Consider the following 123,577-nt stretch of genomic DNA (forward strand, 5'->3'; position numbering starts at 1 on the left):
CTCTCTCTCTCTCTCTCTCTCTCTCTCTCTCTCTCACACACACACACACACACACACAATGTAAAAATCTCTCTCTCTCTCTCTCTCTCTCTCTCTCTCTCTCACGCACACACACACACACACTCTTATATGCAACGCTTCATGCTCTGTGTGCACAACAACTGAATAGGACCTTATTTGTGCATAGGATTGCAATTTGATTCTTAACAATTGTCCATACAATACAATACTATGTATGTGACAAATGTGTTGCACATCTAATTTTCAAGGTGAAAATTTTGCAAAAACAGCAAAACACTCAAGTCATACGTTGTTTGGTAGACACGAATGTTACAGTTGGTGCATGGTATGATAGTATGATGCTGCTAGGAAGAACGTGGAAAAGGACATCCATTTTGAAAAGTACTCCACAACTAATCATTTAAAGCATTAGAAGGTGGACACGTAAGGAAAAGGAAAGCATGCAAATAGTCAATCTTACTGCTGACATTAAGCCTAAAAACGATGTGTGATCCGCTTTTACAAGAACAATTTGATTATAGGAGGAAAGGTTATGAATACCCAAGCTACTTTTGTTTGCACGCACTTTTGCTATCTCAAACAAACTTGGAAAGCAAGCAACCTTCAAGTTTTGAAAGGAAACCTCTTACATTTATGATTCTGTTGGGGTAGAGGCCCGTGGTCGCCCAACCAAAGCACGTGGCCGCCCTATCCTTTCTTCTCTCTACCTTCTCTAACTTACTTCCTAACCCTTTGTTCTTTATACATAAAGAAACTAAAGAAGCCCACTCACTCTCTCCTTCCACAAAGTGTTGTTTCCCCCTTTTGTGTGTTACTCTTCCCCTTTCCTACACATGCACAAGCACGAGTACACGGCTCTCACAACTAGTATCAGAGCACCATGCCTCTCCTACTCCAAGCCCGTCCCCCCACCGGCCTCGCATGTGCAGCTCTCCTTAGAGCTTGTGAAGGAATGTAAGGATCTTTGCAAAAATCAAGTAGCAAAGAGAATCGCTCAGAGTCGAGTAGCAGAGCAAAGTCGAGTAGGCATTGGATAGGGTAGTAGAAGATTCTGGATCTCAATCAAACATCAGGTGTCGAGAAACAATTAAAAGCATAGAACCCCAAAAACTTGAGAGTTGTGTGGGTGTGTGTACAATCACATTGGAAAGTAGCACTGGAATCTGCAACAAGTCCGAATGTAGTTCATATCGAGCGGCATATGAAGGAGTGCATAATCGGGTAGAAGTTTTGGGGGAAGTTGAAGCCAGGGATTTGAAGCGGACAAAGCACCAAGGGGTTTCTCTTCAATGCTGAAATCGGATAGCTCCAAAAGGCAATGTTGGCACATTCGACATCTCACGACTCTCTATTTGGTTGTGTGTACATATGTGGTTATGTTTACACACACACACACACACACACACAATGAAGCATTGACATCAGCTACAGAATTGAATGTAGCAAATTGACTTTTTTTTGTGAATATGGGGCTTTTTCTTTTAAAATCAAAAGCAAGGTGCATGTTTCTCTCTCTCTCTCTCTCTCTCTCTCTCTCTCTCTCTCTCTCTCTCTCTCTCTCTCTCTCTCTCTCTCTCTCTCTCTCTCTCTCTCTCTCTCGGCATAAAAGAGAGAGAACATCTCCAATCGCCATCTTCGAGCATTGTCAAGCCCTACCGTGGCATGAGCGTTCTTCATCAGGCAGCATCCGGCCATCCTTGATAGAGAGAGAGAGAGAGAGAGAGAGTGTGTGTGTGTGTGTGTGTGTGTGTGAGAGAGAGAGAGAGAGAGAGAGAGCTTTGAACTCTCATCAATACTCACTATTGACGACTTCTCCTAGCATCCTGGCTTCCTACCACCTCGGATTAAGAGAGAGCAGCATCGGCTTCCTCTAGCCCTCATTTGGAGCTACCCGTCTCCATCGTGGTCTAAAGGATAAACCCACGCCTTTCTAGTGGCATAATCTATGAAAGTCACAAAATAGCTAGCTCTCCCTAGAGACTTAGTGAGCATAGGACCACAAACGCCGCTATGGACAAGTTCTAGTGGCTACAAACGCTTCCTAATTCAACGATGATGGAGTGGTTCTAGTTTGTTTACCATAGATACAATGCTCACACATAGAAAACTCAACAAGTAACCAAAACAAGCTAGTGTTTTCATTCTCTTTTGGTTCATATGGCCTAGTCGGCTATGCCACAACTTAGAAGATAGCAACTCAGCTATGGATATACAATTCCCTTTTACACACGAAACAAACATAGAGTAAAGTGTTCCATGTTTGGCCCTTGAGAATCACAAGATTTCTCTTCTTGATTGACCATGAACCATTCCCAAAGGTGGTCATGTAATCTAAGTCGTCAAGCTGACCAACAGATATTAATCTTTTTGCTAACTTGGAAACATGTTAGACATTCTTGTCTATAAATTCCATGCCATTATGTAGGACTAGCTTGTTGCCTCCAACACCATGTATCTCAAGCTCATAGGCATCATCAAACTTCACTTTGCCAGGAGTATGTGCATTCATAGAGAACCATTCTCTATGAGGTGTCACATGGAAACTGGCTCCAAAACCTATGACCCAATTCTGATCAACGCTAGCATCTTGTGCAATAAGAGCATCTGGACTAAGATCTGCAGTAAAGACTAGAACATCGAATGAACTATGGACATCAGGCATATCTGCAATCTTAGGAGACTCTACCACATTGAGCTCCTCAATCTTAACTTTGCCCATGCCGTCATTTTCAGACCTTTTGTTATATTGGGACTTTTTCTTGTCTCTTTTCCATGTACGACACTGTTTTCTTTCTTCAAGTGTCCTTTCTTATGGCAATGGTAGCTATTGACATTTTGCAAAGAGCCTTTAGAGCTACTTCAAGAACTCTCGCAATCCTTAATTTTGGCACGACTATGAGTGAGACCTCTTTAACTTTTTCTACTAGCAACATATGCATCACCTTGCTTTGCAGGCCCCATTAACTTACGGTATATCTCTTCATTGAGTAGACTAGAAACTACAACATTGTAGGTCAACTTGACCTCAGGTATAGAGTTGCTAATCACCATGCAAAATATGTCCCGTGATGAGGGTAAAGAGCACAATAAGAAGATGGACCACACTTCGTCATCAAATTCTAGGCTTTGTGATGTTAATTGACCGAAAAGTACATTGAATGCATTCAAGTGCTTGGAAACTGTGTCACCTTCTTTCATGAAAAGCTCAAAAAGCTTCTTCATCAACTACACTTTGTTACTTGCGCTTTTTCTCTCATATATATTGCACAGCTTCTCCCATAAGGATTTAGCAGTAGCTTCACCCACTATGGTGAAATACACAAATTTCGCTAAGTGTAAGCGAATAATGGACTTGGCTTTTGCATCTGGCAGCTTCTGTATAGTGATATCCTTGTGCATGCTTAAAGATTGGCTCTAATTGACCTTTAGCACGTTTTGAATTTGTTGTTTCCATATAGAGAAATTTGTGCCATCAAACTTTCTAATATTTTAAATGAACTTCTCAGCAAAAGATGCTATTTTTGCAAGACTTGAGCCCTATGACGAGAATACAAAATGTATGGGGAGAAAAACTGACGAGATTTTGATAGAACCTCCTTTGTAACGAGGGAAAAATATCAAGCCAAAATAGTGCTCAAAGCCTCATAAAACACATAAACAATCTCACAAAATTTTTTTGGCAGAGTCTCCTTTGTTTGGGGAGTGAAAACTTGACCCAAATGACACATAAAACACATATAATCAATTCAAGAGAGTGAATCTAGGTATAAACTATCAATTGTCACTGACAAAAAACTATCATATGCGGCTTTAAGCAGAATATCCCATTAGATACATAACATATAGTGAGGATATCATAATGGGGAACTCCAACAACTTGTATCACCAAAGGTATCTCAACATTTGAGAATACCCTAGCTCAATAAACCTCACACAAGACCTTCCAAAAGGCTAAGCAGACACAAAGACTAGCAAAAATTTCAGAAAGTGCTCTTTTGGTTCGAGTCTCAAAATTGGCTGGAAACTGCCAAAAAATGCCAAGAAAGGGCTCTACATGGTGTACAATGGGTAGTATCTACAAATCAACGCACGTGAGTAAGAAACCATGCACAAAAAAGCGCCAAAAACTGATGCAAATAGTAGACAAAATCCCTACGAGAAAAATCAATATGGCAAGAAGATCAAAAGCTTGAGGACTGATAATGGTGGAGAATAAGTCTCCAAGGAGTTTGAGAAATTTTGTAGCAAGAGACGTATCAAGAGGTAGTTTATTGCACCTTGCACCTAATCAAAATGGAGTTGTAGATGTTGGGGTATAAAGCCCAATGTCGCCCAGGTAAGTGGGCGGGCCGCCAGGTATGTACACATATTCTTTTGTAAAAACCTAATAAGAACTCACTATGCTCTACACATTACAGTAGAGCGAGTTCACCATATCGTCATGCTCTTCTTCTCGCACTCTCTCTCGCGTCACACTTCCGCTCGTACTCCTTCAACTCGTATCAGAGCTCGGATCGAGGCTCGGGGCAGCATTTGCAGGTAGCCAGACTCACCTACTCAGATTGAAGTGACATTCGACAAGTGAAGACACGGCCCCAAATCTTGTGGGAGAATCCGAAGGACTTGGTGTTCTCAAAATTTCATTCTGAGGTCATCTTGGCCACCGTTCGGCTTCGACAAAGTTCTGCGCAGGCCATTTTCGACTACGTGGTCTCAGCGGGTGCAGATCCGACTCTGCAAATTTGGGGTTTCGGCCTACGACTGCAGGTGCTGAGGATATCGGCACTCCTAGAGTGTTGATTTGTGGATGTCTACATCGAAGGACGGCTCACAGTTCTTGGAGGCGTGTCACATACGACACGGGCGCATCTACACACAGAGAGTAGGCGACATCCACTAGTTCATCAGGTAGCTTGTGTTTGTTGCTTGATACTCCAGATTTCATCCTGACATTGCAGGTACTTCCACATGGGATGTATTGTCAGAGATGATGTATGTCTGTTGAGGGTTTGCTGGCTGTGAGTCACGCAGCAAACAACCGCCGTAGCGGTTACAGCATATAGTGGGAAATTTGTGGATGTATGATTTTGTGGGAAGTCTATGTATTGTCAGATTCACTGCAGCCCTTGTTGAGGGTCGAGTGAGGTTTTATTGAGCTGGGGGTTTCTCGAATGTTGAGATCCTTTCGGTGATACAGATCTTGGAGCGATCCCTCGAGCACCCTTAGATAGGCAGCTAGGATGTATTGATTGTGAGTTAGACAGTTGGGATTGCATCTTTGCTTTACTACTGTTGAGGCATTGTCGCAGTCTATGCTTACAAGACAATGATAGGATAGTGAGAGACAGTACAGGTGCAGGACAGGTTTACCCGCAGGTTACAGTGTCAGAGAGACAGTGTTTTTTGAGCTGTTTTTTGGTCTGTTTTTTGAGTACACCAGAGCCATTTTACAAAGGAGACTCGGCCGAAATTTCAGCAGAATCTGAAGCTTTCTTGGTTCATTTGACAGGTTGATATTGGTTCAGAGGTCGGTTTACAGGGGAAACTCTACCGAATTTTTCCCAGGAAAGTAAACTACTGTGAAGCGTAGCTATGGCTGGATCACAAGACACTGCTCTTTACAATATCAAGAAGCCGGATGGAACCAATTTCCCATTGTGGAAGAAGCAGATTTGGCACATGTTGGTACAAAAGAAGCAGATAAAACCTATAAAGCTCAAGGGGATAAAACCACAAGATATGGACGAAGATGAATGGAGCGAAATGGACGAATTGGCACTTTCTACCATTATGCTGACTTTGGCAGAAAGCGTTTACTTCAATGTAGCAGACGAGATGTTGGCTTATGAAGCATGGACAAAGCTGAGTGATCTTTATGAGAAGCAGAGTGCAGCTTCACAGGTATACTGGCTTAAGAATCTTGTTGACTTGAAGATGAAAGAAGCGACACTTATGTCTAATCATCTGAATGAATTCAACACCATCTACAGTCAGTTGTCAGCTCAAGGTGTCAAGTTTGATGAACCTGTTAGAGCTATGTTCCTGTTGATCACATTGCCGGAAAGTTAGGACACTTTTCGCACAACTTTGAGTAATTCTGCACCTCCAGATGGTTTGAACATAGCAGGTGTAGAAGGAAGTCTGCTTACTGAAGAAACCAATAGAAAGACAATGGACAAAGGCAAAGGAACAGCCTTAGTTGTCGGGGGAAGGACCAAAGAAAATTACAAAGGTGGAAAGAGGAATCAGTCTCATAGCAAGTCCCGCAGTGCTAAAGGCAAGAGTGACATAGAATGCTACCATTGTGGCAAGAAGGGTCACATGAAAACAGACTGCAGAGAATGGAAAGTAGAAAAAGGCAAAGAGAAAGCTGAAGACCATGGTGAGAAGAACAAGTCCTCAATGAAGATTCAAGAAATAAATGTGACAAACATTGTTGCAGAGGATGACAGTCTAGTGTCAGGAGACATCTACTTCTTGAAGAATACAATGGACTCAACTCTTCTTACAGCATCTGATGGAAATGAACTGAGTGACTGGATTATAGACTCAGGGGCAATCACTTCATGTGTCTCAAAACAAGGAGTGGTTTACCTCTTATGTGACCACTAAAGATCATGTTTGGCTAGGCAATGGGCAGACATGTGAGATCTTAGGTGTTGGAGATGTTCAATTGAAGTTTCAGAATGGCTCTTCTTTCACGCTGAAGAATGTGAGACATGTTCCCGCAATTACAAAGAGCTTGATCAGCACAGGTTTACTTGATGATGCTGGCTACGTCACCACTTTTGGACAAAACATGTGGAAGATATCCAAGGGTTCGATGACAGTAGCACATGGAGTAAAGTCTGGAGGACTTTACATGATTTATGTATCAAATGTCTCTAAAAATGTAATCAATGTAACCGAGCAGCCGAACGTTTCTTTGTTGCATAGCCGGTTAGGACATATGTCCAAGAAGGGAATGGAAATCTTGTCTCGTTCTGGTTATTTGCCTGGCTTTTCATTTAATGATTTTGAATTATGTGAACATTGTCTGTATGGTAAGCAAACACAGTAGCCACATAAGCATAGAAACAGTAGAAGAGATACACAGTTGGCACTTGTTCATAGTGATTTGTGTGGACCTATGCCTAACCTATCTCTAGGGGGAGCTTCTTACTTTATGACATTTATAGATGATTACTCGAGGAAAGTATGGGTTTACGTTCTCAAGCACAAGGATGAAGCGTTTAATGTTTTCAAAACGTTTGTGACACTTGTGGAGAATCAGAGTGGCAAGAAGCTTAAATGCTTACGCACTGACAATGGTGGAGAGTATGTTTCAAAGGCCTTTCAGGACTTTTGTGAGTCAAAAGGTATAAAACGTGAACTTACTGCTCCTTACAATCCTCCTCAAAATGGTGTTGCTGAGAGGATGAATAGGACCATACAAGAGAAGGTTAGAAGTATGTTGTCTAATGCACAGCTACCAAATGGGTTTTGGGCTGAAGCTGTATCAACAGTTGTTCATCTTATAAATAGATCTCCTAGCAAGGTTTTGCAAAACGATTCAGTGCCAGAGATGGTATGGTCAGGCGAAATGCCCTCATACAAGCATCTCAGAGTCTTTGGCTGTGAGGCATATACTCACGTTCCAAAGGAATTTAGGAACAAACTTGAGCCAAAGAGTAGAAAGTGCATCTTTCTAGGCTATGGTAATTCTGGTGAGATGGGGTACAAACTTTGGGATCCCGAATCCAGAAAGGTTATCCGAAGCAATGATGTTCACTTTAATGAATCCAAATATCATTCTAAACCAGAGAGGGTTGAGGAGATTAGAAGAGTTGTCTTCCAAGAAGATGGACCTGCACGTGCAAGACAAAATGTCAGGGCTCAAGAGGAGCAAGGACAGGATAGATTGGAACCACAGGTTGTGGCTGATCCTGAGCCACCTATTTTGCATAGATCTGGACGTATCACGCCACCTCTTGATCGGTTTGTTCCATCTATGAACTATGTCATGTTGATTGATTGCAATGAGCCTTCCTGTTACAAGGAAGCAGTGCAAATGAAGGACTCCGGGAATTGGCAATTAGCCATGCAGTCAGAGATGACAGCTCTGCATAAAAACCAGACATGGAAACAAATTAAATTACCACAGGGCAAAAAGGCTCTACCTTGTAAATGGGTTTATAGGTATAAGATCACCGCTCATGATAGTCAGCCAAAGTACAAAGCAAGGCTTGTTGCCAAGGGCTTTAAGCAAGAACAAGGCATTGACTTTGATGAAGTCTTCTCTCCGGTGGTCAAGATGACTACATTGAGATGCTTTCTTGCATTGGTTGCCATATTAGATTTGGTGTTGCACCAAATGGATGTCAAGACAGCGTTCTTGCATGGTGATTTAGATGTGGAAATTTATATGCAGCAGCCAGAAGGGTTTGTTGAGAAAGGCAAGGAAGATTTGGTATGCCAGTTGTTAAAGAGTCTTTATGGCTTAAAACAATCACTGAGGGCATGGTACCATAAATTCCACAAGTTTATGCTTTCTCAAGGCTACAAACGTAGTGAGTTCGATCACTGTCTATATACAAAGAAGGCTAAGGATGGTAGTTGGCTGATCCTTATTTTGTATGTGGATGGCATGTTGATTGCTGGCAAGCACTTGGAAGAAATTTCAGCTTTGAAGTCAAAGATGGCAAAATCGTTTGACATGAAAGACATGGGTGAGGCAAGTCATATACTTGGTATGCGCATTGAGAGAGATAGATCAAAGAAGTTGATTTGGTTATCTCAAACAGAGTATATTGACAAGGTTTTGCAACGTTTCAATATGGAGAAGGGAAAGGCATTGAGTGTTCCATTGCCACCATATGTGAAACTTAGCAAACAAGATTGTCCTGTGTCTGAGGAAGAACATGCTGAAATGGATAAGATTCCATATGCTTCTGCAGTGGGTAGTTTGATGTATGCAATGATTGCTACTCGCCCAGACATTGCATTTGCAGTGGGAGTAGTAAGTTGATACATGTCAAACCTAGGCAAGAAACATTGGGAGGTAGTGAAAGGAATATTGAGATACCTGAAAGCTACAAAGAGTATGCGTATATGCTATGGGAGTCAGGAGCTAAGTGTAAAGGGTTTTACAGACTCAGATTTTGCAGGTGACTTAGACAACCGAAGGTCTACGTCAAGGTATGTCCTTACATTGGCTGGTGGAGCAGTTTCATGGCGTTATAGATTACAAGATTGTGTTACTCAGTCTACTACAGAGGCTGAATATGTTGCAACATCAGAGGCATGCAAAGAATCAAGTTGGCTTAATCGACTAGTAACAGATTTGGGAATCAAAGAAGAGATGCCCGTGTTATATTGTGATAGTTAGAGTGCTATACAACTGGCTCGCAATCCAGTTTATCACTCAAAGACAAAGCATGTGGATGTGAAGTATCATTTCATCAGGGAAATGCTCAAGGATAAGCAAATTCAACTTGTCAAAGTTCACACCACAGAAAATCCTGTTGATCTACTTACAAAAGGACTTCCCTCAGAGAGGTTTGCGCACTTTCGCAAGCAGTTAGGTGTAGGGTAGTACATCACTTCTCTACATCTCTTGTATATTAGCTTGTATAGTAGCTTCTCTCACACTTAAAGTACCACATTGGACTTTAAGTGGGAGGTTGTTGGGGTATAAAGCCCAATGTGGTCACCCAGGTAAGTGGGCGGGCCGCCAGGTATGTACACATATTCTTTTGTAAAAACCTAATAAGAACTCACTATGCTCTACACATTACAGTAGAGCGAGTTCACCATATCGTCGTGCTCTTCTTCTCGCACACTCTCTCGCGTCACACTTCCGCTCGTACTCCTTTAGTAGAAAGGATGAGTTGTACAATTCAGGAGCGATTCAAGGCCATTTTGTTTATGGAAAATGTGACACAAGGCTTTCGTCACACAATTGCATTTGCCTTGGTTATGTGCAGATGGAGAGATGGGATATCACCTCTGGCACCCAAAATCTCCCAAAGTACTTTTCAATTCACCTGTTATCTTCAACAATCAAAGATGCACAAGGACCTATCAAAGAGGTTGAGTATAGAAAAGTCACATTGGAGGACATTGCCACAGAAGCTGTGAATACTCAGAAGCCTAGTGATGTATCTTCCACTAGTAGCGCTCCAATCGACAAGGCACAGAGCAAGAGACAGGAAACAATCTGTTAGATCCTCGCATCCACATGAGCAATTTTAGCCAAGGTTGGACTATGTCATGCTGACTAATTACAGTGAGCCATCTTGTTACAAAGAAGCCATGCAAATGTATGACAAGGTCAAGTTTGAGCACGCCATGCAATTTGAGTACAACTCGATCGTCAACAATGAGACATGGGACTTGGTTGAATTTCCAGAAGGCAAGCAGGTCTAACCTTGCAAATGGGTTTACAAGAAAAAGTTCAATTGATCCTAAGCCTGAGTACAAGGCTAGATTGGTTGCTAAAGGATTCAAGTAGCATAAGGGAGATTATTTTGATGAAATCTTCTCGCCCGTGGTCAAGATTACCACATTGCACTTAGTGCTTGGCCTAGTAGCCATTGAGGACATGGAGCTTGTCCAAAGGGATGTGAAGAAAACCTTTCTTCATGGGTATCTAGAAGAGGATGTTTACATGAAGCAAATTGAAGGTTTTGAGAAGCCTAGTAGGGAGGAGCTTGTATGCAAACTCAAGAAATCACTTTATGGCTTAAAGCAAGGTTCAAGGTAGTGGTATCAAAAGTTTGATGCTTTTATGTGGTCCCAGGGTTTTAGAAGGAGTTAAGAGGATCAATGCTTGTATACAAAAAAGATTCTTTAGTCATTCTCATTTTATATGTATATGACATGCTCATTGCAAGAAAGGCCAGTGAGGAGATTTCCAAATTGAAGCAAATGTCAAGCAAAAAATTTGCTACGAAGGAAATGGGCAGAGCAAATCATTTTCTTGGTATGCGTATCAAGAGAGGCAGAAAAAAGGGAATTCTTGAGTTATCTCAGGAATCCTATATCCACAAGGCCTTGTAGCATTCCAATATGCAAGGGATGAAGGCAGTGAGTGCCCCACTACCGCCATATTTGAAACTTAGCAAGGAAGATTCTCCCAAGTCAGATGTTAAGAGAGCATAAATGGGAGGTGTGCTATATTCTTTAGTTGTAGGCAGTTTAATGTATGCTATGGTAGCTACGAGGCCTGACATTGCATTTCCAATGGGATTGGTTAGTCGATATATGGATAATCTTGGCAAGCAACATTGGACAACGGTGAAACACATCCTCGGTATTTGAAGGGTACATCATGTAGGTGTTTACGCTTTGATAATAGCGATGCATCTATTGTTTGTTACACAGATGTAGACTATGCGGGGGTTGCAAAAGCCATAGGAGATCTACATCTGGCTACATTTTCATATTTGTAGGGGGAGCCATCTCTCCAAGATTGTATTTCTTCTTCCACTACAAAGACCGACTATGTTGCAACATCAGATGCCAACAAGGAAGCTATATGGTTGGCATGTTTAGTGGGAGATTTAGACATTTAGTAGGTTCCAATTTTGCATTGTGATAGTCAGATTGCCATTGTTTTGGCAAAGAATCCCGTGTTTCACTCCAAGTCAAAACACATTGCGGTGATATCATCTCATTCAAGATGCATTAATGGATAAGCGCTTGGAGCTTATCAAGGTCCACATTGATGACAACCCAGCAGATGCCCTTATGAGTAACTTAGCTACGGAGTGGCTAAGGAGCGGTTTTCAAATTGCATCGAGTTAATGGGTGTAGGATGAAAAGATTTTTACAAGGGTGAAATTGTCATCCTTCATGGTTGTACATACTAGATTTAGTCATCACCACTTATGGACACATTGGCCTTTAAGTGAGAGACTGTTTGTGGTAAATGCATGTGGCTGCCCGACCCTTTCTTCTCCCTATCCTCACTAACTCACTTACTAACCCTTTGTTCTTTATACATAAAGAAAATAAAGAAGCCCACTCACTCTCTTCTTCCACGGGGTGGTGCTCCCCATTTAGTGTGTTTCTCTTCCCCTACACTACACACGCACGAGCACGGGCACATGGCCCTCACAGTTTGAAGAGATCATGCAAGAAAGTAGGGAATGGATTCTCTCTATTGGAAAACACAAAGACTCTAAAGAGTGGAAGCAAGCACTTTTAGATATCAGAGATAGTGCTTGATATGGGCTCTATGGTACCAGCCAGAACATAGCATGAACAGATTGTGTAGTAGCTGCTAAGGGAAGACATATGTTGACACCCTTTTGTATGTTTTGTCTCCTCGAGGTGCAGACTGTTCTTGAGGCTTTATGTACATTCTTTTCTATGATAATACAACTTTACCACTCACAATTGTGAGTATAGGAAAAAAGGGTGTGATTACATCCGAGTTTAACATGCTCATTTGTAATTTAAGGGTTGATATGCTAGCCAGAGATTAAGCAAAAAGGTAGATTGTTACTATTTCCCTTTACAACATACTCGCTTGTAATTGAAGGGTTGATATGCTAGCCATTGTGTGTTGTGGCCAAAGGCAAAGCATTCGAAGGCCAAGCACCATGGTGTGCGCACATTTTTGCCTCCCTACATATTCTCACCATCTACTTGAAACATGAAAATACTAGGCTCATACAAACTAAAATACATTAGTTGAAATATTTTGATATTTTGTTAGAAGATGCCCTCCTCTCAATCGTTGCCTTGCTTCGCTGCCGTCTTTGCCTCCTCCTTCCTTTGTTGCCTTGCCCTCGTAGGCTTGGTGCCCTACCCCCTTCTCCATCACCCAACACTCCCCTCCCCCCCCCCCCCCCCCCCCCCCCCCCCCTTAAAAAAGAAAAAAAACCATTCAACATACATATTGACCAAAGCACGACCAAGTGACACCTTCTCCAACAACACGTTCCTAGCAATCTCCTTGTGAATTCTCTCACATATGTCCCTTTCCACCACATCTGGTGAAACATTTTCATGCCGCTTATACACACACACACACACACACACACACACACACACCCTTTGCAATTGGTGAAACGGATTTGTCTCTCTCTCTCACTCTCTCTCTCTCTCTCTCTCACACACACACACACACACAGCTGCATTGCATAAGCATGCAAAAAGGAAGTCGAAGAAAGAGTTAGTGTCCTGCAAAACAATGTGTGTGTTTGCATGTGCATGTGTGTGTTTGCATGTGTGTGTGTGTGTGTGTGTGTGTGTGTGTGAGAGAGAGAGAGAGAGAGAGGGATTCCCTCGTCAAGATTTTTTTTGGAAGCTTAAAAATTGTGCATACTTACTCGCTAAAGAATGATCTTTTGTGCATTTGACTCAATGGTATCTAATTGCCTAACTAGCAACTTAAACACATGCTAAGACCAACACACGTAGAGACAATTCCATACACAATCAATGCGAACATGAACATGTCGTTACATGAATGATGTGAGGCTACAAACAAACTACATGCAATTGTGAGACTGTTGATGATGATTGCACCACCATACTTTCAATGCTTAGGTATTGTTTTTCTAGCAAGAGGGAATGGAACTTTTCATTGAGTCCATATGCGTGCATTTGAAGCCAGCGTAGAATTTCCACATGACCACACGACTAACATCTTTGTAAGCTTATATTATTGAAACAACTTACATCCAAAGATATGATGAGGACATTACCTTAATTTAGGCCATTTTTTACAAATTGGGGCATCTACATAACCAAAAGAGGTCCTACGCTTCAAAAATTTGTCTCTCTCTCTCTCTCTCTCTCTCAATTGATAAATTGAGAAAAAAAAGGTGTACGAAGGGTTCTAACATAACTTCTCTTTTTTATTGGGACCAAAACAACAACAAAAAAACCAATTAACTTTGTAAATTAAAGAAGGGCTTAACATGCACAACTCTTTTTGATTAGTTTAAAAGGAGCCCACGGCGTGCCTAGTCAATAGGTGTTCACATCACACTAAACACTTAACCTACAATAGATGATCTTCCTTTCGATTTAAGATACAGTTCAAAGGCTAGCATTCTACCAACAATTGGAAATATCAAACACAAAGTAGTTGCTTAACTAGGCGTTCAACCCACACATTGATCGAACTCTCACACACACATAAACGAGTATGTGGCCTGTCATCCTACACATTGATCGAACTCACACACATTAACGAGCGAACGAGGGAGGGAGGGGGCTCCCTGAGAGAGAGAGAGAGAGGCTCCTTCTCTTGCTTCGGACTCCCCACATCATGGCCTCCCTCTCTTTCTTTCTTTGCCTTTGCTTCCACTCCCCCCTCCAATCCCGCTCCTTATGCCACATGGTAGGGGCCTCCAAGGTGCATTAGATAGTATAGAGAGAAGAAGATTTTTCATTAAATGGGATGGGCTCGAGTAATAGTCTCATAATAAACAAAGAAAAACATATTTGATTTTCAATAGGGATATATATATATATATATATATATATATATATATATATATATATATATATATATATATATATATATATATATATATATATATATATACATGCACATCAATGGAATTCTCCTCCAAAAAGTAATGAACAGAGTCGACAACAAGCTTTTTCACATGCAATGGGTGCAATAGAAACTGATAAGATTGAACTCATTTCTGGATTGAATCACCAAAGACATCTTGTTTTTGGTGGAGTGCTTCTGTTACGCATCCTTCGATTGCCATCCATATATATATATATATATATATATATATATATATATATCTCAAGATTTTGACCATCATATGGAGATCAATTTTTTAAGGCTAAAACACACCAAATCTAGTGTGAACAACTTGGCAGTCTGAGAATACATTGTATGCATGAATGGACAATTGCATTTCCAACTGGTTCTGATGACTTGCTCATAAATGCATGTTTGGAAGTTTAAAAAGGCCTCATTTTTAGCTATTAATTTTATTAATCTAGTAAAAAAAGCATAAAGAAATTCTATAAAATAGTGCCCCAAAGTCACCACATAAGCGCCTTATTCTTGTTGCTTTATGGATTTCTTATCCGTAATAGTTTTATACACATGTCTAGATATAGTTGGATTCCTAAAATTTGCATGTGCACCCCGTGCATTTTTTATGGAAGCTTTGTTATAATATATTCGTATTCCTTCATTTTTGGTTGAGTGCCATTGTGCAAAAATTATTGAGTTTGATTTTCGATGGTGCTTTGTTCTATCATCCGTAACGAAGAGTACTACATTAGATTACACCACATGATCAATAATCTAGGAAGTCGTAAGATACATCAAAGCAAGTAGCAGCAAAAGCATCTTCTCTTATAGTGTCGTCTTTGTTTGGCCTTTGAGCTTTGAAAGTACCTAGGCATAGCAATATAAAGTTTGGAATAAGTCATAGCATAACATTGTGTGGAGGTTAGTGCTAAGGGTGGAGGCTTCTGCTAATTGTCAGGGTTTTGAAGAGAGAAAATTGTGTGTATTACTTACTTCTACTACCAATTGCTTTTCTATATCCTAGGAATGCTCAAGCAAAAATTTTATTAAAAAATAAAAAAGAAAAAGAGCTTGTTGATTGATAGAGTGAAGCCCAACTTAAAGAACCCAAGACAACAATGCACGTTCCCTATCCTGGCATGTTATCACAAATGCTTAAGCTTTTGTGTCAAAACCTCTATGTCATGATTTGATGATTTGATGAAAAATTGTAAACACATCTTCCACACTAGTGAAAACTTAAGGAATCAGAGATTTTTTTAAGGGAAAATTACCAAAATACCCCTCTAATTTGTGGAAATTCCTAAAATACCCCTCAAATTTGCCAAAAATTCCCTTGTATCTATTTTGGTTGGATTGTTCAAGACTTTTTAATCTTTACTCCTTTCTTGGCAATTAAGATCCTCTTTGCGTGCTTAGAATGTAATTTGTCACAAATTACCTCGCAAAAAAAAAGGCAATTATGTCTAAAGATAATAAAGCAATTCATCTCCAAAGCCTACATAATCAACTCAAATTTTGGATTTAGCATCTTATATTGATAAGCAATGAGTCTTCTTATGAAAAGCTACAAATATCAACTAGGGGTATTTTGGGATATTTGAAAAATTTGAAGGGCATTTTGGAAATTTATGACAAAATATTGGGGGTATTTTGGGAATTTTCACAAATTAGTGAGGTATTTTGGTAATTTTCCCTTTTTTTTAATTTGATGTAATAAAATTTTCAATAGCGTGTCATCACAACTATGCAACATGGTAAGATGGTACTATACATGGCTATTTGGAAAGCTTCTATATATCAAGGAATGAGAAGTACTAGAAAAAGTAAAGAGACACAGAGGCAAAGAGAAAAAGAAAGAGAGAATGAGATAGATAGGTCGAAAGGAAGAAATAAAGATACACGAATGTCTACACAAGGCCAATGTGGCCTATATGCCAAATACCAAACTACATCCATCTTTGATATCACCTCATGAAAGATGAATGAAAATAAAAAAAAGTTAATTTTGAAGGTAAAATTGCAAATATATTGAGAACTCTGCTACATAGAAAGAATTCTCTCATAATCATCCCATTAAGCCTTCTTGACGTGCTCCATGTCACACATAAATCTTTCATGGCTTCTGAATTTTCAGATGGCATACAGAGTGGCAAGCATACATTCAAACATTCTACATCTAGAAAACCATATCGGAAAACCAACTATGTCTAAAAGGTTTTCTATACCATTTTTCCACGTTCGTATGTTTTCTCACCTTTACTTGAAGCTAGGTCTTTATTTACCGTTGACATGGGTTCCTAAACAGAAATCCCCCACCTCACACGAGCCGAACCTCAGTAGTAGTCAACATTTCTTTGACAAGATCCTTGCAAGGTTGTTTGGCTCGCCCCATGGAAGTTTGGTAAAGGGCCACTATGTTCGCCACCCAGACATGTTCAACTAACTTGATATCACCATTTTTATTATACTCACAATAGGAGCTCATGACCTCATCCATACATATTTGTTATGATGCCCACTCTAGTTTCTCCCCTCTCTCTATTTTTGTTCATGGCTCTCAATATCAACAAGTGGTATCCGAGCAAACTATTTTGGGCTTGTACATGGCATGGAGCCATTGCATGAGAAAGGAGCTCAATTTTGTGGGAAGCTCGTCCAAAAATCTTATGTACATAGAGCTCACAAGCTCCCATTGTGTTCTCACAAAGCTTCCAAGCCTTCTTGATCTCTTCACCACCATCGAGAGTGAGCAAGCTATCACCTGAAAGCTCTCAAAATCGTCGTGCTCTCTGCGATCGTCATACACTCTGATACCAATTGAAGTGCGCGTATGCGGTACGTGTGCACACACACACACACACACACACACACACACACACACACACACAGAGTGGCAAGAAGCAGCACTCACTCCTTATTCTTCTATGTATGAAGAATAAGTGAGTAAGTTATTAGAGTCAATGGGTGGCCGCACACTGGACTTCCGACCTCAGGCAAAGGCACAATGCCTTTACCTCAACACTCTCAATCGCAAGCCATCTGAGAAAGCCTCATGTATAATAGAGGACCCTCCCACCTTACTTGAAACTTTGTTTGGAAAGTTGTGTCAAGAGCACTATTTTACCACATCACAAGCATGACTTTCTTCAACCCTTTACTTTAGAACATTGCTCTTGTCTCCTTGGTGAGGGGCACCAGAACATGTGATAGTTGTATGTGATGGCCTCTACTACACTGCACAACACTAGTAGAATGAAACACCAAGAACAAGAAGACAATCAGAAATCCAAAAAGACCAACAATTTGAATGCACAAATGTCTCAATTGCCATCACAAGAAGAAATAACACTCAAAATCTCCTGCTTAGAGACAAAATTCCTACTGTAGACTCTTCACAAACACTGAGAACAACATCATATCCCAATTTGATAACCATCAATGCTTATAAAGAGAAAAACACAAAGAATTGTTTGATCATGATTCACTAATAGCCATACATGTAAATAAAAGACAGAACCCTCCTTTTTCACAACATGAAGACTGCACCAAAATATCACTTACGCATATAAAAAGAGAGGTGCTTGCACAGAGACCAAACAACCTTCATTTGAGAGTAAAAATGGGAAACACACCTTCAAACAAGCCACAATGACCTCCAAATGCCTCATCTATGACCCTCAACCAAGACCCAAGCATCCACTCTCTTCTCTACACATGCATGCTTGCTTTTTTTTGTTTCTTGCGGCACCTTCTTCTCGGCCCTCCCTTCAAAAAAAAAACTCTCCTTATGAAAAAAACTCTATCTTCATCCTACACACATGTATCCCACTTACTTATTAAAACCCTCACTTACTAAAAAAAGACCATAAAGAAAAAAAAAATTGTCATAGGGCAAAAGAAGCAAGAGTAGTCTTTTTAAAAATAAAAATAAAAGTGGAACAAAATTAAGAAAAATCACTACAATTAGTATTCAATCTTGACATGTGATGTCCTCTTGACCTCTAGCTTTCACGATTTGTGCTTGGACATCTGTAACATTTAATGGCCTAAAAACTTATGTGTAGCGGAAATTAGCATGAACATAGTGGGCATTTCATTAGAATAGATTCCTAATGAGAATTACAAGAGTGCTTGGGTGGAGAGAGCAACAAAAAGCATAACACCTAGTTAGGTAGCATCAACAATACTTTCAAAAGAGAGAGAAATTAAGCTATTGACAACAGTTGAGGACCGGATTTGCATGGAGCTGGTCCCCCCTCCAAAAGGCTTTGTATTATGGTTTCTCCCATCAAGAGAGACATTGTACAATACAATTCTTTGTGTTCCTTCAAGACTAGCTAGTGCAATGAAGATGAAAGCTTCATGCACTAAGCAAAACACTTAGCAAACACAACTTTAATCATCCCCGTTCTCAGACCCAAGACCTCACACACCTTCGAAGATGGTGAGAGCTAGCAGGGTATGAGAGTAGATTGAGAGGAAGAAGGAGTATCTTACGAGAAAGATGTACATCTCCTCACATAATCACTCATATTAGCATAGCTTTAGCTTATTAATTAGCTTGGTAGAGGAGATGAGCATGCATTGAAGCTTGGCTCTTGGTTGGAATTGCATCCACATGCCAAGAGTGTGTTGATGTAGGCTTCTATCTCACAAGCTTGGAGTAGGTGATGAGCTCTCCATTAAAGCTTGGGAAGAGATAGTCTTCTCTTTCTTCACACAATCCAATAGGAATTGGGCACACCTTGTGGGCATCTGGGCTAGGGAGCTGACATGTGTCCCTAATTCCCTTTGTGTAAAGGGAGCCTGTGTGTGTGTGTGTGTGTGACTTTCTCTCTCATCCCCTAGAAGAAGGGCTCGCCCCCTCCCATGTAGGGATATGCAAAGACTTTTTAGTTACACACAAAGCATCCAATTTCCCCTAGGGTTGACCTTTGGACACAACCTTTGAATTTTGGAACCTTAGCATTTTGGAAGTCTTAATGGGCTGAACCTTAGGGTCTTTTTATCCCATTGTTGCACATGTCTCTTTTGCAGATGGCCCCCCCTTTGGATCCCTATTTTCCCTCCTTAGGACCCTACTGTGGTCCATCTGCTAGCTTAACCAATATTCTAGCTTTTTCTCCCCTGGCACTTCCCCACATTAAATGATCAGTTTAATATGAGAAAATCATTTAGGAGAATTAGATATTGATTATTTTGACATTACCTCTCTCTTGAAATCATAGTCGTCCTCGACTATGGTGTAGAGAAGATAAAGCATATTCATGATTCCTTTTCTTAGCGGGTAGAGGATCCCTATGTTACCTACGACATCATTCCACAATGCATGACTAGTCCATTTGGGGCTTGAGAGCCTGAGGCTGCCGCAAGCATGTCTGCACATTAGTCCTATCAGTCTTCCATAGTAGAGTGACAAGCTCTACTTGGTGTTTGGGAGACGTCGTCTCCACAAACTTGATCTAAGCATGTATACTACTTCATTTTTGTGCACAATAAAGAAAAAGAGAGTCTTATAAGACAAAAAGCTTTGTTCATTTTTAACATTTTTAACATTTTCTTACTCTTGGGAAGCATTGTAAGCATTGACAAGTTTTAGGTTATCCTTTAATTGTATGCCTTGCATCCATCTAGCATCTTCAAAAGGATAATTCTTAAACTTAATAAGATATCGTCAGATAGTCTTACCACCTCTTAATACCTTGTCTTCATGTCGGAGAATGGACTCGGGCTGTAGCACCTCCTCTTGGTCCTCGATCTCCGGTGGGTCTTCAATAGTTAGTTCTTGAGGTGGCTCTCCTTTGTAAGGCTTTAATAGGCTCACATGGAAAGCATTGTGTATGAACCAATGATTGGGCAACTTAAGTTGATAGGCCATCTCATTGATTGGCCTAAGAATCTGGAAGGGACCATAGTACCTTTTTACTACTTTAGCATAGTACTTTTGGTGGCCCGTAGGATTCTTGCCCGTCGTGTGCCTTAATCAAGCCTTGGAAAACTTTAATAAGACCCAATCATTTTCTTTAAAGGCTTGGGCTCTTATGTGCTTGTCAGCAGCAGCCTTTTGCCTTTGCTGTGAGATAGAGATAGCATCCTTAATCTTTTGAAAAGATTCTTGTAGGTCTCGGCTATACTCATCTGCAGCGAAGATCTTCCCATGTAACTTAAGTAGCAAGGGACTTTTTGATCTTCCCTCAATCACCTCGAAAGGTGCTTTTCCCATGGAAGTATGTACAGTGTTATTGTAAGCATACTCCACTAAGGGTAAGTACTTCTCCCATTGGGATCTTTGATCTACTTCCGTTACATAGGCTTTTAGTAGATCGAGAATGGTTAGGTTAGCTATTTCACTTTGGCCATCCGTTTGTGGATGATAGGCCGAAGAGAAGTTTAGCCTTGTCCCTAAATTCTCAAAGAGACCCTTCCAGAAATTACTGGTCATTCTAGGATCTCTATCCGACACTATGGACATTGGCAAGCCATGGTACTTGAAAATTTGTGAAATGAAGAGGGTTGCCATTTGATGGGCTTTGATAGTCTTTTTGACAGGTATAAAATGAGCTTGTTTACTGAACCTGTCTACTATCGTCCATATTCCCGTATTCCCATGGATAGACTTAGGCAGGCGTAGCTTAGAGGACTCCATGAAGCCCTCATCTCCAAACGCCACATCGAATTGCTGGATAAAGGCCAAGACTTTGTCCGTAGCACCAAAGGTACCATCATAGGTAAGGAAAGAGATGCTCTTCCCTCCCTCTTTGAATTTCTTTAACTTGGACGACCTCTTCCATGCGGCATATGATTTCCTATGGCCTCTTCTTTTTGATGGTTCAAAGGTTGCACCATCACTTTCTTCAGAAGGTGAAGAATTTGAAGAAGGTGAGAAGAGGGTGACCTCTTTCTCGCCTTTTTCTTGTCTTGATCTTCGTCGTCTTCACCATCACTTTCATAAGAGGAAGAGGATGAAGAAGATGGAGAAGAGGGTGTCCTCTTTCTCGCCTTTTTCTTCTCTTGCTTTTTATCATCCCTCTTTGAATTATGATGTGGAGAAGAGTGCGATGGTCTTCTCCACTTTGGTGGTGATGGAGAGCGTTTAGCCCGCCGTCTTCGTGGAGCCATCTCCGCCGAGGTGGCGGGAGACTCACTTCTTTCTCGTTCCTTCGATGGAGGCTCTTGAGTTCTCCTTTGGGAAGGAGATCCATCATCAAGAAGTAAATTCTTGAGCCCTTCGTAGGGATTCTCTTCTTCTTCCCGAATCGGAGAGAGACCTCGTTTGGTAGTCTCACAAGGAGGACTTCCTAGGTGTTCTCTCATCATGGTGATGAGCTTGGAGAATCCCGTGAGCATGGAGCTGCCGTTGCACTTCGCTTTGGAGAGATGGATTGCCCATGGCTTGTTGAATCTTAGAAACAAGATAGTTAACAAGCATTGAAGCATCATTAGTAGCTTGCTCATGAGCAAAATCAAAGTTATCAACATTAATTTCACTCTCTTTACTATTGTCAGCCATTCTAACAACTTTTAGGTGTAAACTTTTTAGGTGTACTTTAGCACTTCAAGCCCTAGTTGCTACTCCTCTTTACCCCTTTAGAAAAAGCACTCAAGCTATTGTACCCGCGGCTCGAATACCATTAATTGCAAGGAATAGAAGAGAGGGTCTTTTGACACCAAAACAGCACCGGCTCCTGTCAAAAGCTTCTAATAGCTCGATAGTGGTTAAGCTGTAGGCAAGCCCCGTAGGACTCCACTATTAAGACCGTAGCTCTCGAAAGTGATGCCCCGTTAACTGCACGAAGGCAGGCGCACTGCACGGCTGAAAATTCCCTATTCTACTTACTCATAGGCAATTAATAATACCAACCATTTATAGCTAGCTTGAGGACCTCCCTTCTTGAGCAAGAAAAGAGAAACCTTGTGCTCTGATACCAATGTAACATTTAATGGCCTAAAAACTTATGTGTAGCGGAAATTAGCATGAACATAGTGGGCATTTCATTAGAATAAATTCCTAATGAGAATTACAAGAGTGCTTGGGTGGAGAGAGCAACAAAAAGCATAACACCTAGCTAGATAGCATCAACAATACTTTCAAAAGAGAGAGAAATTAAGCTATTGACAACAGTTGAGGACCGGATTTGCATGGAGCTGGTCCCCCCTCCAAAAGGCTTTGTATTATGGTTTCTCCCATCAAGAGAGACATTGTACAATACAATTCTTTGTGTTCCTTCAAGACTAGCTAGTGCAATGAATATGAAAGCTTCATGCACTAAGAAAAACACTTAGCAAACACAACTTTAATTATCCCCGTTCTCAGACCCAAGACCTCACACACCTTCGAAGATGGTGAGAGCTAGCAGGGTATGAGAGTAGATTGAGAGGAAGAAGGAGTATCTTACGAGAAAGATGTACATCTCCTCACATAATCACTCATATTAGCATAGATTTAGCTTAGTAATTAGCTTGGTAGAGGAGATGAGCATGCATTGAAGCTTGGCTCTTGGTTGGAATTGCATCCACATGCCAAGAGTGTGTTGATGTAGGCTTCTATCTCACAAGCTTGGAGTAGGTGAGGAGCTCTCCATTAAAGCTTGGGAAGAGATAGTCTTCTCTTTCTTCACACATGAGATTGTGTGAGTGTGTGTGTGTGATAATGCCTTGCAAAAATCAGCCCCCTCTCTCTCTTGGGCGAGCCCTCTTGCTAGTTACTCTTGCAGGCTCCCCATTGGACATCCCCAAGTCAAGCCAATGGCTATTAAGCAGCATAAGTGATAGCCTTCTGACATGTGTCCCCCTTTCCCCTTTTGTGAGAGCTTTAGGTAATTTAATAATTAAACTAAACTCTCATTGGACCCCTTTGCCTCCTGGCCAATAGGAATCAGGCAAGCCATTGGGCTCCTGAATGCTCATTGGACCCCTTGGGAGACTGTCCAATAGTCTTCTAGGAGACTTGATTCTCATTGGTTCTTTTATTAAGTGTTTTTAAATTTAATTAAACTAGATTTACTCTAGCCTAATTCTCATTGGTCCACCTCCAAGGCCATCCAATAGGAATTGGGCACACCTTGTGGGCATCTGGGCTAGGGAGCTGACATGTGTCCCTAATTCCCTTTGTGTAAAGGGAGCCTGTGTGTGTGTGTGTGTAGCGCGGATAATGTGTCGTGCTCTCTACAATGTGGGTGCCCCTCAGTGCAATGTGCGTAACAATCTCACTCAAACAAATGGAAACTCTCTCAAACAGAATGAAACACAGAAATAATGGATAACAACAGAGACACAACAGTGGACTAGAACATGTGGACTCGACTGCTCAAAGAACCATGTACAGACTCTGGCCTGGCAGCACACTCAGCTCCAGCCCAAGACTCACAGGTACAAATGGGGGTGTCGAGGCTCAGATGTGCAGGGATGGTGAAGCGGTGCTCTGTGTAAGACTCTCTCTAGACGACTACGTACAAGCCAATCGAACTGGCCCAAAACGACTACTCATATGTACAACCATAAGAGCCACCAACGGCCCATAAATGTCCAGCCAACTAAGTCTATCTCCAAACTGAGTGGTGGTGGTGACCTGGCCACGATGTCCACTAGACCACCGTAGGTACCCTGCCACATGTCACTCCCAACCCAAAGGGTCCGTCCAGTGTGAACCAGACCAACTGTAGCTAAATGTCCAACTGCCTGTCCTGTGAAGTGACACTGTAGCCTTGCTACAGGTTGCCCGCCACAAGACCGCTCACCATCTCGGTGAAAGGAAGACTGAAACTGTGAAAGAAAACTACTAGTATGTACCATGGTGAGCTCCTGAATCTGTCATCCAAGAGATAGAGTGGTGGCCACTGCTGCATCCGAAGTATCAGCCTCTGGAGGTGGAGCCATCAAATCGATTGTGGGGCCTTGCTGTATGTGAGCTCGCCTGTCAGTAAGTGTGAAATGACCAGCTACCTGCTGCTGGGCAGATGGTAGCACCTGTCCTGTAGTGTACTGAGGATGTCGAGTAACACAACCATTACGATGTGCTCCAGCAACTCCATCACAACAAGTCATATTTTGCATCTGTGGCAATGGTGAAGACTGAAACCCCTGAGGAGGAGGATACTGTTGTTGTTGTTGATTGTAGTACTGATCAGGAACTGGAGTTTGTGAGTAGAGTCCCATAAACTGCTGAGAAGGACCCATTGTTGTATGTTGCACTGGTGTACCTGCTCCAGTCCACCCATATCCCATACCCATCATCGTAGGCTGCGTTGCCCAATTTTCATGTAACAGCAATTCTCTAAATCCTTGTAGTTGATTCTGAAGGTCACTAATCACTCGAGACTTTAACTTCAGGGCCTGTTGGAGTGCGAAAATAGTGGCATCCCTATCAGTGATGGCGCTTTCAACAACCTTCAGAGCTCCCTCCATAGCTGCGTAAGTAGCTGCGTGACGCTCTGTAACAGTGTCACAGTGAAGAGAGGTGGCGAGTGGTACAGCTGGTGGGACTGGTGTGACAAGTGGTACTGCTCGCGGTGGACTAGGCGCATGCCTCTCTGTCGAAGTAGAGATGGTAGGAGTGGTTCCTGCAGGACTAGGCATAGGAGAAGAAGCAACTGCCACTGGGATGTGGGAGCTAGTCACTGTGGTGGTAGGGGTAAAAATAGAAGCAGTAGAGAGAGGAACACACACTGTAGAAGCCACAGCTGTGACATGCATAGTGTGATCTGTACCACCTGAACTTACCATCAAATCAGTAGCGACCGTATGCGAGGAACGGCGAACTGGTTGCTTCACTCAAAGCTGTTGGCTTTCTGAAACTGGCAGGGATACTAAAGATTCTATTGTGTCCTTCACGACCTTTGCTCTCTTTTTCTTTGGCTTTTCAGATAGATCCATTGTTTGTTCAATATCTTTCCCTTTTCCCTTAGAGCTTTTACGCTGCATCGCCGCATCCACATCCATAGGACTAACAGGTATATTAATGACCCAGGCCAACATCGGAGCTGCGAAGCATTGAAAGCTAGATTGCACAGATTGTACCTGAGCTCTGAATCTTTTAGCCCGCTACTGTAAAGAGGTAAATAAAATTTGATGAAAGCCACACGGGATGGTGTGGATGAGGCAGTATAGGCCTTCGCACTGCGAGAATATAGTAGGCACGTCACATCTGGCCTTGCCCTTGCCCTTGCTCTTGCCCTTGCCCTGGATGACTTTAGGATCTCTGACCAAAAATTAATACTTGAAAATGGCCCATAGCTTTTTATTCCTTGCATAGTCAGCATGACTCGTACTAAGTATCTCTTTGCATGCCTCGATTGTCGCATCTTTCGAAATTTGTGAATAGGTTCGCGTAGCCGGTTTTACTGCAGGAAAAGTTGTCATCCCCACAGCGTTACCAATTCGTGTAGCAGTCAGTGGGTGTCCTCTGACTTTTGGAAAAAACTTGAGGAGTGCATGCACCATATCCACGGGAATATCAGAAGACAGCTCGGTGTCTGCTAATGCTGACAGACCTAGCTTGTGTAGCCGGTCTTTTGATAAGACATCTCGGAGAGATGGATGAGGCTGCTGCAGATGGAAGTTCAGTGTGAACTTGGTTTGGGTCTTGGAAGAAGGAGGCCGAGGAATTTGATGACTCAATACCTGCATGATGGATTTTCTCTTCTTTTGGTTCTTCATCCTTTTCCTCTTCCTCTTCCTCGTTGTTCGAAGACTCTAAGTCGGAAGCAGAGCTTGATTCGGACTCCTTGTAATTTTCATCACTGTGATCAGTGGAGGACACAACAGTGAGGCCATGGCTGGATGTATCCGCATCCTCTTCCGCTGCTGAACTTTGGGATGTCTCAGTTGGCCTCTCTGGAGAGAGAGCTTTCTTCTTCCTAGCTTGTTTGCTTGTACCAGCCATCGTAAAGCTAGCTACTTGGTTTGGTAGTGTGCAGGAACTCTAGAACTCCCAATACAAGATGTAGCGCTGTACTGGAACTCCCAATACAAGATGTAGCGTTGTATTGGAACTCCCAATGCTGAACTTTGAAAAGTTGTACTTGAAAAGCCTAATTACACAGTAGGCTGCAGTTTTTTTTTTAAAGAACGATGATTTTGCAATACTCTAGTAGGCTGCACTTTCAAAAAACGCTGAGCAGGAGGATGCATGCAGGCAGATGGACGCAGGAAGAGTAGGGTGGGCAAGGGAATTTGTGAGGACAAGGTGAAGGAGTACGAGTGGAAGTGCGACGCGAGAGAGAGTGCGAGAAGAAGAGCACGACGATATGGTGAACTCGCTCTACTGTAATGTGTAGAGCATAGTGAGTTCTTATTAGGTTTTTACAAAAGAATATGTGTACATACCTGGCGGCCCGCCCACTTACCTGGGCGACCACATTGGGCTTTATACCCCAACAACCTCCCACTTAAAGTCCAATGTGGTACTTTAAGTGTGAGAGAAGCTACTATACAAGCTAATATACAAGAGATGTAGAGAACTGATGTACTACCCTACACCTAACTGCTTGCGAAAATGCGCAAAGCTCTCTGAGGGAAGTCCTTCTGTAAGTAGATCAGCAGGATTTTCTGTGGTGTGAACTTTGACAAGTTGAATTTGCTTATCCTCGAGCATTTCCCTGATGAAATGATACTTCACATCCACATGCTTTGTCTTTGAGTGATAAACCGGATTGCGAGCCAATTGTATAGCACTCTAACTATCACAATATAACACGGGCATCTCTTCTTTGATTCCCAAATCTGTTACTAGTCGATTAAGCCAAATTGATTCTTTGCATGCCTTTGATGCTGCAACATATTCAGCCTCTGTAGTAGACCGAGTAACACAATCTTGTAATCTAGAACGCCATGATATTGCTCCACCAGCCAATGTAAAGACATACCCTGACGTAGACCTTCGGTTGTCTAAGTCACCTGCATAATCTGAGTCTGTAAAACCCTTTACACTTAACTCCTGACTCCCATAGCATATACGGATACTCTTTGTAGCTTTCAGGTATCTCAATATTCCTTTCACTGCCTCCCAATGTTTCTTGCCTAGGTTTGACATGTATTTGACTTACTACTCCCACTGCAAATTCAATGTCTGGACGAGTAGCAATCATTGCATACATCAAACTACCCACTGCAGAAGCATATGGAATCTTATCCATTTCAGCCCGTTCATCCTCAGACACAGGAAAATCTTGTTTGCTAAGTTTCACATATGGTGGCAATGGAACACTCAATGCCTTTCCCTTCTCCATATTGAAACGTTGCACAACCTTGTCAATATACTCTGTTTGACATAACCAAATCAACTTCTTTGATCTATCTCTCTCAATGCGCATACCAAGTATATGACTTGCCTCACCCATGTCTTTCATGTCAAACGATTTTGCCATCTTTGACTTCAAAGCTGAAATTTCTTCCAAGTGCTTGCCAACAATCAACATGCCATCCACATACAAAATAAGGATCAGCCAACTACCATCCTTAGCCTTGTTTGTATATAGACAGTGATCGAACTCACTACGTTTGTAGCCTTGAGAAAGCATAAACTTGTGGAATTTATGGTACCATGCCCTCAGTGATTGTTGTAAGCCATAAAGACTCTTTAACAACTGGCATACCAAATCTTCCTTGCCTTTCTCAACAAACCCTTCTGGCTGCTGCATATAAATTTCCACATCTAAATCACCATGCAAGAACGTTGTCTTGACATCCATTTGGTGCAACACCAAATCTAATATGGCAACCAATGCAAGAAAGCATCTCAATGTAGTCATCTTGACCACCGGAGAGAAGACTTCATCAAAGTCAATGCCTTGTTCTTGCTTAAAGCCCTTGGCAACAAGCCTTGCTTTGTACTTTGACTGACTATCATGAGCGGTGATCTTATACCTATAAACCCATTTACAAGGTAGAGCCTTTTTGCCCTGTGGTAATTTAACTTGTTTCCATGTCTGGTTTTTATGAAGAGCTGTCATCTGTGACTGCATGGCTAATTGCCAATTCCCGGAGTCCTTCATTTGCACTGCTTCCTTGTAACATGAAGGCTCATTGCAATCAGTCAACAGGACATAGTTCATAGATGGAACAAACCGATCAGGAGGTGGCGTGATACGTCCAGATCTACGCAAAATAGGTGGCTCAGGCTCAGCCACAACCTGTGGTTCCAATCTATCCTGTCCTTGCTCCTCTTGAGCCCTGACATTTTGTCTTGCACGTGCAGGTCCATCTTCTTGGAAGACAACTCTTCTAATCTCCTCAACCCTCTCTGGTTTAGAATGATATTTGGATTCATTAAAGTGAACATCATTGCTGCGGACAACCTTTCTGGATTCGGGATCCCAAAGTCTGTACCCCATCTCACCAGAATTACCATAGCCTAGAAAGATGCACTTTCTACTCTTTGGCTCAACTTTGTTCCTAAATTCCTTTGGAACGTGAGTATATGCCTCACAGCCAAAGACTCTGAGATGCTTGTATGAGGGCATTTTGCCTGACCATACCATCTCTGGCACTAAATCCTTCTGCAAAACCTTGCTAGGAGATCTATTTATAAGATGAACAGCTGTTGATACAGCTTCAGCCCAGAACCCATTTGGTAGTTGTGCATTAGACAACATACTTCTGACCTTCTCTTGTATGGTCCTATTCATCCTCTCAGCAACACCATTTTGAGGAGGATTGTAAGGAGCAGTAAGTTCACGTTTTATACCTTTTGACTCACAAAAGTCCTGAAAGGCCTTTGAAACATACTCTCCACCATTGTCAGTGCGTAAGCATTTAAGCTTCTTGCCACTCTGATTCTCCACAAGTGTCACAAACGTTTTGAAAACACTAAACGCTTCATCCTTGTGCTTGAGAAAGTAAACCCATACTTTCCTCGAGTAATCATCTATAAATGTCATAAAGTAAGAAGCTCCCCCTAGAGATAGGTTAGGCATAGGTCCACACAAATCACTATGAACAAGTGCCAACTGTGTATCTCTTCTACTGCTTCTATGCTTATGTGGCTGCTGTGTTTGCTTACCATACAGACAATGTTCACAGAATTCAAAATCATTAAATGAAAAGCCAGGCAAATAACCAGAACGAGACAAGATTTCCATTCCCTTCTTGGACATATGTCCTAACCGGCTATGCCACAAAGAAACGTTCGGCTGCTCGGTTACATTGATTACATTTTTAGATACATTTGATACATAAATCATGTAAAGTCCTCCAGACTTTAATCCATGTGCTACTGTCATCGAACCCTTGGATATCTTCCACATGTTTTGTCCAAAAGTGGTGACGTAGCCAGCATCATCAAGTAAACCTGTGCTGATCAAGCTCTTTGTAATTGCGGGAACATGTCTCACATTCTTCAGCGTGAAAGAAGAGCCACTCTGAAACTTCAATTGAACATCTCCAACACCTAAGATCTCACATGTCTGCCCATTGCCTAGCCGAACATGATCTTTAGTGGTCACATAAGAGGTAAACCACTCCTTGTTTGGAGACACATGAAGTGATTTCCCCTGAGTCTATAATCCAGTCACTCAGTGCATTTCCATCAGATGCTGTAAGAAGAGTTGTGTCCATTGTATTCTTCAAGAAGTAGATGTCTCCTGACACTAGACTGTCATCCTCTGCAACAGTGTTTGTCACATTTATTTCTTGAATCTTCACTGAGGACTTGTTCTTCTCACTATGGTCTTCAGCTTTCTCTTTGCCTTTTTCTACTTTCCATTCTCTACAGTCTCTTTTCATGTGACCCTTCTTGCCACAATGGTAGCATTCTATGTCACTCTTGCCTTTAGCACTGCGGGACTTGCTACGAGACTGATTCCTCTTTTCACCTTTGTACTTTTCTTTGGTCCTTCCCCCGACAACTAAGGCTGTTCCTTTGCCTTTGTCCATTGTCTTTCTATTGGTTTCTTCAGTAAGCAGACTTCCTCCTACACCTACTATGTTCAAACCATCTGGAGGTGCATAATTACTCAAAGCTGTGCGAAAAGTGTCCCAACTTTCCGGCAATGTGATCAACAGGAACATAGCTCTAACAGGTTCATCAAACTTGACACCTTGAGCTGACAACTGACTGTAGATGGTGTTGAATTCATTCAAATGATTGGACATAGGTGTCCCTTCTTTCATCTTCAAGTCAACAAGATTCTTAAGCCAGTATACCTGTGAAGCTGCACTCTGCTTCTCATAAAGATCACTCAGCTTTGTCCATGCTTCATAAGCCGACATCTCGTCTGCTACATTGAAGTAAACGCTTTCTGCCAAAGTCAGCATAATGGTAGAAAGTGCCAATTCATCCATTTCGCTCCATTCATCTTCGTCCATATCTTGTGGTTTTATCCCCTTGAGCTTTATAGGTTTTATCTGCTTCTTTTGTACCAACATGTGCCAAATCTGCTTCTTCCACAATGGGAAATTGGTTCCATCCAGCTTCTTGATATTGTAAAGAGCAGTGTCTTGTGATCCAGCCATAGCTACGCTTCACAGTAGTTTACTTTCCTGGGAAAAATTCGGCAGAGTTTCCCCTGTAAACTGACCTCTGAACCAATATCAAATTGTCAAATGAACCAAGAAAGATTGAGATTCTGCAGAAATTTCGGCAGAGTCTCCTTTGTAAATGGCTCTGGTGTACTCAAAAAACATACCAAAAAACAGCTCAAAAAACACTGTCTCTCTGACACTGTAACCTGCGGGTAAACCTGACCTGCACCTGTACTGTCTCTCACTGTCATGTCACTGTCCTGTAAGCATAGACTGCGACAATGCCTCAACGGTAGTAAAGCAAAGATGCAATCCCAACTGTCTAACTCACAATCAATACATCCTAGCTGCCTATCTAAGGGTGCTCGAGGGATCGCTCCAAGATCTGTATCACCGAAAGGATCTCAACATTCAAGAAACCCCCAGCTCAATAAAACCTCACTCGACCCTCAACAAAGGCTGCAGTAAATCTGACAGTACATAGACTTCCCACAAAGTCATACATCCACAAATTTCCCACTGTATGCTGTAACCGCTGCGGCGGTTGTTTGCTGCGTGACTCACAGCCAACAAACCCTCAACAGACATACATAATCTCTGACAATACATCCCATGTGGAAGTACCTGCAATGTCAGGATGAAATCTGGAGTATCAAGCAGCAAACACAAGCTACCTGATGAACTAGTGGATGTCGCCTACAGTCTGTGTGTAGATGCGCCTGTGTCGTATGTGACACGCCTCCAAGAACTGTGAGCCGTCCTTCGATGTGTAGACAACCACAAATCAACACTCTGGGAGTGCCGATATCCTCAGCACCTGCATTCGTAGGCCGAAACCCCAAATTTGCAGAGTCGGATCTGCACCCGCAGAGACCACGTAGTCGAAAATGGCCTGCGCAGAACTTTGTCGAAGCCGAACGGTGGCCGAGATGACCTCAGAATGAAATTCTGACAACACCAAGCCCTTTGGGCTTAACCACGAGATATGGGGCCGTGTCTTCGCCTGTCGAATTTCACTCCAATCTGAGTTGGTGACTCTAGCCTCCTGCAGTGCTGCCCCGAGCCTCGATCTAAGCTCTGATACCAGTTGAAGGAGTATGAGCAGAAGTGCGAAGCAAGAGAGAGTGCGAGAAGAAGAGCACGACGATATGGTGAAATCGCTCTACTGTAATGTGTAGAGCATAGTGAGTTCTTATTAGGTTTTTACAAAAGAATATGTGTACATACCTGGCGGCCCGCCCACTTACCTGGGCGACCACATTGGGCTTTATACCCCAACACAAGGGCGAGTGGAGTAGGAGGAGGGTAGAGGCGAGGGGTTGGGATAGGGTAGAGGCGAGCGAGTAAGGGAGGGTAGTGGCGAGAACCAAAATAGAAGGGGTAGGGCGCGAGGGTTTGGGGTATGAGAGGGTAGGTATGGGCGAGTAGTAAGGGGAGTGTAGGTAGGGGTGAGGGTGTTGGGAGAGGGTAGAGGCGAGGGGGTTGGGTAGGGTAGGGGCGAGGGGGTAAGGGGAGGGTAGGTAGGGGCAATGGGTAAGGGGAGGGTAGGTAGGGGCGAGGGGAAAGGGGAGGGTGGGTAGGTAGGGGCGTGGGTAGAGGCGAGGGGGTTGGGTAGGGTAGGGGCGAGTGGGTAAGGGGAGGGTAGGTAGGGGCGAGGAGGGTAGGGGCGAGGGTGTTGGGATAGGGTAGGAGCGAGGGAGTAAGGGAGGGTAGGGTCTAGGGGGTTTGAGAGGGTAGGTAGGTGCGAGCAGTAAGGGGTTTGATAGGGTAGGGGCGAGGGGGTGTGGAGAGGGTAGGGGCGAGGGGAGTAAGGGAGAGTAGCGGCGAGGGGGTGTGACAGGGTAGGTAGGGGCGAGCAGTAAGGGGAGGGTAGGTAGGGCGAGGGGTTGGGATATTAGTCGTGAATGGTGAGGGGGCAGCCACATTCGACAAAAAGCACTTATGAGATGAGGCTTATTGAAAATATCAGGAAATTGGTGGGCAGCACGGTATGAGAATCCCAATTTGCTGTAAGAAGTGCCAATTCATCGAAAGAAGAGCTCCATGTGGATGTCTACGAGGCATTGTTAGGGGATATAAAACCTGAGACATGGCAAAAAGACGCATTCAAGCATGTTCAGGATGGGAACTCTGTCGGAGGAGAGAATGTGGGTCAGGTTTAGAGATGACAAGGGCTCAGTAAGCAAGAACAGTGCAGGGGAAAAGAAAGAACAAGGCCTAAATCGTTATTCTCTATCTCTGACAGCATTTTATATCTGGCTCTTTACAAGAGATAGTCCCAGAAGGCAAAGAGAGAGATTTGATGGTGAGATAGTGCGTGTAAAAATTTGAGACAGAAAAGAGAGATGCAGTTGAGCTGGTTTAATCGTCGAACAATATCCAATAATCAAAAGATCTATTGGATGAGACTTGAACCTCGAAAATTACAGAGGGGAGCAGAGACAGAGACAGAACAACAGTAACTGATGCATGCATTGAAACAAGGGGAGTTTTGAAAGATAAGAGCTGTTATGAGGAAGATTTGAGAAGAGGGGAAAATGGTAAGCCAGGGAGAAATACCGAACTGAGAGTAGGGAAGAATCATATGGTGATGGGATAGCTATCATCAGTAGATGTGTATATAATTAGGGCGAGTGATAGCATTTAATCCTTGATCCGTTTACCAGTGGCAAGGGAACGCCTTCTAGAGTGACTAACTGAACTGCCCCCTGTGGTAAAATCTCTTCCACCACGAAGGGCCCTTGCCAACAAGCTGGAACCAACTTCTTTGCTTTTTTCAAATATTTTGCCTGATAGAGTAGCACCGGTGTGCCTTGCGTTATTTTCGGCTTTCTGAGGTGGCGATCATGCCACGCTTTGCGACGAAGTTGCTCCGCTTGTAGTGCATGTGAAGCGAAGCGTCGACTTTCATCCAATAAGGTGAGACGGGATATAGAAGCAGATTCCATGCCCCAACTTGCACGCAGAATGCCCACCCTAGGGGATCCGGAGTTGAATTCAAATGGAGCTATGGCTTCCAAACCGAAAGCGATTTGAAAAGGCGTGTGATTCGTTGTTGCTTTGAAAGATGTGCGGTATGCCCAAAGAGTGCCGTGCATAGCCTGAGCCCACGATGCTGGATGGAGATGACATGCTTTCCGCAGGAGGGCGATCAGAACCTTGTTGGTGCTCTCGGCCTGCCCATTGGCTCTAGGGTAATAAGAGCACGACTTGCGATGAAAAATCTTGTAATTGGCCAGCAAAGTTGAGATCATGTCATTGACAAAATGACTGCCCCTATCACTGGTGATCTCTAAGGGACATCCAAATCTGCATAAAATATTTTCATATAAAAATTTGGCTACTGTATTGCCAGTGCAATCTATTGTCGCCAGTACCTCTACCCACTTTGTTGCATAGTCTGTAGCCACTAGCAGATATTTGTGATTACCTGGTTGAGCCGGGGGATATATTGGACCCACAAAGTCCAAGCCCCATCTCTCAAAAGGTAGCCACTCCATCGAAACCTGCAGAGGATGGTTGGATTGCTTACTTGGCTTCGGCCCACAACGCTGGCACACATCACAAACCTTAGAATATGCTATTGCATCCTTAAAAACGTAGGGCCACCATAGACCACTCTGTAGAATCTTCTGGGCAGTGATGTGACCATGGTAATGGCCACCAGTGGGACCATTGTGGGCATCCTCCAGAATATGCTCCACCTCATGAGGCGAGACACAACGCTTCAGAACACCATCTGGTCCCGATTTGTAGAGCTGGCCCCCAATCAGAGTGAAAGGCCTGGACTTCAACAACAATCTCCTCTTCTACACTGGAGATGCCTTCTCTGGGTACAACCCAGTAGATAGAAAATGTAAGACCTCGCCGTACCATTCCGGTGTTGTATCGATTTTAAAAAGACTGCTATATGGAAAGTCATCCGCAATCCCAGTAGCTTCTTCACCTGTGTGAATGCGGGAGAGGTGGTCAGCCATTACATGATGCTTACCAGGACGGAGTACCACTTCAAAATCAAACTCTTGGAATAGGAGGAGCCATCGCCATACTCGACCTGCGACCTGTGGCTTATTAAGCAGATAGCGCAAGGCATGGTGATCAGTAATAATTGTGAAGTGGACCCTAGCAAATAGTGACGAAATTTTTGTAGAGCATACACTATAGCCAAACCTTCCCTCTCTGTGGTGCTATAGTTGCGCTTTGCTTTGGTGAGCACGCGATTTGCATAATGTACAGGGTGATCCAACTTGAACTCTTTGCTAGGCTGAGTCAGCACAGCACCCACAGCCAGCAGACTGGCATCTATATGCACATGAAAAGGTAGGGCCCAATCCGGGGCAACTAGAATAGGCGCTTCAGTGAGGCATTTTTTGAGGTATGCAAATGCTTCGACCTCAGGTGTTGACCACTGGAAGGGAATAGCAGCACTGGTGAGCCGGGTCAATGGTTGAGCCACCTGTGCATACATACGTATAAACCTGCGATGATAGCCAGTGTGGCCCACAAAGCTCTGAACACCTTTGGGATTTATGGGAGGAGGTAACTTCAAGATGGCCACTATCTTCTCTGGGTCAGGTGCTAAACCTTGAGCAGAGACCACATGGCCCAACAGTGTGCCCTCTGTGACCAAAAAATGACACTTGTTCGGATTGAGCTTTAACCGTGCCTCTCTGCACCTGAGGAAGACTGCAGAGAGCTGAGCAAGATGCTCCTTTAGATTTTCTACTGGGTTCGAACATTGAGCACCCAAGAAGGTGGAAAAGTCGTCCATGAATATGCGAAGGTGATCAGTAAGCAGAGGACAAAAGATGAGATATACTATGCGATTGAAAGAAGGCGGTGCATTTTTAAGCCCAAAAGACATTCTAGTGTAGATGAAAATACCCCAGGGAGTCACAAAAGCTGTTTTGATTTGGTCGTCAGGATGTATTCCTAACTGATTGTAGCCGCTGAACCCATCCATAAAACTATACAGTACATGGCCAGCGACATCTTCAAGGACTCTCTCAGTGAAAGGTGTCGGAAATCCGTCCGGGATTGTGACCTTATTCAGAGCCCAGTAGTCGACGCAAACTCGAATTTTGTTGGACTGCTTCTTTGGGGCAATAACCATAGGGGACAACCATTCTGAGTGCTCTACTGGTACAATAATACCTGCTTCTTGCATTTTTTTCCAACTCGATTTTGACTGCTTCTGCATACTTGGGATTCAGTTATGAGTACAGGGGCAGTATCTAACTAAGGAGAGTCAGTGAATTGCCTTCTTGCTCCCTCTATTCTAGTAGCAGTAGCAACGAAGTCCTCCAGACTGGCTTCAGGACGGAGACTTTCTCTGAGCTTTTGTTGAGAAGTCTTAGGCAGAGCCTTCTCTACCCACTTCTTCACCATGAATTCCCCTGGTTGCTGAGGCAGCTTGGCAACCAGGGACTTTGTTCTAGTCGTGAGCTCTGCAAATGTCTCCTTGGGCTGGAGCAACAGGTTGGCCAACTCATCTAGAATCTTCTCTTGATAATCCGCTGGTCGGAAAGCTTCACATAACTGTTGTCTTAACATGGTCCAAGTAGTAAAGTGGTTTTCAGCAAACTGACTGTACCATTTATCTGCAAGACCATCCAAGGTGGACGGGAAGAGCACCAGGTATGCGTCTTCTCTGTTGAGTCCACGACCTCTACAAAGAGAGACAAACCTCCGAGCATGGTCGTCTGCATCTTTTGCGGAGAGACATTTAAAGGTAGGGAACTTGATGTTCACCTTTTCCAGAACACTTGTGAGCTCCTCCATGGCCTCTTGCTCCTGAGTTTGTTGCTCACTAGCTTGCTGTAACAGAATAGGGGAGAGCCTTACCGGAGAAGGTGACCTGGAGGATGTAGAACCGGTCGAAGGAATGGAGGTAGCCGTATGAGTAGGTATGGGTGATGGGGTTAATATGCTTCTACTGGGCACCAAGGGTTGACGTCGTCTGTGGTAGTACTTCAGAGGACTCAGTAGTGCACTTTGACGCTCCCAAGACCTCCTTGTATGTGTCATGCAGTAACTGCCAACCCCACCAAGCTTTGGGCAAGAAGACCTTCACTTGGGCAAGACAACCTTCACTTGGGTGAACATTGGTCTAGACTCTACTAGACCAGGGCGCGTGACTAGACCACCTGGCCTGGACCAGGACGAGGAAGGACTAGACCAGGGACGAGAAGGACTAGACCAGGACGAGCTTGGGTGGACCAGGGCGAGAGAGGACCAGACCAACAAGGCAAGAGACTAGACCAGCTAGATTAAGCTGTCAAGGGGGAAACTGGACCAGACCAACAGGCTGCACAGGCGAAGCGAAGAAACCAGCTACTCAACAGAGTGAGACTTCAGTTGAGGTCCCACCGTGATCGCCAAAATGAGAGCACCTGTAGCGCGGATAATGTGTCGTGCTCTCTATAGTGTGGGTGCCCCTCAATGCAATGTGCGTGACAATCTCACTCAAACAAATGGAAACTCTCTCAAACAGAATGAAACACAGAAATAATGGATAACAACAGAGACACAACAGTGGACCAGAACATGTGGACTCGACTAGCTCAAAGAACCATGTACAGACTCTGGCATGGCAGCACACTCAGCTCCAGCCCAGGACTCACAGGTACAAATGGGGGTGTCGAGGCTCAGATGTGCAGGGATGGTGAAGCGGTGCTCTGTGTAAGACTCTCTCTAGACGACTACGTACAAGCCAATCAAACTGGCCCAAAACGACTACTCATATGTACAACCATAAGAGCCACCAACGGCCCATAAATATCCAGCCAACTAAGTCTATCTCCAAATTGAGTGGTGGTGGTGACCTGGCCACGATGTCCACTAGACCACCGTAGGTACCCTGCAACGTGTCACTCCCAGACCAAAAGGTCCGTCCAGTGTGAACCAGACCAACTGTAGCTAACTGTCCAACTGTCTGTCCTATGGAGTGACACTGTAGCCCTGCTACAGTGTGACTTTCTCTCTCATCCCCTAGAAGAAGGGCTCGCCCCCTCCCATGTAGGGATATGCAAAGACTTTTTAGTTACACACAAAGCATCCAATTTCCCCTAGGGTTGACCTTTGGACACAACCTTTGAATTTTGGAACCTTAGCATTTTGGAAGTCTTAATGGGCTGAACCTTAGGGTCTTTTTAGCCCATTGTTGCACATGGCTCTTTTGCAGATGGCCCCCCCTTTGGATCCCTATTTTCCCTCCTTTGGATCCCTACTGTGGCCGGTCTGCTAGCTTAACCAATATTCTAGCTTTTTCTCCCCTGGCACTTCCCCACATTAAATGATCAGTTTAATATGAGAAAATCATTTAGGGGAATTAGATATTGATTATTATGCCAACATCACACTGAAATATGCCTTTTAAATTTTGATCATAGATTAAGTTGCATCTCTTATGTGACTGCACATAGTGAGTGGTTTGATACATATGGTGTTTTGTACAAAGATGATGTGTGTTGGGGCCAAAAATTATAATTGTGACATAGTTAGAGTTGGTGACATACAATTGGTTTGCTTGCCGTTTGTTCTCCCTTGATATTATTTTCAAGCTTACAAAGAGTTTGCTTGGCATTAGATAGCTTATGATTTTGGCTACTTAATTGCTTTTGGTGACAATCCTTGAAAACCATTGGACAGTCTCTTATTGTAGCTCATGGATCCAAGAGTAGAAGATGTTAAGTGTCTAGTGTTAGGAATCATGTCATTGCATTGGCAAAAAGGAATGATACTCTTGTTTTGTTTTGGTTTTAGAGTTAGAATGCATTCGCATGCAAGAAGACTGAGTTTTTGGCTTTTTACAAATCTACTATTTGACGGTATAAAAAAATCTGGTATGGTTGCAATGTTCACATATATTGTTTAGTAATGTGAAACATGTGTACGTACACATATTGTAGTTACAAGTGGTAACTGATTATTTTTAGCAGCTTGCTCAAAGACTTGGTGAGGTGTTGAAACCATGTCACCATGTCATCTAATAATAATGGACTTAACCAGATGTAAGTGGGAAGTTGGACAAGAACAACTTCCATGCTTGGAAGTACAGAATGATCAATATCCTTATGGGTAAAGGTTATTGGGAGTACATTGATGGACACCATGAGACATCACCAGTGTTATGAGAAAAGCAAGGTGTAACTGCTATGCAGATAAAGGATTGGAACCAGGGTGCTCAAAAGGTCATGTATTGGCCTTTTGTGTGTAGGACACTTTAGAAAAGCAAGGAAGCTACAATTAAAGACTAAGCTGAATACAATGTAGAAGGAAAACCTATCTATCAATGACTACTCGCTAAAGATACAAAACATAACATATGTGAGTCCCTTGCATCAATTGGTGTTATAGTTGATGATGATGATAAGGTGGGAGTATGTCTGTAGGGTTTATGTCCAAAATACAAACAATTTAAAATTAGTATCCATCTTCGAGAGCATATTCTTGTATTTAGTTATAAATTTAGTGGCTTGCTTATTGTGGAAGAGAAAGAACTTGAGGAAGAGCCATCTACGTAGGGCAACAATAATTTTAAATAGGTCCTCTTCAACAAAAGAGGAAGAGGAAGAAGACGCGGTACATGTCATGGAGGTTGTCATGGAAAAGGAAACCACCAAGCGTAACAACAGAATAATTTTCAGAGATAGAACACAGGTGGTCAAGGAGATTTTTGAGGCGAGGGGAGTATGAGAAGACGCTAGAATTGTGGAAGACATAGATTGTCCAAATAGGAGACAACAAAATAATTATTATGCAACTATGAGTAGAAATGTAGATGATCTAGAGAGGCTATTTGTGGTGTAGCACATGTTAATACCATGTCCAAAAATATGGCAAAGTCTGGTCATAATGTCTGCTATGTGGATTTAGGTGCATCAAATCACATGAACAGTCATGGTGAGTGGTTCAAAGAAATGCAGACTTTGTAGTCGTGGTTATGTAGAGACTGGGGATGATATTGCACATCACATTATGTGTAAGGACATGGATCCTACGGGCAAGGCCATCGGTACGACCGGACAGTGTGTACGCTAGGGGGAGGCTATAAGATAGCATGGTTGGGTGGAAACTAGCACACGCATTATCACTGCCCTTTCACTAATATTCGAGCTATTTTTGGGAAAGAGGAAAAGCGGGTAGCATGTGCATGCGACGCGTTGCTTCTCTCCCACCATCTGCAGACAGCAACATCTCCGCTGTGCAGCAAAAAGAAGGCAGGCACAGTTTTTTGTGCGCAGCACACGAAGACGTCTAGACAACGACAGCCGACCGCGGTCACCCCACCTACGCCCTTCACAATGGGCGACCAAGGCAAACTGGACCGGAAACTCTATGGCAACGAGGCTCCGAAGACTTCCCTTAGCACCATTGGCTGCACGCGTAGGAAGGGCCGCTTAACCCTTGCATGAAGGATGGTTGAACCCACCCCATGAGGATAAAAGCAAACACTTTACCATCAAGCTATTGAGCCTTGTTGTGTATAACAAAGAAAGATAGCATACTTGTGTTGAAAAGAAAGCTAGAAGGAAAGGGAAAGCTTCAAAATTCAAGAAAGTAGTTTCACCCTTCCTTTTCACTTCTTTGAGTAAGGCAAGTTTTTCTCCAAAAATTCTTTTTTCCTCAAGGAGGTAGCTTCAAAGTGAACAAAAGCCTTCACAAAAACAACAAGTTTTTGTGAAGAATCAACAAAGGTGTTCTTACGACGAACGACACGTGAAGCGCTACAATTTTCGCAAGGCGAGGTTCCCATGCAACGCAAATTGTGGAGCATAAAAAACACAAAGACTTCAGGCTTCACTAGATACAAGTTGACATTTTTTCTCTCTCTCTCTTTACATTAGTGTGTATTTACCATGGCCAGTGAGGATATTCCACCTACACACACTTAGATCATGGCCTTGTAGATATGGCTGCTTTCAAGGCTTTGGAAAATTGCCAAAGTGTACTTGAACGCAACCTCTTTGCACTCAATGCAAATGTTACAAATCTTACGGAGCTACTTGTGAAATTTATGAATTCACAGACGACTCAAGGAGCCACAAGTGGCACGGTTCAAGGAAACCAAGCTCGCACGACTCAAGGAGTCCAAAAGACAAGTGCTTCACAATATGTAGAAGATAGCAATGCATTACTTAAGAATATCACCATTTCTCAATTTCACGGGGAAGAGCGTGATCGCAACAAGGATGCGGTCAATACGTTCTTACACAAATGGAGTGATATTCATAGATTGAGACACACCCCATATATAAAGATGGCTGTTGGAACAAGTCTATCTCTTAAAGGCAAGGCCTATAAGTGGTGGATGACATTTCCAATAGATGCTCGTCCTCCGTCTTAGGCTGTGTTTCAAGCTTCTTTCTCCAAAAGAGTTTTTGGACTCCAATGAAGAAGATAAGAATTGGTTAGCATGGGATGCATGCCGCATGTCTGGCCTCTCTCTCACAAAGTACCTTTCAAAGTATTGGGGTATCATATTAAAACTAGAAGGTTTAGATGAATTCCAAAAGATACAGGGTTTCAATAGGGGTCTTGACAAAGACTATCGTCTTCATGTCAAGACCCAACATCCAAAAACTTTGGAAGAAGCCATCACTCATGCCCAAAGATATGATGACGACCAAGAGAGAAAAGGAAATGTTCCCTACTCTAAGAATAATTTTGCTAAGAGCAATGTGGCTAAGAGCCAATGGCGATGTAGATCTCCCACACGTTCCAAGAGGAATAAGAGACAATATACCTCTGCACGCCCACAAGAGGTTAAGAAGCCTAAGCAATCATGAGATACTCCACATGGGTCTCTCAGCACTGCTGATTTTGAGCGTGCAAAGAAACACAATTTGTGTTTTAAATGTCTTTTGGACCAACATAACAAGAAATTTTATCCTCTTTTGCAAGGCAAAGAAAAGATCATGCACACGGTGCAACGCCTCACATTAGATTCATCTCCTAAATATTGTGTTGTAGAGGTTCTTCATATGGAAGAAAAACACAAGTGTTGTGTGCCTGCTTCAATGTGGCAGCCCACCTTTGGTCCCCATGATTTGATTTGCATGCATGACACTATTAATGGACAACGTGTTCATATTTTAATGGATGATGGTGTAACTCATAACTTCCTGAACTATAAGCTAGTCAAGAAATTGAAGCTTACATAGGTTCACTGCTCTCGCAAGTAAGGACAAGGGTCCTGTACCCTAAGAACTAGGTTAGTCACGGACTACGTCCAAGGGTCGGGTTAGGCAGTGTGGACAGGGGATCCCTCTAGGGCAAGGGGCTAGGAGCCCGCCTATGTAAAGGGAGGTTGGGAGGAGGATCTCAAGGCCTAGTTCCCTAGTTCTTACACTGGTATCAAAGCATAGGTCTCTCTTCCACTCTCTCTCTAGGCGTGGTCACTTTGGGCTCCTAAAAAAGGGCCTTTAGGTGAGAACCATTGCTTTTTTAGACCTTTTGCCGTTTTTAGCCGGTCTACTTGCCAAATCGAGGAGAGCTGTCTGTTTTGGACGCGAAGCTGTGGTGTATGCCTTGACGAACTCTTGGGCTAGGAAGGAGCGCCCTCCGGAGACAGGGTTTGAGCCAAACTCCTTGCGGCCGTAGCCGGTTTGTGCGAGCCACACCATCTTCATCATCATCTTCGTCAACTGCCGCTCGCTGCCTACGCTTTGGGAGCTTGAGTTTTCACATTAAAACGGCCTTTGGCCATTGGCTTTGAGGCTTGGCCATAGTAGAAGGCCCTTCCCACAAGCAAGGCCGCCCCATGTACCGGCAATCCTCCCCTGAGTTCGGGTGGTCTGGAGGAAGGCAAAGAAATCCTCACCTCTTTGTGGAGCAGGCATACCTCATCATTCCGAACCGGCTGCAAACCAATCGGGCAGTTTAGCACACCACAAAAAAGAACCGATTTTCCGTTTACATCAAAGGCAAATCCAAGTATTGGCTACGAAGCATACATCGGTGTTTGCAAGGGCATCCTCGACTGCAAATCAAGTGCTGATTTCGTGGTGGCTTGGGATTTACAATCCGATTTCAACTTAGACATTCAATTCAGTTGAAGACATAATTACCCGGTTAATTATCGCAACCTACTATGAGCTAGTGCTGAAGTTCCTCGGTGATTTCACCTCTTCGCCAATTCTACCGGGATTGGAAATTCACCTTCTCTACGACCACCGGCGAGGTTAGCACGGCTAACTACCTTTGTGGTTGATATGGTTACCAGTTTTTGTTGCACTCCAAGGTACTGTTTTCTCTTTTGTTCGCACAACACAGATTCGCCATGAGTGCGGAAATTGATGATCAACACATTTTTGACTTTGAATACCTCGAATTGGCTCCACCTGTGGATGTCATGGGGCTGGATACTCTCACGGAGAGTATCCAGTCCCATGAGTATCTCACGGAGAGTACCCTCGTGGCAACAGGGATGGATGGTGCAAACCCAGGTGATCAATCTCTGTCTCCTCGTTTATCAACCCCTCCTCCACAGAGCGTGTTGGATATTCTAGAGGATGACAGTCAATTGCCAGATGCCAGGGAGTTTGTCACTCGACAGGACTGGAAAACTTTTGATGCCCGATTTCGCAAGCTTGCTGTCTTGGTTACACAAGTAGAAAATCTTACACAACTAATTTATAGGATGCTACCAGAATCAGCTCTCCACCTGCCAGCAACCCAGGGGGTTGCCAATTTACCAGTTATGACCAAAGAAGAGGTCCAACATGTCCACAATACTTCGGTTGTTGGAACAAATCGGGGCACGACCAACGTGGTCAAGAAGCGCCTATCACCATCCGAATTTCAACGTGCAAAAAGTCAAAAATTATGCTTTATTTGCTTAGGAACACATCAAAAAAAGCAGTGCCCACATGTCGGAAAACTTAAGCATGATGCATGAGTTTGTGATTTGACATAAACTCCAGTTTTCGTGCACAGCACAATAGTTATATGGCTTTTGAATATGTTATGCGTAGCCATTTTCTCATACTTCAATATGGAATTTTCAGCATATTGTACGTTTTTTTTTAATTGGGTACTGTTAAACCCCAATTGTTTTCTGCCACAGTCATTTTTGGTACGACCAGTCACATCATCTCGGCTTATACGATCTGCCAAAAACATTCTGAGATGCATGCAAGATCACTGAATTAGGGTGTATATGATACACGTGTCCTACAACTTTATGTTTTGCATTTACTTTGGACAGTATTATGAAAAGACAAATGCTTCGACATGACATAAGGCTTCTAATTCATACTCCAATTACCTCAGCGACAAGAGCAGTTGGCAACCAAGTTTGGGGCACCTACATTATTTAGGATATCATCTCATCGAATCCCTACCAATCTAGCCTGTGCAAGGCACTTATAGTGTTCACTTTTAGGTTTGTCACGGTAGCCATGGGCTTCCGTTTTTGTATGCAAGTCATGCTACCCAGATGGTATAGAGTACGCTCTCACAAATCACTCTGTCAAGGACACTATTTGTTACGCATTGATCACCATAATTTTCGGTTGCTATCAAGGCACACAAAACAACCTAAAACTTCTACTGGATTCACAACCCATACACGATAGACAGTCAAGATCTGACTTGTGTTCCCTCTTGCGATGCGAGCATCATACAGTTAGATAGTTGCATGCTTATAGGATAGGCTGCCAGTCAGGCATAAGATGTCTAAGCGCACACATTCTGGGCACACACAAACTAGACATTTAAGGAAAGTTCCTCAGCCCAGCATGCTCTTCTGTTCGTTCTTCACCTCTTTTTCTAAGGTACAACATGAAAATTTTCTACGAAGTTTGTTTCATGTTTTCTCGTGAGCCAAGATGCTCTACAATTCTCAGCTACAAATTGGGCAAGGTGCCATTCACATTTATTTCATCGGTTTATCGATTGAACACTCATTGCCATATGGGCTATGAACCACGCACGCTGGCTACGGGCCATTCCTAAATCTAGGATAAGATCCACTTTTTGGTATTCCTTGGATAATTGTTCTCAAGATCGAACAGCTCTACCCAGTGGTGTACACATTGACGTTAATTGACAAGCAAGCGTCTTGTCATTACAGATATCATCACGGATGTTTAGGGTGTCATTTTTTCACTACATGTTTTCAATGCAAACGCTCATGTGCTTTTTTTGATAATCTTAACCTCACACAGGCTGATCTCTACCACGGAGTATAGACGCAGCAATCAGGGTGACAACATGGTTGTAAGGGATCGGTAGTTCACTCGTGTGCGTCTCCTGCTCTCTCTATAGCACTACGAAGTATCTATGGACATACGGTTTTGGGGTAAGACCTAGCGAGTGATTGCTACCACGCGGTAGCAGACGAACACACTTTTTACGTTGATTCCACTCAATCTGTACACGGTTAACTATGTTGGTTACCGTTATCTCCTTGTTGAGCAGTTTCTATAAAGAAGTCTTATCAAGGGATTTGACTATGTAGAGTCTAATTCAAGGGCTTGGGTTGCAAAGGAAACAAATAGGGTTCCCAGTGCAATGCTATTTGTTTTTTCAGGTAGGGGACGTGCTCCTCTCCATTTGAATACGGGTAAGTGAACATTACGTTCAAATCTCCAGGTACGTATCTATTGATTTGGTGTTATTCCATTTTTTAGTCTGCTTTGCTTGGTTTTTCAAGATGTATAAGTACGCTTGAATGTTCCAGAGCCATGCCAAGGGCATGTCGGCACAAAGTATTTTGGGCCAAGTACCCAATCTACCTTTCTGTCTCATGCTGTTACAAACCTACTTGTAGGGTTCAATTTGGCACATGTTGTCACATGGGATACAACATGGTCTAGGAACTCAAGGAGTTCGGTTTAGCCAGTGGAGCAAGACTAATGAGGGTCCCTCTCACTCACGTCGTAGAGCGTTTACAGTTACCTCCACACACAAGTACGTCTTGTACTTGAAGGATGTTCCTTTTCACACATCCTTATATGAGACATATTCCACATGTGGAGAATATGAGTCTCTGGACTGACACTGGTGCCATTATGTCAATTATGTGTCACGACAAAGTCCCTAGGTGCTGGTCACATCTGTTTTCTAGACCATTTTTAGCACGACGTATCAAGAGCAATTTCGTGGCCAGAAATTGTCGGATACTTAGAATGACTTGTTAAGGTACAAGTACTGCTAAACAACATTATAGATGGTTGTTTATACATCTAGCAAGGCTATATGTTGTTAATGAAAAAGTTTCATTGTCTATATCTAGAAGTGATCAATGTTTCACCTTTTATTGTGATTCAGATGTTTCAGCAAGGCTTGCAAAAGATTGTAACTAAAAGTATTTAGTTTCTTTTCAGAACTATTTACATTCCTTTATTTGCGTGCTAGGCGCATCACATTTGCCATAAGTATTGGCAAGCATCATTATGGATATACAGGTTTAGTTAGTTTTTGCTAAATGCATGCACACTAGGTGTTATGGGCCCTAGTGTTTAGCAAGGGATGATTTGGAACGGCATGCATATTCCACAGATTGTTGCTTATGAAGCATTTTGCACTCTATGTGCATTATCTCTATGAGATTACTTTTGGATCCACTAATCACCAATAGAGGTCATGGCTCGGTTTGGGTGTTTGTGGATTTTTTTTCAAGTTAACCACGACGGTTATTTCGGACATTGTTGATTCTTCACCAGTGTTAAACACTACTGTGATTTCCCGTTTACCAGTCATCTAAGACGGCTGTCTGTAAACCGTGAGAAAAACACACCTCAGTACTGTCAATTATCCAAGGGGATAGGCAGATTACAAGATTACAAAGATTACAAAGATTACAAAGAGTAATCTTGTGCTAAAGGATCTGCTAAGAGCATACGTTAGCACAACGCATTTCTAGATAGATGATTTTCTCCCTATTCTAGAATTTGCTTAAGTACGATTTTCGACTTTGAACACCTCTTGTGGTGGGGTTGGAGATTGTGTCAATACTTTCATACGTCAAGGACTTACCAGGTGTGCTGACAGAGTATGTTGGCAAGTAACCTTCATTAGGGATGAACATGTAACAAACTGTTCAAGATACTCAGGCGAGTAGGAAATCTGGTTAACAACTGCATGGAAAGTTATGCCAAGGTTTCCTTGCATTATTCTAGTACCTTCAGAAGATCTGAAAACTGGTTATGCCTTTGGACAACTCTTAGTTGTGGTTCCTCCTTTACAGTACTCAAGTCAGTTATAAATGGAGTTACCATTTAAACCCAAGTGACTCTTAGTTGTGGTTACTCCTTTACAGCACTCAAGTGAGTTATAAATGGAGTTACCATTTAGACCCAAGTGGTTGCAAACGGACAACAATGTTGAAAATCAAGATATTCATCTTGGTTTCATTGAACCTCCTCACTGCACCAATTATCGGTCATACAGACAACTGGCTCACTTATGGGACGTCAATAAAGAGAACATCAGTATTCTTAAGAAGATGTTACTAGTTGTGTTTTCGAGGACGAAAACTCTTCCTTAAGGGGGAAGTAATGTCAGGACAAGGGTCCTGTACCCTAAGAACTAGGTTAGTCACAGACTACGGTTAAGGGCCGGGCTAGGCAGTGTGGACAGGGGATTCGTCTAGGGCAAGGGGCTAGGAGCCCGCCTATATAAAGGGAGGTTCGAAGGAGGATCTCAAGGCCTAGTTCCCTAGTTCTTACAACAAGTATGTGGTCGAACAAATGTCTGGCAATGATAAAGAAGTATGGGACACGGTAGTTCAAGGGGTTGAGCTTATTGTTCAAGATCATACGATGACCCTTGACTTTCAAGCTATGAACATGGACCGTGCTGATGTAGTTTTAGGACGGGAGTGGTTGCATGGTTTAGGAAACACATTGCACACTAGTTACGAACACAACTCCTTATCCTTTATGGCCAATGGTAAACATGTGCTTTTGCTTGGTGAGAAAAATATACCATCTGCACTTCTTATATGTACAACCGAGCTTTCTATTTTGCAAAACGCAGATTTAAAGATGAAGTCTTTTTGTGTTACTGCTTGTCTCCAAGTCTTGTAAATTCTCAAGAGCAAAGTGCAGTGAATTCTAGTAATGATATGCAAAGTGCAATGAATTCTAATGATAAGCAAAGTGTTAACAAATCTAACGAACAAAGTTCTCTCAATTTTAATTCTATAGAGCAACGTGCAACTGTTGTAAAACAAACATTACAGGAATTACAAGATTCTCCATCCCAGCATAACTCTAGTTTACTTTCTCCTTTTGTATGGAAAAAGCTGATTCGCTTACTCACCGAGTATAGTGATGTATTCTCAAGTGATTTACCGCCGGGTTTACCCCCTACACGTGATGTGCAACATGTCATAGATGTCTTGCTAGGCACTAAACCGGTGAGTAAACCACCTTATCGTATGAGTGCTAAAGAAGCCAAGGTGGTTGAGAGTCATTTGGCTGACTACCTCGCCCGTGGTTTCATTAGACCTAGCACTTCACCTTGGGCATCACCAATTCTATTGGTAAAAAAGAAAGATGGTACTATGCACATGTCCGTAGATTATCGTGGATTAAATGCCATAACCATCAAGAACAAGTATCCTCTGCCTTGAGTGGATGAGTTGTTTGATCAACTCCATGGGACAAGATACTATACAAAGATAGATCTTCGTTCAGGATACCACCAGGTGCGTATCCTTTTGCAAGATATCTCCAAAACTGCCTTTAGAACATGGTTCGAGCATTTTGAATTTTTGGTCACTATGTGGCAAGTGTGCACAAGATCAATCATATGCTAAAGTGTGGAGTGAAATTTTAAAAAGGGATCCCTCACACTCACATGTCTCTATACAACCAGATGAACATGTCTTTGCACGCACATATAAAAACTCCAACACACAGAGCTCCACCCCTACTCAGAAAGAGCTTAAGCAATGGAAGAATTTTTCCATTGATGATGGCTACTTACTCCACAAGGGTAGAGTATGTGTGCCAAAGGACTCAGACACTAGGCGCCAAATCTTATTTGAGTGTCACGATAGTCCAAGTGCTGGTCATCTAGGTATTAGTAAGACATATGCCTTAGTTCGACGGCAGTTTTATTGGCCGAGCTTACATCATGATGTTCAAGAGTACGTACTAAACTTCCAACAATGCCAAGTTAATAAGGCAGAGCGCCTCAAGGTAGGTGGCCTTTTACATCCTTTAGAGATTCCACAAGGTAAGTGGGAGAGTATCTCTATGGATTTTGTAGTAGGACTACCTACTACAAATCGTGGCCATGATGCCATATGGGTAATTGTAGACCGTCTCACAAAGATGGGTCGATTCATTCCCACTAAGACTACGGTTAAGACACCGGAATTAGCACGACTACTTGTAGAGCGTATATATAAACTCTACGGTCTTCCAGCTAGTATCATTAGTGACAGAGATCGAAAGTTGGATAATCACTTATGGAGAGCTGTGTTTCAAAAGTTGGAAACTAAACTTACTCTAAGTACGGCTGATTATCCAGAAACAGATGGTCAAACCGAAAGAGTTTATCAAGTGCTAAAGGATATGCTACGAGCGGAAGCAAACCAATTGGGATGACTACTTACCTATATTGGAAGTTGCTTATAATAGTTCAAAGCATGTGACTACAGGGTTTCGTCCATTTATGCTTCTATATGGATTTCAACCTAGATCACCTGTTACGGTGGGGCTGGCTAAGGAGAAGATACAACAAGCGAAAGATTTTCTCCAAGACCATTTTGACATGCTTCGAGTTGCTAGACAGAATGTTAACCAAGCTCAAGATCGATATAAGAAGTACGCAGATGAGCATCATCATCTTGCTACTTTCAAAGAAGGAGACAAGGTTTTCCTCAAGGTTCCGGAGCATTCAAAAAGTTTGAAGATGGGAAAAGTTGCTAAACTTTCACCATGCTATTGTGGACTATTTACCATTCTCAAACGTATAGGTCAAGTGGCCTATAAGTTAGCTTTCCCAGAGCACTCATGAGTTCATCATGTTTTTCATGTTAGCCATTTTACAAAAACAGCTAGGACATAATGATAATGTCATTGACGCAAGTGTGTTATTTGACCTTATCGAACTGCCAAGCATCCCTCATGAGCCCAAAAAGATTTTGGATTCTCATGAGCTTCGCACCACACATCATGTCAGACGATAGGTGTTGGTAAAATGGCTAGATAGACCTGAAGAAGGTTCTACATGGGAGAATGTCTCCGCACTTAAGAAACGTTTTCCTACGTTCATTTTCGAGGACGAAAACGATACTCCAAGAGGGGGGTAATGTAAAGACATGGGTCCTACGGGCAAGGCCACCGGCACGGCCAGATAGTGTGTACGCTAGGGGGAGGCTATAAGATAGCACGGTTGGGTGGAGACTAGCACACGCATTACCACCGCCCTTTCATTATGCATATAAGAAATGTACCAGTATTTATAACAAATGGACAAGTAAAATATTTGGTTGATGTATTGCATGTACCAAACATTACAAAGAACCTAGTTTTTGTTGGACAAATGATTGAGCACAATTTGCAGGTGCAGTTCAATTCAAATGGTCTCTTTGTCGAAGAGCATAAGAAGAATGGAAGGTTGGTTGCACGAGGGAATAAAGTGGACAGCATGTGTACTTTGGATGTAAATATGCTTGAGGTGAATGGTGCCATGTTTGCACAAGGTTGAAGAGTTGTTGTAGTTATTGATGGGAATGGGAATGGGATCGTGATAGCTAGGGTGGATGAAAGAAAAACATCGTGCACACAAGTGAGTGTGTGTGGCTAGATTATCACTCAAGAGAATTAGGTTCCAAGATCAATTAACTTGGAATCATAAACATGATCTTGAGTATTTGCTAAGCCATCACAAGCTCACCATAAACAAGGGAAATGTAATGCAAAATAGACTTGTGTTTGTTCATGCATAAAATGAGCTTTACGTAGCTCTACAACCTTGCATCACTGCATGTGGGATAAATCCACCTTTCCTCTCCTTGACTCATACTCTAGTACTCTAGGACAAAGCTCACAACTTACAATCCTCCCCTTGAGGTTTGGACTAGGAAGAAACTGAAGAAACTGACATCTCTAGCACACTCCAATCCAGGAGCAAAAGAACATCTCCAATCCAAGAGACCATCCCCAATCTAGGAGACAAACTATCTCTAATCCAAGAGACACTCAACACCTCCCCTCAAACAGATGTATAAAATTGAGACCAATCTAGTCCAAGCTATCTCTAAACAAATACAAATGAAGGGGAAAGGCAAAATAAAAAGGCTAGAGAACGTCATCGTAGACTAGAAGGCTACTGCCACCTTCTTCTTCATCTTCATCTTTTTCTTCTTCTTCCAAACAGACTTTGGGTCTCAAATTTTTTTTGGTGCTTCCTTTGTCCCTTTTGAAACACTTGGAAGGAAGGTGACCCTTCTTCCCACAAATGCTACAAGTCTTTGATGCTAGACAGTCCTTTACTATGTGCCCTTCTTTGCCACACTTGAAACAAGTTTTGTTACTACATGCTTTTGAGGCGATTGACCAAGCTTGCAATATCTTCATTATGTTCCATTTGTAATTTGTATAGATCTTTCTTTAAGCTCACTTTTCTCTTCTTTTTCCTAGCTCCAAAGTTTTTTTCTAGTGCTTCCCATGCAGCTAATGAGGTATCGCAATCATCACTCAAAGTGTACATAATTGTCATGTAGTCCACTAATATGATTCCTAATGCCTGCTCATCCTTAGCTTGATTTTGTGTGCTCATAGCTCGTGTCAGTATGTATGCTCCATCAATGGATGACGAATTAGTGATGGTTGGTTTGAAAATTCCCCAATTCTCCTCTTTACAAGAGCACAAATAACCCTTAGGAGATGATATAAAATTTATTTGCAAGTTATTATGCTTGGCTGCAAGTTTTTGAAGTTTTAATTGAGAGAGAGAGAGAGAGAGAGAGAGAGAGAGAGAGAGAGAGAGAGAGAGAGAGAGAGAGAATTCCCTTTCAAGAAGCTCCTCTTCACCAGAGTGAAGCTCCTCTTCACAAAGACGGATTTCCCTTTTCTTTGATTGGTGATGCTTTGCCTTGGAGTGTGAACCTTCGACCCTTGCTTGGAGCTTTGACAGCCTTTGAGAACTTTTGAAGTCCCCTTTGAAGCTTTTGAAAGCTTTTGAACAACTCTTGGAGAAGGCATGTTGAATGCCTATTGCGGTACTTAAAAGTTCCGAGTTGACTTGGTGGGGGGGCAAGTTTGTTGTGGGAAGATTTTCCAAAAGGGCACAAGGTTAGGCTGAATCTTGGGAAGGGGGGCCAAGAGAAAAGGCAGTCCTTATATTGCTCCAGAGGTGTGGGAAGGGGGGCCCAAGAGGGGCGGACCCGCAATGTGTTTCAAAAGAAATCTGGCACCTTGGTGAGGTCCGTGATCGGATGGCTGGGGTGATTGGGGCGCCGTTTGTGGCCGGAGCAGAAGCGGGCAGGCGGGGTCAAGGTGGGCAGCACAGATAGAACATCGGGCTGGCGCAGGCAGTGGGCAGGTTTTCAGGCATGCATAGATAGTTGGCTGGGAAACGCCTTGTGTATGAGCGCCCGATTAAATTTGAGTGTGGTCCCTCCAAAAATGGTAAAAAGAACCCTTAGAGCAAGGCATTCCCACCACGTGCAAAGATGATTCTACGGCTATGTAGCCTGTTTTTTCAAAAGGGTGTGGTCAGCATTGAATGCTCTGTTAGGCACACACACACACAACTTTTTCAGTTGTGCAAAAAAAATAGAGAATGGACCTTTGATAAGCTTGAAGTTTGTTCAAGGCATTACTTGATGTAGTCTAGCTCAAAATTTGTGTGTATGGGCTTGATTGAAAGCTCTTGAGACAAGCTACGCACACACACTAATTGCAAATGCCAATTTTGATAAAATAAGTAGCAATTATTGAATGCAAATGCAAGTTTCTAATGGCAGATTAACGAACTCTGATGCTAATTAAGTTTCCAACTAGCCAGTGATGAGTAGTGTCCCAAGAGCCTTTAACTCAAGAACATGCTATGCAAATTAGGCATGCGGTATGCAATAGAAGAGAAAATCTAATGGATCTAGCTAATGATGATTAAGGAATGCTAATCTTACAAACACACAAAGTCATAATGACAAGCCTAGCTAGCATACCCGAGCTCTGGTACCACTTGATGGGAACAGGATCGTGCTAGCTAGGGTAAATGAAAGAGAAACATTGTGCACACAAGTGAGTGTGTGTGGCTAGATTATCACTCAAGCGAATTAGGTTCCAAGATCAATTAACTTGACTCATAAACACAATCTTGAGTATTTGCTAAGCCACCACAAGCTCACCATAAACAAGGGAGATGTAATGCAAAATAGACTTGTGTTTGTTCATTCATAAAATGAGCTTTAAGTAGCTCTACAACCTTGCACCATTGCATGTGGGATAAATCCACCTTTCCTCTCCTTGACTCATACTCTAGTACTCTAGGACAAAGCTCACACCTTACAGATATTGAGATCTGGCACAAATGTATTGGTCATGTAAATCTCCAAAGGCTAAAGACAATGCAAACTAAAGACATGGTTATAGGTTTGCTAGATTTTATGTAGAGATTTTGTGAAGCTCGTCAGTTTGGGAAGCAAGAAAAAACATCATTTTCTCGTGACAAGCATGTAAACAGGAATGCATTGGAATTAGTACATACGATTGTATGGTGCTCGACAAAGACTATGTATATGGGTGAACGCAAGTACTATGTGAGCTTCATTGATGACCATACAAGGAAGGTATGAGTCTATTTCATGAAGCAAGAAAAGTGGTAGGTCAGAGAATGCTACCAGGTATAGGAAGATTGTGGGTAGGTTGATCTGATTTCCTATCTCACGTCCAGACTTGAGTTACATAGTTGGACTGGTGAGTCAATTTATATTGTCTCCCATAAAGCCATACCTGGATGTAGTGAGGCATACATTGTACTATGTGAGTGCTACTTTGGATCATGTACTCTTTTATAGGAATAATGAGTTACAACTCTATGGTTACATAGACGTAGACTGGGTTGGTCGTGCGTATGACCATAGGTCTACCAGAGGCTTGGGACAAAGCACATTGAGGTGCATTACTACTTCATCAGAGAGAGGGTCTTGACAGGTGACATCAACCTTGAGTGCATGACGACGGATGAGTAGGTTGCAAATATCTTGATGAAGGCCCTTGGAGCGTACAAGTTGCAGTGATTTTGAGTGATGCTTAGCATACAAGAGATGGCGTTGAGCTTGAGGGGGAGTATTGATATGTCAAGATCAAAATGTACTACTCTTGGATGATTACCACTGACAATCATCATCGTTGGCGTGCCTTGGTGGTTATGCATATCTTTTCCAATGATACTACAATTGGACTACATCGACTTGGTCTCCCTACCGGAGTGATGGCACACTTATCCATCCAACTCAATCACTAGCGGTTCACATTAAACCACATACTAGTTTCCCCTTATGTTGTATTTTCTCTTTTATGCATTGTAGACTTCTTTAGTGAAGAAGAAGAAGAAAAAGGCTAGCTCTCACCATCTTCGAAGGTGTGTGAGGTCTTGGGTCTGAGAACGGGGATAATTCAAGTTGTGTTTGATTAAGTGTTTTGCTTGGTGTATGAAGCTTCCATCTTCATTGCACTAGCTAGTCTTGAAGGAACACAAAGAATTGTATTGTACAATGTCTCTCTTGATGGGAGAAACCATAATACAAAGCCTTTTGGAGGGGGGACCGGCTCCATGCAAATCCGGTCCTCAACTATTGTCAATAGCTTAATTTCTCTCTCTTTTGAAAGTATTTTCGATGCTATCTAACTAGGTGTTATGCTTTTTGTTGCTCTCTCTCCACCCAAGCACTCTTGTAATTCTCATTAGGAATCTATTCTAATGAAATGCCCACTATGTTCATGCTAATTTCCGCTACACATAAGTTATTAGGCCATTAAATGTTACAGAGTGTGTGGTTTGATGTTAGATTTGGTCACATCTAAGGTCACCTTTGGCTACTCAACTTAGAGGCACTATGCACTAGTATGAGTGCCACGCATTAGAAGATGTGAAATCCAAGATCCATTTTCACTACATTAGGATACTACAAGTGTGTAGTTTGAAGTTGATGTTTGGCTACCCAAGTTATAAGCAATGTGCAGCCGTAAGGGCACACAATTTTTATGAGGAGATGGTTGGGTGGAGAAGAGCATGCTTGGTTCTCTCATCCTCTCATGGGGACACTTAGGAATGAATATGAAGTTATATTATTTTCATGAGCACTCCACTGGGAATCATTAGTTGTACAAGCGTTGTAGTTATGGGGACCTTTATGGTTCAAGGCTTTGTAGACTTGTTTGTAAATTGGTATGTATGGGCTCCAACCCCTCTCTAGATACAATGTTTTTTGGGTTCTAATACAAATCTTTTGCATTGTCATGCTAAAAAAATGCTACATATCAAACTTACACACTACACATGCTTGTAGTGCTAAGATTGGTAAGACTCACAAGCGTCACATTATAGCGGAGACTACAAACCTCATCATTATTTGCCTAGCCTTGTAGTTGACTATCCATGCTCAATTGACACACAACGTTGGAAACATATACTCGCTTTGCAAATGTAGCTCATAAATTTGCTTGAGGGTCATCGAATCTCCATTAATTTTGCACCTTAGTTTCTCTAGGTTATAGAGAGGGGGAGGCTACAAGTAATTGGCACTTTCACAACCAAAAAGGTTCAATGGCTCATAATCATCGAATAATGTGTGTTGTTGATCAATGATCGATAAGAGGATGGCAAACAAAAGGTGACCCTTGATATTGACACCTGCTGTGAGAGGTTGCAATCTGTAGCCCTTCATACACTGACACCTGCTGTGAGAGGTTGCAACTTGTAGCCCTTCGTACACTGACACCTGTTGTGAGAGGTTGCAACTTATAGCCCTTCATACACTCTAACTACCTCAACCTTTCCCCTCTCTCCTATGCGCATAAACATCTTGTAATGTGCAATGAAATACTAACACCAAAATCTCCATGGTATCTCAGATTCTGCTTGATAGCTTTTATTAAAAAAATATTCTGAGACATGTTCAAAAACTCACGTCCCAACCATTTTAACCTCTCCCTTGAGACCTTTTCACATTGTTTAGCAGTCTCCATGGATGAGTTACCCCTGAGCTGGGCCTTGGACACTATATCCAATGCACAAACATGGAAGTTCCTAGATTTCTTGATCGAGGTGGTTGGCCCTTCATTAAAACTAACTCACTAGGTTATCTCAATCACCTTGGTCTAACACAAAACATTACTATGACCATTGTAGTTGTTTAACATTTGCCCCTCCTCTAAGAAAATCATTGTCCTTAATGATTATAGAGAGAAAACGTTAACAAAGATTTTTTTTGGTTTTCGAAGTAGCTAGAGATTCTTGGATGACACAGTTCATTTTTGTATCCTATTCAGTAACGTATGTACTATGGTGATAATCTCAATTCCTATAAAGCAACAATACCATCAATTAAATTATCATCTTTGCTAACAAAATTCTTTAATCTACTGACACGAAACATTGGATGAACTCTAGATTGTGAAGGTAACTCTTTTCCATGGTCCACAATATTGAGGGAAAAGCTTCAGGCACTTCCCGGTCGACAAAGAGGTAGACTTTGAAGGTACTTGAAGAAATACTCATTCTCCCTCTTTAAAGATCTCTTTTAATCTGCATAACGTTTAGCCTTGCCAACTGTTTGGTGCCTTTTTTTTTTTTTGGCTATGGTTAGCATATCTTGCATCTTAGCAAGATTTTTCCATACTAGGGCAACTACCTTGAGAACCTAAACCCTTGGAGTTAGAGGGATCACACCACAATTAATTTCGAATTGGCATGGATGACTATTATATTCCATAAATGGAAGATACGTATCCTAATCTGTTTGTCTATCTAAAACATGGGCTTGAACCACCTCTTTTAATATCTGATTCCCCTGTTCAGTTTAATGATCTATTGCTAGGTGCACCACTACTTAACTTGGCACACAAGACACCAAATATGTCCTTTAAACTTTTGATCCCTATCTAACACAATGGACTGTGGGAATCCATGTTGTCTAAAGATGTTGTAAATTAGTCAGGAAGCGCACTTGTGGAGCATCCACAGTCTCAATTATAGGTATAAATTGAGCTGTCTTGCATGATCAAACACTACCAAAATAGAATCCTTTTCTATTGGAGTTCTTGGTAGGGCCACTATAACATCTATCATAATGTAAATTCTCAATCTGTAGAAAATGTAATAAGCCAGGTGCCATTGACTCGTTTAGCTCTATTAACTTGATGCTTGAATTATTTTGAGATATACTTGTGGACTTCTCGCTTGAGAGTAGGCCAACAAAAAGTCCTTACTAATTGTAGAGTCTTATCTATGCCAAGATGGCCCACACAAGGACTATCATGGCAATCGTGCAAAACTTTTGGTCTTACGTCTTGTGCACAAGGAAATTAAATCAATGGCCAATTCTAATGTGTCGAAGAAAGGTTCTGGCTTTCAAAAGCTACTAGACAATCCACCTTCACTACGAATTGACCCTACTACAATGCTACTAGCATTGGTGTGCTGATCAAAGGAAGTCATAGGATCTACAATTCTAAACACTAATATAGAAGCAATTATTTGCTTCAACTATCCAAAAATTTCTTTTTGCAAACTAGTCCACTCAAAGGAGCATTATCTTGCAATCGATTAGTCATAGGGGCTGCTATTAAAAAAAATATCAAATAAACTTTTGGAAGAAGCCCAAAAGACTCATAAAAGATCATAATGTAGAGATATTTTGTGGCACTGGACATGTAAAATAACTGTGCTTTATACTCTCTGACTCCCTCTCCCTCTCCCTTGTGATGTGTGCACCCAAACATCCTACAACACGTGCAGCGAAGTACTAACTCCAAAATCTTCCACAACACCTCAGAAGCCGCTCGATAGTTCTTATGGAAAAATACAAGAAGAAACTCACCTCCCATCCATATAATAAACCCTCCCTTGAGACCTTTTCACCTTGATGAGCTGGGCTTTGACACTAAATCTCACGCTCAAACATACGAGTTCCTGACCGTCTTGGTCAATCCTTCATATAAAATAACTCACTGGTTCATCTCAACTGCCTTGGCGAGACCCAAAACACTACGACTGTCTTACTCATTTAACACCTCCTAGTTGGCAATCCAATGCCTTCCCTATAGGCTATTACACGATTTTAAGGACTACTTTGTGTTATTGTAATTAAAAAGCAAAAACTAGATGCGGCATTCACATGTGGTTCACTCGGTTACATAAAGTTTGCTTGAGAACACAAGAGTTCACATCGGATAGCCAGATCACGTTCTTGAAGTTTGCTTTAGGCGAGATCACATTGTAGATTGATGAAGGATCGAAGAGTTGGACATGTGACCTTGCAAGGTTGCCTATCATATCCATTGAGTATCACATACGCAATGACGAGTAGGAATAGGAAAGCATTCCATTCCAAAATGCTTTGAGAGTCCTAAGTGTGGTGTAATGGTGAAGTTGAGAAAGAGGCATATTTGGGATTGTGACGGTGGAGTGGTGTTAAGCTTGGTGTGTTGTGTGTATTTGTGGGGTACCAACTTCAAAGAGGATGAAAAGATAGTGGCCAAATCGTGGTGTGCCCCCAAGGTGAGCTTTACAGGACTTTTACCAAGGTGCAATTGACCCACTTGGACACATCCATGCATGTTCCAGATGGCCCCTTCTCAGCAAAAGCAAGAAGAAAGTTCACTTCTTTCAGCTTTTCCTTTGCCCGGAGGGAGGAAGGGAATGTAGACTTTTTTGCAAGTTTAACCTGGAGAGAGAGAGAGAGAGAGAGAGAGAGAGAGAGAGAGCTGTCGAACTAATTAGCAAAGGGGGGGGGAGATAGCAAAGGGAGGGGGGAGAGAGGGAGAGAGAGAAATTAGGGAAGGGGGGGAGAGATATAGATATAAAATCCGGTGTTTTATTGGGATAAGATAAAGACACAGAAAATTTCAAAGGTTCGAAAGAGAAAACTTCAAATGAGAGAATTTGAGAGAGTCTAGAGAGAGAAAGCTTCAAATAAGCTTAGATTTCATGGTTTCAGTTGAAATGGGGAATTCTGTTGAGGTCGAATCCTGCATGGATTTAATTAGCTATAAATACTAGAAATTGGCCCCTAATCTCTTTCCCAGTTCTGTGTTTTTGATCGCGTCCAAGCTCCCACCGTCCCACGGCTATGGCGGAATAAAATCAAAAAGCATCGCCGTTTTATGACTTCTGGTCCGCATCGCCATCTGCGTAATTCTTAGCAATCACTGGGCTCATAACTCCCCCACTGTGCTTTTCGATCATCGCCCACAACCAGGTCCTCTCTAAATCTTCCACATTCTGTGAATTGCGTGCGAGAGAGACAGATTTGCCCGCGAGCTTTAATGAGCTTTTACACAAATAACAGCGATTAGAGAGAGAAGAGAGAAACACCGTCCACGCAATAAAGCAGCCCGCAGCCTTTAATTATCGAGCTTTCGCTTCTGTGAATCTTTTCTTGTCACCATTTACACACCCCCACACGACCGTCCCGCAAGTCACGTCTTCGCCATTCACTTCGTTTTTTTTGCCCGACTTCACACATTTGTCACTCTTCCCTTTCTCTCCCTTCTCTCTCTCTCTCTCTCTCTCTCCGTAAAAGCAAAAAAAAAGCAGCACACGTTCTGAGCTTGCGCGTTGCTTGCCCAGCAGGGCTTCTACAGTTGATCTGTTGTGGAGGAGCTCTCCTTCGCAGGCGCGAATTCTTCCTTCTTCTTGATCTGCAGCAGGTCTCTGCGATTGGGTCAATTCGGACGATCAAAGAGAGATCATTAGAAAGAGCAAGAGAGAGAGTGAGAGAGAAATATCTCCCGGCTGGTTATTTTTAGACAGGTGGTTTATACATCTTCGTCATAGCCCTACAGCATCAAGTCTCCTTCACAGATTACCATTGAGAATTGTGCCTTTTTGAGCCATTCTCTTATTGCTGTGTGCATTGGCTCGCATCCGGACCATCTGCATTGCCAATCTGCAGAAATTGCAAGACAGGGAACGTCCATTCTACATTGTGGAAGCTTTCAACAGGGTAGCTCCAGCCGCATTTCTTCATCGATATCGCCTCGTAGGTTGTGCCAGCTAAGATAATCATCAGAAATGGATTACAGAGTGTTTCTTGTAAGGCCTGCTGGCACAGGAGGACGAGCAGTCAAAGGAGTGACAAGAATACTCAGGGTTTTGGATAATAGAATCTTGATATCTCCTGTTTTGCCATCCATCAATGGCACAGCTGTAGAGTACTCCTATGAGAGAATATCGAATGTCTTACCATCCATAGAAGATGAGCTCGAGCTTAAGTTTGATGTCCTTAACAACAGTGGCAGAGCTGAAACCTTAAAGTTTAGCTGTGATTCTAGGTCAGCTCTCTTGACTGCCCTGCTCAACAAGCTAGATGACGTTGATAGCTCAGGTATGTGTTTTTACTCTGTGCCCGATTTTTCTCTTTTTCTTTTGGAAAAAAAAATACAAATGTGTTTGTTCAACAAAAAAAATGCAAAAGTTCTAGATGAATGGGGGAGAGTAGAACTGATGGATAATGTGCCATCTATTTTATTGTCAGTATGAGGGTTGTTTGCAATCTAATGAGTTGAATGTTCCGTAAACGAAGTACGAAGTACTGGATCTTTGACAGCGTTTCATGTCCAAGTTGATGTTTATCATCAACTATTTGGCTGAATGAAATATCCGAGTGAATTATGGACTATGTGATTGTAGGTCTAAATCAACTTCTCTGATGCTGCAAGGATGACTGATTCCAACATGAATTTCTTATGAGCTAGTTGCAATTTTTTTGTACTCAGGCACTATCTAGGATTAGTAATCTCTTTACTTTTGTGCTTATGAACAACCTTGAGGACATGTCATGATGAGAAGTAGTCATGTTGCAGTTCTCTGTATATCAAGACTCAAGTTTTGAACAAGACATAGAGATGTTTTATTAGTGCCTGATACCTGTCTGCTGATGGTGAGTCTTTATACATAAAAGTTTTTTCATATGAAAGGCTTACAGGCCTTTAAGAATTTGCGATGAACTGTACCATTCCCTTCTTCTTTGCATGCTTGGAAATATGGCTACCGTGCCGACTTAGTTTCCTGGGAAACCAAATTTATCATCGGTTTAATCACAAGGCATGGCTCCAAACATTCAGGGCATTTATTGGCATGTTGGATGCCCTGGTCGGGTTATTGCTGTTTATGGAGATTTTTAATACTGGATGCTAATCACAAGGCATGCCTCTAAACATGGTTGCTTGGAATTTTGATTGGCATGCTGGGTATCCTGGTTGGCTTGTTGCTGTTTAGGAAGTTCTTTAAACTGGATGCAAGTTTTTTACTAAGTGTGTTTTTGAATTTCTGCAGGGATCGATTTTCCTCTGAAAAAGCACAGTCATCAACGTGGTGGATTGGTAGATACTGTGTTGAGAGTCCGCAGTGCTTCTATAGTAAAGATGATAAGTACTGGAATCAGAAATGAACGTCGCAAGGTACTTTAGCTCTTTGGTGCTTCAAATTGTGATGTATGTATTTGATTGTCACATACTGGTTCACATGAAGACTCACGTGTTTTGGGCTTGCAGATAAACCCAGCAAAGAAATTGAACCTTCTAGACATATTGAAAGTAGAGGTTCTCACCGATGATGAGCATGTTGTGCTTTTGTATTTCAAATCCCGTATAATGAGGCTATCTTTGAAAGACATTTCTCCATTTTTGCAGTCCATACAGCAGAATGTGAAAGTAAGTTTGTCAAATGTTAAAGTCTCTCAGCTTCTCCGCCCCTTGCCCTCTTCCCCCAAAACCGATCTATAGTGTAGCTGCTGAGAGGTGCTTCATATTGAAGTACCTTTAATCTTACAATCACAAATTCTGAACATTAAGATTGGTGATGCTCTTTTCACACTCTTGGTGCTTTTGCAGAGGTTTTTGAATAAAAACATTGAGATTTCAAAGATAACGTCGTCGGTGATGGTTGACAACATTTCAGCTTTTGTGCGAAAGACGGTGAGTTTTTCTATGTTTAATTTTTTTCTGTTTTCTCTTTGTGAATTTCTCAATCTTAGGACTGCAGGTTACATTGCTTAAGTAGACCTTATGACCTGTCCTTGCTGTCCTCACTTTGCTACCTTTTGCATGCTACTTACATATTTTGAAGTACTTAAATTTATCTCAGTTGGTAGTGTTTGAATAAGAGAAGGATTTCATCCTCCAAGGCAAAAGGGTGCAAGGTAAAATGCAATCTTTTGAAAGTAAGTAATGTGTTTTGCCCCATTTTTTTTGGCTAGCGGAAAATATAGGGAATAATTTAGATAGTCTATATAACACATGATGGGAGAACATTTCAACTCCACCCCTCTCACTTGTTGTTTCTATCAGACAATTGTATAGTAGAGTTAAGCGTGGTACTGAAATGTTATTAGATAGGGTTAATAAGGTTTTTGAAACTTTGAAACACCAAAATGGACGATCATTTTTAAATCTTCTTTCTTGAGAAGAAGCTTAGTACCTGGCCATATTTCAAAAGAAAGAACTACAATCAAAGTCGTCCAGCTTTAGAAATCCACCTACCTCTCTAATGCTCCTCCAACAGCATCTCAGTAACTCAAGACTAAGAGTGGAACTGTTTGACAAACCAAAGTGATAGGCCATTTTCTTTGGGAGACACATGCCAGAAAGGGAAGCTTGTTTCCCATTAAGTTTCTATTTCCTGTGATTTTAGAGTGACAGGGAATGGTCTTTGCTAATAGTCCCACACAACTCTTTACATGGCTAGCTCATTATTCTTTAGTATTATCTCATGGTATATTAGATAGATTTTGGCTTGTGTGGAGGTTGAAACATTTCCTTTGGTTGGAAAATTCATGTTGTTTCAATTTTTTAAAATACGGGGACACGTACATTTTTGGTTTACTTAATAGTACTTCATACATCATTGCATGCTGTATGATTGCTGGAGTAGAATTTGTTGGAGGATACAAGTTTTTTTAAAACGGTCGTGTTTGTAGTCACCTTCATATGTAGTAGAGAGGCTGTATGTTGTAGGAAGGTTTCAAATGCAATCCATATCTAGAGTGTTATCATATTTACCATGTTTAACCAGGCAGAACAAGGAGGCTATTTTCTCGTGGTTGAAAAAATCACGTCTTTCAAAACCATATTTTAGTCTCTGCCAGATTTTTTTTGACATTTTTCTAACATAGGTAAGTATACTCATATTGGGTTATCTTAGAAGTCCTTGTTTGAATATTACTGCTTGTATGAGTTTTTTTTTGGGTGATATTTTTCAATGTTGCCTTGGAGATTTTCGTTTTTCTAACTCACACAAATTTTAAGTCTTATTCAGTTGTCCATCTCTGTGCTGATTTTATTGGTTTTTGCACAAGCAGGGCATCTACCCTGCTTTGTATAGTTTTCAAGCTTTGAAAAAAATTGATTCGAGAAAGGAGGAACGGCCCAGGATTGTCTCTATAACGAAGGAACACTTAGTGGAGCGTTCTGGGGATGAAGTCACAGCTTTGTACAGGTAATTTTTGGTCTTCATGGAATTAACACAAGATTGAGCTTCTCATTTTGTCAACGAAGCAATTTGTCTCTCTTGAAATTGTGAGCGTGATATGTGTATCAAGTTTAGTAATTTGTGTTCTATTTTTCTAATCCTTCTCACAGAAATGTACGTCACTTATATGTTGTTGTAGCAGAGTCTGATGCTGCGTATTGCTTTTTACAGTTTGGTAGATGTTGTAGGAGTAGTTGTTAAAGAAGACGATTCAAGAGAAGTGGTGATTGAATTCAAGTCGTGGAGACCAACACAGTACACACTTGAAGCAAGAGATGACTTTCTTGCATGTATGTCTGATGTTATGGAATCATTAAAGCTGGTTAGTTTTAGCATACATGTGGAAGGATTCCTACCTCACATGTTTCCAGAGAAACCTCCACAGCTCTACCAGGTAACCAATTGATCCCGGACTGGTTAAATGGTCTGCACTGTGAATGACAAGTTCCTTGCATTCTTATGTATACATTGTTTATTTTATTTATCCAGAACGAGTGTGAGCAGTACTATGTGAACCAAATTCTAGCGGTAGCAGATGCGAACGATCACAACAGTCTACACAATATGTTAAAGGAGTATGCCTGCAATATCAATGTAAGTTTTTCAAGGTCTGTGCCACCGTATAGCATATTATCTACATGAATAGACATCTTTCAGCCTAAAAAAAGAACCATGCATTACCTGCTAAAAATGTGGCTCAAAAAGACGTGAAATCTTCTTCATAAGGTGAGGACTTTTTTTTAGTGGCAAGGGAGCTGTTTTGGGCTGGGTTTGGCTTTTCTCCATGTAGTCTATTAATAGAATTTGAGCTTAGGCTGAGCTTATCAACGTCATTAATGCCTGGTTTTTTTCTGCTTGTATTGAGAAAGCTTGACCAACTTGACTTGAATCAGGATTTTGTGAGTAGATCGTGTTGGGTTGTCTTGATTTGTTGGCTTGTGGTGTTGTTCAAAGGAGGGTTCCTGTCCACCGGTTACGCGTGTGTTATGGCTGCCCTTTGGCCCCATAATTATGCTATTTTATGAAAGGCTATGTTTTACAGCGTCATTGCCTCGCTACAAACCTATGGCAGACTTCTCAGAGCCAGCACTATGGCTATCCCTCACAGTTATATTGGTGTTGCTCAAAACTGGGGGAAAGACGTTTTTGGATGTGTATTAACCTTAGAGGTTAGATGCTTATTGGTTGCGTGTTACTATGAGGACTACCTCCTTTCACAATCTTGCCTATGTGTACACCAAAGAAAGCGGGGAACAACAGACATCCCCATAGTGCTACTGATTTCCTTGACCACTCACGCTTTTCACTCTGCAAAACCAAATTTACATAAGTGGTGAAATAATCTACCAGTATTGAAATCAAGTGAGAGATTAAGAATGGAAGCATAAGTTTTGTGCATGGGTTTTAAGTGCAACTATTGTGTATTTGATTTTTCAGAAATTGCTTGTTTGTCATGAATTGTTATGTTGTAAGGTTGGGAGCTTTCTTTGAATGGTTTTCAGGTAGGTGATTCTCAGTGTTCTGATTCTAGAGTTGTGAGGAAGGTTACCGAGGTTTTGAGAAGCTCTGGGGGTAGGTCTTTCTCCACATCTTTCAGAAGTATTTTTTGTACTGGCACATGCCATAATTTAAGACATGCAAATGTTTTTATTCTCCAGGAAATCTGAGTCTCGCAACTTGCTGTTGTTTGGTTCTACAAAGGTTGCTTGCATCTCGTCCCTGTTTTGAAGCAGTTAAGAACATGCCTGAAGTCTCATTGGCTTTAACGCAGGTATTATGATAGAAAAAATAGTCTTGCTTTATTATGTGTGTGTGTACATATCCAGAGCTTCAAAAGTTCAGTGTGCTCAGTTTTCAGAACATCTCCCTTCAGTGTATGACGGATTCCTTCATGCCTTCCATCTGCTCGTACAAACGCATGAGATAGATGTCTGTAGAGTCTTCGTAAATGGGTGAAATATGAGCTTGCTTATTGGAGGATGCGTGGTGTTGTGCCATGGCACATGCATAATGTGAAACTAAATTATCTACCTCACTCTTAATGCTTTTGCTATGTGGGACTAAATGTTACAATGTACATAGTGTCATATATGCGAAAACGGGTGCCACGATTGCAGATTGCAGTCGTGCACATACCTTGCCGGGCAGGCTAGGCCCTAGACGTGGCACTTTTGCGTATTTTATCATGTTAAAACATGCTTAATTTGCTTTAGAAATGTACAATTGTCAAGTGTTTTGAAGTGGCATGCTCGTTTCACCTAGAAAGTTCAATGCGGGCGATCTCAGCCAAAAATAGTAGGTTTTGTGCGCAGTCGTAAATGATGCATCTAAAGTGCTTGGCAAGTGAAAAAAAATAAAATGAAATTTGTTCCCAAGGGGAATGTTTAACAAATTCAGGAATTTCTTCTAATTCGTTTGGACTTTTTACGGGCCAAAAAGGGCATTTTTGGGCTAAAGATGACAAATAAGGGCCATGAATGGTAAAAAATAACTGAAAAATGGTCAAAAATAGCTTAAAATGCCACATCAATAATGGTGCTCGTGATTTCTAGTATGGGAGGAGCTTTGTAAAGAAAGAAATCAGCTCTTGAAGCCTCTCTGTGAAGGGATATGTAGGTTGCTTCCATGGTGTGCTAGTGCAGTCCAGCACTGTTCCTCCAGTGTATCCGTGCGTGTAGGTGATCCAATTAGGGTTTTCTCTCTTCAAAAAGGGGTGTGGACTTGTCTATGGAGTGCTAAAGTTTCCGTGAAATGGCCCCGACGAAGAATTGAAGGAGAAAGAAAGGGTTTTTGAAAGTGCAAACATGCACTATATTTGTGCAATTGGGAGCAAGGCTACACCAAATCATCACACACAAGAGTTTTAAGTTGATCTTGGTTCTTTTTTAGAGTGAAGCTTTCATGACTGGAGTTTTGTTCATTTTAAGTGTTTCTTTTGCTTAGAATCTTTTGCAAGTTGCTTGATTTTGATACGAACCCTCACAGTCAAGGGCTCGACGCTTTCCTAGCGGCACTGCGTACGTCTTGGCAGATTTTGGTGAACCGGACATAAAGTAGGTTAGGGTGAGGGTTTAAAAGAGTCTTTAAAGGTCTCAAATCAAAGCTTGAAAGCTATAGAGCAACAAGAGCAACAAGGGGTGCGGTTTGATCCGATCACAATGCAAATGTTTCAACCTTTGCGGTGTTTATGCAGCAGCAACAAGCTGTTGAAAGAAGGGAGCTTTCGTCAACCAAAGCCCTTCAATCAGTGGTTAAGAAAATGGACCGACCAATTTGATGGTAAAGATGTAACAAAGTATTTTTGTGGATATGTAAAGGAGATGGTGCTTGGAGTAGAGATGGTTCAAAGTTTTGAGCTAGCTGTGGTTCCTGATATCAGAGAACATGTAAGGGGATTTCAAAATGAACATGGGGAACTTGGGAAGTATTCAAATCAGCTTTGAAGGAAGATTTTTTCATGGAGGACTTTGAAAGGGTGACAAAGAGAGGACATTTTTAGAGTGGGTAGTTAGGCCAAAAGAGAGACTTTTACCTAACGAACTTCGAAGGGAATTTGAAAGGTGCTATGATCAATTGCCAAGGACTAAAAAAGCTACCTTAAACTCAGAGAAAACAGAGCTCTTTTGGCAAGCTGCAAGGAAAGAGATTCAAGAGAAGTTGGAGTTACTACTTGAGGATAAGAATGCTGAACAGGGCTTAAAGACCGATTGAAATGAGGTTGAAGATGGAGTTTCACTACTAGCTAAGCAACGACGACGAAGAGATAAGATGATAGTCAACACTACTCAAGCCCCAAGCGTTCTTGAGAGTTTCATAAAGCTTGTTATTGTGGTTCCAAAGAGTGACAAATCTGTCATAGATGACATTGTTAAAGGAATGCAAGAGCTGAAGTTAAAGCTTGCAAGGCTAGAAGAGAAGGGGCAACCATCAAGCCAACCTACAAGGCAAAGACCTCAAAACAGAGAAGGCTTTGTACACAGATGCATATGGTGTGACAATATTGACCATAAAAGGAGGGATTGTGAAAGTTTTGAAGATGCTTTGATGAAGGAGCTTATAAAGATGGCAGGATTCACTTAAGTGAAACACGTAAGCCCTTGGGGAACAAACTTTGGCAAAGAAGGAACGAAGAAGCTAGTTGAGGCATGGTTACTAGCCATGCCATCTCAATGGTTGAGATAGCCACCTATGTAGTATGGGCTCAAGGTAGATCATATTAGCCAGAAGGGAGTCAAGACTCCAGAAGAAGTATCTAATGATATTGGAAAATTGTGGCCATGCGCAATAGAATTTGCTATGAAGAAAATGACTAAGGAGGTATTGCATGAAGCTCGAGATTGCATTCGACTAGAAATAGGTTGGAAACGTAAGCCCTTGGAAACAAACTTTGGCAAAGAAGGAACGAAGAAGCTAGTTGAGGCATGGTTACTAGCCATGCCATCTCAATGGTTGAGATAGCCACCTATGTAGTATGGGCTCAAGGTAGATCATATTAGCCAGAAGGGAGTCAAGACTCGAGAAGAAGTATCTAATGATATTGGAAAATTGTGGCCATGCGCAATAGAATTTGCTATGAAGGGTAAAATGACTAAGGAGGTATTGCATGAAGCTCGAGATTGCATACGACTAGAAACAGGTTGGAATGACTCCATAGACTCTTTTGTTAGTGCATATGTATATTGCCAAATGTCAAGCCAATGAGGCCGTTGTCGAAGAGAAACGCAGGCGAGAGAATGGGGATGAAAAGCCTTCAAAAGGGCCACAAGGAGTGGAGGCAGAAATGATACAGTGCCTCTTAGAACTACTTCTCCACAAGAAATTCCTATATCTGAAGTGCCTATGCAGGAATCTTTTAAAGAAAAGAAGTAAGCAAGCAACGGAAGCTGTAAAGTAAAGGGTCCGGTCTACAAGATCCAATCTGATATAGAAAAAGCGACAAGTCTCAAAAAGGTTTTAGAAGAGAGGATTTGGAATAGTAAGGTTGAATTTATCTTGGGTGAGGTCCTTGGCATAGCAAAGCGAGAATTCCATGAAGAAATCATTGACGTTATCAAGCAGTCTTTTAATGAAGCTATCCATGTACATGGTGATGGAGAGACTTTAAAATGCACAAGAAGTACAAGTTTATGGCGAGCAAGGTGATGAAAATGTTGTTTGGATGTTACAAGTCTAGAGGGAGTAAAACAGGTTCGTTACCTGTATGATGAAATTGAAATAGAGACAACTCACAAGAGTGACTACTCCAAGAATCATTGGGCTAAAGCAATTACTGAGACCCTAGTAAAAGTGGGAGACTTAGAACAGAGCCATACATCGCATTGATAGATGATGGGTTAGAGATTAACCTCATGCCAAAGAGTCTTTATCAAAAAGGCATATGGCCAATCGATATGAACCATGAATGGATGATTCGTGTAACAAATAGCTCATCAGGGGCGAGCTATGGAGCTTGTCCAAATGTAAGGGTGGCTATAGGGGATGTGAAAGATTACCAAAATTTCTTAAATTCTTTGTCCAGGAGATGACTACCGACATAAGATGGGCACCACGCCAGCAGTCAGCACAAAACGCGAAAATCCGTACAGTTTGCCACGTTATCAATCAACGGAAAATCCGGAGTGTTCGTACGGCTGCCACATCATCAGGTGCTGTGCAAGCCTTTGTGAGTGTGTGGGTCTTGCTTTATTTTCATTCCCTTATGTCTCTTGGGCCCCATCGGACGGGGTCCCATAAGTTGGTAGGACTTCTTCTGTTGTTGCTTGTTCTTCTTAGGGTTTAGGCCCCTCGGCCGTGATCTGAAGGTTGGCTCTGCTCTTCAATGACTTGGCACGTCAACAGTTTGTGACATCCCCCCTTCTTGAAAAAGAGTAATCGTTCGCGATTACAACATATCTGCAAAACAACTCAAGTTAGCTTAGAAAAAATTACCGAGGTTCATTCCGAAGGACAATCAGTTTGCTATTTTTTTTGTTAAGGTGTTGGCTTCTCCTTTTGGCTCTTTTGATCAAGGAGTTGGCTTCTCCTTTCGTCTAGATCGGAACTCTTGATATGCTAGCGTAGTAAAATTGGCCATCACACCTAGACCGCACTGATCTTCCACGGGTTTTGATGCACTAAAATTACATACCCAGGCAATCTCATCCAGTTAGGAATATTCAATAGTTGGCACATCACAATGTAACACAAATGCTCACATCTGCATGTTACAAGACACAACAAACAACGCCGTTGAGCACTCCCTCGAGACAAACGGTGGTATCAAAGCATCAAGCTTGTACTTTTCTGAAAGCATACCGATCCTACAAAAGAGCAGACAGAGCAAATCAGAGACTAATGGATCTTATTTGAAGTATCTTCGAGTCCTGACCCCTGACTTATTAGCCACTCCCGCACATACTTCATCGCGCATCGGGCGCGCTCCCGTCTTCACCGCTCATGTCTTACAGGGCATAAGCCAAAAAGATCACTCGCAAAAGAAGGATCCAAGATTTGTTTCGAGTTATTGTTTTTCTCAAAAGCAGTGCCATGTAGATGTTGATGTCTATAGCTACCAAGCCGCACACCCCAAGGACTTGGAAAATCTTTCAAGGAAATTTTTGCCCGAAGTTATATGGTTTCTGACATCACTTCTGGCAGAGTGGGGTATCCTGAAATGCTTGCCACGGAAACCCTAGCAGATAATAGCTTGAAATTTCTAGACATCTCTCAACAAATGTCTCTTCTCAAGCTGATAACTTCGGAGGTCCAGTGTGACTGTCAGGTCTTGGGACTACCATCACCAACACAGGAACATTGCTTGTCGAGGCCTGTTTCGACTATTCAAGAGTTTGTGGATCGTGCTGCGGTCGGCTACGATCTTATGGAAGGAACCTAACCCTAATTTTTGGTGCAGGTTTCAAGATGGAAAGTCAGTCGACTTTTCGAGTTCGACTGATGTCGAGATTGCTTTTTAAGTTTGAGTTTTGTTTGAACTTGTTTGGTGATCTAGTTTGAAATTTGTTTGAAATGGATGGTATCTGTTTTGAACCTGTCTTGGTGTCGATTTGAACTGTTTGACTATACTGGTTTCATTGATATTAGAGTGACGGCCACCTCTACGGTTTCCTCGTTGAAATGGACGCCTTCGAGCATAAAAAGCATGTTCCATCTGTTGAGACTCAGTCTCCTCTTGTGAAATCATAGTTGTATCATGACCAACATTATGTCGTTCTTGACATTGAGAGTATTCAATTAAAGACATGCAGGCTTGGTCGAAATCGAGACCATCTTTATTAGAAAGAGTGGTAGCAATGTTATCATAAGAAGAGTCCTTCACCGTGTCAAGGAGAAGTGTAATCAGTTGTTTTGTGAAACAGGATCACCGGCAGTAGCAAGTTGATTAATAATGGATTTGAAAGACTCAATATATCCAATCATGGCAGTACCAACTTGATATTGTAGCTTGTTAAGAAAACCTCTCAAATAAAGTATTTTTGTAAGTGGCAAGCATTTTCAAGTTTCCCCATTCTGACCTAATCTGGACTTTGAACATAGAAGTCATGTAACTACGTGCAAAAACTCTCTTGAAAGCTTGCGAGGTCCTTGGAGCATGCGGTTGTGTCGCGATTGTGGTCCATCATTGCATAGCATTATCTTTAAGAAATCCCGCTGCTCGAGAAATCTTGGATTCTTCTGTATAGTTCCCCAAAGCATAGATGTTGTCGAATTGCTGTAGGAACTGCAATGCTTTCTTCCGATCCTTCATCCCGGAAAAAGTGAAAAATTTGATTGTCGTGCCGCCATCCTTGAAACCTTTGGGTTGGTTAGGCGCATATCCTACGTACGAATAATAAGGGTATCCATATGGGCTCCAACCATTGTAGCTTGGTGGCGGTGGTGGTGGGGGCAACGGCGGTTGCATTGGATTAGGGTCATATGGTTGCACCATATTCTCGAAGATTCCCCCGATCGGCATAGACGGCTGGGAAGGTTGCCAGTTGGAAGCCCTCGTACTTTCTGGTGCCGGAGGAGGAGGTACCACCTGTGGCATCAGAGGGGGTAACATGTAATTCAAAAATTGTTGAAAACTTTGCAGCATTGGAAGGTTCTGCTGAGGATGCCGCGAAAGAATGGCGTGAAGCTCGTCGAGAAGAAACTGTAAATATTCTGCTGAATCCATGAATGCCATATGGCGTCTTGGGTTCTTTATGGGTTTATGCCCTGTAAGACAGAGCGATGAAGACGGGAGCGCGGCTGACAGGTGACCCAAAGAGTATTGGCCCCAAACCTTGATGCCCCTTTCGGTATTTCTTTATAGTGCATCAACTCAGTACAAGCGGGTTTCCAGACTATGCACCTTCTCCAGGAAGCATGCTAGAGAATGAGCCCATGGCCTCATATTTAAAGGCCCTAGGCCCAAAATCAATTTACATGAAAAGCCTTCAAACTTAAAAGCAATTGGCCTCAAAAGCAATGCCCAAAAAGCTGCCAGCGTAGATCACGGAAATCCGTACAACTGCCACGTCAACAGTCATCGCAAAACGCGAAAATCCGTACAGCTTGCCACATCATCAATCATCGGAAAAATCTGGAGCGTCCGTACGGTTGCCACATCATTAGCTGTTGTGCATGCCTTTGTGTGTGTGTGTGGGCCCTGCTTTATGGACTTCTTCTCTTGTTGCTTGTTCTTCTTGAATCTTAGGGTTTAGGCCCCTCGGTCGTGATCTGAAGGTCGGCTCTGCTCTTCACTGACTTGACACGTCAGCAATTTGTGACAAGTGACAACTACATACCCTCTTATCCTGGGACAACCATACATCACTGCTACCTGTATGGAAACAAAGGTGATGGACGATGGGTCAGCTTATGCTAGGATAAGGAGCAAGGATCGGAAGCGTGCGGTTGAATCCTTACTGTTTTTGTGGACCATGAAAGGAACTATGAAATTCTTAGAGAACAACCCTTGCCAAAGACAAACAAAGAATTCAAGGACTACAGGCCAAGGGGAAAACTCCTCCAATGCCCTTCACGAACCTCAAATACTCCTCTGAAAGCCGATCACACAAATTTGCACTTCTCCCCAAAAATTGGCCTCCAAAGGCCACTCCTTCCCAAGCCGATCCTGAAGGATCTCTAAGACCAATGAGCTCCAAGTTTCCTTCGCGAGCAAAAAATGGGCTCCAACTGTCCCTACCAATCCATGGAAACTTTGACCCAATTACCCTCCAATTTGTCGCCGTCAAGACTTTGGGAGTTTTCGTCGTCAAGTCAAGCTTTTGCCGGAATGGGCGTTCTAAAACGCTGGTGGGCAGAGGGGTTGTAGTCAAAGGCACAAAAAGCATGCATTTGAAAACGCAGGGCCAAGAGGGTGGGGGAGAACTTGTTGTCGTCGCTAGTAGTGGGGAGAAGACTTGGCGTTTCACAATGCACACGCAATTGCTGTCTCCGGCATTGCTGTCTCTCCCTATCACCGTGGCGTTTTGAAACGCCGTCTTGGGACGTTGCCTGGGGTTGTCGACGGCTTCGCTGTTTACAGCGTTTTCAGACGTTCGCAGCGTGCTCGTCTTCAGCAAGCACCGCCGGGGGGAGAAGGTCGCAGCGTCGCCATGGCCACTTTTTGCGCAGCGATTTAAAACCCTAGCCAATTGAATGTCGTCGATAACAAGGGGCACCGGTAGGGGAGCAAAATGCATGTGTTTTAAAACTCCACCAGGAAGAAAGCGTGGACGCCGCCAGCTCTCCGTGCCTTCACGGGGTCTCTTCTCCGGGCTGCCTTGCTCGCCCAAGGTCGTGGAGCACTATGCTCTGATCATCATGCACACTGCAGTAATTGGAGCTGCAAAGGAGGTCTCGGCACTGTAGAAGACAGTCCAATTGCTGAAGGTGCCTCTTGTAATCCAAAGCCTACTCAGGAGATCAGGCTTTGGGAGATATGTGACTAATTCACTTATTTGTTTAAAATTTAGCATTGTTACCTTAGTCTTTTGTATTGGACATTTGGATCATATGATGATGCTGTAATATTCCGGTCTCATAGATTTTTAGGCCTACAGCAGACGTAAAAAACATTTCATTGAACACCTCATCTCATTTCTCAGCTCTCCTTCTTTGAGGATTGGCAAGAGTAGCTCCATTACTTTTTTCAATAAGATGTTGTAATTTGTAAACCAGGAAATGAGTTCTTTGCAATTTTGATGTTTTTATAGTTCTTTTGGTGACGTTGAGTATTTGTTTTTGATTGTCATGTTTGGTGTGCAGTGTGTTCACTCAGCAAATTTTGTGCTGAGCTATCTTGCTGCTGTGACCATTCGAGCAGCAATAAAGTTTGCTAATGAAACAGCGGCTATAGATACAGCATCCATGTCAAAGGTAGGAAGCAGTTCTGTTCTGTATATAAATTCAGATTTAGGTTATGGTTTTTGAGATAAGGATTCAGGTAGAAATTAGCCTACATGTCTGCAGCTAGAACTTGCGAACAAAGGAGTTTTCTTGAGTGCAGATAACATGCAACAGCTTACCTCCTTGTTGCATACGTTTGCCCTTGGAAACAATAAGGCCCTGCAGGTCAATTCTTACATCACAGTTGAAACATAATCTTCATGGCTGGACAGGCGTCTGACCTCATCTGTTTTGCTTTCAGTTATATGGAATTTTACAGACTTTCCTCTCTGCTGTAAGCTCTCCAACGTATGAGCTGGAGAGTGCACGAGGGTGGGCAAAGGTGTCACTTGCATTCTCTAGGATTTTACCTGCATCACATGATAATCTTGCTGAAGCTTTACCACGTACTCACTCAGTTTTGTGCACTGATTCTTAACCAGATTTTTGAAGCTTGCGTTCTTGGATCAGCCGGCATTTTTTGCAACCTTTGTAGATCAAAGAGTGCTGTAGTTTACTGCAGGTATATCATAATGAAATACAGGTGTACCTTTAGGGGTTGAAATTTTTTAATGATCAGAAACATTTTCCGTAATTATTTTGGTGCTTCAATTTAGAGGCTAGATATTACTGATCTTAATGGTTGTAATCTGTGGATATAAGAGTGCTTTTATATCAGATCAATAGTTGATCACACTAATGGATGAGGAAACATTTTTCCTGGGCAAGGAAATGGACATCTAGATGCCAATAATAGTCTACCTAGTCATAAACATGTATCCTTTTAGTTCCAGACATGGAGCAAACCCAGATTTATGCTCATCAGAATTTGAAACACCTGCTTCATCTTGAAACTTCTGCATTAGAAAACTTGTAGCTATTTGAGGTCTTACCCTTTTGTTGATGCAAACTGTCCTGAAGGCTCTACTGCAAGCTGATTAATATTATTTGGTATAGTTTCTCCTCTCTAAAGATATTCATGATGATAACTTTATTGAAGGGTGGATGAACCCTTTAATTGCTCGTTGTGATGCTGCTTTGAGTATTATCATATAGAGCAGCCGTTCTACGACTACATGCTATACTCCATCAAGGATGTGCTTATAAGTGCTGCAAAGCAAAGATCTTGACACATGAAAGTTTTGAACTATCAAAAAATAAAAGTCGGTCGATAATCCAGGCTACTTTGATTATACTTTGTTTTAGGTATTGGCTGCTACTACTGCTAAGTTAAGAACGTTGTATGCTAATGCCTGGCTTGGCTTTTTGCAGCAATACTTTATTCTTAAAGATCGTGCTCACCCAGGCTTCTCCACCAATAGCAAGTCAACTGCAAGTAATCTTATTTTTTCTGTATGCGGACAGTTTATTTTTTCTGAAAACTATACTCACCGTTCTTACCAATGTACTTTTCTTGGCTGCTGCAGAAAGTCTGCTTGGATCGTGCTATCATATTGATTTATCTGAAGGATGCAATTTTTGCAAATGATGAAGCAACACGGTCCAGGAGTGGCAATCTCGTCTACTTAATGATTGAAGGAAATAAAGTTTCTAAGAAGCTCTTGGAAGCTTTGCTACCAAAGGTTTGACGGCGTGGTTCAAAATACTTTTTTATCCCTTTGCGGAATTACAATATGATGAGTTCTTTAAGTTCTTTTTGACAGGGCGTAATGCATTTGTACACCACTAAAGTTGTTCAGATGGGCTCGCAAAGGGTAAGTTGTTTGGCATAGCTGTTTTTACTTCTGTAATAGGGATAGCAAATAGTGAATCATTTGGAAGATTTTGTGACTTGTAGGAGGAGACTGCAAACCGGTTTTCTGCTTGGATGGAGATTTTGGACCTTCTACGGAAAGATAACTTCTTGACACCCATTTTGGTTTGGAATGAAGCAAAACGAGCAGAGCTCAAAAAGGTAAGAATGGTTATGGTAATGAATTTCGGTAAGAACATCACAAGAGAGATGTCTCAATTTGTTGGAGGCGTAAGTGCTTGACTTCCCTGGTGTTTCACAGTTTCTTTCAGATGAGGTGGAAGCATTTTATGCAGTGGCTGAGAACAACAAAGATCTGCTTTTCAATAGTTCTGAAATGCAGCTCACGTATGTGTCTGCGAGTGAAGGTGCAGGTACAGAATTAACATATAATCGAGTCACTTGCCATTTTGATATTGGTAAGATCCTTATTTTGTGTTTTTGGTGTTTTTGAAGGCTCAATTGTGGATGGAGTTCATCTTGAGCTGCTTGTAGACCATCAACCTGCAGCAGACGACCGGAGAATTGAGTTTTGGAAGGTAGAAATCATAAACATGCACGAATTTATTTGTGGAGAAATAGCTTCAACTATGAGAAGGCAAACTCAAAACTATATTTTGCAGCTTCGGGATCCTTTGTCCACCTTTGAAGCGGTTCTTCAAGCTATGGTGCTAGGGTTTACACCTCTATTTGGACAGAACAACTTACCAGAAGTTGATTTAAGATTGGCTGCACATGTACTTAGCTGGATATATGAGCGGCATGCAGAAGACATTCAGCATTGCTTGGGAAGGCTTAATGTTATTGAGGTTTATTATTTGCTTAACTCTTTAGGTTGATATTTTTTGTACTTCTCATTTTCAATCGATTCTCGTGTATTAATTTTGATTGTCTTGGAAAGATAATTGTGGGGATGCTGCGTGAAGTCATTGAGTCTGAACACCAAGTTTTCGTCTTCAAATTGGTAGTATTCTTGCTTGCAACTGTGGAGATTGGCAGCAAGGACAATGCACTCCGTTTCTTGAGTGCAGGGGGGGCAACTATTTTAGTCCCTTTGATAGTTTTGGCCTTATCCAAGGTGAGCCAATCTTGGTTCAATCTTCTTCATTTTGCTGTGATGTCGCATATGGACTTCTTTAAATCTTTTGCTGTGATGTCGCATATGGACTTCTTTAAATCTTTTGCTGTGATGTCGCATATGGACTTCTTATACAGTGCTGTAGGGATAAGTATGCGTTTGAGTGTGATGCATGGAATATGGGAGATAAAAAGTATTCCCGCAGTCATGAGACAGTTCTAGTCAGGCATTTGGATGGTCAAATAAGGACAGTACGAGTGCCTTCTGGACGATTTTATGAGGTGCTGGATAAGGCTGTACAGGATGGAAGTTTGGATGCAAAAGAGGGTGTACATTGGCAGGATGACTCTGTGCATGAGAAACTTCAACTTGGCTTAGCTTTAGATCTTCTAGAAGCAATCATGAGGTCATACTATTTAGTTTTATTTTTGGTGTTCCTAAAACAGGAATCTTAATTTTTTTGAGTTTCTTTGCGGAACAAGTCACTGAAAGCTCCCAGGCGTCTATATGCTTTTTCACAGATTGTCTGGCATTGATAGCAACACTCAGGAGTTTCCACCACCTGTAGCTTGCAGCCACCTTTCCAAGGAAGAGTTGCTGTGCCATCTTGTGCAAATTCTTCTCTGGGCAAAAGGTTCAGTTTTTGGGAGGTACATGATGAATTATCAAACAATTTTAAGACTACTTTGATCCAAGTGTTTGCCAAGCATTTGAGTGTCTCCATTGTGTTATATATTTGCAGGTCTACTTGTTTTTCTGCAGAATTCTAATTGCTTTATAATATTTGAGCTATATGGTTACTATTCTTTCTGATTACAACAACTGACAGTAAACAAATAAGTAATGTTTTTTCACTCTTGAGAATTGGCTTTGAGGAGAAAATAAGCTGTGGTTTATGGTGTGAGCTAAGAAGAAAAGAAGACGTGAATTTATCAAAGTCAAAGCAGGGCCAAAAGGTTCTCTCTTATTGAGAGTAATAGAAAATAACCCTAAATTTGAAGGTTAATAACTGCCGATCTAACCAAAGTGCTATATGCAATGACTTGTGCCTCTCATTTGGAAAACTAATACTACAAGCCTAAAGCTACAGGTTAATAACTGCCTATCTAAAAATGTACTTATAGTCGAAAATGCAAGTTGTCACTAGAAAGCTCCCTCAATGAACTCTCTTTCTCCTGAGAAGATGTATCTGTGCGTGATGTAGATGCCTTGGCATCCTCCTACTATTTGCTTGATAGTAGCTCTGATCTTTCTATGGTGAGGGTGCCTGGTGTCTTCCTAGGTGGGCATTGCTTGGCATATCCACTATCTCCCTTTGAATCCTTTCATCTGCCCGTTTCTATCATCAGTTGATGTAATGAGGTACATCCTGACCAAGAGTCGCGTGTAATCCATGTGATGCTGGAAACCATATAACTAGGTGAATGACAAAGCAGTTTGTGGGGAGCTGAAGAAAGTGACTCAAGTAATGTTCAATCCTCGTGCCATGGGTATTCTTTCTTGTCTCAAATCTCAAGGGAGTTTCCATAATCTATGGAGGAAAGTCACTTTCTGGAACAAGGTGTCAACCACCATAGGTGCTGCCCCCATCTCTGCTTGGTTTATCTTGTGTGGAATTTATGGCTTTCACCCTCATCATACGTTATATCGTCATGACCAATGGCCTCTCCATGTGCTTCTTTGCATCATCATGCACCCTCTCTAGCCCATCATGTCACAACTGAGTGACATGGCATGCCCCTGTGGACTGAAAGAGGAAGGGGCCAAGCTGAACCTGAGTCCAATCAAAAGAGCCAACCCAAAGCTGATGTGGTAGGCCTGGAATTTGGGCAGGTTACATGCTGTGAAACGCAGCCTGTGGCAACTGGGCGCTGAGCCTTTGGGTGACAGAATCTGAAAGCAATTGACTTTCTGGCTTTTTGAGTATCAGTCATTAAAATCCCTGAGTATATGGGAGTTGGTTATTTAAGAGCGGTCGCTGTTGATCGCCGAGGGCCTAAAAATTAAAAGCCTAATGTGAGCTCTGGATCATTAGTCGGGAGATCAGAGCTCAGACTGGCAGTTATATCACAACTCAGAGATTAATAAAAAGAAATGTTAGGAATTTTGCAGGTCATCTCCTTGGTTTCCCCGTGAGGACTTCTTTGTGTATGTAGCCTTGTACTCTCTTGAGTTTGCAGAGTTTTGCACGGCAAGGCTTGTCCAGCATATTGTTTGGAGAGTCAAGAGGAGAAATGGCAATGGGAATGAAGTGGGGGAAAGCTCGAAGGTTGGAGCTCTTATTCTACGCTTTTTAACAATAGAAGGTAGCAAAGAGTTTATTGCTCTTAGGAAAACACTTAAGGGTACATGGATATTTTTAGGAGATGATCTCACATTAAGTCAGCTTGCACACATGCAAGAATGTATGCCGGAGGAAGGCAAGTTGGCATTTAATAGAGGTGGGAAGGTTATCCTAGAGCGGCATGCCAAATGTCGTTAGGAGATCTATGGGACCTCTTTGAAGCTAGTTTTGTGGAAATCCAATGGAAACTCCACCTCACTGTGTATCATCTCAAGTTTGAAGTTCGCTTTCAGACCAAGTATTTGAAGTGTTTATAGATTCGTTCCGGTTGTTTGAAATTCTGGTTCATTTGATCTTTCTTGTTGGCATGTGGTGCCTTTCTATCAGACATGATAGTTGTTTGTGGCTGTCCCCTAGTGCGTTGAAGGCATGGTCCCCAAATAGCTGAGCTCCGATGCGATTATAACTGGCCCACGCTACATGCCAATGGGAGAATCACTGAAACAAACTTTAAACAGTTGGAAATATCACTTTAAACAATTCGGAAATAGAATCGACAATAACTGAGGCCTTCAAACTTGAACACTTTGAGACTTTAGACGACCTGAAAGAGGTGGAGTTCCCTTTTAGAGAGTTTTGGCCCCTGAACTGTGGCCCCTGAACTGGTGCCCTTGGCAGTATTTCTTTATTCATTGACCAAGTGTTGAAGTTACAGTTGCTAGAGCACACACGTTCTTGGAGTCTTCCACACAATCAACAACTGAGAACTAATGGCACCTTGGGCTGTCTTTTATTGGTAGTGTCCCACAAAAGCTCCAAAAGAAAAAAATACAAATAGTGTAGGGGAAAGCTGTTACAGGGATCGGCAACACGTGCCAACAGGAAAGGACAGATCGAACAACTTTAAGCACTTCAAATAACAACTGAATTGAAAGAGATAGAGATTGCACAACACATGAGACGAGAAGTGGCGGAGTTCCACCCCAAGAGTGCACTGGCCCCAAACCTTGGCGCCCTTTTCGGTATTTCTTTATATTGCTTGAACTCAGTACAATGCCGGTAGTCCATCCTTTGCACCTCTGCGCGAGAGCCAGCCAGAGAATGAGCCCTTGGCTCATGTTTATAGGCCCTTGGCCTATGAAAAGCAGCTACATGAAAAGCTTCAAACTCAAAAGCACTTGGTTCCAAAAGCACTAGCGCCAAAAGCTGCCAGTGCGTTTTGCGTAAATCTGTACAATGGCCACGTCAGCATGTCAGCGCGTTTTACGGGAATCTGTAGAACTGTCACGTAAGCATTGTCAGTGCAAAATACGGGGCTGCCGTATGGTCTTGACACATCATCAGTTTTCCACGCACTTCCTTTGTGTGTGTGTGTGTGAGAGAGAGAAATGAAATGTTATATTAACGTCTTCAAAAGGCCAGAGTGACCTATGAGACCAAAAAGTTACAATGTGGTGGATCTGATACAAAGTCAGAGTGACAAAATGACAAAACAAATATACTATGGAATGGAATCCTGGGTGTGAACGGGGCAGAGCAGCTAGCTGGGGTAGCTAAATCACAAGAGATCCAGCATCGGCCGCTGGCGGATTGAGAGAGAGAGAGAGAGAGAGAGAGAGAGAGAGAGAGAGAGAGAGAGAGAGAGAGATGAAATGTTATATTAACGTCTTCAAAAGGCCATAGTGATCTATGAGACCAGAAAGTTACAAGGTGGTGGATCTTATACAAAGTCAGAGTAACAAAATAACAACAGTACAAAACAAAGATATATACTATGGGATCCTAGATTGGTCGATGTGAACTAAGCAAAAACTAAGCAAAAATGGGCGGCTTGTTGGGATAGCTGAATCACAAGAGATTTAGCGTCGGTCGTTGGCGAATCTCATCAATCTCCTCCATGGTTAGTAGTTTGACCGAGCGTCGTGCATGCCTGGCAATCGTGCTCCGAATCTTCTGACGTAGCCTCCGTCGATGCTGTGTAGTCCTCCGTAGTCCTGGGCGCCTAGATTTCCCCAGTTCAATTGCTCAGTCGATCAGTGTGCCTCTGGTGTGAGACGAGGGGGAGCTCTGCTGTGGGAGTGGCTCTTGCGGCTGTCCCGTGTCTGCTCTGAAGAAGTCTGTGATCCGTCTTTGAGATTGGCTAACCTCGCCATTCATCAGGCTATCTCTGTGTCTGCGCAGCTCGAGCAAGAACAAACACAGGCATCTCTGATCTTCGTATCCCATGACTCTTGAGAGTGGTCCAAAACCCTCTCTGAGCAAGCAATGGAAGCGGCCTCGTATCTCGTAGTAGACGGGGCAGCGGCATGTTAATGCAGCTCTGTCTCAGGCTCCATGTCACACAAGGGGCATGTCCTGGCCTCTGCTGGTACTCCGCTGTATCTCCCAGTCTCAATCCGCAGCTGGTGAGAAGATGTGCGTAACTGGCCAATAGCACTTCGTATCCCATGAGACAAGTGGGTATCCATGTATCTGGGTCTCGTCACAAAAACCATCTTCCGTAAGCTGGAGAAGGTGGTCTCTGTAGAAAGCCATCTTCGTGCCCAATTCCTGTGCTGGTGGTATCCATGTCCTCCTGGTGTCTAGTTTGGTCAGGTCTTGGCGGATGAGCTTGGTGATCTCTGACTGTGTAAGAGTGAGAGATGGTGCATCCAATGAGTACTGGAATGGTGGCAGCCTGTCTATGCTGAACCCATGTGCCTGAAACCATGATGTCATCTCCCCATACCAGCATGTTGTATCTCCTTGTATGGCTAACTATCTAGAGGACTCAAGTGCTATGCGAGCATATCTGTCTCTAGGAAGTTCCCATGTGCAGTTTATGAAAGACTGATCTGCTGAGCGCCTCCACCACTAGTGGGGGGGCCGCTAGCTCTGCTCGGATAATGGCCCACGGTACTGATGCCTTGGCTCTAATGAGCCACGAGATCATAGAGACGAGAGGTTTCTCCATGTTCCCCCATCCATATGTGCGACCTGGCCTCCCGCGGTGATCCAATGAAGGTCCCCATATCTCAGCTCCATAGAGCAATGCTGAAGCCACCAAAGTGTCAAAGATCTAGAGCTTCGTCCGAGGCTCCTGAAACTGAACCTGCGAACACATCTTCTCCAATCTACCTAATGCTGCGTGGGCTGTAGTCAGTCTGGTCTCTGTTGCTCTTCTGAGTGAGAATGCAGGTCCGCTAAAAACCACTCCAAGGTAAGTGTAAGCATCTGTGTACTCCACAATCTCTTGGCCGTATGTGAATGTAGGTGCTGATCTCCTGATCCACTGTGGAGTGGTATTAAACACCATAACCTTGGTTTTACCTACCACTTTCGTGGGCAAACGTATGCAAAGCATCCAATTGACGTTGCATTCCCTCTGGGGATTTGGAGATCAACACTATATCATTAGCATATAACAAAAGTGGAATCCATCTCCCTGCCAACTGTGCACCTCTATCCCCATCACTCTCAATGTAGTCAGAAACCTCATCCACATACATACCGAAAAGAGTAGGAGAGAGCGGGCAGCCCCGCTTCACCCCAATAGTGGAGTGAACCGGTGTAGAAATTCCCTCAGGGGTGCGTACATGCCCTACTACTGATCTGTACAATGCCATGATCCCCCAAATGAGCTCTGTGGGTACTCCCATTTCCTGTAATCTGCGCATCAATCTAGCTCTGGGTACTGTGTCAAAAGCTTTGCGGAAGTCCACAAAGCTACAATAGATCCGTCTCCCATGAGATTTGCCTTCCTCGATGATGGCCCTGAGTGTCAAGATATGGTCAAGAGTAGAGAAGCCTCTACTGAACCCTGCCTGCCCAGTTGCACGCATTCCTTCCCTTACTGCCCATCTACTCAACTGTTGCTCAAGAATGGATGCATACAACCGTGCGAGTGTGTGTTCAATCATGATAGTGCGATAATTCCCAGGCTCCATGGGGTCTCCTGACTTGAAGATAGGTACGATCGTAGATAGGTTCCAAGTGTCCGGTAGGCCCTCAGACATGGGACGGTTAAACATAACTGCTAGAAGCTCTACTAGTAGGTATTTGGCATGCATGAAATGCTCAGCGACGCCTCACGCCTCATGCGAGTCCTGACTCAAGAATAGCTGATATAGATCCTGCTCGAGTCGAGCCAAAAAAGCCCTCTTCTTCCGCCGCACCAGGCGTCGGAAGTCAATCTGTGAGTGTCTGTGAGTGACTTCTCCCAAAAGCACCTCGCTTTGAAGTCTGGCTCTAGTCTGGCGGCACTCCTCATCATACCAGCTGTTCTGAGGCATGCTCCCTGATCGGTGGCTCTGCTCAGGTTGGGTGTATGGGTATGCTTCTGCTGCTGCATCATGTAATGTCTGTGTCAGTATAGTAGTTAGCTCCTCCAGAGGTCGCCTCGGGTCCTCAGTGCATAGGCGTTGTAGATCTCGTCCATGTATACAGAATTCGTTTCCCGTGTGAAGGTGTAGCGAGTAGAGGCTGGTACCCGTGGCCTGTGTGCTACACTGAACTGGAAGGAGATGGTCATCGACACCAGAGCATGATTCACTGCTACCCCGACCGATCTGGGCCCAACTGTGAGATCCTGGATACTAGAGATGAGATTCGGCTATGCCATGACATAGTCCACTGTGCTGGCTCCATGTCTGTGTGGGAAGCATGTAAAACCTCCCGCAGCAGGAAATCTCTGTAGGCCGTTCAAGATGGCCAATCCATGTGCGGTGCTCATGTCTATCAGGTGTCGCCCATACTCAGTATATTCCACATCGTGTGATAGTCTGGACAGGCCCGTCTCTACAACATCTAGCTCTATTAGCATCTCCTCTGAAGTATCATAAAACACTGCCTGGTGATGGGCAGTCCTAGCATTGAAGTCCCCTAGGATGATAATGTCACCATCCCTAGAGAACTCCCATATGTCATCATCCAAAATAGAGAAAGGGGAATGTCCTCTGGGTGATGCATAAACTGATGTACTCGGGGGAAAGTAGCAAATAGCAAGGTAGAGATATCTGCCCGTCTCTGCTTTTAATCTCACCCACATGTACCTAGCCTGCTCATCCCTGCGGGCTATATGTATCAGTGGCTGCAGATCGTCTCTAAATAACACTTCCACTCCCCCTGAGCCCCGCCCTCTCCCCCTGAGCCCCGCCCTGTGTGCTTTGAGCGTGTCTCCTGTCTGTAAGCTGTCTCCCACCTGTATCCGCTGATGTGAGGCATGGATTGCCCAGGGGCCTGGTGTGTCTCAGAGTAAAAGATGATGTCTCTTTCAGTAAAGCTATCCTCAAAAGCACCCACATCAAGACGCATAGATCCATTACAGTTCCAGGCAGCCACTTTGAGTGTGGTCCCATAAGTCTCGCACCGTCATGTGGAGCGTCGCTCTAGTATTACCACTTTTCCATCTCGGTAAAAGGCAATCTTGCCTTTTCCCCTTGCCGCTCTAATCTCCGGCATTACTTCCTGTATATGAGCGATCTGCGAGAGGGTGAGATCATCCCCGAGGAAGATTCCAGTCTCTTTAAGAGTTGGTCTTTTCTTCAAGAAGGACTTCTTCGCTTCCATGGAGAGAAAATGGAGGATGAGTGCTCTTTCTTTTGAGGTTTCTCCACTGCTTCCATTTTTCTTTATGTTGCCCACTCTCCATGCCCTTGTGTGCGTCGGCTCATGAACCTCCATCAAGGCTGTGAGTTCTTTTACTTCTTCGTCCACATTGCCTTTGTCTTTAAGACCACAAATTCTCACATGTAAAGCGCGCACCCGTCTTATTTGCTCCTCCTCTAGTGTCTGATTAATGATAGTGGATGTGGACGTGGGCGTTATCTCCTTGCCTTTTCCTTTCTTGGCCACCTTGATCCATTTCTCAGCTTCATCCGCCTTCTGTTGAGTTTTGGTAAGAACATCCACCCAAGAAGTCGTCATTTCTTTGTGTTGCTCTTCTCCCTCTTTGATGGCCCGTACTTGCTCCTTGATCGTGTTGATTTCTTCGATCACTGAGGGTTGTAGTTCGCCCTCTTCCAATGTGTTTCTTGATGGTGCCTCGGCGAGATCTTTCTTGAGTGACGCAATCTCCTAATCTTGAGTCGTCACTCGGTCTTCCAGCGTACTTATCTTGCTCTCTTGGATCAGCAGGCGTCCTTCGAGCATGTTTATTGTGCCCAAGAGATTGCGGTTCATCTTGGTAATGCTCTCCGTCATTTCCTCTCTGCACTTTTGAATGGCATCCTCTAGGGGGTCGGATTTATCGTTCAACTTCCTCATGCTTGATCGTCGTCCGCAAAGGAGTCACTAAACGTACGTGTGCACCCACACTAGCAGCGGGCGCGGTAGCTGGGCGAGTGGGGGAGCGCGAGGAGGTATGGCAAGGGAGGGGCAGCGATAGAGTACGGACGAGAGAGAGAGAGAGAGAGAGAGAGAGAGAGAGAGAGAGAGAGAGAGAGAGAGAGAGAGAGAGAGAGAGAGAGAGAGAGAGAGAGAGAGAGAGAAATGAAATGAAATGAAATGTTATATTAACGTCTTCAAAAGGCCAAAGTGACCTATGAGACCAAGAAGTTACAATGCGGTGTATCTGATATCAAGTCAGATTAACAAAATAAATTAAACTAGGGATAACAAGATATAAATACTGCGGAATCCTAAACTAAGCGGATAGGTGTGAAAGGCGAAAGGCGTGAATCGTGTGAACTGAGCTATACAATGTGTAGACAATTTGGGAGGGAAGTAGAAATCTATCTGCATAGAGATCCATCTTCATCTGCACTTTGGACGACGAAAAAGTATGGCTCGAATCCTTTGCTGTAGCCTCCTTCGAAACTGTGTAGCTCCTCTTCTCCATCGGGGTCGTCTAGATCTCCCTAGCTCCAATGCACGGTCTATTAGAATGCCCGTAGTGCGGGTAGACCTCTCCATTGTTGGTTGCTCCTCTGTCTGTTCTTCTGGGTGTACAGTATCTAGTGTAAAGAAATCTGTGATCTGTCTCTAGGGTTGTCTCTCTTCAGCTCTCCTCAGTAAAGTTTCTCTATGCCTGTGTAGCTCAAGTAGATATAGCCCAAGACATCTCTGATCCTCATAACTCATGACCCTAGATAGTGGCCCGAAACCTTCTCTGAATAGACAATGAAAACGGCCTCGTATCTCATAGTACACTGTGCAATGGCATATGTAGTGTACCTCTGTCTCTGGCTCTAGATGGCATAAGCGGCATATCCTGCTATCTGCTGGTGCCCCTCTGAATCTGCCAGTCTCAATCTCGAGCTGATGTGAGGACGTGCGTATCTGGCCAATGGCACATCGGATACCATGAGAAAGATGCCTATCCATATAGCTAGGTCGAATCACAAACCCATCCTCCGTGAGGTGGAGAAAATGCTCTCTATAGAAAGCTGTCTTTGTGCCCAACTCCTGTATCGGCTCTATCCACACAGAGAGAGAGAGAGAGAGAGAGAGAGAGAGAGAGAGAGAGAGAGAAAGAGAGAGAGAGAGAGAGAGAGAGGGGGGGGGGGAGGGGGGGCGGGGGGAATATGGCAAACTTAACCAGTTTACCTTAAGGCTTAAAAATCTCTTTAAACTTGAACGCAAAGAGAATGGTCTTAAGGCTTAAAATCTCTTAAACTTAAAATTTATCTTAAGGCTTAAAATGAAATAAACTTGAACGTAGGAGATATTGACTTCCTACGCGTAGAAGAAGGGGGGTGCCGGCTGCTGGACTTGCTACGCGTAGAACAGCTAGACTTGCTACGCGTGGGGCAGCCGGGTGTGGGGGGAGCCCGCCTGGTGCGGGAGCAGCGGCCAGCAATGGGACAGTGGCACGTCACGGCAGTGGGCACCCGGGTGTGGGGGGAGCCCGCCTGGTGTGGGAGCAGCAGCCAGCAATGGGGCGGGCAGCAGCAGGTCACGGCAGTAGGCAGCAGGTCACAGCTGTGGCATCACGACCAGGGGAGCAGCGCGAGGGGAGGGCAGCACGAGAGGGACCATCTGCGCGCAGCGCGAGAGCAGAGGGGTCAAGGCATCGCAGCACGTGAGAGAGAGAGAGAGAGAGAGAGAGAGAGAGAGAGAGAGAGAGAGAGAGAGAGAGAGAGAGAGAGAGAGAGAGAGAGAGAGAGAGAGAGAAATGAAATGTTATATTAACGTCTTCAAAAGGCCATAGTGACCTATGAGACCACCAGAAAGTTACAAGGTGGTGGATCTGATACAAAGTCAGAGTAACAAAATAACCTAATCAACAGTACAAAACAAAGATATATATTATGGGACTCTAGATTGGTCGATGTGAGCTAAGCCGAAAACTAAGCAAAAATGGGGGGCTAGTTGGGATAGCCAAATTACAAAAGATCTAGCATCGGTCGTTGGCGAATCTCATCAATTTCCTCCATGGTTAGTAGTCTGACCGGGCGTCGTGCATGCCTAGCCAGCGTGCTCTGAATCTTTTGACGTAGCCTCCGTCGATGCTATGTAGTCTTGCGCAGTCGTGGGCGCCTGGATTTCCCCAGTTCAATCGCTCGGTCAATCAGTGTGCCTCTGGTTTGAGACGGGGGGGAGCCCTGCTATGGGAGTGGCTCTTGCGGCTGTCCTGTGTCTGCTCTGAAGAAGTCTGTAATCCGTCTTTGAGACTGGTTAGCCTCGCCATTCATCAGGCTCTCTCTGTGTCTGCGCAGCTCGAGCAAGAACAAACCCAGGCATCTTTGATCTTTGTATCCCATTACTCTTGAGAGTGGTCCAAAACCCTCTTTGAACAAGCAATGGAAGCGGCCTCGTATCTCGTAGTAGACGGGGCAGCGGCATGTATAATGCAGCTCTGTCTCAGGTTCCATGTCACACAAGGGGCATGTCCTGGCCTCTGTTGGTACTCCGTTGTATCTCCCGGTTTCAATCTGCAGATGGTGAGATGATGTGCGTAACTGGCCAATGAGACAGCTGGGTATCCATGTATCTGGGTCTCTTCACAAAACCATCTTCTGTAAGCTGGAGAAGGTGGTCTCTGTAGAAAGCCATCTTCGTGCCCAGTTCTTGTGCTGGTTGTATCCATGTCCTCCTGGTGTCTAGTTGGGTCAAGTCTTGGCGGATGAGCTTGGTGATCTCCGACCGTGTAAGAATGAGAGATGGTGCATCCAATGAGTACTGGAATGGTGGCAGCCTGTCTATGCTGAACCCATGCGCCTGAAACCATGATGTCATCTCCCCATACCAGCATGTTGTATCTCCTTGTATGGCTAACTGTCGAGAGGACTCAAGTGCTATGCGAGCATATTTGTCTCTGGGAAGTTCCCATGTGCGGTTTATGAAGGAGACTGATCTGGTGAGCGCCTCTACCACTAGTGGGGGGGCCGCCAGCTTTGCTCGGATAATGGCCCGTGGTACTGATGCCTTGGCTCTAATGAGCCGCGAGATCATAGAGACGAGAGGTTTCTCCATGTTCCCCCATCCGTTTGTGCGACCCGGCCTCCCTTGGTGATCCAATGAAGGTCCCCATATCTCAGCCCCATAGAGCAATGCTGAGGCCACCAAGGTGTCAAAAAGCCAGAGCTTCGTCTGGGGTTCCTGAAACTGAACCTGCGAACACATCCTCTCTAATCTTCCCAATGCTGCGTGGGCTCTAGTCAGTCTGGTCTCTGCTGCTCTTATGAGTGAGAATGTGGGTCCAGTGAAAACCACTCCAAGGTAAGTGTAAGCGTCTGTGTACTCCACAGTTTCCTGGCCGTATGTGAATGTAGGTGCTGATCTCCTGATCCACTGTGGAGTGGTATTAAACACCATAACCTTGGTTTTACCAAGGTTGACAGACAAACCACTTTCGTGGGCAAACGTATGCAAAGCATCCAATTGGCGTTGCATTCCCTCTGGGGATTCGGAGATCAACACAATATCGTCCGCATATAACAAAAGTGGAATCCATGTCCCTGCCAATTGTGCACCTTTATCCCCGTCCCTGTCAATGTAGTCAGAAACCTCATCCACATACATACAGAAAAGAGTAGGAGAGAGCGGGCAACCCTGCTTCACCCCAATAGTGGAGTGAACCGGTATTGAGAGTCCCTCCGGGGTACGTACATGCCCTACCACTGATTTGTATAATGCCATGATCCCCCAAATGAGCTCTGTGGGTACTCCCATTTCCTATAATCTGCGCATCAATCTAGCTCTGGGTACTGTTTCAAAAGCTTTGCGGAAGTCCACAAAGCTACAGTAGATTCGTCTCCTATGGGATCTGCCTTCCTCGATGATGGCCCTGAGTGTCAAGATGTGGTCAAGAGTAGAGAAGCCTCTCCTGAACCCTGCCTGCCCAGTTGCCCGCAATCCTTCCCTCTCTGCCCATCTACTCAGCTGTTGCTCAAGAATGGATGCATACAATCTTGCCAGTGTGTGCCCAATCATAATAGTGCGATAGTTCCCAGGCTCCATGGGGTCTCTTGATTTGAAGATAGGTACGATCGTAGATAGGCTCCAAGTGTCCGGTAGGCCCTCACACATGGCACGGTTAAACATAACTGCTAGAAGCTGTGCTAGTAAGTGTTTGGCATGGATGAAATGCTAAGCGACTAGGCCCTCATGATCATATGCTCTCCCAGTCTTCATCTTGTCAATAGCTTTTTTCACCTTCTCAGCGGTGAAAAAGACACATGTGTGTGGGCATGGATCAGGGGGGTTGGGGAGGGGCGGCTGTCTAGGTACTGTGTACAGAGATGATGCGTACTGACCCCATGTCTTTGTGGAGGAAATAGCGGGGGGGGGGGGGGGGGGGGGGGGGGGGACTGCTCATGAAAGAGCCGCCACGCCTCGTGCGAGTCCCGACTCAAGAATAACTGATATAGATCCTGCTCGAGTCGAGCCAAAAAAGCCCTCTTCTTTTGCCGCACCAGGCGTCGGAAGTTCATCTGTGACTGTCTGTGAGTGATGTCCCCCAGCAGCACCTCCCTCTGAAGGTTGGCTCTAGTCTGGCGGCACTCCTCATCGTACCAGCTGTTCTTGTCACAAGGCGGGCACCACGTGCCAATAGAAAAGAGCAGACTGAACAAACTTTTAGCACTTCAATAACAATTGAACTGAAAGAGAGAGACGACACGCGACACGGAGTGGCGGAATTCCACCCCAGAGAGTATTGGCCCCAAACCTTGGTGCCCCTTTCGGTATTTCTTTATATTGCATCATCAAAGTACAAGCCGGTACTCCAGACTCTGCACCTTCTCCAGGAAGCATGCCAAAGAATGAGCCCTAGCCTCATATTTAAAGGCCCTTGGCCTAAAAAGCAGTTTACATGAAAAGCTTTCAAAATCAAAAGCTTCTCGTCCAAAAAGCAGTTTACATGAAAAGTTTTCAAACTCAAAAGCTTATGGCCAAAAAGCAATGCCAAAAGCTGCCAGCGCAATTTACGGAGATCCGTACAGCCTGCCACGTCATCAGCCAGTGCAATTTTCGCAATTTGTCTACTGCCGTAGGGTTAGGGTTTCTGGCAGAAATTAGGGTTTGCAGGTTTTAGGGTTAGGGTTTTCAGAATTAGGGTTTCTGGCAGAAATTAGGGTTTGCAGGTTTAAGGTTTAGGGTTTCCAGAATTAGGGTTTCAGCAATTAGGGTTTTTGGCAGAAATTAGGGTTAGGGTTTCTACTCTCGGGCAACCACGTCATCACTCTGTGACACTTCTTTTGTTGCTTGTTCTTCTTAGGGTTTAGGCCCCTCGGTCGGCATGTGTAAGTTGGCTCCATTCTTTAGGCTTCGACACGTCAGCAGTTTGTTACAGTTCTGAGGCATGCTCCCATATCGGTGACTCTGCTCAGGCTGGCTGTGTGGGTATGCTTCTGCTGCTGCCTCATGTAATGTCTGTGTCAGTATAGTAGTTAGCTCCTCCAGAGGTCGCCCCGGGTCTTCAGTGCATAGGCGTCTGTAGATTCCGTCCTTGTATACAGAGTCCGTCTCCCTTGTGAATGTGTAGCGAGTAGGGGCTGCTACTCGTGGCCTGTGTGTTACACTGAACTGGAAGGAGATGGTCATTGACACCGGAGCATGATCCACTGCCACCCCGACCGGTCTGGGCCCAAGTGTGAGATCCTGGATACTAGAGATGAGGTTCGGTTGTGCCATGACATAGTCCACCGTGCTGGCTCCATGTCTGTGTGGGAAGCATGTAAAACCTCCCGCACAGCAGGAAATCTCTGTAGGCCGTTCAAGATGGCCAATCCATGTGCGATGCCCATGTCTATCAGGTGTCGCCCATACTCAGTATATTCCATATCGTGTGATAGTCTGGAAAGGCCTGTTTCTGCCACATCTATCTCTCTTAGCATCTCCTCTGAAGTATCATAAAACATTGCTTGGTGATGGGCAGTCCTAGCATTGAAGTCCCCGAGGATGATAATGTCACCGTCCCTAGAGAACTCCCATATGTCATCATCCAAAATAGAGAAAGGGGACTGTCCTCTGGGTGGTGCATAAACTGATGTACTCGGGGGGAAGTAACAAATAGCTAGATAGAGGTATTTGCCTGTCTCTGCTTTCAGTCTCACCCACATGTACCTAACCTGTTGCTCGTCCCTACGGGCTATATGTATCAGTGGTTGCAGATCCTCTCTAAATAACACTGCCACTCCTCGCGAGCCCCCCCCTGTGTGCTCTGAGCGTGTCTCCTGTCTGTAGGCTGTCTCCCACCTGTATCCACTGATGTGAGGCATGGATTGCCCAGAGGCCTGGTGTGTCTCAGAGTAGAAGATGATGTCTCTTCCAGTAAAGCTGTCCTCAAAAGCACCCACATCAAGACGCATAGATCCATTGCAGTTCCAGGCAGCTACTTTGAGTGTGGTCCCATAAGACTCGCACCGTCATGTGGAGCGTCGCTCAAGTATTACCACTTTTCCGTCTCGGTAAAAAGCGATCTTGCCTTTGCCCCTTGCCGCTCTAATCTCCGGCATTACTTCCTGCATACGAGCGATCTGCGAGAGGGTGAGATCATCCCCGAGAAAGATGCCAGTCTCTTTAAGAGTTGGTCTTTTCTTCAAGAATGACTTCTTTGCCTCCATGGAGGGAAAACGGAGGATGAGTGCTCTTTCTTTTGAGGTTTCTCCACTGCCTCCGTTTTTCTTTATGTTGCCCACTCTCCATGCCCTTGTGTGTGTCGGCTCATGAATCCCCATCAAGGCTGTGAGTTCTTTTACTTCTTCGTCCACATTGCCTTTGTCTTTAAGACCGCAAATTCTCACATGTAAAGCGTGCACCCTTCTCCTCTGCTCCTCCTCTAGTGTCTGGTTAATGATGTTTGGTGTGGACATGGGTGTTATCTCCTTGTCTTTTCCTTTCTTGGCCACCTTGATCCATTTCTCGGCTTTGTCCGCCTTCTGTTGGGTTTTGGTAAGAACATCCACCCAAGAAGTTGTCGTTTCTTTGTGCTGTTCTTCTCCCTCTTTGATGGCCCGTACTTGTTCCTTGATCGTGTTGATTTCTTCGATTACCGAGGGTTGCAGTTCGCCCTCTTCCAGTGTGTTTCTTGATCGGGCTTCGGCGAGTTCTTTCTTGAGTGACGCGATCTCTTCCTCTTGGGTCGTCACTCGGTCTTCCAACGTGCTTATTTTGCCCTCTTGGATCAGCACACGTCCTTCGAGTATGTTTATTGTGCCCCAGAGACTGCGGTTCATTTAGGTAATGGTCTCCGTCATTTCTTCTTTACATTTTTGAATGGCATTCTCTAGGGGGTCGGGGAGAGAGAGAGAGAGAGAGAGAGAGAGAGAGAGAGAGAGAGAGAGAGAGAGAGAGAGAGAGAGAGAGAGAGAGAGAGAGAGAGAGAGAGAGAAATGAAATGAAATGTTCTATTAATGTCTTCAAAAGGCCGAAGTGACCTATGAGACCAGAAAGTTACAATGTGGTGGATTCGATACAAAGTAAGAGTAACAAGATGACAAAATGACAGAATGACAAAATGACAAAATAAAAGAGAGAAATGAATTGAAATGTTACGTCTTCAAAAGGCCAAAGTGACCTATGAGACCAGAAAGTTACAATGTGGTGGATCTGATACAAAGTCAGAGTAACAAACTAACTAGCAACATTACAAAACAAAAGAAAAAATACTATGGGATCCTAGACTGGTCGATGTGAACTAAGCAAAAGGGGCAGCTTGCCGGGATAGCTAAATCACAGGAGATCTAGCATCGGGCACAGGCGGATCTCATCAATCTCCTCCATGGTCAGCAGTCTGACCGGGCGTCGTGCATGCCTGGCCAGAGTGCTTCGAATCTTTTGATGAAGCCTCTGTTGATGCTGTGTAGTCCTCCGCAGTCGTGGGTGCCTAGATTTCCCGAGCTCACTCGCTCGATCGATCAGTGTGCCTCTGGTGTGAGATGAAAGTGAGCTCTGCTGTGGTAGTAGCTCCTACGGCTATCCAGTGTCTGCTCTAAAGAAATCTGTGATCCGTCTCTAAGACTGGCTAGCCTCTCCACTCATCAGGCTATCTCTGTGTCTGCGCAGCTCGAGCAAGAACAAACCCAAGCATCTTTGATCCTCGTATCCCATGACTCTGGAGAGTGGTCCAAAACCCTCTCTGAACAAGCAATGGAAGCAGCCTCGTATCTCGTAGTAGACAGGGCAGCGGCATGTGTAGTGCAACTTTGTCTCAGGCTCCATGTCACACAAAGGGCAACTCCTCGCCTCTGGTGGTACTCCGCTGTATCTCCCAGTCTCAATCCGCAGCTGGTGAAAAGATGTGCGTAACTGGCCAATTGCACATCTTATCCCAATAGAGAGAGGGAGAGAGAGGATGGGACAATCGCGAATTCCTGCTTCTCTGTCACGTGGACCTCATGCGTGCTGTAGCAGTTCTCTGCGCCCTCGCTAGCATGTGTGCGTGCACGTGAGGGTGCTAGTGTGTGCATATATTCAGCGTGGATCGTGGTGTGTGTGTGTGTGTTCCCGCCAGCCTGTTCAGCCTCAGCACGTCCTGCTGCAGCAGCCTGTTGGCGAGCCCTGCGTGTCTGTGAACCTGAAGGTATACGTGTGTGTGTGTGTGGGTGTGTGTAGCAGTCATCAATTCGAGCACCTTCAGCAGACTTTCAGCAGTGAACCCTACTGTTCTCGTCCTCGGCTGGAGTCTTGCTGTGAAGTTTGCTGTTCATCTGCGCAACAGAGGGTGTGTGCTGATATCTCCAGCTTAGTGGCAGTTCTTTTTCAGTAAGCAGGCTTGTGTACAACATAGTTTTTTTGGTACAGTACTGTGGGGCAGTGTGCAGAAATTGGTTTCTTTGGTTTTTAGTAGTTAGTAGTACATAATCGCCAGGTTCTCAGCGTATGTCAGATTTTGGTGCACCCTTTATTAGCTTTTACAAACGCAGGAAACAGATGGTAGCCGAGTCTTCGGAAATGGGTGAAATCCGAGCCTATCTGTTAGAGGACTGTCACAACTGTTGACGTGTCAAATCCCTGAAGAAGGGAGCCAACTTGCAGATGTTGGCCGAGGGGCCTAAACCCTAAGTAGAACAAGTAACAGAAGAAGAAGTCCTACCAACTTATGAGGACCCCGTCCGATGGGTCCCAAGTGACATAAAGGATTAAAATAAAGTAGGACCTACACACAAAGAATTACGTAGCAGCTGATGATGTGGCAGCTGTACGGAAATTCCGAAAATTGCGTTGACATGATGACGTGGCAGGCTGTACGGATTTCCGCGTTTTCTGCTGATTGTTGTACGAAAATTCCGTGATTTACGATGGTAGCTTTTTGGCATTGCTTTTGCACCAGATGCTTTTGAGTTTGAAGGCTTTTCAGTGTAAACTGCTTCTGGGGCCTAGGGCCTTTAAATGTGTGCTAAGGGCTCATTCTTTGGCATGCTTCCTAGAGAAGGTGCAGAGTTTGGAGTATCGGCTTGTACTGTGTTGATGCAATATAAAGAAATACCGAAAGGGGCACCAAGGTTTGGGGCCAATACTCTCTGGGGTGGAATTCCGCCACTCCGTGTCGTCTCTCTCTTTCAGTTCAGTTGTTATTGAAGTGCTAAAAGTCTGTTCCTTTCTATTGGTACGTGGTGTGCGGCTTGTGACAGTGGTATCAGAGCATCAGGCTTGTGCTTTTTTGAAAGCATACCGGTCCTTCCAAAGAGCAGACAGAGCAAGATCGCACTTCCGAAGCTTACTGGAAATTTTAGCTTCATGCTCTGACCCCGGACTTATTAGCCACTGCCACCCTTACTTCATCGTGCATCAGGCGCGCTCCCGTCTTCACTGCTCATGTCTTACAGGGCATAAGCCATAAAGATCACTTACAAGAGAAGGATCCAAGGTTTGTTTCGAGCTGCTGTTTTTCTCAGAGGCAGTGCCATGCAGATGTTGATAGCTACCAAGCAGCATACTCCAAGCACTTGGCAAGCTTTCAAGAAAATTTTTACCCGAAGTTATATGGTTTCTGACATCTTCCTTCGGAGTGCAACTTCTGGCAGAGTGGGGTATCCTGAAATGCTTGCCATGGAAACCCTAGCAGATTATAACTTAAAATTTCTTTACATCTCCAAGCAGGTGCCTCTTGTTGGTAACCTTGGAGGTTCAGTCCGATGTCGAGATTGCTTTTTTTTAAAGTTTGAATTTTGTTTGAGTTCTGTTTTGAGAACTTGTTTGGTGATCCTGTTTGAAATGTGTTTGAAATGGATGGTATCTGTTTAGAACCTGTTTTGGTGTCGACTAGAAATATTTGACTCTGGTTTTAATATTGGTTTCAATGATTCGTGATTTTACTTATGGGTGGAGAAGTGAGAAATACTATTTTGGTATTGTTTGAACCTCGGAACGACGCAGGCCGATGTCTGGGGAGCGTTGTGTTGTATGCTAGAAAACCTCCGAACGACGCAGGCCGATGCCTGGGGAGCGTTTGGTTGTATGCTTGAACCTCCATTCGACGCAGATTGCGGTCTTCTGGGGATTGGTTGTACAGTCCTCTGAGCTCATGGCCCGGACCTTTTTTAAGTTACTTGCGGGGGGAGTGACGAGGTAGTGGTTGAGTAGCTTCATACCGCAGACCGTTTGTCTTCGGGGAGTGCTCAACGGCGCTGTTCGTTGTGTCTTGTAACATGCATATATAAGCATTTGTGTTGCATTGTGATGTTCCAACTATTGAATATTCCTAACTGGATGAGATTGCCTAGGTATGTAATTTTAGTGCATCAAGACACCCGTGGAAGATCAATGCGGTCTGGGTGTGATGGCGAATTTTACAATGCCAGCATATCAATAGTTCCAATCTGGACGAAAGGAGAAGCTAACTCCTTGATCAAAAGAGCCGAAAGGAGAAGCTAACGTCACAAGACGGGGGCACCACGTGCCAATAGAAAAAGAACAGACTGAACAGACTTTTAGCACTTCATTAACAACTGAACTGAAAGAGAGAGAGACGACACACGACACAGAGTGGCGGAACTCCACCCCAGAGAGTATTGGCCCCAAACCTTGGCGCCCCTTTCGGTATTTCTTTATATTGCATCAACACAGTACAAGCCGGTACTCGAGACTCTGCACCTTCGCCAGGAAGCATGCCAGAGAATGAGCCCTAGCCTCATATTTAAAGGCCCTTGCCTAAAAAGCAGTTACAGTAAAAAGCCTATAAAACTCAAAGCTTCAGGTCCAAAAGCAAAGCCAAAAAGCTGCTAGCGCAATTTACGAAAATCCGTACAGCTTGCCACGTCATCATGTCAGCGTAATTTTTGGAAATCTGCCATGTCATTAGTTTTTGCGTGTGTGCGGGTCCTGCTTTATTTTAATCCCTTTATGTCATTGGGGCCCCATCGGACGGGGTCCCCATAAGCTGGTAGGACTTCGTCTTCTTCTGCTACTTGTTCTTCTTAGGGTTTAGGCCTCTCGGTCAGCACATGTAAGTTGGCCCCATTCTTTAGGCTTTGACACGTCAGTAGTTTGTGACAGCTAACTCCTTGATCAAAAGAGCCGAAAGGAGAACCTAACTCCTTAACAAAAGGAGCAAATTGATTGTCCCTCGGAATGACTCTCGGAAATTTTTGAGCTAACTTGAGTTGTTTTGCAGATATGCTGTAATCGCAGACGATTACTCCCTTTCAAGAAGGGGAGATGTCACAAACTGCTGATGTGTCAAAGCCCTGAGGAAGGGAGTCAACTTGCTGATGTCGGCCGAGGGGCCTAAACCCTAAGAAGAACAAGTAACAGAAGAAGAAGTCCTACCAACTTATGGGGACCCTGTCCGATGGGGCCCCAAGTTACATAAAGGATTAAAATAAAGCAGGACCTACATACAAAGAAGTACGTAGCAGTTGATGACGTGGCAGCTGTACGAAAATTCCGAAAATTGCGTTAACATGATGACGTGGCAGGTTGTACGGATTTCCGCGTTTTGCGTTGATTGTTGTACGGAAATTCCGTAATTTACGCTGGCAGCTTTTTGGCATTGCTTTTGCACTAGATGCTTTTGAGTTTGAAGGCTTTTCAATGTAAACTGCGTTTGGGGCCAACGGCCTTTAAATATGTGCTAAGGGCTCATTCTCTAGCATGCTTCCTGGAGAAGGTGCAGAGTCTGGAGTACCGGCTTGTACTGTGTTGATGCAATATAAAGAAATACCGAAAGGGGCGCCAAGGTTTGGGGCCCATACTCTCTGGGGTGGAATTCCGCCACTCCGTGTCGCGTGTCGTCTCTCTCTTTCAGTTCAGTTGTTATTGAAGTGCTCAAAGTCTGTTAAGTCTGTTCTTTTCTATTGGCACGTGGTGCCCGGCTTGTGACAAGGACTTTGAAGGTGCACGGAATGCTTGGGAGGAGCAGGAGCCCGCTATTGAAGTGCTCATTCTTGTTTAAGCATTGATGGACCCAGTGGCACAATATGCTTTGAATGCAGTTATTCTGTTCTTCCCGGGCAAAATGCTCACTGCACAAGACATGGGTTAGTGGGTAGACTTCCTTCTTAAACGCCATGCGGTTCGAAATATTTACTTTGGTGCCAGAGGATTCTATGAAGTTTTGGTAGCAAACATTGATGCCCGTAACATGTTGCTTGAGTTGTCTCCTCTATTTTTTGGTGCTCAGATGACACATGTATTGCCGTGGGCACTTACCAAGGACTATCAAAGCCTAATGTGTCATAAGTGCCTGGTATGGGTGGAAATCCTTGATTTTCCACGCACTTGGCGCCACTTTCTTCCTATGCTCACTTCTCATTTGGGAAAAGTGATTTGTCCTTCCAAACTCGATGCCAATACAAATCGCATCTGTGTGCTTTGGGACACGGATGTTCCCACCCCTGAGGGTATTATTGTCAATCCGGGGGACCCACTCATTGGGAAACGCCCTTTCAAGCTCAGATGGGGGAAATTTGCAAATTCATGTTTTTGTTGTGGGAAATTTGGGCACATGCAATTTGAATATTCTGAGGCTATTTTGCAACCGGTTTCTAATGAGAGAGAAGTCCCTAATCCCAGATCTGCTGCTGTTGTAGCTTCTGCATTGCCTGATGCCTTACCTGTGGATAAAGGCAAGGTTAAAGCTGCTGCTTCCCCAAATCCTTCGGGTAAAGGAAAGTCGGTATCTACTCCCGTAACCAAAAACAAGGAAAAAATGTGGACTCAGCGGAAGGATCTCCTTGGGTAACCCCCAAGAAGATTGTTAAGATGCGTTCACAGCTTTTTTCGTGTAACTATGTACCTCCCGAAGTAAAATCTGCGGGGCAAAAACCTCTTCCTTGTAATGATAATCGCACTCTTACAGGGATGTAGTGGTTCATGGGACTTCTCAAGCACTTGCAAGCTTTGTTGCCTGTGAGACAGGCATGCAGAACACAGTGGTTGAGTCATGGACTGCTCATGTTGATGTGCTTATGGGCACGTCAACTTATTCCCTTCCTTACTTTGCCTCTGTACATATCTCTTGAATGCATAGTTGTGTTAAATGCATTTCATATAATGTGCGTGGGTTATGTAACCCTGATAAGTGGAGATTAACCTGGCACTATGCACATACATGTAAGGTAGACATTGTGGTTTTGCAAGAGCATAATCAACATGAATATGCCGGGCAATGCTCGTACTTTACGGGATACTCGATAGCATATGCTGGTTTTTATCCATGGCTTTCCAATGCGCTGCTTTGTGGTGATTTTAACAATGCGCCTTCTTCATCTCATAACACCATAGGACATTCGCACATGCTAAGCATAGAACTGCAGGCCTGCACAGAACTCGTTACATGTACTCGGATGTTGGACTTGTGGACCCTCTTGCATCATAATGTTTTGGGGTATACATTTCAACATAATGCTTTTTCTGCATATCGTGCAAGATCAGATCGGTGGTATGTCCTTGGCATGCAACAATTTGATGAGTTTGTATGCGAAACGAGCATAGACCATTCTCTGCTTTTATCTAATCATTCTGTTGTTGTGATGCTGCTGCTTTTAGGCAACTACGTTATGATCAGCCTCTTGTTAAGAAACGTCTGTTGCCATCAACAATGCATATCTTTCGCACGAAGCATTTCGTGAGATGATCTATGATGGAATTCCCCCTTTGGTTGCCTAAATGTATCTTGATCTTGATGTTGCCTGGGTTCGCTTTGTTGTGCGTGTGCAGAGTGTAATTTAGGACTATGGCAAGCATTTCATGTTTCAATTATGTGGTGATGTTGAGGACGCCAAGCATGTGTATCAACAACTCCAACTCTTAGCTGACACACATTTGTTGCCGGAAAGTGAATCCACGGCTCTTTGTCGGGCCCGAGTGTATTTGCAGCATAATGATAAAAGAAAATTGGATAAATGGCAGACTCGTGCTCGACATAGAGCGTTTGTGGACAAGGGATGTGCCTCAAAGCAGTTTTCTAAGCACTTGCATCATTCAAGGGCCTCTCAAACTATCAAGCGGGTTATGTTCCGACCACAAGCTTGGACCCTCAAAGGGGGAGCTTGTGGATGCCATGGTGTCCCATTTTAGGACTGTTTTTGCCGCTCCCCCCGCGGCATCCACTGAAGTTATTCATGCTCGCCAACTTTTGTTGTCTACAGTGCATTCAATTGTCCTGCCTCAGGATGCTTTGGCCATGGAGGCGGATTTTACAGAGAATGAATTGCACTCAGCATTGCTTGCTCTCAAAAGATGGCGTTCGCCTGGTTGGGAATGGCTCATTGTGGAATTTTTTCTCTCTTTGTGGGAATCTCTGAAAGAACCTTTGCTTTACAAGATGAACATTGCGTGGGCAAAGCAGGATTTGCCAATGTCTTGGAAAGAAGGTTTGTTGAAGTTGTTGCCTAAACAAGCGCTTTGGAGCAGTTCTCACATTGGCGGCCGATTTCTCTTATGCCGGTTATATATAAAATCTTGGCTAAAATCATTGTGAATCGTATCAAGGAACCTCTCATGGCTAGTATCCATTCCGCACAGTATGGCTTCATTCCTCGTCGCCAGATTTTGGATAATCTGGCTAATGTGTTAATTGGAATGGAATATGCCAAGTATACACAACAGGATGTCCTCGTAATGCAGGTAGACATTGAAAGGCTTTTGATACGGTTCAATGGGATTTCATTGCCGCTACAATGCGGGCCCTTGGCTTTGGTGGTCAATGTTGTATACTTCTTATATGCTCGCAGTACATCTTCAGGCCTCCTTGATGGAGAGCTGACAGGACCTTGGCCTCTTGGATGCTCTGTCAAACAGGGTTGCCCACTTAGCGCCTTGTTGTATGCCATTGCCACTCATCCTTTGTTATTGCATTTGGATCACTTGACTTCGCTCGGTGGGCTGAAGTTATCCAATGGAAAAGACTTCGCAGGTCAGGACTATGCTGATGATTCGTTGTTCATGCCTTGTAATAACTAGGATGATGTGTGTGAGATTATGCAGGCATTGTATACATTTGGCTTGGCAGCAGGCCTTACGGTTAACTTCTGGAAATCTAAACTCTTGCCTCTTGCTGCTTGTGACTAGCATCATCCTTTGTGGCATGGCGAGATTCTCGATTCGCATGTGGTGGTCAGGCACTTAGGATATCCTATCGGCTGGCATGTTACTAATACGTAGTAAATCGATTAGGTCATGCAACGATTGAATGTCAAATCGCACTATTGGAAACTGTCTACATGGCCACTGCATGTTCGACTCCGTATTGTGCAAAGTATCATGATGGTATATGTTCAATTTTACTTGCCGTTGTTGCACTGGCCTCGTTCTTGCCTCTTATTGCTTATGTCTAGTATTGTATCATGTCTAGTATTGTATCTCACTTGTGGCGCACGAGTTCTCATAAGGAAGGCCTCCGTTTGTTAGCAATGGAGAAACTTTGCACTCCAAAGCGTCTTGGGGGGCTGAATATTTTGGACCTTTTTTGCCATGCATTGGCAAGGAAGGCTATATTATTGCCTACTCTTGCACTGCATTCTCAACCATGGACATTTATGGTTGCTGATCTATGTCGGCGTGCTACCATCCTGCTTTTGGTCATTGGCAGACTTCCCTTTGGGAGACTTTGTTTGGCAAGATGGTCGGTAATATAATTTCCTCGTTGCTCGATCACCTCTGCCTTGCTCTTCGCTTGGAAAGTTGTTACGGATCATATCTCTTGGCATGGCAGGCAACAAGCAAATGGCAATTCGTTGCGTTTGGAAAGCATTCACTAGAGCAGGGTGTTCCCTTTTACCCTGGTTGATTGGTCGCCTCGTCAAGCCTACTTCCTCTCTGGTCGTGGCATATGCACGGTGGAGGATGATGAGGTGGATTTATTTGGGAATTTTCTCAAGTGGCAGCACGCTTTGGGTTGGGCTTGCATTATCGTCCGATTTGGAGCCTGCTTCAGCATATGCTGGATGTTTTCCTCCCCATTCGGCCATTGGTCCAGTGGATGCTGTATGCAGGATTGCAATTTATGGGACACTTCTTTGGATGCGATTTTTACCTGCCACATCTATGCTTCTCTCATGCAGGACTCTTGGCTAGCTGATCACTGTAATGCGCTCTGGGATTTACACAAATCTGATCAATGGTGGAGACAGGCTCTTACTGCAATCTGGAAGTCTCACTTGCCTCTTAAGGAGCGTTTGTTTCTTTGGCGTTGTTTACTAGGAGTTCTTTTAGTTGGAACTCTCCTTGCGGTGCGTCACATTAGCTCCTCTCGTTGCGTTGGTTGCTCTGCTGTTGATGAGACTCTTAAGCATCTGGTTTGGGAGTGTCGCTGCACCGGGGCTTTCCTTTGCCGCGTTTCTGCTTCTAAGCACCTTCGATTTCCCTCAGCAATTTTCCACAAACGATTCTGGCCTTTTGACATTCTTCCGATTTCCCTCGAGCAATTTGCCATCTTCTTCGCATGGGTCAGATTTTGGTCGCTATGGTCTTTATGGCACCGTCGCTATCTTTGTATGTTTCACCGGCATGATGCAGATCCATTGTTCAAGATTTTGCATAGGCAATTGTTACATTTTGGCTTTTGACATTGGGGACATATCATCCCTGGAAATCTTGCAACTCTGTGGGCCCCAGCGGATGGGTCCCGCAAGTTGGTAAAACTTCTTCTGCTGCTTCTTCTAGGGTTTAGGCTCCTCTGCTGGGATCTGCAGGTTGGCTCTATTCTTCAATGGCTTCACACGTCAGCAGATTGTGACAAAAGCAGCCATCCTCGTTTTACACAAACGAATGCTTACTATACTTGACCTTGCTCCAAGGGCTCTGGTGCACTCTCCTCGTCACTATTCAATTAATTCGTAAATACTTTATCATATCTGAACCCGGCCCTGACCACTGATCTCGTATCAGGCATCTTTGCTCAAAGCATGCTCTGCAATAGATCCATGTATGTTGGCCTTATAGATAAACTACGGTAATACCTCTAACAGGCCTATGAGACCAAATTAGTACATAAAATGAAAATGTATTTCTCAATTAAGGGAATTAAAAAGCCTAAAGCCGAAGGCTAATAACTGCCTATCTAAAATCACACCCATAATCCAAAGTATACAAGGTGTCATTGAAAATCTGTCAGCCTATTCCTCTCATGAAATGATGTATCCCCGAATGGCAGATGCTTGGCATCTTGCTCTTGTAGTGTTCAAGAATAGCTAAGATCTAGATCAGTCCATTCTAAATCCAGAGGTAGTATAAGATATTGCGGTGTCAGGGTGCAATATAAGTTCCCACTATATTGGGAGAGGGTGTTCCATGGATGGGTATAGGTTTTCCATCCAAGTCTTAATTCACACCAGCACATTGTGGAATGTATGTGCTTTGACATGATATTCTTTCAATTTTGTCTATGGGTTCCCATTGTGCGCTTCGCTGAATTATCTTAAGAATGTGCTTGAAAGTCTGAACCGTTCTATAGTGAAGCATTATCTTAATAGCAAGCCCTACCTATGGATGCAACTGAAGAACTGGTGTGTTGAGATTTCTGTGACACTTTTTTGAAAGTGATGACTATGGCCACCACTAGACTGCTCACCAAAAAATTTAAGAAAGAGTGCCTTTGCCCGAGAAATACTTTAAAGGAAGCGTGAATCAGGTCTCCCATTATTATCATGAGATGTTTGTTGCAATAATCTTTATTTTAATTTGTGGCACTCCTATAGCATGTTTCCATCAAGCTACCTAAGACTTGATAAGTGAAGTGCTTTCCTGGTTGATGATTAGTCTCCCTTATCATTTTGTGCCATATTTTCACAGGATTTTGGACATACTAGCATACGTTGTGAGGGTGAACGTGGCTGCCATGAATCGTCTTTACAAGCTGGGTGCTTTTGAAATCCTGCTCTGGAAGCTTCTAGCTGGTGACTTGGTGGACTCGGACAAAGCTTGCATTGTGGGGTTTATCAGGCAATGCCACTTATTGCAGGTGCTGCGTTAGGTGCACTCGGCACAATTTGCTTGTGTGTTACATCATGTTTGAGAGGTGCTTTGGTGTTTCGTATCTTCATTTGAGAAGTTGTTAGGATGTTTCCAGGATCCTGATTCAGTTTTCAACGGACCAGATTATTTGAAAGCTGAAGAACAGTTTCCTTGGCATGGTAGCATACTCCGACTTTTCTTACCAGAGGGAGTCGTCTTGAAACTGATGTCAGAGGTATCTTACTTTTAAATTAATTTTGATTTGATGTACGAAGGCCATCTCCCCCTCTCAAGTGTGCAAGTGTTTCTTATCTATCAGGGTGCAGATACATTCACATCAACATTAAATTCGGAACACGAAAGCCCTGAAATCATTTGGAGTGCAGAAATGCGGGAGCGATTGCTGGATTACCTAAAAGCAGAACTAGAGCCATTTGTGAAGTTTCGAGCGTCGGATCCTCTTGCACTGTATATTCATGTTCCAAAGGCTCCTTTGGTGTATCCTGAGCTTTCAGGTAGCTTTCTTGGGGTGAGCATGATGAAGATATTTTGTTCGCCCTGCTCACAAGTTCTAATTGGGCTTTTCAACTTTCCTTTGCAGAGTCTGTTTTTGTAGCTCCTTTCTACGTGGAAAACCTCCTCGACGTTGAGCGCTTTCCAAATTATCAAATCAATGACCCAGTCACTTTCCTCAATAGTCTTACATTGGTGAGGGACTACTTACATATTAAATGATTATTAGTTTGCTTCCTGAAAGTATATGCAGGATCAAATGAATTTAATAAACACCTTGCTAGTTGAAATTGATGAAGCTGGGAACAGACAAGACTTCGCTTTCTGGAACTTTCAGGCCCACCGTTTTGGCTGTAGAGTACCTTCAAGCATGCTGTTTCCAGCAAGGGAGCCTTGTTTACATCCTTTGGCCGACATATAAGCTTGTGGATGCATCCATGAACCTCCTTTTGAGTATTGTGACATCTGTAGAGTACCTCGCACATATTTTGGCTCTTACATTTCACATTTGGGCACAGCTGACCATGGCTTGAAAGGTGAGCTTGTTCTATCTGCAGCATATTGTGCTTGCCATTGTCCATTGCCTTACCAAGGCATGAGCAGAGAGAGTGATAGTTCTTATCATTCGGCAAGAGGACAAGCCCCAAAGCGGGTGGGGGCTACCAAGGGGCACTTCAAAGATGACGGGCATCTTGAAACGCTAGGCCGTCAGAGGGTAAGAAGGGAGAAAAAAAGAATGTGCGTCTCGGAACGCTGCTAGGAGAGAATTTGCCATCGTTGTCGCCATCCAGTAGGACCGCCTTGTGCGTATCAAAACACAAGGCCTAGAGGTGCAATGAGTCACCGGTACATAATCACTCATATTAGCATAGCTTAGCTTAGTAATTAACATGGTAGAGGAGATGAGCATGCATTGAAGCTTGGCTCTTGGTTGGATTTGCATCACAAAGCCAAGAGTTGTTGGTGTAGGCCTCCCTTCTCACAAGCTTGGAGTAGGTGATAAGCTTTCTATTAAAGCTTGAGAAGGAGAGAGAGAGAGTCTTCTTGCTTCACACATGAGCTTGTGTGTGAGTGTGTGAGATAATGCCTTTGAAAATTCAGCCCCCTCTCTCTCTTGGTCGACCCCTCTTGCTATTTGCTCATGCTACCCCATTGGACCTCTCCAGGCTTAGCCAATAGGATTTAAGGAGCATAAGTGATAGCCTTCTGACATGTGTCTGTTGGGTTAAAGGTCTAAATAACCCCTTTTTGTACATTTTTATACTTTGTCCAGGTTCATATTGAACCTGGGACACATTTTTTTAAAGTCACTTATAATAAAAGTCGGAAAACCCAAAACTTACTTATTGAGTTTTTCCCAAAAATGTGAGCTCTCTCTCTCTCTCTCTCTCTCTCTCTCTCCCTGCTTCGATCCCTAGCGCTTCCTCTCTGCTGCACTCCGCCTCCTGCTTCTTGCCCCAATCCCGCACTACATTGCGACGCGCACCTATCGGTACCTTCTGCTTCGCGCTTTCCACTAGTATCAGAGTCCTAGGGTTTCAAAACAGCCCAGCGCGGTCTGTTGGACAGCGATTTAAAATTGCTCTCCCGCGATCAATTTCGCTTCTATCGCGAAGCCCCTTGCTTCCGGTGTCGAAAAGGTCACCAAAACAGCCAAAACAGCCCAAAACAGGTTGTTTTTAGGTCAAAACAGGTGATTTACAGGTTATAACAGGTCAAAACAACAATACGCAGGTATACCAAAGTTGTGGGATCACATGTATTGATGTTTGTCGCGACAAATTGAGTGAAAAGCTTAGTACAGGTGCTTGAAATTGCACTTTTTAGCTGAAATTTCAGATTTGGACAGTTTTATGTAAAGAAATTGTGGTCTATCGTATGCAAAGTCTTGTGGTTGCTCCTATTTGCTGAAATTTTCAGCCTATTGCATCTCTCTTGTATACACACTTGTGGTTGAATTAAAATGGCTTCTTCCTCTTTCGCATCTGACACTAAAAGTTTGATGGAAATCAAACGGTTCGATGGTCAAGGCTTCGACCTCTGGCAAGAACGCCTTCAAGGTATCCTTTTCTTAAAGGATTGTGAAGATGCATTGGAAGAGAATAAGCCGCCAGGTTTGTCTGACGAAGAGTGGGCCAGGTTGAATAAGAAGGCTATGTCCTACATCAAAATGGCTATCAATGATGACATTTTGACGGACATCAAGCGTTTGGACTCTGCTTATGCAATATGGCAAAAGCTAAAGTCCAATTATGAAAACACCACGCTTGTGAACGAGGTGCATTTGATACGAAAGTTGGTGAATATGCAGCTTGATGATTCGAAGTCAGCTTCTGAGCATTTGAGTGCTTTTATAGGTGTTGTTGAGTCAGTTGCAGGACAGTGGGCTTCAACAATTCGATGATAAGCTGAAAACTATTTTCTTGCTTATGACATTGCGAGATACTTGGGAAACCTCGGTTGTCTCCTTGAGCAACAGTCCCACCCTCACGTATGACGGTGTGATAGGGTCTATTCTCAATGAAGAGATTAGACGCAAGTCTAGTGGGGAAGGTGGCAATTCTGCTTACAATGCAAGAGGTAGAAATCAAAAACGTGATGCGGGCAACAGGACTCAAAATAGAAATAAGAGTAAGACAAAGGATAAGGATGTCACTTGTTATCAATGTGGCAGAAAGGGTCACAAGAAATCCGATTGCGGGTATTTCAAGAAAGAGCAGGAAAGGAAGAAGAAAACGCAAGATAAGAAGAAGAAAGATGAGAAGAAAGGGGAAAAATCCCTTGAGCCAGAAGAGGTAGGACATGATTTTGATGCTCCTAATGAGGATGGACAGCCACCTAAATTGGCTGAATATGATTTTTAGCAGCATGATAGAGCTGAAAATGAGTTGCCTTATGATGTAGAACTGTTGCCTGAGAATGTAGATCATTGGGTACGCAGGTCAACTTGTTTGAGAAGGCAACTGCAGAGATTTAACCCCTCTTTGGATCATGTAATGTTGATAGATGAGGGTGAACCTCTTACATATAAAGAGGCCAAATCATGTGAGTCAAGCAGTAAGTGGGAGCTTGCGATGCAAGAGGAAATGAAATCCTTGTATGCAAATGATACTTGGGATCTTGTGCCATTGCCTAAAGGACGAAAGGCTCTTCCTAACAAATGGGTATACAAGATTAAGATAGTGGATGAAAAACCCAAGTACAAGGCAAGATTGATTGCAAAAGGATATGCACAGAAAGAAGGAATTGATTTTCAAGAAATCTTTTCTCCTGTTGTAAAGCTTACAACTTTACGTGTCCTTTTTGCTCTCGTTGCGGTGCTTGATTTGGAATTGAATCAAATGGATGTAAAGACAGCGTTTTTGCATGGTGACATTGAAGAGGACATATACATGAAACAACCTGAAGGTTTTGTAGTTCCTACACGCGAGGAACTTGTATGCAACTGAAAAGGGCTCTGTATGGTTTGAGACAATCATCACGACAGTGGTATAAGAAGTTTGACACTTTTATGCTGTCTCAAGGCTTTAAACGCAGCCATGCAGATCATTGTTTGTATACGAAAAGGGATGAAGATGGTAGTCCTATGATACTTGTTCTCTATGTTGATGACATGCTGCTATGAAGGATTTGGGTGATGCAGAGCATATTTTGGGCATGCGTATTAAAAGAGATAGAAAACTGAAATTGTTTGTTTTTATCTCAAGAAAGGTACATTGCAAAAGTACTTGACAGATTTAATATGGCTGATGCTAAGTCTCTTGGGGTACCTTTACTTCCATACACTAAGCTTAGCAAAGCAAATTGCCCAAAGGATGAGGTGGCATTGAAAGCAATGAAGGGAATCCCTTATGCATCAGCTTGTGGTTCTCTTATGTATGCTATGGTTGCCACTCGTCCCGACATTGCTTATGCAGTGGGAGTTGTTAGTCGATACATGTCGAATCCTAGCAAAGCGCATTCGGAAGCTGTCAAATGCATTCTGAGATATTTGAAAGGTACTCAATCAAAGTGTATCTGTTATGGCAAAAGTGACTGAAAGTTGCAGAGATATTGTGATGCAGACATGGCAGGTGACATGGATACCTGGAAATCTACCAGTGGATATGTATTTGCCATTGCTTGTGGTGCAGTCTCTTGGTGTTCTAGGTTACAGAAAATTGTGGCATTGAGTACTACTTAGGCTGAATATATTTCAGCCACAGAGGCTTCAAAAGAGGCCATTTGGTTGGGCAGACTTGCAAAAGAACTTGGCATGCCTGCTCATACATCCGTGTTGGGTTGTGATAGTCAGAGTGCTGTCTATTTAGCAAAAAATGCCATGTTTCATACGCGTACCAAACACATAGATGTGCGGTACCACTTCATACGACAGGTATGGGAGGATGGTCTAGTCACCTTGACTAAGATCCATACACAGGATAACCTTGCAGATGTTCTCACCAAGAGTCTTGCTAAGGCTCAACATGAGCATTGCATATAGCTGGTGGGAGTTGGTTAACTTAAAGGCGTCATTTATGCCTTTAAGTGGGAGGTTGTTGGGTTAAAGGCCTAAATAACCCCTTTTTGTACATTTTTTATACTTTGTCCAGGTTCACTATGAATCTGGACACATTTTTTTAAAGTCACTTATAATAAAAGTGGGAAAACCAAACACTCACTTATTGAGTTTTCCCCAAAAAGGTGAGCTCTCTCTCTCTCTCTCTCTCTCTCTCTCTCTCTCTCTCTCTCTCTCTCTCTCTCTCCCTGCTTCGATCCCTAGCGCTTCCTCTCTGCTGCACTCCGCCTCCTGCTTCTTGCCCCAATCTTGCACTACATCGCGACGCGCACCTACCGGTACCTTTTGCTTCGCGCTTTCAGTGTCCCCCTTTCCCCTTTTGTGAGAGCTTTAGGTAATTAATTAATGCAACTAAACACTCATTGGACCCCTTGGTCTCCTGACCAATAGGAATCAGGCAAGCCATTGGGCTATTGAATGCTCATTGGACCCCTTGGGAGGCTGTCCAATAGTCTTCTACAAAGATTAATTCTTATTGGTTCTTTAATTAAGTTTTTTTAAATTAATTAAACTAGATTTACTCTAGCCTAATTCTCATTGGTCCACTTCCATGGCCATCCAATAGGATTTGAGTAGACCTTGTGGGCATGTGGGCTAGGGAGCTGACATGTGTCCCTCATTCCCTTTGTGTAAAGGGAGCTTGTGTGTGTGTGTGTGTGTGTGTGTGTGTTTCTCTCTCATCCCCTACTTGCAAGGCTCGCCCCCTCCTTTGTAAGAGTTGTGAAGACTTTTTGGTACACATACAAAGCATCCAATTTCCCTAGTGTTTGACCTTTGGACACAACCTTCGAATTTTGGAACCTTAGCATTTTGGAAGTTTTAATGGGCTGAACCTTAGGGTCTTTAAAGCCCATTGTTGCACATTGCTCTTTTGCAGATGGCTCCCCCTTTGGATCCCTATTTTCCCTCATGTGGATCCCTACTGTGGCCGGTCTGCTAGCTTAATATTCTAGCTTTTTCTTCCCTGGCACTTCCCCATATTAAATGATCAGTTTAACATGAGAAAATCATTTAGGAGAATTAGATATTAGTTATTATGACATATGGGACCACACGTAAAGTTGCTACTTGGAATTGTAAAGGATCTACGCGCCTTGATGTGGGTGCTTTTGAGGAGAGTTCTACCGGGAGAGACATCATCTTCTACTCTGAGACACATCAGGCCCCTAGGCAGTCTATGCCTCACATTAGTGGATACAAATGGGAGGCAGCCTGTAGACAGAAGACACGATCAGAGCACAGAGGGCGGAGCTCAAGAGGAGTGGCAGTGTTATTCAGGGAGGAGTTGCAGCCATTGATACATATAGCCTGCAGGGATGAGCAAGCTAGGTACATGTGGGTGAGATTGAGAGCAGAGACAGACAGACATCTTTACATTGCTATTTGCTACTTTCCCAGTATATGCACCACCCACTGCCCATCATCAGACATTATTTTATGATACTTTAGAGGAGATGCTGAGAGAGCTGGAGGTTCCAGAGACAGGCCTATCCAGACTATCACAGGATGGGGAACATACTAAGTATGGACGGCACTTGATAGGCTGGGGACTGCACATGGATTGGCCATCTTGATTGGCCTGCAGTGATTTCCCGCTTCTGTAGGTTTCACATGCTTTCCACACAGACATGGAGCCAGCACAATGGATTATGTCATGGCACAGCCGAGCCTCATCTCTAATATCCAGGATCTCATAGTTGGGCCCAGACCTGTTGGGGTGGCAGTGGATCATGTTCTTGTGTCGTTGACCATCTCTTTCAAGTTCAATGTAGCACACAGGCCACGGTTAGCAGCCCCTACTCGCTACACCTTCATGTAGGAGACGGATTCTGTATAAATAGACGAGATCTACAGACGCCTATGCACTGAGGAGCCAGAGTGACCTCTGGAGGAGCTTACTACTATACTGACACAAACATTACATGATGCAGCAGGCCTTAGAATAGCTGGTATGATGAGGAATGCGGCTAGACTAGAGCTAGACTTCAGAGGAAGGTGCTTTTGGGGGACATTACTCACAGACAGTGAGAGATTGACTTCCGATGCCTAGTGCGGCAGAAGAAGAGGGCATTTTTGGCTCGACTAGAGCAGGATCTATACCAGCTATTCTTGAGTCAGGACTTGTGTGAGGCATGGAGACTCTTTCATGAGCCCCCCCCCCCCCCCCCCCCCTTCACCATTACCTCTACAGAGACATGGGGTCAGTACGCATCATCTTTGTACACAGTTCCTGGACAGCCGCCCCTTCCCGATCCCCCCGATGCATGCCCACTCACATGTGCCTTTTTCACTGCTCAGATGGTGAAGAAGGCCATTGACAGGATGAGGACTGGGAGAGCATATGATCATGCTGACTTAGTGGCTGAGCATTTCATGCATGCCAAAGATCTACTAGCAGAGCTTATAGCAGTTATGTTTAACCGTGCCATGTGTGAGGGCTTGCTTGATACTTGGAGCCTATCTACGATTGTGCCTATCTTCAAGTCAGGAGACTCTATGGAGCCCGGGAATTATCGCACTATCATGATTGGACACACATTGGCACAATTGTACGCATCCATTCTTGTGCAGCAACTGAGTAGATGGGCGAAGAGGGAGGGAATGCATGCAGCTGGGCAGGCAGGGTTGAGGAGAGGTTTTTCTACTCTTGACCATATCTTGACATTCAAGGCCATCATTGAGGAGGGCAGATCCTATGGGAGACGGATCTATTGTAGCTTTGTGGACTTCCGCAAAGCATTTGACACAGTACCCAGAGCTAGATTGATGCGCGAATTATAGGAGATGGGAGTACTCATGGAGCTCATTTGGGGAATGATGGCATTGTGCAGACCAGTAGTAGGGCATGTACGCACCTCAGAGGGTCTATCTACACCGATTCACTCCACTATTGGGGTGAAGCAGGGCTGCCCACTCTCTCCTACTCTATTTGGTATGTATGTGGATGAGGTTTCTGACTACATTGAGAGAGATGGTGATAGAGGTGCACCGCTGGCAAGGACATGGATTCCGCTATTGTTATATGCTGATGATATTGTGTTGATCCCCAACTCTCCGGAGGGGATGCACCGTCACTTGGATGCTTTGCATAGGTTTGCCAATGAAAGTGGTTTGTCTGTCAACCTTGGTAAAGCCAAGGTCATGGTATTTAATACCACCCCATAGTGGATCAGGAGGTTCGCGCCTGTATTCATATATGGCCAGGAGACAGTGGAGTATACAAATGCTTACACTTACCTTGGAGTGGTTTTTAGTGGTCCAGCAATTTCATTGAGGAGAGCAGCAGAGACTAGATTGACCAGAGCCGACGAGCGGCATTGGGTAGATTGGAGAGGATGTGTTCACAGGTTCAGTTTCAGGATCCTCGGACGAAGCTCTGGCTCTTTGACACTCTGGTGGCTTCTGCATTGCTCTATGGAGCTGAGATATGGGGGCCTTCATTGGATCATCACGGGAGGACAGGTCGCACTGATGGATGGGGGGACATGGAGAAGCCTTTGGTCTCTATGATCTCGCGACTCATTAGAGCCAAGGCGTCAGTACCACGTGCCTTTATCCGAGCAGAGCTAGCTGCCCCCCCACTAGTGGTTGAGGCGCTCACCATATCTGTCTCCTTCATACACCGCATGTGGGAACTTCCCAGAGACAGATACGCACGCCTTGCACTTGAGTCCTCTTGACAGTTAGCCATAGAGGGAGATACATCATGTTGGTATGGGGAGATGACATCATGGTTTCAGGCGCATGGGTTCAGCATAGACAGATTGCCCCCCTTCCAGTACTCACCGGATGCACCCTCTCTGACTCTTACACAGTCCGAGATCACCAGTCTCATCCGCCAAGACCTGACTCAGCTAGACACCAGGAGGACATCGATATAGCCAGCACAAGAGCTGGGCACGAAGATGGCTTGCTACAAGAGCATCTTCTCCAGCTTACGGAGGACGGTTTTGTGACGAGGCCCAGATACATGGACACCCACTTGCCTCATGGGATACGATGTGCTATTGGCCAGATACACATCTTCACACTGACTGCAAATCGAGACTGGGAGATACAACGGAGTACCAGCAGAGGCCAGGACATGCCCCCTGCGTGACATGGAGCCTGAGACAGAGCTGCACTACACATGCCACTGCCCCGTCTACTACAAGATAGGAGGCCGCTTCCACTGCTTGTTCAGAGAGGGCTTTAAACCACTCTCCAAAGTCATGAGGTACGAGGACCAGAGATGCTTGGGTTTGTTTCTGCTCGAGCTGCGCAGACACAGAGAGAGCCTGATGAGAGGAGAGGCTAGCCAGTCTCAGAGACACATCATAGACTTCTTTAGAGCAGACATTGGACACCCGGAGGAGCTACTACCTCAGCAGATCTTGTCGCCTCACACCAGAGGTGCACTGATTGACCGAGCTACTGAGCTAGGGAGATCCAGCTGCCCACGACTGCGGGGGACTTCACATCATCGACGGAAGTTACATCAGAGGATTCGGATCACTTTGGCCCAGCATGCACGACGCCCGGTCAGACTGTTGACCATGGAGGAGATCGATGAGATCTGCCAGCGACCGATGCTGGATCTCTTGTGATTTAGCTATCCCAGCTGGCTGCTTAGTTCACACCTACCAGTTTAGGATTCCATACTTTTTTTTATTTTGTCATTTTGTCATTTTGTTACTCTGACTTTGTATCAGATCCACCACATTGTAACGTTCTGGTCTCATAGGTCACTTTGGCCTTTTGAAGACATTAATATAACAATTCATTTCATTTCTCTCTCTATTCAGTTGTGTTTTGAGTGCGAGAAGTCTGTTCTAGTCTGTTCTTGCCACCAGGTTGCAGTATGTAATTAGAGATCTCATCAGTGTAGATCCCAAAGAGGGTTGGGGAGAGTGGGCATCCTTGCTTCACAACAATGGTGCTAGTAATAGGGTATGATAAGCGTACTCTGCCTGTCATCTGCTCATATAAATTATAAATAGCCAAGTCATGTGTGAAGGTACACCCAAGCTCTGGAGGCACTGAAAGAGCCTCTTACGTGGAACCGTATCAAATGTTTTGCGGAAGCAGAGAAAGGGGGATCAGAGAATATTGTTTGCTGTAGCGACAGAATGGCATAGGGAGTAGGGTGGTATGGATGCTCCACATCTCTCAAATATTGAGAGGAATAGAGTATTGAGACAATATCCTTGACAGAGACGCACACAGTGGACATGACAGTCACCCACGGTTTCTAGCCACTGAGTTGGTATACTAAAGAACCTGACGACTACAGAGGATGGGCTTTGTGTAGGGGCTGTGACTGGCCAACTGGGAATTGCCTGACATACTTCAAATGGAGGCTGGTGGTGCAGCAGGCATCCCTCAAGAGGCCAGAGTATGCAGACTATGTAGATAGGAGGTTAAGACTGGAGCAATTAGCTTGCAGATGTCCACACTACAGGGATATATAAGCTAATGGTTGCAGTCATTGTGTCAGTCAAACCTAGGATTATAGATGTCGGAACTCCTTGAGCTATAATCAGGAGTGTGCCCAATCTGTGCAAAGTAGGTGCCCGATTCAACAGAAGGATGCCATCATGTCGCAGATACTTGAACCGCCTATGGACACACAACCCTACAAACCACCTGACCATAGCTTGGGCCAGCCTCTAAGGATGTAGGTGAGCACCTATAAAACCATGCGTCCCATACACCCGGCCTAGTCCCCTTAAGGTGACCTCCTACCCGACAAACCCCTTAGCTTGGGCCAGCCTCTAAGGATGTAGGTGAGCACCTATAAAACCATGCGTCTCATACACCCGGCCTCCTCCCCTTAAGGTGACCTCCTACTGACCTAGCCTCACGGCTGTCCACTAGCAATCTGCTAGTGGTGGACCATGGTTATAAATAAGGCCTACTGCCCCCTTTTATAAACGACCGGCCACATTTTACATGTTCACTCTAACATCTAACCATCTCGACTGTGTATCTCTTCCCATGGAAATAAACTGCTTTTGTGCTGGTATGGCTAGATCTAGGCCGAAACTTCTCCTTGGATACTTTTGAGGCTGATCTACAACCAGGCTGATCTGGCCTAGCCAAGGAACGCTTTAGGCCATAGCGGGCTGAAAATCTGCAAGCCTGTAAGGTGGTTAGCAGCTGCAAAAAGGCAAGGGAAACCTGCTTTCGAATGGAAGATCGTGGCTGATGGCTTATTGCCTACCTGGCTGGAGCTGTAAAGGCTTGCCAGCTCTAGCCTGAAAAACTTTTTTCTCTTGCAGTTAAGTTTCTGACCTTCTGGGGATTGTAACATACTTTTGTTTTGTTTCTTCCCCCGTATCTGTTTTGAATGTTGACTATACTCACAGGAAGATGTATAGGTGATGCTTGATAGTTTACCTTTGGACTTGAAGGTTTACACTCGTATCAAGTCGTAAAGTTAAATGCTGCAATATATGTTGAAGCTAAGATTTTGATTAGCTAGTTATCTCATGCAATTCAATGAATGTCACAGGAATTAAGGAAGTGCTCAACAAACTTGTTGAATTCAGGCTCTACTATGTCAGCAACCTCCATCTTGAGAAAGGAGCTATCACGGATTCACCTTTTATTAAGAGCTCAGGTTTGAAGATGTGGTGGTAGGACAAATTTTTCTCGTGGTTAAGTTGGACTGTATATCAGTATGAATTATACTTATGCAGGCCTATCTGGTACAAAGATTCCCTGAGTTGCCAGTACCAGGTGACATGGAGTCAGTGGTCATCACACTTGCCAATCCTGCTCTTCGCACCTGCTTAACACAGAAAGACGAGTCCCCCCCAGCTGTTGTCGACATTCTGGTGCAGGCAACCACAATACTAAGACACTACTGCAAAGGAATGACAAGGTTATCATTCTTTCTGGGGTCCTTTCTGGTCTGATAGTTTATTGGGGAGGGAATGATGAAGATAAATGGGAGGAAGAAAGCTCCGCGAAGTATTGTGATGTTAAATTTTTTGTTTAGAAGTGCTTGTAGTTTTAGGTAGTGGAGTCTAATTTTTTTCGCTTTTTGCATATCGCAGGGACTTGGAAGTTCCACAGACATCGTTCAACTTTGCTCTGAGCATACTCTCTCTTAGTACAAATTATGAAGACGGTGAAATATCTCCTAAAGACGTGAAGACAAGCATGACTTTTGAGTCTGCCTTGGGAGGTGCACTTCTTGTTTTGGGTACTATTGCATCATCAAGGTATTTCTTTACAAGGATTTCTTGAAAACTCCGTAAGTTCCACAAAAGTGTTTCACATTTCCTGTCGTTGGCTACAGAGCTGGAAAGGAGAAATTATGGGGCGATACCAGATGGAAGCAGGGTTTTTGGTGCACTCTTGTCTCGGCGGCAGAAGATGCGATGGCTGTTCCATCGCGTGGACCTAGTCCAGTTACTTTTGCTGCTCTAAGTTGCCTCAAGTACTTTGCTGAAGATAGCAGCTTCTGTGATCGTATTCTAAACGAGGTACATGATTTTGTTCCTGTAGTACGTTTATTATGATTGGTCTCCTTTGAACCGCATTACTAAAGAGCCTGTGTTTAACAGGGATGGTACTTGCCCCTGCTGTTGCTGGCCATTCCATCTGCAGATGTTGTATTGAAATCAAATGACTCAAAATCAGCCGTACTGTACAGTTCGGCAGATGTTCTTGGGTCATTAGTGCGGGCTTTGATGAAAGCAAACAGTACTCAACCACATGAATCAGTCTATGGAGACATGTCCAGGCTTATTCCAAGACCTCTTTTGACGTGCTTGTTGCAGGAAGAGGGCCCAGAGAAATTTATAACTGCAGTCTCCTCGGAGTTTATGCATCCAGAGGGTATTTGGACCTGCGAAATGAGAGCAGAGCTCCTTCAAGGTATTTATGAGAGGCTGCAACTTCATAATGATGGGCTTTCTGAAGGTAAATTTGCAATGGACGATGAGGTGGGGTGGCTGCGGGCGTTTGACTATGAATGTTTAAGTGGAGAAGTCCGTGCAGAGGGCCTGTATGTACGTGGACTTAGCAGTAACTCTTGGGAAGGCTTTATCCTGCCAGCTGGTCATTTGTACATTAATGTCATGCAAAACTATCTTCAGTTGCACAAGGCACATCTCCAAGTGGCTGCAACGGAGGAGTTTGAGGTACCCATGGAGTCTTATTCTGATGAGAAGAACAAACAGGAAGCACCATCAGACTTGGAAGAATTTGAAGAGGTGTTGAAGGAGTCAGATTTTCCTCCTGTGCCCACAAATGCCACTAATCTTGAGCAACACTCTGGGCCTGTTGATAACTGTCTTTACACCTTGTCTGCGATAAGAGAATGTCTGAAACACGCAGTCAAGGAAGGAAGAGAGGATATAATTCTGAACTTCAAACATTCCATTCTTTCTGATATAATTCTGTCTGGCCATAGCCTATTAGAAGTGCAAGTAGAGCTGGCTTCAATCGTCAAGGCTTTGGCTGAATGTAAGGTTGGCCAGGATGTGGTCCTTCATTCAGATCTTATGAGATGTCTGGCTCTACAGTTATGGCAATCAGCAGCGAGAAAAGCTAAGTCTCGAAATGATCAAGTGCTCATGTCCACTTTAGAAGCAGTTCTGCTTTTGACTGAGAATATGTCGGCAACTGTTAAAGCCACAAATATCTTCTCATCATGTGGGCTCTTGCTTCCTGTCCTGGCAATTTTCTGCAACGTAGATCTGCCAAGTCTCTTCAAAGAGCAGCCTTATCTGGGAAACGATGCGGTTGAAATCCCGATCCCTAAAGCGGGTCAGCTCTGGGCTGCTCAGATATTGGGACAGCTGCTTCTTGCAGGTGCAGGTATAAGCAGGAGAACCAAACTTGTGAAGGATCTCACGTTCTGGAGAACAGGATCAAACGCTAGTGACCCGCGGCATCCAGCCCCTGTTGAAGGAATTGAAGAAGCCACAGATATGTATGAGCTTTTGAATATCATTGAACAAGGTCTGGAGGAGAATGTGGATCCTGTGGTTTTAAGAACAATGGTTCTGCTTTTCCCAATAGATTTCTTGACCTTGCTTGCACGTGAGCCTTCCAAAGCATTTGATTTGTACGAAAGCCAGCATAGGTCTCCTCGATTAGTCTGGGATGAAGGGACCAGATTGCGGTTAAAGTCGAGGATCGAGAAGGAAATAATGAAGGTAAGAGACAGCTTTATGAACGAGGGCCTTTATGCAGTGCCTTCATGGGCAATGGTGGCACAAGGGCGTCCTGTATTTTTAAGGTGGACAGTGGCCAATGTGGTTGAGAATGATAGCAGGCCTCTATACAGGGATTCTGAAGACGTTGACTACTCTCAGGAGCTCTATCTGGGTGGTTTCTTTATAGATCAATTTCTACGAAACCCAGAATTTGACTTTGGCATGGCCTTGGAAGAGCGGTTTCTCAGAGAGGTTCGCAAGGCTATAGTTATGGGCAAAGTTAATGGGCAGGAGCTGGATTTTGATGACAGGAGAAGGTTGCTTTTATCTTTGCTTCTACTCTTCAAGTTACGCCCTCCGCTTCTCTTACGCCATTCCAACTTTGATATATTCTTCCCTGTATTTGATTTTATAAGTGGTGGAAACAGTAGAGAAAGGCGAGGTCTTACTCAAGTAGCTGTTCTTCTCTTTCACTGCATAGCCACCCATTCAGACATGGCAGATTGCATGAGTTCAGAGGACCTGATGCATACATTGGCTTCCCTTCTTGATCTCAAGGTTCCTGCTTCAGTGGCTGGGTTTGCCGGTACAGATCCTCGCCTCTGCAGCTTGATGTTGATGTTGCGCCTTGCTCGACTGAGCAGTACTGCTGTTGAAGTCTCTCTTCAGTTGAACATAATCTCTAAGCTTGTAAAGCTGGTAGATAACAATGTGGACTCTGCTTTGCAACAACGAGCTGGTGAGTGCTTAGCAGTCTTGTCCGCTGATAAGAGAAGAGGAAGCGAAGTGCTAAAGCTTCTCAATAAGCTTATTCCAAAGGATAGAAAGGCATTTGCAGCATGGAATATTCCAGTGAGTGACATACGCGATGAAATTGTGGACTCCAAAACGCTGAAGCACTTCTTGCAACAAAGATACCCGTCTAGTTGGTGGGTCTCAGATAGCTCAGATGGCTTCAATGAGAGTGACACAGAAAGTGCTGGACCTGTGACTATTGTAGAAGCAAGCCTGACCTTTCCTGGTGCTTAGCATTTGTAACATGAGTGCTGGGAAAATGAACGTCAGCAAGGATCATATATGGCAATATCTACTATGCTGTATCTCCCAAAATTACAGCCTCGGAGTTTTTTTTTGATTGGGCAGAGGTTATTACCTGAAGGTGACTAGGGAAGGCTATGGTTGGACTGTACATTAAATTGAGGGGCAAGCTTCTGCTCATGGTCCGAGTTCTCCTTGAAATTGCATGAGGTGATGCACGTCTTTCGACTGCTTCTGCCAGGTGGATGACCACGTGTCACAAACATCAGGGGAATGGCGTTCACATGGTATGCTCATAAGGCTAGGCAGCTTTCCCCATCAGCATCAAGATTGAGGTCTCGGTGAGCATCGTCAAGGATAAGTGGGTCTTGGGCAAAATATTTTCCTGTAACTGAAATTGGTTACAGTGCCAGCCCTTTCATTTGAAATTTGGCCCAGATACAGATGACAAAACAGTAGGGATGCAGCAAATCACGGGCTGCATGATACACTCCATAGATTAGGCCCAATTCTTTATTCATCACAGAGGCCATGTAAGGCCTTGTGACATGTATCAGAGAAGATTGTAAATATATTTTGATACTCTTTTACCTAGTCCATTTTCAAAGAGTTGCCTTCATTGTTTCATTCTGGTTTTTCTAAATATGCAATTGAAAGTTGGAAGATGCCGCTGGGTATCAAAATGCACCCACACAACCACCTTAACCACTAGGATAGGATTCCGTTGCCCTTCATTCTGGTTTTTGCTCACTATGTATTGCCCACTAAATTCAAAGTCTTTCTGTCTCAAAGACAAATTCAATGAGACACAATCTTTATTTAACAGAGAGGCTTAGGCTACTGCAAGGGTACTGAAGATCTTCCTTTACTCTCTTTTATCTTCTTACTCTTCCTTGCTTAAGGTTGTTATTTGTCCTAAGATATAACTTCTTTGTCGGATGTAATAACCTCTTGGACTTATCTTTTTATCTCTTGGTTGGAAGCTGGCACAAAAACATATGCAAACTGCTCTCAAATGAAACCATGTATCCCATACCATAGTGGATTCATTCAAGGTCGCTTTGTTAAAAAGGTATTTTTGCAGGTAGAGGCTGACCTAAGGAACAAATCCATTGAGAGGCGTAATTCTTACATCCACTAGATATTAAATTCTTTCATTGGGCAAGAAAGGCCATATAAAGAAAGACTCACAAATGGAGGATGGAGCAAAAGAAGCAAGATAATAATTTTAAAGCAAAAAATAAGTCTAAAGCAAAAAATAGTGGCACAAGATAATAATTTTAAGCAAAAAATAAGTCTAAAGCAAAGAAAAGTGGCACAAGATAATAATTTTAAAACAAAAATTAAGTCTAAAGCAAAGAAAAGTGGCACAAGATTAATAAGAGTCACTGCAATTACCATTGAATCTTGAGATGTGATGCCTTCTTGACGTGTAGCTTTGACGACGCGTGCTAGAACATCACATTGAATGTGCCTTTTAAAGTTAGGATCATAGATTAAGGTGCATCTTTTTTAATGACTCCACATAGTGAGAGGTTTGCTACATATGGTGCTTTCTAAAAAGATGATTTGTGTTGGGCAATAATTATGATTGTGACATGATTGGAGTTCGTGACACATAGGTAGCTTGCCCTTTTTTCTCCCTTTATACTTAAGAATATTATCAAGCTTACAAAGAGTTTTCTTGGCATTGGATAGCTTATGATGTTGGGTACTTAATTGCTTTTTGTGATAATCCTCAAAAAATCATTAGAGAACCTCAGATTGTAGCTCTTGGATCCAAGAGTGGAAGACTTTATATGCTACATGTCCATGCATTGACTGACTAGTAAAATGTTTTGCTTCACTTCAACTTTGTTTTATCGATAGAAGACCCAAATGACCACCCAAAAGTAGTTGCAGACATACATAAACACAAAAGAAACTAGCACTCCACTTTGATTTTGGTTTTTGAAATTGTTCACATCTACATTTTGACATTATGCTTCCCATTACCAAACAAGGAAAAAGAACTCAATTGTCCAATCTGGTAGCCAAGTCTTATTACTCGACTCTCACAAAATTTCAAAAGAAAAAGGCCATTAACTCTAACCTCTACTGGAGGGCTATCTTTCATACCTATCAACTAGTTTAAGTGATGCATCCTGCCACCCATACCTATGCCATGATGAAGGGTGCAAGCACTTGCACATCACACTCAACGTCAATATTGATGAAGCCAACCCCATTAGGAATGGTTCAACCTCGTCAAGCATTGTGCGACACATTATAAATCTAGTATTTACACTATGACAACCATTATTAGTAGGTTACCCTCATGCAAACAATCAGTGTTTCGTTGGACAAACGAGCTTTTATTGCCAAAAACCTCAAAATAATCACTTTTTAAACTCTCTTTACTCATAATAATGCAACTTGTTCTAGCTTTTGAACCCAAAAATAAAAGTAAAAATCTCCTACAATAAGAGTAGGACGAGGATAAAATATCTACCAAGTTTCTCCTCATCATTCTGACTAAATCATCTATCCACTTCCATGCTTGCAAACAAAAGCTTTTGTTTGCAACAAAGTTTCAAAAAAATTTAGTCACTAGCACACAATAGTTGATAAAATTGTTTTAGAGTTCTGTGACAATTTCAAAAATTGGTGTTAAATGAGAGGTAGAGTGGAAAGGAGCCCACCATGGACATACCTTTTGAGTTGATCAAACTGTGAAAAAAGGGCTTCGCATGCACACTAGCAGTAGTCATGATACATTAGCCCTGCAAAAAGATATGATTCTATCATTAATAAATACCTTACAAGATTGAGATTTATAGCTAGGAATAAAGAAATGATGTCCATAGCCAAATGGAAGCGTTATGCCTAACTACACTACCCATATGTGATCCAATACTAATTTAACAAGTAAAATTACCTTTTTATAGCAGCTTCCTAAGATTTTGGCATAGATGTTGAGTTCAAAGTTTGATAATTAAAAAATAAATAAATTGGGGTGCGATTTAGTATTGACTCAGAGAAAACTAGGGTCAACAACATCATAACTAGCTGTAAAGTCTACAAAATCAAATTGAACGGATAAATGTTGGCTACAAAGGAAGATTGGATTGTGAAGATCCCATGACTACATGGGAAGAATCTTTCCTATGCCACTTGTTATCAGCCAAAGGGTGGATAATAAGGTTTAGGAACACATGAAGTTTAGTTTTGCTACATAATCATAAATTTGTTTTTGCAAAGGACATTGATATGGATAGTCAAGCTATCAGCATCAATTTGAGATATATTCCACATGTGGAGAGTATGAGTTCTCATGGACTAAGACAGTAGTGCCATATTTTGATATGTGTAACAACAAGTCCTATAGTATTGATCACTCTCCATTTATGAGGATCATTTTTACAACACTCAATTACATGGCCAATATTGTCTATTTAGATATGACTATAATTTTGCTTTCAATAGTGGCAACCTAAGAAAGTATGGCAAATTTTGGTAATCTTTACTTCTTTTTTTTTTTCAACCTACGGAACAAAATTATCTACTTATGAAGTTTTTATGCTATGAGCATTCTAATTTGCTTTTTGCATTTCCCTAATCTACAAGTTTATGTGTTGAGATTATAATTTTATGATGCTTACAAAGTTTTTGATCAAGTGGAAGGATAGACGTGAAGAAGAGAACATTAGTGTGATTACGAAACGATTCTCACTTTTTTTTTTTCAAGGACAAAAATTGTTCTTCAAGAGGAGAGTATGTGATGACAAGGGTTAAAAGGGCCGCTACCATATGTTGTGAGGAGAGTTGTGGTGATGACAAGGGCTAAAAGGGCCAGGGTGGGAAAGTCCCTAAGGCAAGGCTCTATCATATGTTGTACATGCAGTTTAAGGGTCTCTAGGCAAAGGTCTATATAGAGAGAGGTTGGCAATTGCATATCGGTACCCTGGTCTTTACAATATGCACCTTGAATCCCTTGATAGCGTCGTGCATTCTCATAAAGTCAGGTGGTCTGAAAGCTAACTACCACATAGAGAGCATTCATGAACCCCTTTCTTCTATGAGACTTTTGCATTGGTATACTTAGAGGAAGAGTCCAAAGAAAGGAGTTGCATCCCGTGAATTGCTTTTCCTTTTTGCACCTTGTGCTTCCCCTTATGTCAATACTTTTTAACATGACTACCTAATAAAAAATTGAAACATAGAGTTATCTTCTTAGCTCTCTCAAACTCTTGCAGAGAGAGGTCCTTGAGGCCCCTTTGATCTCTTGGACTACTCATTGGTAGTGGCACATTGAAGTTTTCTCTTATTACTCACGTATAGTATCACTAAGTATGCTTGATGCACTATGCTTTGTGCAACTACATAGCAAATAACTTATTTGTGTTAGGATCATCATGAATGTGTGCTTGAACTATGTCATTGTCTAGAGTTATGGGA

At 43.4% G+C, this 123,577-nt stretch overlaps 1 protein-coding gene across 1 annotated transcript; it reads left to right on the top strand.

Moving 5' to 3' along the window:
- Window positions 1-59,011: 59,011 nt before the first annotated feature.
- On the top strand, window positions 59,012-119,767 carry LOC147442428 (uncharacterized). The gene is made up of 32 exons (XM_086528597.1): window positions 59,012-60,506; window positions 61,457-61,581; window positions 61,675-61,833; window positions 62,014-62,097; window positions 63,480-63,616; window positions 63,821-64,043; window positions 64,139-64,243; window positions 65,152-65,221; window positions 65,308-65,420; window positions 73,886-73,996; window positions 74,090-74,191; window positions 74,268-74,348; window positions 74,449-74,528; window positions 75,278-75,341; window positions 75,433-75,588; window positions 75,670-75,720; window positions 75,804-75,920; window positions 76,021-76,132; window positions 76,215-76,297; window positions 76,382-76,567; window positions 76,660-76,836; window positions 76,974-77,242; window positions 77,358-77,486; window positions 103,718-103,886; window positions 103,995-104,114; window positions 104,199-104,394; window positions 104,481-104,587; window positions 115,444-115,551; window positions 115,631-115,815; window positions 115,991-116,158; window positions 116,236-116,422; window positions 116,504-119,767. The coding sequence occupies exons 1-32, from the start codon at window positions 60,194-60,196 to the stop codon at window positions 119,129-119,131; spliced, it is 6,915 nt and encodes a 2,304-aa protein (XP_086384723.1). The 5' UTR covers window positions 59,012-60,193; the 3' UTR covers window positions 119,132-119,767.
- Window positions 119,768-123,577: the final 3,810 nt, after the last annotated feature.

Source organism: Adiantum capillus-veneris, chromosome 14, assembly GCF_014529385.1.
Source record: "Adiantum capillus-veneris isolate H3 chromosome 14, ASM1452938v2, whole genome shotgun sequence".
Lineage (NCBI taxonomy): Eukaryota > Viridiplantae > Streptophyta > Polypodiopsida > Polypodiales > Pteridaceae > Adiantum > Adiantum capillus-veneris.

What these genes read in the sequence shown, in the direction of transcription:
- LOC147442428 (XM_086528597.1), top strand. Translation starts at nt 60,194, where the DNA reads ATGGATTACAGAGTGTTTCTTGTAAGGCCTGCTGGCACAGGAGGACGA. An exon ending in AAAGGTTCAGTTTTTGGGAG is followed by an intron (nt 77,487 to 103,717) that starts GTACATGATGAA and finishes ATATTTTCACAG; the next exon opens with GATTTTGGACATACTAGCAT. An exon ending in TCTTGAAACTGATGTCAGAG is followed by an intron (nt 104,115 to 104,198) that starts GTATCTTACTTT and finishes CTTATCTATCAG; the next exon opens with GGTGCAGATACATTCACATC.